The sequence below is a fragment of the Carcharodon carcharias genome, chromosome 19 (genome assembly GCF_017639515.1).
Source record: "Carcharodon carcharias isolate sCarCar2 chromosome 19, sCarCar2.pri, whole genome shotgun sequence".
Taxonomy (NCBI): domain Eukaryota; kingdom Metazoa; phylum Chordata; class Chondrichthyes; order Lamniformes; family Lamnidae; genus Carcharodon; species Carcharodon carcharias.
In genome coordinates, this window is record NC_054485.1 from 89,191,683 (window position 1) to 89,317,609 (window position 125,927).

At 44.9% G+C, this 125,927-nt stretch overlaps 2 protein-coding genes and 1 pseudogene across 3 annotated transcripts; 1 reads left to right on the forward strand and 2 right to left on the reverse strand.

Annotated features, from left to right (window-relative positions):
- Positions 1-19,435: 19,435 nt before the first annotated feature.
- Positions 19,436-88,453, forward strand: LOC121291949 (zinc-binding protein A33-like). Of its 2 annotated transcripts, none has more exons than XM_041213633.1 (7): positions 19,436-19,649; positions 74,886-75,363; positions 77,658-77,753; positions 77,847-78,080; positions 80,044-80,066; positions 80,178-80,296; positions 86,033-88,453. In XM_041213633.1, the coding sequence occupies exons 1-7, from the start codon at positions 19,456-19,458 to the stop codon at positions 86,587-86,589; spliced, it is 1,701 nt and encodes a 566-aa protein (XP_041069567.1). In that variant the 5' UTR covers positions 19,436-19,455; the 3' UTR covers positions 86,590-88,453. The 2 variants fall into 2 exon arrangements, with proteins under 2 accessions (XP_041069567.1, XP_041069568.1); XM_041213634.1 differs by lacking the exon at positions 19,436-19,649 and adding an exon at positions 67,368-67,501.
- Positions 35,836-74,654, reverse strand: LOC121291951 (butyrophilin subfamily 1 member A1-like). Its single transcript, XM_041213635.1, has 14 exons — positions 73,814-74,654; positions 67,970-68,190; positions 63,625-63,742; positions 62,132-62,479; positions 55,695-55,976; positions 53,735-53,863; positions 50,083-50,109; positions 49,819-49,845; positions 44,801-44,827; positions 44,640-44,666; positions 43,578-43,604; positions 42,389-42,415; positions 39,950-39,976; positions 35,836-36,870 (listed from the first exon to the last, which is right to left on the reverse strand). The coding sequence occupies exons 3-14, from the start codon at positions 63,677-63,679 to the stop codon at positions 36,344-36,346; spliced, it is 1,530 nt and encodes a 509-aa protein (XP_041069569.1). The 5' UTR covers positions 63,680-63,742; positions 67,970-68,190; positions 73,814-74,654; the 3' UTR covers positions 35,836-36,343.
- A 5,962-nt stretch (positions 88,454-94,415) lies between the features above and the next one.
- Positions 94,416-121,008, reverse strand: LOC121291274 (annotated as a pseudogene).
- Between the last annotated feature and the right edge of the window lie 4,919 nt (positions 121,009-125,927).

The window sequence follows — 125,927 nt, forward strand, 5'->3', positions numbered from 1 at the left end:
CACTTCACAGGAGCTATTATCAGTCAAATATGATGCAAGCCAGGTAAGGACATATTACACAACACGTGATTGAAAGCTTAGTGAAAGAAGTAGGTTTGAAGGAGATTAGGATCGAGGCATGGCCTCCAATGGTGGGGCAATGGAAATCAGAGAAGCACAAGAGGCCAGGATTAGAGGAGCTGAGAGAGTTGTAGGGCTGAAGCAGGTTACAGAGCTTGGGAAGTGGGGGAGGCGATGAAGGGATTTAAAGATAACATGAGCATGTTAAAACTGAAGCATTGCCTGACAGACAGCCACATACGTCAGTGAATACAGGAGGTGATGGGTGAATGGAACTTGCTGGTACAAGGTTAACCAAGAGAGCATTGGAATAGTCAAGTCTGGAGGTAATAAAGGTGTGGATCAAAGTTTCAGTAACAGGTGTGCTGAGGGATGGGCCAGAGCGGGCGGCCTAACATTCTATTAGCTCTGCTGACTTTTGCTCTGCATTATTTGCAGACAGAATCACACAGTGCAGAAGAAGCCCTTCAGCCCATCGAGTCTGCACCAACATGTGACAAACAGCTGACCTACCTACCTAATCCCATTTACCAGCACTTGGCCCATACATTGAATGTTATGACGTGCCAAGTGCTCATGCAGGTACTTTTTAAGAGGATGTGAGGCAACCCGCCTCCATCACCCTCCCAGGCAGCGCTTTCAAGCAGGGCCTGTCTCTGATCAACTTTCTTTCGGACTGAGTTCCAAAGTGCTGACGAAGCACCATGACATGTTTGCAAGAGCAGTTACATCACGGTGGCTGGGTGTCTTCCGATTTTTGTTGCATGTGGAGCTTGAGGAAAAAGCTCCGGAGGACCTCAAGGGGTGTGTTTTCCTCGCTCAGACATGTTTTGTTTCAACTCCTTGCAGCTGGAACTTGATACAGTCTCGCAGAATTGGAACAGATTTCCAGGAGCTTTGAGAACAGAGAATGGAAAGGGAAATCTATCATGAATCGGGTGACCAAACTTGCAGCATTGAGGCACTGTTGTGCTTTTCGCAGTGCTCACCTGTCAATTATTCCTTGAAATAGGGACATAGGATCCGGAATAGACCAATCAGCCCTTCAAACTGTCTCATCTTTCAAATCGGATTGGGGCTGATTTGTGCCTCAACTGCTCGCACTCCCAGTCCTGCCCACTGCAGAGACTAGAGAGCAGCCGGCCAATCGGATTGACCGGCAGCTCTCTGAGACGGGACTTCCTCCCGGTTGAGGGGCGGAAGTCCCGCCTCCATCCAATTAATGCTAATTGGAGCGTGAAATGGCTGCGGGCAAGGTGGGGAAGTGGTCTTGGTAGGTTCTTCGGATGGCAGGAAGGGAAACCCGGCCATTCGAAAAACCCTGGCCATTGTTGCCTATCCTTTCGGTCAGCTCTGTATCCCTTTTCTCGAGACCTACACAGCTTAGAGCTTAGTCTCTAACCTTTCATGCAGAAATTTGCCCAGAAGAAAATTTCTGAAGGTGAGATGCACCAGGTCATAGTCCACCCGAGTTCCTGATCTTCCAATAACTTCAGGAAGTTATCTCTGGCAGGATCTTCTCCTTACGGGTTCGCACTGACTGCTGTTAACTTTGTATTTCAGATCATTCTCAAGCTTGCACACATTCCCTTGACTATAGAAGATTGAGACGTGATCTGATCGAGGTGTTTTGTGCTGTCTGACTTCTTCCCCTTGTTTGTTGGAACATCCCAAGAAAAGGGAGTACATTCAAGTTTATGATATCAAACCCAACTTGCATTTCCAAATTGGCCCCATTTGGAGCACTGCACTCAGCTGTGGCGGCTGTGCAACAGGAAGCATATATTGGCCTTTACAGAAGTGCAGCTTAGATTCAGCAGAAACATTCTGAGGTTTAAAGGCTTAAATTATGAGGACAGTTTACATAGAGTAGGCTTGTATTCCCTTAAATGGAAAAGATTAAGGGATAATCTGACTGGGGTGTTTAAAACGCAAAGTAGGATTCGATAGAGTAGAGACAGATAATGTATTTCCTCTGATTGGGGGAATTCAAGATCGAATAAACGGTGATATTCTTAAAATTAGAGCTTGCCACTGCATTTAGGAGGGAAATCAGGTGGCAGTGTTTCACACAAAGGGTGAAAGTAGAACTCTGGAATCTTCTTCCCCCAAAGGCTGTACCTTCTGAGGGAACAGTGAAGCTTTTAAAGCAGAGATAGGGAAAAAAGCAAAAAGTGTGAGAAAAACTCAGCCAGTCTGGCAGCATCTGTGGAGAGAGAAAAAGAGCCCAATATGACTTTGGAGAAGTCTGAAAAGTCTTTCTCCAGCACTTCCGTTTTCATTTCAGATCACCGGCATTCATAGTGTTTTACTTTTAACAGAGACTGATTTTTGTTGGGTCATGGTGTCATGGGATATGGTGGAAAGGCAGGTATATAAATTTAAGGTGCATATCAGCCATGATCTAATTCCGTGACAAAGCAGGCCCAAGGGGTTGAATGGCCCCCTCCTGTCCCTATCCTTATGTCATGTTACACAATATTTACACCAGAGAAACAGACCATTTAGCCTAAAAGGAAAGGTTTATGCTGGTGCTCATGCTCCGTGTGAGTATCCTCCCACCTTAACTCATCTCACTGCATTAGCCTATCTTTTCTATAGACCATGAGACGTAGGAGCAGAAGTAGGTCATTTGGCCCATCGAGCCTGTTCTGTCATTCAATGAGCTCATGGCTGATCTGATAATCCTCATGTTTCACCCATGTTATCTAGATTTTCTTTAAATGTATCTATGCTATTCACTTCAACTGCCAGATGTGGTAGGGTATTCCACATTCTAACCACTTTTCAAATAAGAAGTTTCTCCTGAATTTCTCTTTGGATTTATTAATGACTATCTTATATTTATGGTGCTCGGTTTTGGACTCCCTTGTAAGTGAAAACCTCTCCTCTACATCTACCCTATCGAACAGTTCACAATTTTAAGGTCCTCTATCAGGTCAACCTTCACCTTTCTAGAGGAAAGGGCCCCCCTCCCCCAGCCTGTTCAGCCTTTCCTGTTTGGTGTAACCTCTCAGTTCTGGCATTATCCTTGTCGAACTTTTATTTTGCACCTTCTCCAGTGCCTCTACAGCCTTCTTATAACATGGAGGCCCAAATTGAGCAAATCATTCAGAAGTGCAGTCTAGCCAAGATTCTAGATATAGGAATTCTGCTCAACAAATGAACCTGAGTGCTTTGTTTGGATTCATTTGCCCTTTTTAACTTGTGTCACTAATATTCATGGGTTGTGTGTCTGTCTCCTAAATCTCTTTGCTCCTCTACCCCATTTAGATTCTTATTTTCACGCTACCAAAATGTACCACCTGCAAGTGGGAAGTGGTGTTCCACAGGGAAATGGGCTGGAGCCACTCTTCAGCATTTAGAGAAATGATTTGGGCTTGGGAATCGGAATCACGTTATCAACATTTGCGGGCGATGCCAAATTGTTTGTGTGTGTGTGTGTGTTTGTTGTGGGCACGGGGAGAGGTGGGCTGGGATGGGGAGTATTGTGGCTTACATACCAATCTGCAAGTTTGTTAACAACTTATTGTGTTCAATCAGTGTCTTGCTTAAGTATTAACTATACACTTCCCACCCACCACACTAGCCCACCTCTCCCCACGCCCTGACACACACACACACAATTTGGCATCACTGCAAATGTTGATAACGTACTTCCGATTCCCAAGCCCAAATCATGTCTTTAAATGCTGAACAGTGGCTCCAGCCCATTTCCCTGTGGAACACCACTTCCCACTTGCTTTTAACCCCTACTCTGCTTTCCATTTAGGAGCCAGTTTAAGATTCATTCTGAGTCTAACTCTGACCTGAGGCATGAATCTTGTAGAGTCTTAGGGTTATACAGCACAGAAACAGGCCCTTCAGCCCATCTGTCCATGCTGGCCATCAAGCACCTTTCTATTCTAATCCTATTTTCCGGCACTTGGCCTGTAGCCCTGTATGCAATGGTGTTTCAAGTGCTTAACAAAATACTTCTTAAATGTTGTGAGGGTCCCTACCTCTACTGCCCCCCACCACCCCACACCCCCACCCCCCCCCACCCCACCCCAGGCAGTATGTTCTAGATCCCAACCACCCCCGGGTGAAAAAACTTTTCCTCAAATCCCCTGTAAACCTCCTGCCCCTTACCTTAAATCTATGACCCCTGGTTATTGACACCTCCACTAAGGGGAAAAGTTCCTTCCTATCTACCCTATCTATGCCCCTCATAATTTTGTATACCCCCTCAGCTTTCTCTGCTCTAAGGAAAACAACCCCAGCCTTTGCAGTCTCTCTTCATAGCTGAAACGCTCCAGCCCAGGCAACATACTGATAAAACTCCTCTGCACCCTCTCCAGCGCAATCACGTCCTTCCTACAGCGTGGCGACCAGAAATCTACTACGCACGACCTTATTAAAAATCCAAGTATATTTCTGCATTACCCTATCTACCCTTATTCTTATCTATTCTTCCTGTTACTTCCTTAAAAAATTCCATAAGCTTGATCAAGCATGACTTTACCACTTGGAGTCCATGCGAACGACTGCTAGTTATAATTTCAGCCTCTAATTTGTTTTCTGTCACATCTTTGAGTATCCTTACATCCAGCTAACTGGGCTATAGCTCCCTATTTAGTTCTATCTCCCTTTTTAAATATATCGATAACAATAGCTGCCCACCCACCCTCTGACAGTATTCCCTTTATGCATTTTTAATATAAACATTTAGTAGTGCCTCTGCTATCTCTTCCCTAGTTTATTTTAAGATGCAATCTGCCCGGACCACCCAGAGTTTGGCTCATTTATAAATTATCTCCCAATTCCACCTTATCCGTTTCAGATTTCCTGCGGTTTTTTTCCAACTTTTATTTCTCTGCATTCCACATGGAATGTTTCATTTTCATGTTCTGCTGAAGGTTCTTCGCGATTTGAGATGTTAACTCCGATGCTGTCTGACCCGCTGAGTATTTCAAGCACTTTTTTTTGTTACAGATTTTCAGCGTTTGCAGTATTTAGCTTGCGCTTCATTCGCACAGTTGTTTTATTTTGACACTTGCCCCAAGTATAGAAGAGTTGATAGTTTTCCTCTCCCTCCCACGCATTGCTATTTTAAAATAAAAGCACAATCTGGGGATTTTCCTGCCATGTCGCCTTGCTGCCCTTTTCATTCATGAAAAAAAAATGGCAGCGCAGCAGCTCCTTCCTGACCAATCGCAAGCAGAGGGATGGAAGGTGGCATCGTGACTCATCAGAGGTATCCAATCGGAACAGGGGGGCGGGGCCGGAGCGAGGCAATAAAAAGGTAGGTTAGAGGGTCCCCAGCGTTCATTCGCAAATTGAGTAAACTATGGAGATTATTTACACTACAAGGGCAATGCATTTCAGCAGCGGTTACGAACTGAGTCAGCGGGCGAGCTCAGAACAGCAGACCATGGGATTCGCAGGCCGCAAGTCTAAAATGCCCCAGATCTTCACTTTCGAGCCCTTCCGGGAAAGTGAGAAACCCAAAAGGCGCAAAAGACGGACTCTGAAAATCCTCTATCCACCTCGCCAGGTAAACCAATCTACTCAAAAGTTGTTGCGAGAAAAAAAAAATGCCTTGTTCACTTTCTATCTTAAAGTTCAGTCGTATAACGCATTTGGATCTTTCATTTAACAGGCTCTTTTTTTTACCCCCCTCCTCCTCTCTCTCTCTCTAGGTTAGAAGGTCCCTTCCTACTGAGAAGGACGTGACCAAGAGGCTGCTCCTGTTTTTCCTTTCCATCGTCCTCTTCCAGGTGTACACCGCGAATGAAGAGGAGCTGAGCCTCCCCATTCTGGATCTGAGCCCTGCAGAGCTAGTCTCAACTTCCACCCTGTCCCCGTCCTCCCCTCCGGGCTCTGCCGCCCTCTCTGTCGTCTTCCTCCCCGCATCCCCGGGTGCTGAGAACAACTGCAGCCAGCAGCAACCTGCAGGAGGACACTTGCTCCAGACCGCAAGGCTCGTCCGATCCTGCAAGATGTGAAGTGTGAAATGGTTCGCTTTTGCATGAGAAGGATTAGAATTCTCTCCGGCGTGAACTGACCATGAACTCGAGGCGGAGTTAACTGCAAATGCTAAGGGACCCGTTTCCCACATGCAGAGACTTGAGAGCTTTGAGTCGACGTTCCCATCTTCATGGAAAGACCTGACTCAAGTTCTAGACTGTAATAATATTTAAAAGACCAATAATTTATTTTGTACTGGTTACCTCGATACGAATTATCTTCAATTCAATTTTGCCGTTTGGCTTAAGAGGAGTTTGAAAGCTTGTGTAATTTATCATATTTATGAGTTATTTATAAAATGTTGAGCTAATATTTAAAATGTTAAGATAATAATATTTAATAAGTAGAAAACTTGATTTATAGTAAAAGCGAAATACTGCAGATGCTGGAAATCTTGAAATCAACAAATTGCTGGAAAGACTCAGCAGGTCTGACAGCATCTGTGGAGAGAAAGACCGAGTTAACGTTTCGAGTCCCTATGACTCTTCTTCAGAAGAGTCTTGTTTTATGTGTCTCTTACTGAATCAGTTTGTGTTGAACATCTCACCTAGCAGTGGGACTAGAAAACTCACTTTTTATAAATAAGTGGGGTTGTTGATGGATCAGACAATTTGTGTATCCAATATGTCTCCCATTTTGAAGCCAGTATGTTCTGTGAACAATTATTTGTAATAAAACGTTTTTTAAAAAAAACTACTAGTTCCTTGTTATAAATGCCTCCACAATCAAATTATTTGTGTTTCTTCTAGATGAGATTTGCTTTTTTTAAAAACAAAACAGATTTGCTTTACTTTCCTGCTCAAATAATATAAAGACAATGAGGTGAATTGGTCTCTGGATACCTGCTTTGCCTAATAGAATATGATACAGTACAGAAAGAGACCATTTAGCCTATTGAGTCCATGCTGATTCTTTGAAAGAGTGGCCAAATTATTCCTATTGCTCTGCTCAAGATCTATCATATCTGCTCTAATGACAACCAGTCTGGGGTCTCTGTGTAACTGAAGTCATTCTGGTAAATCTCTGCAAGGCCTTGACATCCTTCCTAAAGTGCGGTTGATCATAAGATCTGAACTGAGGCCTAACCAAAGTTTTACAAAGGTTTAGTCAAAGGAAATGCACATGGGCCCCAACAATAAAGCAGGGGACTGACATAATGCTGCTCATCTTACAGCCATGTCCAGTCTCACCTCTATCAAGCATATTTTCAGCTTCCTGTCTAGACCTCAGATCAATGTTGCAGATTGACTATCTTTGTAATTCTTTCATGGGATGCATGGCAAGGGCAGCATTTGTTGCCCATCCCTAATCGTCCTTGAGCTGAGTAGCTTGCTAGGCCACGTCTGAGGGCATCTAAGAGTCAACCGCATTGCTGTGGGTCTGGAGTGATTCCCTTCGCTAAAGGACATTAGTGAACCAGATGGGTTTTCACGATAAATTGATGATAGTTTCACGGTCACCATTAGTTTCCAACTTCAGGTGTTTGTTGTGTTATGAACTGAATTTAATTTCCACCAGCTGCTGCAGTGGGATTTGAACCCATTTCCCGAGAGCATTAGCTTGAGCCTCTGAATTACTAGTCCAGTGGCATGATTGCTACGGCACCATCTTCCCATGTTACCGTCCGTGAAAGTTTAGAATGGGCTGCCAATCAGTTTTACATCAGGTCTGGAATCTGAAAAAACCTCTTGTATCGTCATGTCAAAAGTGGAGCTAATTGTTCCCAAATTGACTGAAAATATTGAGTAAAACCCTAGAGCCTCTAGGGTGATAGGTTATGCTAACACTATCAATATTCGGCCTAATATAGTTTAAAAATATTATTGTTGGAAGCACTTCCCATCAATTTTATTCATAATAAATCCTTCAGTCTATATTTATAATGGAAACTAATGTGCAAATGCACACCCCACTTCAGTAAAGCTGCATCACCACCACGTGGAGGAGGATAGAATTTCAATTTAAATGGGCAGCTCAGGTTGAAGAGTCATATTGGACTGGAAACATTAACCATATTTCTCCCTCCACAGATGCTACCAGTGTAACTGAGGTTTTCTGGCTCTTTCTGTTTTTACTTCTCATTAGCAATGTAGACATGGAAATTTAGATTCATTGTCGGAATAATTGCCTTGTCTTCATCATTCAGCCATTCACTAATCAGGCAGAGTCAATCGCCTGCCCAGCTTTTGTGTTGTTTCAATAACCCTCTGCCTCAAATCCTGATTCATCTTTACATTGAATTAAACAGAAATTACAACACAGAAACAGGTCATTTGACCCAATTGGTGCCAATTGTTTATGGTTTACACAAGCCTCCTCTGGTTACCGACCACTCCATGACTGAAAATGGTTTCTCCATCATTATTCTTTTGAAACATTCAGTCATTTATCTCAATACTGTCCAGCCTACTTTGTGGAAATTTGCTGTCTGCATAAATTGCTGCCATATTTCCCATATTACAATCATGCCTACATTTCAAATTGCTTCATTGCCTGTAAGGCGTTTTGGAATGTCCTTAGATCATGAAAGACGCAACAGGTCCGATGCCCAAAATTTGGTACCTTTGGGTCCGAATTTCAGATTTTGCTGGATTACCCGCCGGTAGAGCAGTCAGCTTGGTATCCCAAGAAAAGGGAGGTCTGGGAGGAGACAGAGTTTGAAGCACTGCAATGGATTCAGGTCTTGTGTGTGCACAACTCTCACTGATTCATCCTTTGAGTTCGGCCCGAGAATGGCCACTGCATTCCCATGCTTAGGGAAAAATGTCTGGTTTTTGGACAATTCCCGTGTTTGGATTGCTGGATTTTGGTCAATGTACCTGTTTATAAGGTTATTCCTTCATTCATTCCTTAATTTTTCCTGTCACTTGGAACTACTTCCAGCAATTTAGAAATGAACAGAACATTTCAATCCTAAATATCCACACATCTGCCAGAATGGAACTCAACAAGCCTCTGTTGTTCCTAATAACCTGGATCATGTAGTTTTAACACAAATCCTTCTATCTTATTTTAGTCTGCCATGAAGAGATTTCAATCCCACGTGTGCCAAAATTAATAGCAATATATTAATTGGAATTATGCGTTGTTGCAAAATAGTCATGAATTCCTGAAACATGAGAAAGTGTAAGATAATCACTGAGGTTATTGGGTGTGACCTCACCTGTGGGAACCAAAGTTTTGGAGTGGGCACTGGAATAGTAGCTACAGTGAGCTGAAAGAATGGATGGGCACATCTTCCTATGCCAAAGGCAGTGTATCATTGCCAACTAATGCCATGGAACTTTTAACAGCCGCCCACGGAAACACAGAATGCTCACAGCACAGTAGGAGGCCCACTGCGTCTGTGCTGGCACTCCAAAGGAACAATTCACCTAACGGTTCAAGAAGGCGGCTCACTGCCACCTTATCAAGGGCAATTCAGGATGGGCAGCAATTGCTGGTCTTGCCAATGAGGACCACATCTCATGAAAATTTTTTTAAAATGACTTCGGGCCACAAGATTTAAGGACCTTTGACCAAAAGTTTGGTCGAAAGAGCAGGTTTAAAGAGATCTCTTAAAAGGCGCAAACCCTTCACTTTGTTCTGATCAGTGCAGCTACATTGTTCAGGATATCCAAATCGATGGGGTCGAACGCTCCAGGCACAGTGAACCAGCGGTTCATACCAATTAAGACTGAGCATAATCTGCACACTTCACGTGCGGAACTGGCTGATGCACCTGTATGCTATTTGAAATATTTCAATAAGTTTTTTTTAAGAAATGAATACCATTGGACTCACATTCTGGACTTAAGGTGTGTAGCAATGCACCTGCATGAGTTGTGCAACACCGCGGTGTAAAAGAGATAAAAAATGTCTGTGGGAGGGACAGGTGAGTCACCGAAATAGAGTGCATAGTCTGAGCATGTTCAAAATCAGTCTCCCACATCAAGTACAATAATGGAAAAAATCAAGGTCACTATATAACTTTAATCAATGATGCGGGACTATGATAAGATAAATATATTTTAACATGTAAGGTAGTCTAGAATTACCAGCTCTGCATAAAAATAATCTGCTCTGAGGGTAAAAAGAGGATTCTATTTTTATGTGGCACCTTATCGTGTTTCTTAAAGGAACATGGGAACAGCCCACTCAACTACTCCAGTCTGTCCTGCCATTCAGTCGTGCCTGATCTGTATTGTAACACCTCTACCTGCCTTGATTCCCCAACCCTTAATACCCTTGCCTAACGAAGATCTATCAATCTCACTTTTAAAATTTTCAATTGATCCCCAGTATCAACAGATTTTTGAGGAATCCTCATTCCCATTGCACTTTGCGTGAAGATATCTCCCCTGAACAGCCTAGCTCTAATGTTAAGCTCTGTTCTTCCCGGGGCTCTCAGGTGGAGGAAACAATTTCTCTCTCTCTATCCTATAAAATCATTTAATCATCTTAAACCCCTTAGTTAGATCTACCCTTATTCATGTATTTTCTCAATCTCAAAGCACTTCACATCAAAAATTTACTTTGACGAGGGGTGACTATTTTTACATGACTGAAGGTGGCAGCCATATTACAGACAGGAAGGCTCCACTAAAATGATAAGTACTAGTTATTTTAATTTTTGGTATTTAGGATCATAATAATACAGCAGAAAAGGAGGCCATTCAGCCCATTGCTCTCTCTCCCCACAGCGCTGCAAATCTTTCCCCTTCAAGTATTTAGCCAATTTCTTGTTTGAAAGTAAGCATTGTACCTGCTTCCACCTTCCTGTCAGGTAGTGCATTCCAGATTGAGCGGAGGGCATTGGTCAGGGCAATTGGAAGAATTCTCTGCTCTTCCTGAGCTAATGCCATGGAACCTATAACAGCCACCCACGGAATCACAGAATGGTCACAGCACAGAAGGAGGCTCAATGTGTCTGTGCTGGTTCTCCACAGGAGCAGTTCACTTAACGGTTCAAGAAGGCGCCTCACCACCACATTCTCAAGGGCAATTCAGGATGGGCAGCAAATGCTGGTCTTGCCAATTATGCCCACATCACATGAATGATTGAAAAAGAAGACATAGAGCCACAAGATCTTTGACCAAAATCTTGGTCAAAAAGGTAGGTTTAAAGGAGTCCCTTAAAGGTGTAAAATGTGGTAGAGCAGTGGAGAGGTGTAGGGAGGATACTGTAGAGCTTAGAGCATAGGCAGCTGAAGGCATGGTCTGCAATGGTGCATTGATTAAAATCAGGGATGCTCAAGTTCCAGTGAGCAGCCAGGGACGAAAGTGACACTAAGCTTTTGTCAATCAGTGACTCGGGGCTGAAAGATGAAACACTGGAAACAGGGATCATCGTAAACTTATTTCAAATTATCTGTGTGGTGGGGACGGCGAGCGACTGTCGGACCCTTTCAATTCTCCGCATGAACCCCTAGGAATTAAGGACACAGCTATTACATAATACACTTGGCTAAGAGTTACTGTAGGCATTATTAGTGGGCAAATGCTCAATATATTCTAATTACATTCATCCTCAACTAGTTTAAAAAAGACAGTGAAATATTTTAAGGTTGTAGCAATTAATATTAAATGGATTCTGTTCTTAATATTAATCTGACAGCTCTCTTTGCCTGGGTCATTGGTTCTTTGTAATTTGTGGTATCAGTAGGTTCAAGATAAATTGCTGTTGTTTCAAATGTAAGTAGCCTTTGTAATTGATTATCAGTGTTTCTCCTCTGCCAAGCTCTCCGCTCCCCATTTATATTTCCACTTGGTGCAATTGTCCAATACTTGCAGCTGGCCAATCCAGTTTACCAAGATCCTTGTGTCTTTACTGCCATTGGGAGTTCCCACAAATCTATATGTTCCAAGTACCTGTGGAACTGAGTTCACGACCTTGGGACACAGGGGGGACAGTTACAACATAACCACGTGACATATTCATACTCATCCCTCTGTTTGCTATTCTAAGCAGCTAATGTGCAAAAGGACAGGAAATGACCAACTTAGTCCAGCCAATTGGTCATGCTTAACCCATGTTTTCCCAATTATGAATCTTCCTCCCAACAGAGGGCAGGGAGGGAGGTGGGAGGAAGGGGGAGAAAAAGAACCTTTAGACTAATTGAGGAATAAAACGCAGGGGAAATGGGCAGACAAGTGGTAGATGAATTTCAACACAGAAAGATGTGCTATGGTACATTTTGGTAGGAGGAATGAAAAGAGATGCTAAATGCTACAATTTTATAGACAGTCCAATAAAAGAAAAACCTGGCAGTGTGTGGATGTGAACCTTTGAAGGTGGCAGGACAAATTGAGAAGGCTGTTTTAAAGCCTTTCCTTGGCTTTATCTTTAGGTGGGTACACTACAAAAACCAGGAAGGTATGTTAAACCTATAATAAACACTAGTTCCACCCCAGCTTGAGTATTGTTCAATTGTGAGCACCACACTTTAAGAAGGGTGTGAAAGCTTTGGAGACAATACATAGATTGACTAGAATGGTTCCAGTTTTGAGGAATTGCAATTATGCTGGAGAAACTGGGGGTGCATTAGTTTTCACATGTATGCTGATGACACCCAGCTTTACCTCACCACCAGCTCTCTCGACTCCACTACGGTTGCTAAATTATTAGACTTCTTATCCAACAACATTTTTGGCATGAGCAGAAATTTTCTCCAATTAAATATTGGGAAGACTGAAATCATTGTTTTCAGTCCTGGCTCCAAATTGCATTCCCAAAGTATCGTTTCCAACCCCCTCCTGTCAACATTTGAGAGTCAGCCAGTCTGTTTGCATCCTTGGTGTCACATTTGTCCCTGAGATAAGCTTGTGACCTCATATTCATGCCATCTCTAACACAACCTATTTTCACCTCCCCAGCATCACCCAACTTTGCCCATATTTTCAACTTACCTGCTGCTAAGACTCTCAATTGTGCCTTTGGTACCTCTAGACTCAACTGTTCCAATGCACTCCTAGCTGGTCTCCCACATTCTACTCTCTTTAAACTTGAGGTCAATTCTGCTACTTGTGTCTTAACTCACCACAATTCCAGTTCTCCTGTCACCCCTGTGCTCGCTCTCCTACCTTGGCTCCCGGTCAAGTAACGCCTTGATTTCAAAATTCTGATCCTTGTTTTTGAATCACTCCATGGCCTTTCCCCCTCTCTGTCTCTGTAATCTGCTCCAGCTCCACAGCCCTCCACAATATCGGCGCTCATCTAGTTCCGGCCTCTTGAGCAACCCCGATGATAACCGCAGCAACTTTGGTGGCAACATCTTCAGCTGGCATAGGCCCTAAGCCCTGGGATTCCCTCCGTACATTGTCCCCCTCTCAACCTTGCTTTCCTCCTTTAACAACAGCCCTTCAAACCTGACCCTTGTTCTGCGATTAACACACTCTGCTATCTTACCTTTATGTCACTATTAGCACCTTCTTTAGTTTTTAACACTCCCTTTGTCTTGTACCCATGACATCTTTGTCAATCTTGTCTGAGCTCCCACCTATCTGTGACCTTCTATTTTGCTCCACCTGCTCCAGCCCCTCTTAATCAGCATAAAATCCATCACATTTCTACTTCACTTTAGCCTTAAAGAAGAGTCATACAGACTCCAGATGATAACTCTGTTTCTCTCTCCATAGATCCCGCCAGACCTGCTGCGTTTTTCCAGCATTTTCTGTTTTTATTCCAGATTTGCAGCATCCGCAGTATTTTGCTTTTACTATTTCAAATCTATCTCTTTGACCAAGCTTTTGGACATCTGTCCTAATATTTCCTTATGTGGTTCAGTGTCATATTTTGTTTTATAATGCTCCTGTGAAGCACTTTGGGAAGTTTAATTATTACATTAAAGGTGTCATTGAAATATAGGTTATTGTTAGAACAGAGGAGCCTAAAAGGAGAATTGAAAAAGGGGTTTAAAAATGAAAGGTTTAGGTAAATTTAAAAATGAGAAACTGTTTCCAATAGCTGAAGGGTCAATAACCAAACGGCACAGATTTAAGTTGATTGACAAAGGGGCTAGAGATGACATGAGGAGCAACTTTTTTAGGCAAAGAGTATTTCATATCTGGAGTGTGCTATCTGATGGAGTAATGGAAACAGATTCAATAATAGTATTATTGTCATTTGAACCTGTACTAGTCTGGTCATGCATGCGGTATTTCCTCTTTCCAATAGGTGTGTTGGGAATCCCTGGTAAGGCATAGGCTGAGTTCAGTTGTTAACCCTCTCACCTCTGAGTTAGAACATTACGGGTCTAATCCCCGCTCCCAGATATAATCCACGGTGAGACATCAATGCAGTACTTTGTCAGCCTACACGATGTGCTCAGGCCTTGGAGCAGTGTTCAAACCCACATCCTTCTGACTCAAGGGTATGATCTCTGAGGAATGCATAGAATGTAAAGTGCAGAAACAGACCATTTTGCCCAAACTGCTCCATGCTCCACAGAAGTTTCCTACCAATGCCGTTACCAAAAGGGTGTGGATGCCGGGTCAATTTGAGGCCATTGTGCTTTTCTCAGGTAAGGGATCAGAGGATATGGAACAAAGGTGAGTAAATGGAGACGAGGTACAGACCAGCTGTAATCAAGTTGAATGGCAGAGCAGTCTTGGAGGTCTAATGGCCTATTGTTGCTATTAACAGTAGTTAATTGTTACTTTACCTGAAGAGCATATTAAGAGTGGTTTAATTGTACAGCCTCATGAGGTAGCACGTACACCAGAAAGTATATATACATATAAACAGTAACAGATGTTGCTTAATGCCCCTATGTACTGCTAGACAGATATTCATTATATCCAACTGTAACATTTTAACTACTGCTGCTGCTTATAGCTCCTCCTACCAGGAGACCCACTGTCATGGTACGTCACACTCACCTGTCATGCCCCTTCCTCACACATCCACTGTAGTTCATCTGCAACCGCTCTGTGATGTCCGTCATCCAACTACACTTAGTCAACTGCTCTTTCTGTTGCCCTCCACTTTGCCCTCTAGAAGAGATCTCTGTAACATTTCAGCTCTGATCAAATGGCCAAAATACGGACATTTTCATTTCTGGGTGTTACCTTTCAGATTTCTTTTAGTTCTTGCAATTTCAGTCACCTCTTCATTTCTCATATGGTCTGTATAAGGAATTGTAAGCCTACGTCTTAAGCATTCACATTACAAAGGCCTCCATTTTCTTCCCCAGACCTTTACTTATTGTCCAGATTTCTGAGGCCTACAGGGCAGTGGATAGAATGTAACATCTTATAAGTTTTTTTCCTTGGTACAAACTTGAGTGCTCTTGTTGTTAACACCACCTTCACCTTCACAAAGTTATCTTTGGCTCACACTATCCTTCTTCTAGCTTCAGGATCATATCTACCGTCAAAATTTTAACTACACAACTGACATAGAGGTGATAGCTGTGCTGCGGTGGATAGCACGTTTAGGCCAATTCACACAATACCTTACTTCCCTCTTCTGCACATTGTGGAGTCCGTCCAAAGTATGTTTCAAAAGAAATTTCAGCACTACAACAATTTGTGCTTAGATAGCGCCTCGAATACTGCAAAGACATTCCAAAGGGCATCGCGGGAGCATAATCCAGCATGATTTGACACTAAGCCACATCAGCAGATATCAAAACAAATAAGCTTGATCAAAGAGTTGATCCTTTTTTTCATTCATTCATGGGGTGTGGTCTTCGGTGGCTGGGCCAGCATTTATTGCCCACCTCTAGTTGCCCTTGAAAGATGGTGGTGAGCCGCCTTCTTGAACTGCTGCCGTCCTAAAGGGCAACATAAAGGAGGGGAGAGAGGCGGAGAAGTGGAGAGGTTTAGGGAGGGAATTCCAGAGTTTAGGGCTCGGGCAGCTGAAGGCGAGGCCACTCAAGGGTGGAGTGATAAAAATGAGGAAATCTGTAAGACCTGGAGCAGTCCAGAGATCTTGGAAAGGGGTGCAAAGTCGCAGGCAGAGGCCAAGATAAAACGGGGTGAGGCTGTGAAGAAATCTAAAAATAAGGGGTGGGAATTTTAAAATCTAAGTGGTGCCAGACCAGGAGCCATATTGGTGGGTGGTGGGTGAATGGGATGGTTTGAGTTAGAATACAGGTGGCAGAGTCTCAGATGAGTTGACATTATCAGTAATCAGAAGGTGATGTTATGCCAGGAAACTGGAACAGATAAAATTACAAGTTTCACTCACTGGTTGTAGGTGATGTGATCAATCTACAAACAAACTGCTTGCTCATCCCCTATCTTCAATAGACCAGTGGGAGTGAGTCAGTTTATATAGCATGCCACTGATCAACTGCCAAATATTCTCCTTTCCAGAGAATGCCGCCAATAACTTCCAATTGGCCTGCCCAAACTAAACCACATAAAACTCCTTGCATTCCAGGAATTTTCTTACAGTACACTTGGGGCACTGAGTATAGTTTTGGTCTCCAGATTATTAAAAGGATATAGAACCACAGGGGAAAATGTGTCAAAAATTGAGAGCTCATAGCTGTCAGGAAAGATTGAACAGTTTGGGGCTCTTTTCTCTCAAAAAGAGGGTGACCTGACTGAAGTTTTTAAAATTAGGAAAGGGTTTGAAAGGGTGGATGTGAAGAAGATATTTTCACTTGCAGGTGAGATCATAAACATAAGATAGTCACAAATAAATCCGCTGGGGTATTCAGGAGAAACGTCTTTACCGAGAATGTGGAAATTGTTACCACAAGGTGTAATTGAGGTGATTAGCCTAGGCCAGTGGTATTCGCTAGAAAACAGTGAGGGCCAATTGGGATGCTGGAAAATTTTAATCGGGCCACAAGTAGAGTTTAAAACATACTTATAGATTCATTGAGATTTATTTTCACAAAAGGTATCTTAGTGTGTAAAACATTAAAAAATGAGATAAAAGGTAAACTCAGCACTTTTTAAAATTCATTCATGGGATATTAGGCATCTCGGGCTAGGCCAGCATTTATTGCCCATCCCTAATTTCCCTTGAGAAGATGGTGGTGAGTGGCCTTCTTGAACCGCTGAAGTCCATGTGGTGTAGGTACACCCACAGTGCTGTTAGGGAGGGAGTTCCAGGATTTTGACCCAGCAACAGTGAAGGAACAGCAATAAAAAACCAAACCAAGTCAGGATGGTGAGTGGTTTGGAGGAGAACTTCCAGGTGGTGGTGTTCCCATGTATCTGCTGCCCTTGTTCTTCTAGGTGGTGGTGTTTGGAATGTACTGTCTAAGGAGCCTTGATGAGTTCCTGCAGTGCATCTTGTAGATGGTATACACTGCTGCTACTGTGCATTGGTGGTGGAGGGAGTGAATATTTGTGGACGGGGTGCCAATCAAGTGGGCTGCTTTATCCTGGAGGGTTCTTGAGTGCTGTTGGAGCTGCCCTCACCCAGGCAAGTGGAGAGTATTACATCACACTCCTGACCTGTGCCTTGTAGATGGTGGACAGGCTTTGGAAGTCAGGAGGTGAGTTACTCGCAGCAGGATTCCTAGCCTCTGACCTCTTCTTGTAGCCCCAGTGATTACATGGCTAGTCCAGTTCAGTTTATGGTCAATGGTAATCCCTGGGATGTCGATAGTGGGGGATTCAGAGTAACTGTACACAGTGTGTCAAGTGTGATCTAACCATGGTTCAATATGCATTGAGCATAGCATCTCTGCTTTTCGTTATACACTGTAGCCTTATCTTCTGATGATGCTGGTTTTGACAGTTCATTTTTTAACTTTAGGGAACGAATGGTAATCTTCATGTTAATTAATTACATTCTCTCTCTTATTTAATTAATTGTTTTATATCTATCTCTCACTTAGCACTTCTAATGGGTTCCTAAAAAATGGCATTCTAAACAAAAACTTGCTAAATGAATATCACTCACTGTAATGAGGGTGGGTTTCAACCCCGACCTGTAATTTTTACATTAAAAACCTATTGGCATCTTAAACCTAACCTAAAAATCTTCTTATTAATTTTTATAACTTAATATCTTACCAACTTACTTACTCTTAATAACTAACCAACTCTTAATAACTTACTATCTCTTTCTACTTATCTCACGCTCATTTACCCTCCTGCTCACCGGCTCCTTCCCGCTCACCTACCCACCACCCCACCCCACCCCTGCTTGACGCTCCCCACTGCACCCCACGCCCCCCCCCCCCGAACCTTCTGTTCGCTGACCCTTCCGCTTGCCAACCCTCCCTCTCACTCATAGCTCACAGCGAGGGACGGAGTGAGGGAGGTCGCAAATGAGGGAGCGAGAGGGGCTGTGCTTGAGAGGGTGAGGGAGGGAAGCAGCAAACAGGAAAGATGGTGGGCAGGAGGACCGGGGCGCATTTTACGCCAGCAAAATTTTACGGTCCTGCCGAAGTCAATGGCATTGCCCCCGCCACTGCAATGGGGCCATAAAATTCTGCCCAAGTGTGGTGGAGTGCAAGCGACCAAGGACCACTTACTGCTGGCCTAGATCAAGTTATGGGGCAACTAAATGAACATGTGAGGGGAGAATGGATTAGAAGGGCATGTTGATCGGATGAGATGAGGCGGGCTCAGCTTGTATGAAGGACAAACACTAGCAGGGGCCAGTTGGGCCAAATAGCCTATTTCTGTGCTCTAAAATACTATGTAAGTATAAAACTGTAAAACCCTGCATCAGAACACAAACTTACTTATTCCACAAATAAAAACTTCAGTGAAGAAAGAAATAGCAAGTTGTAGGGCACATTGCTCAGAGCCTTCTGATCTGCAGGTGGCGCCTGGAGCTGCTGAGTGTTTCTAGCAATAAAATCTTACAGCCCCATAGGAGGCCATTCAGCCCATCATGCCTATGCTGGTTGTGAAGGAGCTATTCCATTAATTCCACTCCCCTGCTCTTTCCCCGTGGCCTTTGCATGGTACTTCAACAACAGCGAGCATTTATATAGCACCTTCAATGTAGAGAAAACACCTCGCAAGGGCATTACGAATCAATATTTGACACGGAGGAAACAAGGGGATATTAGGATAGGTGAAAGGATGTAGGTTTTAAGGAACGTAAAGGGCGGAAAGAGAGGTGAAGAGGTTTAGGAAGGGAATTCCAGAGCTTAGGGTCCAGGCAGCAGAAGACAGTCGCCAATGGTGGAGTGACCAAAATCAGGGAGGTGCAAGAAGGCTGAATTTCAGATTCCCAGCCACTTTGCCTTTCGGTTTCAGACTCCTCCCCAAAACTCACCTTCCCCAAGTTTAGTCAATGAATGCACATGGAGGCGGGGCTTGGTGTTACCTGCCCATTATTGGTGGGGAGATTTGGGGAGATTACGTTTCCACTAACCAATCAGTAACTCTTTGGCAGGTGTTTATGGTGTTTATCAAGGGTTTGCTTCCAGCGGTTATGTCCGCACAGCCTTTAACAGTGATTCCAGAGGTGATTCCTGTTGAATGGGCAGTGAGCGATGCATTCTTCAGGCGTTCCAATCAGCCTGCCGCTTCCCCACTCTGCAGGGAAACTTGGCAGCTTCAGTACCTGGAGAAACACCAAACCCGAGATCTTTACCTTCGATCCGATCCCAAAGTCCAAGCCCAGCGCCAAACCCAAGAGGCGGTCAGTTAAAGTGCTTTATCCGATTTACCGGGTAAGAATCTTACTACTTTACTACAGAGGCTGGAGATATAAAGTTTTTGTTTGATCCTGAAGAAAAGTGGCTTAGACTGCTGGCTCATTCAAGTGGAAGATGGTTTTAGATTGCTTATTGCCACAACTTGCATTTATATAGCGCCTTTAAAGAAAAAGGTGCTTTACAGACGCACCGCAAAACAACATTTGACACTGAGTCGCATAAGGTGACCTTGAGTCAGACGGCCAAAAGCTTTAAGGAATGTCAGGAAGGATAGAGTCAGGAATGTTTAGCATGGGAATTCCAGAGTCTAAGGCCCAGCCAATAGTGGAACAATTAAAATCAGGGATGCTCAAGAGGCCAGAATTAGAGGAGCACAGATACCTCAGGGGGGTTTGGAGCTGGATGAGATTACAGAGATGTGGAACGGTGAGGCCATGGAATGTTTTGAAAACCAGGAAGAGAATTTTAAAATTAAGGTGTTGCTTAACTAGGATCTAATGTATAAGCAAGTACAGGGGTGATGGGTGAATGGACTTGATGCGTTAAGTCACCAGGCAGCAGAGTTTTGGGTGACCTCAAGATTACAATGTGGAAGACCAACCAGGAGAGCAGTAAAATAGTCAGGTCTAGAGGTAACAAAGGGATGAATGAGGGTTTCAGCAGCAGGAGCTGAGGCAGGGGTGGACTCGGACAATGTTTATGGAGGTGGGCAGAAGCTCATATCGGGGTCAAATATGACAGCAGGAACGCCAAGCAGACTGGGTCAGTTTCGGACAATTGCCGGGGAGAGGGATGGAATCAGAAGCATGGGAATGAAGTTTGCGATGGGGTCTGAAGACAATGGCTTCAGCCTTTCCAATTGGTTTCATTGGACAAAGCCTCTGCTTATCCAGCACTGGGTGTCAGTCAAACAGTCTCAATCATTTTGAGCTAGTGGAGGGGTTGAGAGAGGTGGTGGTGAGGTGGAGCTGGCTGTCACCACAATGTAGATGTGGAAACTGATGTTGATGTTGATATGGAGAGTGAAAATGGATGGGTGTAAAACAACAATTAACAAGCTGTCACCTTGTTTGGCTTCACAGCCTCCGAGATGCCCCCCTGCTGAGAAGGACATGGCCAAGAGGCTCTTTGTGCTCCTGCTCTCCATTGTTATCTTCCAGGTGTACAGCGCTGTGGAGCTACAGGAAGGTGAGCCGGCTCTGGTCTCTGAGGGACTGGAGCTGGAAGTGAGGATTGATCCCACCCTCCCTCTCTCGCTGCTTTTGAAGTCGAATTCTGCCGCCCTCTCCTCGATTACCTCCCCACGAGGAGTTGGAGCCAATACCACGATTCATTCTATTTGACATCTACTGCAGACAGACATTTGAGGGGCAGGTTCATAGCTGAACGAATGTCAGTAGGAAACTGCAAATGGGTAACCGTCTGTGTTACCTCCTATCACCGGGTCAATAACCTGCCTGGCTCCCCTCCACCTGTAGCAGAATTCCAGCTAGGCCAGAGACTCGACCACTTTGCAAAATGGAGCAGCGATTGTCTGCTGGGGCTGGGTTGAGAGATCAATTCTATTGACCAGGTCATCACCAAGATTCAACGGGCACACTTCACCGGTTTGCAACCCACAGTGGCACCTCACTGGGTGAGTGGGTTCATTCACCCCCTGGAGCAAAGAGGACAGGCTGGCATCCATTGGTCTCAAGGCATTAGGGGACCTGAGTTTTATTTTTAAAGCTGTAATCAAGAAAGGTGCTCCAGAATAGAGGTTCTCAAAGTGGGATCTGTGATTTCCCCTGGGGGTCTGTCAAGATTTTCCAGGGGATCTGAAATGTAATGTGAATGGGACCCGTTAACTGTGATGGCATGGGTTGGGCATATGCTGTTAGTTGTTGCAGTTATAGGTGGAGTTCCAGTAGCAGAGATGCTGCACCTCAAACAGTGTATCAGTAATATTCCAGTGCAGACAGGCTGGTAAACAGTAGAGGGGAGAAAATACCTCTCAAACTCACTAAGTAGGCGAGCAGTGGAGGTTTACACCTGAAAAGGTGGCAGTGATTTGAACAGGAGCCATTGAGCCTAATCCCACTCCAGGAACATCTGGGAGATGTCAAGCACAGAAATACTCAACAAGCTTGTTAGTGATCTTGTCACGCTATCTTACAGTTGGAGTGAAAACCTTTATCTTCCCCTCACCAGTCACATCAATGTTCACTCTATCACAACAGTCCCGGCCAAATTTTATGCACGATACTTAAACAGAACACTCGTGAACTTTATACATTTTCATCTCTGAATGTAAAGAGTTTGTTTTCTTATAATTTAGATGAAGGTCCATGATTACCAATCCATTTGAAAAGGGGCCTTTCAACCAAAAAGGTTTGAGAACCGCTGCCGTAGAGCTGATTGTCAGGATCGTAAATGGTATAGAAAATGATGGAAGTACTGTTTTTAATTACCAACAAATGCACATGACAATGAAGAATGTTATTGAATGGTAATTGAAATGACACAAGTATGTAGGCAATTTAATTATACTAGGAATATCTTTGACACAATTGTTTATTCTTGCAGCACACGCAATATTTTATTCTTGAGAAGAGGGCATTTTTCAAGAATTTTGATCTTATGGGATGAGATCAACTCTGGAAAAAACCCATCCTGTTTAAGGTTGCATAATGCTGTACTGGGAATTGAGAAACTTCAGTTTGTATTAGTACATTGCTTAAGAAAGAACAAAATGTATTCTCGCTACCTGAGTGATAATCTAGGAAGGAAACAATGGAAAGGGACAAAGAGTTCTGTACAAGGTGGGAACTCCCTACCTGCTACCAAATTATTGTCCACACGATGCGCATGACCATCTATTCCAGCAGTTAAGCCAATGTCTTCACATCTGACTTCAAAGTATTCATGGTGAGATGGGTTGATGATTAACTGAAACCTCAGGCAACGGAACTAGGTGAAGATGCATTCTCTCTCGATGATATCTGTCCTCAGACACTGGGTGTTCCTGGTATCAGTAGTGACTGTGCTTCCCACAGCACTGAAGTATGCTGACACTGAGGCTACTGGGTTTTAATGGAGCTAATCCTAAATTGCATTTCAGGACTGTGGTAGGGAAACAAAATGATGGAATTTTCATAATCTGGAAGATTTTGTTTGTTCATCAAAGTAACTTAATCAGCTGCATTGTCATATTTAACTTTATTTATTCCTGGATGGCCTATTTATTGTATTTAAACTTGTTTGTATTTAACTTTGGCAGTTAGTGTGCCAGATTGTACTATTAAAATAAATAAATCATTGAGGCAAATGATACTCATTGTTATTTAGGTACAAACTGAACAAACTCTGAGTGGAAATGCGGAAGTCTGGAAGTTGGGTGTCCAAGAAGCACTGCTTCTCTGTAAATTACTCAGAAATGGCCTCTTGCCCTCTGACTCACACTGTTCAATGCATTTGAACCTTAACATTCCTGTATTTGAGCAGTAGCTACAGACTAACTTAGTCACAGATACTTGGGGCTTTTCCACTTCAGTCTAAGTATGCTTTCTGTACAGCATGAGTCTTAATTACTGCCAAACAACTCCTTTGGAACTGAAAATTGTCCTTTCTACTATTAAGAGTTGAATGAATAAAATTTGAATATTTAAATAAAAATATAACATTTTACTTTTTCTCTTTCTGTCTCGCACTTTCAATCCAATCTTTCTTTCCTTCTCTTTCAAACCTATGCTTCCTGGTTTATACTCTGCACTGCTTATAAGCTTCTTTAAGTTGATTGGTTAAAGGTGACACACTTGCTGAGTCCCAGATGCTCTGTAGAGGGCACCACACCATGCCTTGTTGATGTCCCACTTCCCATCCAGAAGTTTGTGGTAATGGGCAAATTTGTTATTCATTTGCCAGTTACAGTAAATTCTGACCCATTAGGTGTTTGACAAGAAGAGATTGATGTGGTTAGAAATTCACAATGGAATAGTTCATCCCCAAGTACTTATACAACATAATGGTGCACCACAGTTGCCTGACTTTAATGTGCCTATTTAAGAATCCCTTAAATGTTGTTTCCCACCTTACAGCAGTGAGTCTACTTCACTGGCTGGGAAGCGTTTTGGGACATCCTGAGGTGGCAAAAGGTGTGGCATAAATAATTAAATTAAAAACAGAAAATGTTGGAAATGCTCAGTTGGTCTGGCAGTGTCTGTGGGTAAATGAGCAGAGTTAATGTTTCTGGTAGATGTCCTTTCATCAGGACTGCATGCTTTCTTTCACCTGCAGGGGTGGAGTACATACGAATTAGGAGCAGAATAGGCCCCTTGAGCATACTCTGCTATTCAATAAGATCATGGCTGACTGTTTGCAACCTCAATTCCACATTCCAGCCTACCCCTGATAACCTTTCACCCCTTCCTTATCAAGAATCTATCTACCTCTGCTTTAAATACTCCACTTCCACTGCCTTTTGAGGAATAGAATTCAAGACTCACGATCTTCAAAGAAAAAAATTCTCCTCATCTCTGTCTTAAATGGGCGACCACTTATTTTTAGACTGTGACACTGGTTCTAGATTCTCCTGCAAGAGGAAACATCCTCTCCATATCCACTCCGTCAAGACTCCTCAGGATCTTATCTGTTTCAAACAAGTTGCCTCTTACACTTCTAAACTCCAGCATATACAAGCCCAGCCTGTCCAATTATTTCTCATAAGACAACCTGTCCATTCTTGGTATTAGTCTAATAAACCTTCTCTGAACTGCTTCTAACATCAACCTTCCTCAAATAAGGAGACCAGTACTGTACACAGTATCACAATATCTTTACAGTGCCGAAGGAGGCCAATTGGCCCATCGAGTATGCACTGGCTCTCTGAAAGGGCATTCTACCTAATCCCACTCCCCTGCCTTATCTCCGTAACCTTGCACATTCTCTCTTTTCAGGTAGCAATCCAATTCCCTTTGAACACCTCAATCAAACCTGCCTCCTCCCTCTTTCAGGAAGTTTGTTCCAGACACCAACCACCCTGTGGGTGAAAAAAAATTTCTTCACATCACATTTACTCCTTTTGCCAATTATTTTGAATCTGTGCCCTCTAGTTCTTGATGTTCTCTTGAGTGGGAACAGTTTCTCATTATTTACCGTGTCCATACCCCTCAGGATCTTGAATACCTCCATCAAGTCTCCTCTCAGCCTTCTTTTCTCCAAGGTAAACAGTCCCAACCTCTCCAATCTATCTTTATAGTTACAGTTCTCATCTCAGGAATCATTCTTGGGAATCTTCTCTGTAATCTCTCCAATGCCTTCACAACTTTCCTCAAGTATGGTGCCCAGAACTGGATACAGATGTGGTTCTCATCAGTGCCTTGTACAACTGAAGCATAACTCCTATTTTTGAATTCAATTTCCCTTGCAATAAACAATAACATTCTATTAGCTTTCCTAATGACTTGCAGTACCTGCATATGAGGCTTTTGCAATTTATGCACTTGGACACCCAGATCCCGCCACAACTCAGAACTCTGCAATCTCTCGCCAACTAGATAATATGCTTCTTTTTTATTCTTCCTGCCAAAATGGACAATTTCACATTTTGGCACATCATTCTCCATTTTCCAGGTCTTTGCCCACTCACTTAGTCTATCTATATCCCTTTGTCCTCTTCACAACTTACTTTCCTACCTATCTTTGTGTCATCGGTAAATTTAGCAGCCATACCTTCAGCGCCTTCATCCAAGTCATTATATAGATTGTAAAAAGTTGAGGCTCCCACACTGATCCCTGTGGCACACCACTCATTACATCTTGCCAGCCAGAAACGATCCATTTATGCCTACTCTGTTCCCTGTTAGCTAGCCAATCTTCTATCCATGCCAATATGTTACCCCCTATACCATAATCTTTTATTTTCTGCAATAACCTTTGATGTGGCACCTTATCAAATACCTTCTGGAAATCTAAGTACAAAATATCCTCAGGTTCCCCTTTATCCACAGCGCATGTTACTTCTTCAAAGATCTCCAATAAATTGGTTAAACATGGTTTCCCTTTCACAAAACCATGTTGACTCTGCCTGATTACCATGAATTTTTCTTGAGTGCCCTGCTAAAACATCTTTAATAATAGCTTCTAGCATTTTCCCTATGACAGATATTAAGCTAACTGGCCTGTAGTTTCCTGCTTTCTGTCTCCCTCCCTTCTTGAATGAAAGAGTTACATTCACTATTTCCCAATCTAATGGAACCTTCCCTGCACCTAGTGAATTTTGGAAAATTAAAACCAAATGAGCACATGTAGCGTTCCTGTATGAATTTTACCAACTTGAGTGTCTCTCCAGTTTGACATTGGTGTTAATGCAGCTTGTGTATGGGATGTACAGGGCTGGGGGAAGGGAAAATGCTGATGATTGAATTTGGGCCATTTTGCATGGTTATCTTTGTGTCCTTGTGGGAAAGAAATCTGCCTTCCTTACTTGGTCTGGCTTACATGTGACCCCAGACCCACAGCAACGTGGTTGACTCTTAACTACCCGCTGAAATGGCCCAAAAAAGCCACTCAATTCAAGGGCAATTAAGGATGGGCAACAAATGCTCGCCTTGCCAGTGACATGAACATCCATGAAATAATTCTTAAAATGTGGTTTCAGACAAGTGAAGTGCCAGGACTCCAAGAAAGAACGTTGATGCAATAATTTTCATTAAACGATTTATGAAACCCCTGTGAGCTGTGAAAATGTTAGTCAAAACAGTGTAGTGTGACAGCCTCTAGAAGACATTTATGCATAGACCAAACAACTTATAAAATTGAAGTCTGTGGGGATCGGGGAAAACTCGCCACTGACTGGAGTCATGCAGAGCACAAAGCAAGATATTTGTGGTTGTTAGAGGCCAATCACCTCAGTCTCAGGGCATCACTGCAGGAGTTCCTCAGGGTAGTGTCCTAGGCCCAGCACTGCTTCATTAATGACCTCCCACCATCAGAAGGTCAGAAGTGAGGATGTTCGCCGATGATTTCACAATGTTCAGCACCATTCATGACTCCTCAGACACTGATGCAGATTTGAACATTCAGATTTGGGCTCATGTAAGCGTCAAGTAACGTTTGTGCTACACAAGTACCAGGCAATGGCCATCTCCAACAAGATAGTGACTACCCTGCAGCCTCTTGATCTTCAATGGTATTACTATCACCAAAACAGTGTATTGACGATCTGAGGGGGAATACCTTGTCTCTGTCACTCAGCTTCTCTTACCCCACCCCCCCCTCTCTATTTCTAGTGGTTTCTTTCTATACTTCATCTTTTAATACATTTCAAAAAACACCAATGTGATTTTGTGTGGGGAGATTGGGGGGGGGAAGGAGTGGGTATCATTTCCCACTGGATCCTTTCAGCCCTGCTTATGAGGTTTGGTGTGAGCTGTAGATGGAGGGGATTGTTCTGTTCTTCTGATGCCTGTTGCCTCTGAGGTTTAGTGCAGGGTTTATGTGTGGGATCAGCACCAACTAATGTTCCTCTCTTTCTGATATCCTGGGCCAATATTTATCCCTCAGGCAACATCACCAAAACAAACTGATCTGAATAATATCACGTATCTACTTGTGGGATCTTGCTGTGTACAAATGGCCTGCAAGCATTTCCTACATTACACCAAGGGCTTATATATGTCCCCTTTTTCTAAAGCACAGCTTGCCAAAATTTGAGTCGGGGTCCCAGAAACAAGGTTTTCGGGTCGCTTGGACTGAATGCTAACAGTTGTGAGGCCCCTTTAAATCCTTGCCTTTTTTTCCCTTATTCATGGGTATGGTCTAGCATAAAGATCCTTGAAGACTGATCGCTGCTGCAAAATAAAAGCCTGTGAAAAGGTTGATGTGTTTCTTTTTTTAAAAAAAACCCTTCAGTTGAAACAATTCCCACTATGCTGAACTTTTCCACCCCTCCCCCAGCTCAGGAGCTAAACCAACCCCTGGCCCAGCTCTGAAGCTTACAGCACCCCATCCTGGGGCCACATGAAGTCTGAGGCATTAAAAACAATGTTGTTTGTACAGGTGCATCCCCGCTGCTAGCCACAGGGTGGCGGTGGATTGGAGTCCCTGGCGAAGTATGTGTCGCCGCCATTTTCATATGGGGCTGTGTGCAGCAGAAGGCATGTGTGGCTGCCATCTTTATGAGGGGCAATATGCAGCATAAAGTGTGTGGTCCATCAAGGCCCAGGAGACTGGCTGAGTGGGCTTTATCACTGAATCTTCAGTCACTGGGTGGGGTGTATGGAGGGCTTGACTGAAATCAACATAATTATATGAAATAAGTTTTACCTGTTGCTTTAAGCCATAAATTTCACATTTTGATATGTATCATATGGCCTTAGTTCAACCTAGCCAGCCAAAATTGGGAGTGGGGGAGGGGGACAGAAAGTGAGAAAGGCAGGAGGAGGGAGGGAAAGAAAGCAGAGGAAAAGAGAGACGGAGAGAAACAGAGACAAATTCAGAGAGATAGGGAAAACCTGAGAGAAAGAAAAAGTCAGAGAGACAGAAGAGTGAGAGACAGAGTATGAGATAGAGAAATAGAGTGAGACAGAGACAAAGTCAGATAGATAGACTGAGAGAGCGAGAGACAGAGTGAGAGAAAGCCAGAAAGAGAAATGCAGAGAAAGAGAGCACAAGATAAAGACAAAAAGAAAGAGAGACAGGAGGAACGAAAGAGAGACAGAAAGAGACAAAGTGAAAGAAAGAGAGATTAAGAGAGAGCAGGGCGACCAACCATCCCAGTTTTGCGGGATTGTCCAGTATTTGAGGTGGTTAACCCATGTCTCGATTGTTTTCTGCAAAGATTTTAGATCTCTGATTTTCGTAGATGTGCAGCATGCACCTGTGGAGCTGCTCCTGGTGGCCTGATCCCACTGCTCCGCCAGCACCCCCAATGCCCACCACCCCCCAACTCCCCCATCACTCTCCCAATGGGGACTGCACATCCCCAGCACCCATAGGATAGCACAACCAACCATTCCTTTCCCTCTGCTCCTGCAGTTCCCCATGCCAAATTGTCCCTTATTTCTTTCTCCCCCCCTCCCCCCACCAACCCCCCCCCCCCCCCCCCCCCCCACCACACACACACACACACACACACACACACACACACACACACACACACCAAGAGTCGGTTGTTCTGAAACAGAGAAAGACAGAAAGAGGGAGGAGAATTAGACAGAGAGTGTCAGAGAAAGACAGGGAGGCAGAGTGGACGGAACAGCCTCCTCCTTTGCTATAACCAACCCTGACTGAATACAGAAAACAAACCCCCAAATCCCCTAGTAAAATAAAAATATGATGACCAAATCCTAGTTGCACTCTCAAAACTTGGTGTGTACTGAGCGGAGACATTGGCTGAGTTTTCCTGACTCTGTGAGAGCAGAGGTGGATGTGTGGTTGGCAGGGGCAACAAAATAGGGGTGAGCTGCGTCAGGACAGCTCCTGGACACATTCCAATCGCTGAGGAAGTTCCCCATGGAAGGATGGGGAAGCTGCCCATACCACTGAGGCTGGCAGCCCAGTTAAGCTCATTACGGAGCCAATTATATCAGGCTTTGAGGGCACACCAGCATTGCCACCTGTGGATTGGCACACACCCTACCCCTCCATAGGTCTCCATAGGGGAAAATTCCCTGCTGCTGTCTGGATGGGGGGCAGGGTGGGCTGGGGTGGGGGGATACGCATCAGAGTTGGATACGGGTTCCCCAAAGTGCCACATTTATGATCCAAACGATTCACCCCTAGGGGTTTCCCCACTCCTTTGAGGAGCCAGGTGGCTTTCACCCCTGATCATTTTAATACACGGCTTTGAGGGTGCCTTCATGTTGAGTTGCCCTCGTGGTCCCCCACCTCCCTCAGCTGTTGTCCCCGGTGGGGCTGCCAATTCTTCAGGGCTGCCAGCTTAATGCCACCATCCCAAGTTTGATTCACCAACCCCCTGAAAAAAAATTAGCTTATAACTACCATTTGTGTGTCTCTCTGTCTCTGAAAAACCAACTGAAATAATCATCAGTGCCCCATGAAGCAGCAATCCCAAATACCCCAACATGCCCTCTTACCAGTGTGCCTGCATGAGTCTCCCTTTCTGTCCCCTCACTCCAACTTCTACTGCCTTCTTAGACCTTAGCAGATCGATAATTATCATCATTTCTCGTATAACCCTTCAGAATGTCCACTCACAAGACACTGTCACCCCAACCAAACAACTGCATTCATATCTTGACTGATGGGAACACCACCAGCTGGATGTTCCCCTTCAAGTAACTCGCTCTCCTGACTTGGAAATACATTGCCGTTCCTTCACTGTCAAAATCCTGGAACTCCCTCCCTAACAGCACTGTGGGTGTACCATCAGCACATGGAATGCTGCGGCTTGAGAAGGCATCTCACCACTACCTTCTCAAGAGCAATTAGGGATGGGCAATAAATGCTGGCCTAGCCAGCGATGCCCACATCCCATGAATGAACTTTTTAACAAGTGGCTGATATGTCAGCACTCTTATCACTGTGTCACACTTTTGACTCTCCCCTACTCCTTTGGTACCTTATGCATCTTGGAGCACCTCATCTTGTTCCATTCCTTTCCCAAACCTTTTAAGTCATCACTATCCAACTGGTGCTGGCAATCAATCCACTGGTGGGAGAGGCTAGAGCCAGGAGACAGAATTTAAGAATATGAGATCTTGCATTTAAGACTGAGATGAGGAGAATTTTTTTCTCTCAGAAGGTCGCTAGTCTGTGGAATTCTCTTCCCCAGAGAGCAGTAGAGGCTGGGTCATTCAATTTATTCAAGGCTGAGTTATCGACAGATTTTTGATAGACAAGGGAGTCAAGGATTGCCGGGGCCGGGGTGGGTGGGGAACAGATGACAAAGTGGAGTGGATACCATGACCAGATCAGCCATGATCTCATCAAAAGGCAGCGCAGGCTTGAAGGGCTGAATGGCCTACTCCTGCCAAGTCTTGTATTCCTAAGCCCATTGCCAATTAGCTCTGACGTCAATGGAAAAACCCAGGCCCCTCAACAAAGGTGAGAATTAAAGTTTGCTCAGACTTTTTTGGTGGGGGGGGTGTTGGGGGCAGGGTAAGGGGTTGGGAATAATGCCACTACTGTTCTACAGACAATGGATCATTTCCATGTGCTGCAATGAGCTCCGGGCAAAAACTTCTCACCTCCACCGGCTTCCTGATCTTCAGAAGGTATTGGCCAGGAATTTGCTCTGCACATGTCACATTATTCTGGGTGTGGCACTTCAACCATCAAATTTAAATAAACAGATAAGTGGAACTGGACAACCTCAATGACATGCCACATCTGAAACTCAATAAGAGTGACTTCTAACTTCAAATACTTACAATAGGATTCTCCTGAACTCCAATGATGAAGGTAGGGCTGACAAAGTGGTTTGAGTGAGAGTGCAGCTGGCTATTGATCTAATTTTGTGGTTGTGAATAAACACTTGTGGAAACAAATGTATTTTTAATATTTTCCAATAGAGGGAACGTAACCTAATATATATACCCTTTGAAAATCTATAGTGGCTATATTTTTATTTCCTCCCTGCCAATATCCAGCCCCCATTATTTTCTGCCCTGTAATCATCACCGGGCAATTATTCCTTCGCTGCATAATCATCCTCCTGCCACTTGTTTGTGGCCGGCAAATTGCATGTGTCACTTTTAACTCCGAATTTGCCCACTCAAATATTCTCTCTCAGACCCCCATATAATACCCAACCCACCATGAAAATAACCCCGCACTCCTTCCAGCACCACCCTCCACCTCCCACCCCACCCTGTACCTGTTGGGACTTCTGTATAAATCCAAACTCATATCATCAGTCAGCTATAACTCATTTGCGTTCAGCATTTAAAACATGTAGCAGTGACCCCTCAGTATTTGAAACACGTACAAGCACCCTGCCCCCATGCTCATTCTAATTACCCCCCTCTGAAACAAACAGCAGCCTCCCACCCCCTCTGTATAATCTCCCCCTTGATCAGCCCCCTTTGCGATTCCTACCTTCTGAAACTCCTGCCCCTTCTCCCGATGTGTAAAGTCTTTCCCTGCCCCTTGTGCAACCCACATTCCGCTGGTGTGGGTCTATCTCATGAACAGTCTTTCAATTCACTTGTGATTATTTCTTGAAGACTCTGTGGGACTGGATGAGCCCAGACCTGCTAGAAGTGTACGAGAGTATGCTCCTGGCCGGCAGCATGTCACAATCCATGAGGAAAGGCATTATCACCCTCATCTACAAGCACAAGGGGGAAAGGAAGGAAATTAGAAATTGGCGACCCATTTCACTGTTGAATGTGGCCTTTAAGATTCTGTCCAAGGTCATCGCCAATCGGGTCAAGTCCGCTCTGGAATTGGTGATCCACCCTGACCAGACCTGAACTGTGCCGGGCAGGAAGATCTCTGACAGCCTAGCGCTGCTCAGCGATACGATTGCCTATGTACAGGACAGGGGTGTGGATACCTGCCTCATCAGCTTGGATCAGGAGAAGGCCTTTGACAGAATATCGCACACCTACATGGTGGATGTGCTCTCCAAAATGGGGTTTGTGGAGGAAATCTACAATGGGATCCAACTGCTCTACACTAACATCAGTAGCATAGTCTCAATCAATGGGTGGGAATCAGAAAGCTTTCCAATTAAATCTGGAGTCAGGCAGGGCTGCCCTCTCTCCCCTGTCCTGTTTGTGTGTTGCATAGAACCCTTTGCTGCGTCCATCAGGAAGGATCCGGGCATAAGAGGAGTGACAATCCCAGGCAGTGGAGGCGCTTAGGTCAAAGCCTCCCTGTACATGGACAATGTTGCCATCTTCTGCTCGGATCCGCTGTCAGCGCGCAGACTGATCCACATCTGCGACCAGTTCAAACTGGCCTCGGGAGCCAAGGTAAATCGTGGGAAGAGCGAGGCCATGTTCTTCGGGAACTGGGCTGACCAATCCTTTGTCCCCTTCACTGTCAGGGCTGAAGGTGCTGGATATATGGTTCGGAGTGACCAGGGCATGTGTTAGAAACTGGAGAGAGTGAGTGGCTATGGTGGAAAGAAAACTGGGCATGTGGGAGCGATGCTCCCTCTCCATTGCAGGTAAGAACGTGGTCATCAGGTGTGAGGCACTCTCGCTGTTGCTGTACGTGGCGCAGGTCTGGCCCATTCCAGACTCCTGCGTGATGGCGATCACCCGAGCCAACTTCCACTATATCTGGAGGTCGAAAATGGATCGTGTCCGCAGGGACGCGATGTACAAGCCTCTAGATAAAGGGGGGAAAAACGTGCCTAACATCGCCCTCATCCTGATGGCCACCTTTGTGTGCGGCTGCATCAAGCGATGCGTAGACCCTCGGTACGCAAACACCAAGTGTCACTACATGCTGAGGTTCTACCTGTCCTCGGTGTTGCAAAGGATGGGTCTGGCCACGCTGCCGTGGAACGCTCCAAGTAGTTGGACCGTGCCATACCACCTGTCCCTCGTGGAAAAATTTATGCAGAGAAACACCTTTGACCACAAGTCCATCAGGCAGTGGTCAGCACATAATGTCTTAGAGGCCCTGCGGGAAAAGGAGAGGGTGGATCCTGTGGGATGGTTCCCCGAGCAGACTGTCAAAGTCATTTGGCAGAATGCCTCATTGCCAGAGCTTTCCAACAAGCACCAAGATGTAGCTTGGCTGGTGGTGAGAAAGGCCCTCCCCGTCAGATCCTTCCAACACGCCAGGAGTCTCACCCCCTCTGCACATTGCCCTCGAGGTGGCTGTGGTGGGGACGAGACCATTGTTAACCTCTTTGTGGATTGTGCCTTCGCAAAGAAGGCCTGGGGAGAGATGCAGTGGTTTGTCGAGGTTCATCCCGAGCAGTTCTGTGACACAGGACTCTGTGCTCTACGGGCTGTTCCCAGGGACACACACTGAGACAAACATCCACTGCAGCTGGAGGATCATCAACCCCGTGAAAGGCACTCTTTGGTCTGCCCAAAATTTGTTGATCTTCCAGCGCAAAGAGCTGTCCCCGACCAAGTGTTGCAGACTGGCACATTCCAAGGTCCAGGACTACGTGCTGAGGGACGCACTAAAGCTTGGGGCAGCTGCTGCAAAGGCCCAACGGGGAATGGCCGCTGTCTAAGACTTTTCTGCCATAGTGCACTGAGGGGCTGGGATTTGTATAGACCCCTCAGACTCTACGACTCACAAAGATTGCATGTAGCAAACACTAAATGTGTCATAATTGTATTGAAGCACCTCAAAGTGCAACAAGATGTATGCTGATGACTCCAATCCCATTGCACTGATTGTAATGACCATATTGAAATGACTGTAATAGTCATTGATTGTATTGAAGCACCTCGCGATCTATGCATAAATTTTGAATATGATTGCACTTTTTGTGAAGGCCATTTAGAAATGTTTTGTAATGTTCTTACAGGTATTTAATGAATAAAGTGTATTTTTCCAAAAAAAGTCTTTAAAATATTAATTTTTTTATTTCCATTGAGCAAGTTCTTTATACATCTTAAAAATCTCAAATGCGTGTCACATTTCACACATGGAAAGTACAAATTCAAATTCAGCAGTGGCTCTCCTACAGCAGTGTCTTAAAAAGTCTAAAAATACCTTGCTTGTAACCCTTTAAGAGGCTGCTCCTTACTTTGTCACTTGTTTGCTTTAATTTAGTTTATTTGGTTGCTGAAAAAAGTAAAAAAAAACATTGCTGGTTGAAAGCTAATTCCCGAATGATTATGAGCATTATGACGATTGGACTCCACCTGATCAGCTCAAAGATCACTCAAAACTTGAGAAGGCACAAGGATACAATCAATATTTGCACATAAAATTGACATTCTTGAAGACCATATCTAAGTGCATTTTCCAATGAACAGATCGCAGCAAGGATAGATGAAATAACAAACAGGTTTTCTCAATTATTTGGCAAATAAGTAAACAATGAAAACATAGACACAACATAAAAGTGTTTTTTTGATTTTAAAGTTGTGTCTTCGGAGGAGTTTAAGAGTTTGGAGTCTGTAGAAGGTGAATTCCAAAATATGAGTTTACTTGATCAAATCCAGAGCATCAACATTGAAAATTGCAGTTCTGCTTGGACCCTGGCAGCCACTTTCCATTTAGTACAAGGAACATCTTCCTTTTTGATAGGCAGCATTGGCATAACATTAGTCACCTGGGCAACCTCCAGACAGAGAGATTCCATGAGGTGGAGCAGGGGCGGTGGAAGAGCTAAGCACCCAAGCTGCTGATACACAACCACTTACTCAGAAGTAATTTTTTTTTTTCTAAATTTGGCAGCAAGAATTCCTTTTAACAGCACCGAACAAACTCGCAATCTCTACTGCCTAGAAGGACCAGAGCAGCATTTGTTGCATATCTCTAACTACCCTTGAGCCTCCTTCTTGAGTTGCCCCAGTCCACCTGCTATTCCTGTTCAAATCACTACAGAAAAGTTGGTCAACTGAACGGCTTGCTCGGCCATTTCAGTGGACTGTGTCTCCTGCCAAAATGGCTGCCGATGCAGCAAGCCAATGATGTAATTTGCAGGAGTCACAAGGCCAGTTGGATCTTAATCTCACCCTATTTGAGTCCCTTGGCGGTGGGCATCAGGGCATGGCTTCCCCACAGCTTCTGGAGAGTAGGAGGGACAGGCCCAAGTCCAGAACACGAACTTCATTTTAAAACCCGGGTTAAGAGGCTCCAGAGCGGGAGATTCAGAAACTGCGGGGATGCCACGGCTGCACAGCGCCCCCACCCCCGCTGCCAATCACGCGGGCTGCTTTGTCCTGGACGCTGTCAAGCTTCTTGAGTGTTGTGGGAGCTGCACTCATCTAAGCAAGTGGGGAGTATTCCATCACACTCCTGACTTGTGTCTTGTAGATGGTAGACAGGCATTGGGGAGTCAGGAAGCGAGTTACACATCACATGATTCCTAGCCTCTGACCTGCTCTTGTAGCCTCAGTATTTATATAGCTAGTCTAGTTCAGTTTCTGGTCAATGGTAACCCCCAGGATGTTGATAGTGGGGGGATTCAGTGATGGTAATGCCATTGAACATCCAGGGGCGATGGTTGGATTCTCTCTTATTGGAGATGGTCATTGCCTGGCACTTGTGTGGTGCAAATGTTACTTGCCACTTGTCAGCCCAAGCCTGGATATTGTCCAGCTCTTGCTGTATTGGGACATGGACTGCTTCAGTATCTGAGTTGTCGCAAATGGTGAACATTGCTCGTTGATGATTGCACAATCACATGGAGTGAATCAAATTGGCTGAAGGCTGGCATGTGTGATGCTGGGGACCTACGATGGAGGCTGACATGGATCGTCCACTCAGCACTTCTGACTGAAGATTGTTGCAAATGCTTCAGCCTCATCGTTTGCATTGATGTGCTGGGCTCCTCCAACATTGAGGATATAGCGACACTTGGAGCCGTTGTCCAGTTAGCTCAGATGGTAGAGCATGCTTCTAATAATGCCAAGGTCACAGGCTCAACCCTTACCCTGGCCAGCATGCCTGTTCTGATAGAAATCATATAAAGAGATACTTAAGTGACACTGTGGTATGCTGGAAACTTAGGAACTGCATATTTGTAATGTTTCACTGTGTGAATCAATCAAAAAATGGAGTAAAGGTTGACTTCTGCTCTTCTCCATCACCAACAGTCTCCAAGACGTTTTTAACAGTCAATTCTCCAATGTAACAGGGGTTATTTTCAGTGGTTCCTGAGACCGCCATGGACAGAAGAACGGGTAAACTTTCTCTGTAAATTTAGTGTGAAACGTATAGAGGTGCTCTTTCGTATCTGCATCGTGAAACGAAACAATCCCTTCATCATAGTTGAGAAAAATTCCGATCTTCCTGGGTTTCTCACTGAGGGTTAGCAACACCTTTTTCACAGTTTTCACCTCATACTTATTCCAGTAACATCCAACGGCCCAGTATCCATACTCGTCATTGAGGGTGATCCGTCCCTTCCGTTCCACTGACTCCTTGGCCACACCCAGGTCCCAGTTACTGCTCTCTCCCACCTCCACTTCCCAGTAATGTTTCCCTGCAAGGAAGCCTTCGTTGGCAAAGACAAACGGATAGCGTTCAAACCGGTTTGGGTTTTCAGTGACTTCCTGCCACTCTCCGCCATCCTTCACCATCGTCCGATCCTGCGATACATTGAGGTTTCCATTTGCTGTGTCGGGGTCCAGACTAACTGAAACTGCAACAAGAGCGCTATTAGGATCTTTATCGATTGAATGCTTCATTCCTACACAAAGCAACAACATTGTAAAACATGCCCATTCCAAAGGAGCCCAAGCCCATGGCAAGGGAATTCTCATCTCTGACCAGTGACACAAGAGCCAGGAGTAGGAGTAGGCTATATGGCCCCTCGAGCCTGCTCCGCCATTTGATACCATCAGGGCTGTTCTTGGGCTTCAACTCCACCTCCCCCCGCCCCACCCCCATAACCCTTAATTCCCCAAGACACCAAAAATCCACCTCGCCCAGTCTTAAACTTAGTCAACGATGGAGCACCCTACAACTCTCTGGGGTAGAGAATTCTAAAGATTCATAAACCCTTTTTGAGTGAAGAAATTTCTCCTCAGCTCAGTCCAAAATGATCGGCCCCTTGTCCAGAGATGGTGACCCGTGTTCTAGATTCCCCAGCCAATGTCTAACCTTCAGTGTCTTGTATGTTTCAATGAGATCACCTCCCAATCTTAAGCACCATAGAATACAGGCCCAATTTACTCAACCTATCTTCAAAGGACAAGCCTCTCTGGTCAAATAGCGCACCAATATTCAACCTAGCCCCCACTCTCCAAGCCCTCGGGCCTATTTATGAACAATTCAACAGAACTTTACAAGAGAACAACTGAAGGAATACAAAACGTACTTTGTTACATCACAGCCCAGCAGCGCACCTCACAATTGCTAGCTAGTGTCAGTGCACTAGGAAACTGGATGGGTCAGAGTGAATGCACTTTGAATCTATGTCCAGTAATTCCAGGCAATTTTTGGGTAAATGGTGAGACAGTGGACATCTTGCCAAATTTACAGATGTGATTTCAACAACAACAACTTGTACTTATTTCGAGCCTTTGAAGTAATAAAACGTTCAGAGGAGTATTATGAAACGGAATTAGACAAGGAAGCACATAAGGAGATATCAGGACAGATGGCCAAAAGCTTAGTCAAAGGAGATAAGAGGTTTTAAGGAGTGTCTTAAAGTTAAAAAAAAAGAGGTAGAAGGTTTTAGGGAGGGAATTCCAGAGCTTCAGGCCCAGGCAGCTAAAAGCACAGCCGCCAATGGTAGAGCAATTAAAACCAGGGATACAAAGGAGGCCAGAATTAGAGGAGTGCAGAGATATCGGACGGTTGTGGGGCTGGAGGATATTATGGAAATATGGAGGAGCTTGAAAACAAGGGCAAGGATTGTTGCTTGACCAAGAGCTAGTGTAGATCAGCGAGTGCATGGGGTGAGGGGTGAACATGACTTGGTGTAAGGAAGGACACGAACAGCACTTTTGGAGGACCTCAAGTTTACAGAGGTGAGAAAATAGGAGGCCAACCAGGAATGTATCAGGATAGTCAAGTCTGAAGGTATTAAAAGGTATGGATGGAGGCTTTCAGCAACAGATGAGCTGAGTCAAGAGAGGAATCAGGTGACGTTATAGGGATGGAAATAGGTGGTCTTAGTGAGGGCATAAATATGCGGCCGGAAGCTTATGCTCAGGGTCCAATATAACATCAAGGTTGGGATCAATCAGGTTTAGCCTCGGACAGCTGCCAGGGAGAGGGAAAGAGTTGATAGCTAAGAAAGAGAATATGAAGCAGGGACTGAAGAAAATGATTTCAACCTTCCCGATATTTAATTGGGGTAGATTTGTGCCAGTCAAGCAGTCTAGTAATTGGAAGTCTATGGGGGAGTTTAGAGAGGTGGTGGTGAGGTAGAGCTGGGTGTTGTTAGCATACTCATGAAAACTAATGCTTAGTTTTCAGATAATGTCACTGAGGGGCAGTATGTAGATGAGGAATAGGAAGGGGCCAAGGACACTCTCGAGGGACACAAGAGTACTGGTGCAGAAGCAGGAAGAGAAGCCATTGCAAGTGATTCCTGGGCCACAATTAGATAGACAAGAGTGGAACCAAGTGAGAGCAGCCCCACCCAGCTGGGCGACAGTGGAGAGGCTTTGGGGGAGGATGGTGTGGTCAACCGTGTCAGAGGCTGCAATCAGGTAAAGGAGGACGAGATGGATAATTTACCTTTTGTCACAGTCATGTAGGATATCACTTGTGACTTAACCAAGAGCTGGTACTGTGACAGGGGCAGAAACCCGATTGGAGAGATTCAAACATGGAGTTCTGGAAAAGATGGGCATGGATTTTGGAGACGACAACATGTTCATGGAGTTTGGAGAGAAAAGGAAGGTTGGAGATTGGATGGTAGTTTCCAAGGTCAATGGGTCAAAGATTTTTTTTTGAGGAGAGTGGTGACAATGGCAGATGTAAAGAAGAGAGGGACATCACCTGAAGAGAGAGAATCATTCACAATATTGGCTAACACGGAGAGCAGGAGGGGAATTTGGGTGCTCAGAGCAGTTTAGTGGGAATAGGACTGGAGGGAACAGGTAGTTGATCTCATGGACAAGAGGAGCTTGGAGTGTACAGGAGGGGGAGATGGGAGAGTCCATCTCTACACACAATTCTTGTGCTGAAAGATTAATTTCCTGTTGCTACTCAGCACCAGTTCTATTAACTGAGTCACTTCCTTTCCTTCCCATTCTGCAGTCTTGGTTTAATCAAGGTTTCTGACCCAGCTAAAATGCGCAAGGGCTTTGGCTTTTGCGGCATTTGCAAATGAAGGCAAGGGCTGGCTCGATAAACTGCTGCAATGAAAGGCAGTTTTCAGAGCTAATAAGACCCGATCCCTGGTGCCCCAGTCACCAGCTCAAAATCCTGCACAAGGACCTTGTACAGTTCACACCTTGCCTGCTGAAACAGTGCCCGGCTGAAAGAAACAGAAGTTAAAAGGAATGGAAGTGCAAGTGGGCGCAAGGCTTATCCCGAGATCGCAACTTTGAATCTTTCATATTCACCAAGCCGTCTCAGCCCATTATTCAAGGGTCACTTTGTCACGTTATCTGCTCCAAGTATTTCAATGTGTTTCTAGAGGCTGGCAGCCAAAACAGAAGCAGATTCACTTTCGCGATGTCCAATTGTTCTGCAGGAGGAGTTTTAAACCAATGCTCCTGATGCCTATTTTGCATTAACAATTTGGCGATCATTTCTCTTACCTGCGCATCTAAGCATCTTGCCCCACTCTGAAAAGAAGATGATCACGTGTCATTAATGATAACCAGTGCATTTCATAGGTCACTTTGTCAACAAGATGGGACTAGTGAAAGGACACCAGAAGCCAAGCATGAGCATTTCACTGGGAATATGGGCATAAATTCCTAAGCATATTTGAAGGAGAAGGGAATCACTGGATTACGGTGATACATTTAGATGAGGAAAAGATGGAAGGAGACTTGAGGGGTGGCATAAACACAGGTAAGGACTGGCTGGGCAGAATGGCCTGTTTCTAAGTATACTCTAAGTGAACCTCACATTCGAAAGTTCAAGATGTGTAAAAGTGCAGCGGGCTCAGCAAACCACTCAACAACTGAACTTTCCAGCAAAGTTAACAATACTCTTGAGCTTCCTCTGACGGGTTAAGCTCATTCCCCTTCTGGTATTGAGTCAAAGGGATTCAATAGTCCTGCCTTTAATCTCTGTTCCGCACCATTTATGTTGACTTCAATGAGGGTGCTTCGTTTCAGCTAAATGTTCCTAACTTAACGAGGGGAGAGGAAATCAAAACCAACCCCTTTCCTGATGACTATCCAGTAGCTCCTTATTAGAAGTGCTTGTGGCAACTTTGGATATTCTGCAGCCAGGCTGACAGCTAACAAGTGGGTAGAGATACTAAACGTTGGCAACCCTCACTAAACTGTGTCTGTCAGGAACATAAAAAACACTTTCCAATTCTATTTTCTTGCTTTCATGATGCCTTGTCAGTTGTTGCACAACTGCTCTGGAAATGGATTAGTGCAGCCTTTCGGCACAGTTACAGAGCAACAGACAGATACAGTGTCCTATAGGGATCAATTCTGTTCTACAATGAATCAAAATCACAAACCAAAGCAAATCTATAGATACTTAGGGCTGGATTTTATGCTCTCCCGCGGGTGGGTGTGAAAGCGGGGTGGGGAAGCCTGTAAAATCCAGCATGCCCGCTGCCTACCCACCCACCCACACCCCAACCTGTCTCAAATTTTACAGGAGGCCTGCCCGCCCTTGGGACGACCGAGTAGCCTATGGAAAACAACTGATTTGTAAGTGCTTGAAAATGGCAAGAGCACATTAATTAATGCGTAGTCTTCGGGCAGAACGGGATTAGAGAGAAGTTGAAGGTTGGATTGGAACACACAAACATATTTAAGTCTCTATTTTAAAGTCATATGTGTGTCTTTATTATTCTGTCATAGTTTCATTTGATATTACTTGTAGTAGAATAGCAATACAACGCTGTTAGCTCTGGAATCATTGTAAGGAGTCAGGCAGGAGGTTTGGAAAGAGGAGCTTATAATGGATAAATAGCCTTTACCTGCTCTGTGCTGTGTTATTATGTGTTACAAATGTTCTGGCTAAATGGGATACTCAGTTGAAAGCTGTAAGGGCTGGGTTTTACAGGGTGCCGTAGTGTATGACCCCCCTGGCTAAAAATTAATGGCCACTTAAGTACTTCACCCTGCCCCCACCATTATTTTACCCATAGCAGGGGGAGGCCCACACCATGTCGGAAGCTGGCAGCTTTAGCTATGCAGACAAGGCACGGGGAGCTCCTTTGCAGGTTCCCTGGGCCATGGGTGCCCACCCCCCCACAAAACAAGGTCATCCTTCACCCTTAACCCTCTTGTCCTTCTGGCCACTCGAAGCCAGCCCCTTCCACACCCCCAACCCCTTTTACTAGGATCTGGGCTTACCTTAAACCGGATTGCTCTTGGTCAGGACTCACTGTAATCCCAGCGGTGGCCGCCACTCCTGCCTGGCTCTGCCAGGACTCTAGATCCCAGGCCATCTGATTAGCCGGCAGCTCGCTTAAGGCGGAACCTGCTCCCAAACTAGAGGCAAAAGTCTCACCTTAAAGCAATTGACACTGCTCCCAGCATTAAATTGCTGAGGGACATCTGTTACTATGGTGGGTGGGCACCCTGTAAAACCCAGCTCTTAGTGCTTTCGGCAGACAGCATTTGATTGGCAGAACCTGGATACAATCCAATTTAGCTAGAAGGTTTCTAACACATGATAACCTTTACCTACCCTGTGCTGTATTAGTTATCCATTATAACTTCCCCTTTCCAAACCTTCTGACTGAATCAAGAGCTAACTGCATTGTGTTGCTATTCAACAAATAATATCAAACATTATGACAGAATAATGAAGGCAAAAAATATGACTTTAAAATAGAGATTTAAATAGGTCTGCGTTTTCTTACCGTTTTTAATATCTACAAATCAATTGTTTTTCATAGCCAGCTGATTAACAGCTACTAGTAACATTTAAATTTCTAACTTCAGTCCCACATTACACGCTTAAAAAGCACTAGAATCTTACAATGCTAAAATAAAAACTGGCTTTAGCGAAACAAAAAACATTAAGATGCAAGTGCTTCTGACAGAGCATCTTACCTATAAGCTGGATAAGCTTCTTACACTCTGCAAGAGAATACGTTTGAGATATAATTTCATGTTTTAAAATTACAAATTAGAAATTACATTTATCTAGCATCTTTCACAACCTCAAAGTGCTTTACAGCCAGTGAAGTACTTCTAAAGGGCAGGACAGGATATTACAGTCGAGGCCAAATGGGGGTCCTTGAGCCCCTACTTGCTGGGAGCTGAACTGGCATAGAGATATTGCTAGAAGCTGCTTCTTAATTGGCTGTCTTCGAGCTCACCATCTTTAACAGATGTCAATGCTGACATCCCAGAGAAGCCTTGGCAACCCCACCAGAAGCTGCTCAGAGTGCATGAGGGAGCCTCAAAATGGAGACGCCCTTCACGTAATTTTAAAATATTGGATGGCTCGGGGTTGAGCAGTCCACTGAATGGAGAGAAGTAAACCCTCCAGTGGGGAATGCTTGGGCCAGGGCGCCACCCGCTCCACTACCCCTGCCCCCACCCCTTTCCCTCACAGGCCTCAGCAGTGAAGCATTGAGGTAGACCACTCCCACCTCTGTCAAAATGCCAATGGGTCCTCTGAATTTTCCCCAGAGAGGGGTCTTAATAATTTAAACTGGCTGCGCCCCTCTCTTCAGTGGTCCACTGATCAGCATCTGGTCCCACCCTTGTAAAGTTTTCCTAAAGTCAGGAATGCATAGGGAAGCCATCCTGACACGCTCCCCACTATTTTCACAGCAACGTGCCACCCCCACCCCCATCATAGGCTGCCGCCCCAGCACCAGGAAAGCCTTATCTATAATCACTGTTTGCAACCAACATTGCGCACAGCCTACAACAATGAGATAAATAAGTAGATAATCTATTTTCTGGTGCCATTTGATGAGGCAGATAAGTTGACCAGGACACCAGGAGAATGCCCCTGCACCTTATTGTTGTGGAATCTTTTTACCCAACAGCAGGAATAGGGGCCCTTCAGTTTAATGTCTTATCTGAAAGATGGCACCTCTGACAATGCAGCACTCCCCTCAGTACTGCACTGGGAGTATCGGCCTAGGTTATTTTTCTGGAGTAGGGGACTGAGCCCATGAACTTCTGGCTCAGGAGGAGTGTGTTGAGTTGCTACGAAGCTATGCTGACATCCGGAAGTCTGGGAAACTCTCAAACAATACTGATTCTTATTATAATGTTTTCATACCCAATTCAGCAGCGAGTTTTTCATTTTCTGAAAGAAAACAAATACAAATTAATGATATTCCATCCCAAGCCAGATGGTGAAGCATGAAACTAGACACTTAATACTTTTCTCAATTATGGGTTTATTCACAGATTGCAGCATTACATATCTGCTTCCTACCTACCAACCCAGTGTCCCAGCAGTCTCTCTTTGCAAGTGCTCCAAGTACTTAATTAAACAATGCCCTTCACCTGTGTATCTTAACAATATAATTAATGCACCATTAACAAGTAACACCAAGGTGCTCAGTTTCGGAGGTCGGATACTTTCACCAAGTCCAGGTGGGGCTATATTCTCTGCCCATCACTCAGTATTTAGGCCTTGGAAGAAGCACAGCCCAGGAGATGTTTTTCCCTACAATTTTTCTATTCAAACAGGCTTGCTTCATCTGTCTGTCAACAGGGTGTATGCCTGCGTGCTGCATTAAAAGTGAGTCTAACCCTGAGCACCCACGCACTTCCATGAGGAGCAGGATACCACCCAGTTGATATCTTCTCAGAAGCCAAAGGCATTAAAATAAGAAGTTACAGACTCTTCTGCTGTCTTGTTACAACTGGCAAGATCAGCGACTGAATCATCAGATTTAGCTAATGCTCCGCACAAAGACCAATGATACAAAGAAATTGAAGTGCTTTTGGCAGGTCCATATGCCTGGAGTGGACAATATAGGGGAGAAGAGGAACAGGTGACAGAGAATGGAGAAGGAGAGAGAATGAGGGTAGAAAATGAATTGATTAAGATTATGGCATGGAGGTGCAATTTTAACTTAGCCTGCCCATCAAAGTTAGGTGCAAAGCTGAATGTACATCCTGCACATGTTTAATTCTCGAAGTCAATGGAAAATGATTTGGGCAGGTTGTAAAAACAGTGTCTGCCCCTCCCCTCCACCAGCCCTGACCTTGGGGGATTCCTGGTAAGTAAGTTAAAATAGTTAGCCCCATGAAGCGACACAATTTCTATTTACCTTCACCTGCAGCTCCTATCATAAGAATAACAACACTGTGGTGTGATGCAGCACCTTACCTATTGCTTTTAACAGCTTCTCCTCTTCTGTAAGGAAAGAGATGACGACGATGATTAGGCAGCTCATTTGCAAACTTAAAAATTATACTGTGCATGTCTAAACATTCTTTCAGGCAAAATTAAGTTAACATTCATGAAATAACATATTCAGCATGACTCACTTTGTGTTGCTCGTACTTGCTCCTTATCTGTGTGAGGGAGAAAACACAAATGTTAACAACACTGTTAGTGTCAAAAACCTTAGGAACTTGCTCAGCCTGACAAAAATACAACTATTGGAAATCTATATATTTTTTTTTAAATTATAAACGTTTTGCTGAACAGCCAAATTGAGATATGGAAACACTTGTTGATAAGAGTTAGCACCAAGAGTTTACACACCCAATATTAAAGAATCATTGAATGATACAGATGGAGGCCATTGCTGGCTTTTGGTAGAGTTATCCCAATTAGTCCCAATCCCTGGTCTTTTTACACTGTCCTGTAAATTTTGTTCCCCTTCACATAGTTATCAAATTATCTCTTGGATGTTACCAATGAATCTGCTTCCACCACCCTTTCAGGAGGCGCATTACAGATCACAACAGCAATTGCTTCCTCATGTCGTCTCTGGGTTTATAAACAAGAGAGAAGAGGCAGAAGAATATAGCTTGCACCATACTGCACTCAAATTCTCTCAGGTAAAGTACAGGATAATAACAACGTATCGGAACTCCAATCTCATCCTGCGTCAAGGCTGAAGCACTTCCACAGTTAACACGAGTCAATCCCATTGTCCAGCTTGAATAACCCAAGTTGAGTTCCAATAAATGTCACATATTTTCATTTTATTTATTCTTTCATGGAATGTGGGCATCACAAGCAAGGCCAGCATTGGTTGTCCATCCCCATCTACCCTTGAGAAGGTGATGGTGAGCCACTACAGTCCATCCGCTTTGACTTTTCTGCAAGCAGTTTGGTACAACTGAGCTTGCGAGGTCATTGCACAGGGAGTTAAGAATCAACCACAATGCTGTGGGTCTGGAGTCACATGTAGGCAAAACTAGGTAAGGGTGGCAGATTTCCTTCCCTAAAGGGAAGGATGGGTTTTATGACAATCAATGATAGTTTCATGGCCCAGCATTACTGAGACTACTTTTCACTGCCAGGTTTATTGATTAACTGAGTTTATTAATTAATTGAGTTTAAATTCCACTTGCTGCCATGGTGGGATTTGAACTGGTGTCCGCAGAGCATTAGCCCAGGCCTCTGGATTACTAAGGTGAAAGCAATAAACTGCAGATGCTGGAAATCCGCAACAAAAACACCTGGAAAAACTCAACAGGTCTGACAGTATCTGCAGAGAGGGGTACAGTTAACGTTTTGAGTCTGTATGACTCTTCACCAGAACTGACCAGGACTCAAAAAACGTTAACTGTGTTCCTCTCCGCAGATGCTGTCAGACCTGCTGAGTTTTTCTAGATATTTTTGTTTTTGCTCTGGATTACTAGCCCAGTGACAATACCACTATGCCATATTGTGAGGTGTCCAAGAGGGGGCAGGTTCCAAGGTGATACTTGCATGCAAACCCCTTTGTTCTTCACTCGAAAAAAAAATCAGGGAGCTCTGGAAAGCTCTTCAAAGTTTCCAGGGCAAGAGGAATACACACCCAATTTGTCACAACCCACCAATTAACAAGCTGCATTTTGCAGTTCTCCAGGCCAGCATCTGCAAAGGGCCAATGTTTCCAAGGTGGCAGACTTTGGAAGAGGAAAGAATGAGGGGTAGAATGGAGTGGGGAGGGGTGTAGCTCTGGCTTTTACTTTTATGTGGAGGGTCTCATGTTATATCTGTGGGTTCTCGTTCTTTGTGCAATTTTTAGGTCCTTTGCAGTATGACAGTAATAAGTGATTACATTTGAAATATAGTTTTACTGCGCCTTGATGGTGCAGCCAATTTTGCACATGTTACATTCACTCATTAAACCCCATCAAAAAATCATTCTACATTCACAAATTGGAGACAGGATTGTGAAGTAGGAAAATGGATTTGGAGCCCTTCAGTGTTTATACCAAATGGTGTGTCAGTGAATAAAGGATGATGTGGTACTAAACCATTCCAGTTAGAAAAGTCCAGGAGTTAATTCCTGGCCTGTACTTAGTATGTTGTATTGAAAATATATTTCCTATAGACAAGATTATGTGCTTCAAGGTGTTTACTTCACTATTCAGTGAAGAAATAAGTTAGTTCAAACCTTATGCAAGAGTCTAACATATGGTTCACAAATGTCCTTTAGGGAAGGAAATCTGGCCCACATGTGACTTCAGACCCACAGCAATGTGGTTGACTCTTAATAGGGATGGGCAATAAATGCTGGCCTAGCCAGCATCACCCAATCCCATGAAAAATTTTTTTAAAAATCTACCGTCAAATTCAGCTCTTTCTTACTGCTGCACTAAATGCTTTATTAAACGAATTTTTCATCTCTTTTGCATAAAGTGTTAATTGATGACAGACTTAAAATGGAACATCAAAACTCATTTATTTTGAATGAGTGTGAACTCTTAATCCCAGTCATTTTTTAAAATGATGGGATGTGGGTGTCGCTGGCAAGGCTAAACAAGTTGCAAAAGATGCTTTGGATTGGGAGAACGTGGATTTTAGTAAAATAAGGCAGGATCTGGCCAAGTTAGACTGGGAACAGCTACTTGTGGCGAAATCTACAAAGGAGCAGTGGGGGCGTTCAAAAAGGAAATGGGGAGGGTACAGGCTCAACATCTTCCCTCTAGGGTGATAGGAAGGAGTAACAAGCCCAGAGAACCATGGATGACCAGAGATATTCAGGTTACGATGAGAAGGAAAAGAGAGGCTTTTAGCAGGTACAAGGGAAGCAAATCAGCGGAGGCATCAGTGGAGTACAGAAAGTTCAGGGTGGAGCTTAAGAAAGCAATTAGGAGAGCAAAGAGGGGATATGAGAAAGCTCTGGCTGGTAAAATCCCAAGATATTCTCTAAGTATATCAATGGGAAGAGGATAACCAGGGGCCCATTAGGGACTAAGGGGGCAATCGACGGGTGGAGCCAGAGGACATCACTACAGTGTTGAATGAATACTTCACATCCGTCTTCACCCAAGAGAATGAGGATGAAGGTATTGAACTTGGGGAGAGAGACTGCGAGGTTCTTGAGCAATTTGATATAGGGAGTGACAAGGTATAGGTGTGTCAGCAGGCTTAAAAGTGGGCAAATCTCTAGGTCTGGATGATTTTTGTCCCAGACTGATGAGGGTGGCAAGGGAGGAGATCGCAGGGGCTCTGACCCAAATTTTTAATTCCTCTCTGGCCAAGGGGGAGGTGCCAGAGGACTGGAGAACAGCTAATGTGGTTCCGCTATTTAAGAAGGGTTGTAGAGATAAGCCAGGGAACTACAGGCCAGTGAGTCTCACGTCAGTGGTAGGGAAACTATTGGAGAAAGTTCTGAATGAGAGAATCTACCTCCACTTGGAGAGGCAAGTTTTGATCAGGGATAGTCAGCATGGTTTTGTCAGAGGGAGGTCATGCCTAACAAATTTGATTGAATTTTTTGAAGAGGTGACCAGGTGTGTAGATGAGGGTAGTGCAGTTGATGTAGTTTATATGGATTTCAGCAAAGCCTTTGACAAGGTCCCACATGGGAGATTTATAAACAAGACAAACGGAATACAGGGTAATTTGATTAGGTGGATTCAAAATTGGCTTAGTTGTGGGAGACAGAGGGTGATGACAGAAGGATGCTTTAGTGACTGGAAGCCAGTGTCCAATGGCGTACCACAGGGATCTGTGCAGGGTCCCCTATTATTCGTCATTAATATAAACGACATAGATGACTATGTGGGGAGTAGGATTAGTAAGTTTGCAGATGATACAAAGACTGGCCGGGTGGTTAACAGCGAGATTGACTGTCTTGGGCTACAGGAAGATATGGACAGGATAGTCAAGTGGGCAGATAAGTGGCAGATGGAATTTAAACCTGAAAAGTGTGAGGTGATACACTTTGGAAGGAGTAATTTGACAAGGAAGTATTCAATGAATGGCATGATACTAGGAAGCTCTGAGGAACAAAGGGACCTTGGAGTGTGTGTCCATAGATCTCTGAAGGCGGAGGAGCATGTTAGTGGAGTGGTGAAAAAGGCATATGGGACACTTGCCTTTATCAATCGAGGCATAGATTACAAAAGTAGGGAGGTCATTCGGGGTTATATAGAATTGGGGTTGTGAGGCCACAACTGGAGTACTGTGTGCAGTTCTGGTTGCCACATTATAGGAAGGATGTGATTGCACTGGAGGGGATACAGAGGAGATTCACCAGGATGTTGCCTGGGATGAAACATTTAAGTTATGAAGAGAGGTTGGATAGACTTGGGTTGTTTTTGTTGGAGCAGAGAAGACTGAGGGGCGACCTGATCGAGGTGTAGAAGATTATGAGGGGCACAGACAGGATGGATAGGGAGCAGCTGTTCCCCTTAGATGAAGGGTCAGTCACGAGGGGACATAAGTTCAAGGTGAGGGGCAGGAGGTTTAAGGGGGATGTGAGGAAAAACATTTTCACCCAGAGGGTGGTGACGGTCTGGAATGCGCTGCCTGGGAGGGTGGTGGAGGCGGGTTGCCTCACATCCCTTAAAAAGTACCTGGATGAGCACTTGGAACATCATAAAATTCAAGGCTATGGGCCAAGTGCTGGTAAATGGGATTAGGTAGGTAGGTCAGGTGTTTCTCACGTGTCGGTGCAGACTCGATGGGCCGAAGGGCCTCTTCTGCACTGAGAGATTCTGTGATTTGCTGCCCACCCCTAATTGCCCTTGAGGAGGTGGTGGTGAGCCGCCTCCTTCGGCCACTGCAGTCCATCTGGTTCCCCAAATCTGTGGACAGGGATTGCAAGAATTCTGACTTACAGTTCAAGTTTCAATTAGGGAAAAATAACTCGTCGCATTGATGCTGCTTTCATTTATTTTATGTGAAACAACAAATTTGACAAATGGGCTAAGAATGTGCTTGTCTTCTGTTTAAATGCTCAGCAATATCAATCTGTGCCCACAACTGCGCATTTATGTAAGCAGCATTGCAAGAGACCCCCATAAGAATTACCCCCATTCTTTAAGATTTTGACTGGAAAACAACGTCAAGATAGGTTTTGCTTTGTATGCTTTGATGTGGAGTCACTTACGGAGCTTTGCTGCCAATGCTTCATACTCTGAAATAAAAGAACATAGAAGATTTATTTCAGCAATATCCATGTTCAGTAAAACCACCTGAAAGCTTGAAGCGAGCTTTAAATTTTATAAAACACTGAGCAATTGTTGCTGTATTTAAAAGGACACGTTTTAAAGATTGGGTTTCACTATTGACTGTCTATGAGAAATGCTGTTCAAGTTCCCGCACGCCATCATTTTAAGTATGGAATATTTCAATTGCTAAATATGAGACTTACCACTGATTGTAGGTCGCATATTCAATTCTAAAAAATAAAACACATATAGTTAGTTAGGCCCCAATAGAACCATAGAAAAGTTACGGCACAGAAAGAGGCCATTCAACCTATCATGTCTGTGCCGGCCAAAAAAAGTTGAAAAAGAAATTAGCCACTCATTTTAATCCCACTTTCCAGCACCTGGTCTGTAGCCTTGCAGGTTAGAGTGTTTCAGGTGCAGATTCAAGTACCTTTAGATGAGTTGAGCATTTCAGCCTCAACCACTGATTTAGGCAGTAAATTCCAGACGCCTAACTCTCTTTGGCTATAAAATTTTTTCCTTGTGTCTCCTCTAATCCTTTTACCAGTCACATTAAGTACATGCCCCTGGTAATGGACCCCTCAGCTTAGGGAACAGGTCTTTCCTGTCTACGCTGTCTAGGGCCCCTCATAATTTTGAACACCTCAGTTAGGTCACCACTCAGCCTCCCTGTTCTAAGGAAAACAACCATCGCCTATCCAATCTTTCCTCATAGCTGCTATTTTCAAGCCCTGACAACATTCTTGTAAGTCTTCTCTGTACTCCCTCTAGAGCAATTATGTCCCTCCTATAATGTGGTGACCAGAACTGTACTCAAAATTCCACCTGTGGCCCAACCAGTGTTTTATACAGTTTCATCATTACGTTTTTTGTACTCAAAAACTTGTCCAATAAAGGAAAGCATTCCATATGCTTTCTTTACTACCTTACCCCACCTGTCCTGCCATCTTCAGGGACCTGTGGACATGCACTGAAATTTCTATCACTTCCTCAATCCCTCTCAATATCCTCCCGTTTACTGAGTATTCTCTTATTTTGTTGCCCCCCGGAAATCATTACCTCACACTTTTCCGGATTGAATTCCATTACCCAATCATGCCTCCCACATTTAAGTCTAAATCATTAATATATACAAGGGCCCTAAAGCTGAGCCCCGTGGAATGTCACTGGAAACTGTTTTCCATTCACAAAAAATCTGTTGACCATTACCCTTTTGCTTCCTGTTGCTGAGCCAATTTTGGGTCCAACCTGCCACCTTCCCCTGTATCCCATGGGATCTCACTTTTCTGACTAGTCTGCCATGTGGGACCTTGTCAAACGCCTTACCAAAATCCATGTAGACAACATCCACTGCATTACCCTTATCAATCCTCCTTGATTCTTCCTCAAAATATTCAATTAAGTTATTAAGACACGATCTTCCCCTAACAAAACCATGCTGACTATCCCTGATCAATCCATGCCTTTCCAACTGACAGTTTATCCTGTCTCTCAGAATTGATATCAATAATTTGCCCGCCACTGAAGTCAGATTAACCGGTCTATAATTTTCTGATCTAGCCCTTGCACTTTTTTTAAATAATGGTACAACATTTGCAGACCTCCAGTTCTCTGGTACCTCACCTGTATCTAGTGAGGATTGGAAAATGATCCTCAGGGCATCCAGTATTTCTTCCCTGGCTTCCTTCAACACCCTGAGATGCAACCCATCCAGCCTTAGTGACTTATCCACCTTCAAGGATGTCAGTCGCTCTAGTACTTCCTCTCTCAATATGCTTATCGTATCTAATGTTTCACACTCCTCCTCATTAACTAGAATGTCTGCATCATCCCTCTCCTTAGTGAATATGGAAGCAAAGTACATTCATTGTGAACCCTGCCCACATCTTCAGCATCAATGCAAAAGTTACCATGTACCTCTTTGATAGGCCCTGCCCTTTCCTTAGTTATTCTCTTGCTCTTAATGTACTGATAAAACATCTTTGGGTTTTCATTGATTTTACCTGCCAATATTTTTTCAAATCCTCTCTTGGCTTTCCTAACTTACATTTTTACTTCACCCCTGTACTTTCTATACTCCTCTAGGCTTTCTGTAATAATAAATCTTTTGTGGCTGTCATAAGCTTTCTTTTTCTGCTTTATCTTGGACTGTATGCTTCTGGATAACCAGGAGGCTCTAGGTTTGGCAGTACTACTTTTTTAGTGGGAACATGTCTACACTGTGCTGTAGAATCTTGCTTTTGAATGCCTCCCACTATTTTTGACACCTTTTACCCTTCTAATAGCTGTAATAGGAGTGAAAGTTCTATCTTTGCCCTTTTCCATAGTGATGCTAAATCTAACTGTATTATGGTCACTATCTCCAAAATGGTCTCCCACTGCCACTTCATCCCCAGCTTCATTTCCTGAGACTAAATCTAGAATTGCACGTTGGGCTCGTTACGTGCTGGCTAAAAAAGTTCTCTTGAATTCAGTTCGAGAATTTTGCACCCACTGTGTCCTTCACACTGTTTGTATCCCAATTGATCTTCAGGTAGTCCCCCCAACTATTACTGCTCTATTGTTTTTGCACTCAGAAATCTGTCTACATGTTTGCTCTCCTAACTCTCTTCCACTACTTGGGGGTCTACAGTACACTTCTAGCAGTGTGGCTGCCCCTTTTTTATTTCTAAGCTCAACCTATATGGCCTCATTTGATGCCTCATTTAGTAAATCATCTTCCACACAGCTGTAATTGATTCTTTAACTAATAGTGCTACACCCCCACCCTATCCTGTCTGAAAACTCTATACCCAGGGATGTTGAGCTGCCATTTTTTTCCCTCCTTTTGCCAAGTTTCCGTCATAGCAACAATATCATGTGTCTATGTGTGCCCTGAGCTCATCCACTTTATTTGCTATACCCCTTGCATTTACATATATACCTTTCAACACTGCCAAATTCCTGTGCTGGACACTTTTTAACCTGTGCTTCTTCTGACTTGCAGAGTCACTGACTAATTCTCTGCCTCCCGTTCCCTGCTGACTTTGTCCTCAGGTTCCCATGCCACCTTCCCCAGAACCAGTCCCAATGCCCCAGAAATCTGATGTCCTCCCTCCTACATCAGCTTTCCAGCCACGTGTTTAATCACTCAATTCTCCTATTTCTATTCTCACTTGCACGTGGGACTGGGAGTAATCCTGTGGTTACTGCTTTAGAGGTCCTGCTTTTCAATCTCCTTCCTAGCTCCCTAAAATCTGCTTTCAGGACCTCATCCCTTTTCCTACCTAAGTCATTGGTACCAACGTGGACCATGACCTCTGGCTGATCACCCTCCCCCATCACATAAGCTATAATACATAAGATATGAAACCACTGCTGGGTATGTGCCCGTACTTTATTGATACTGAGGCACTAATTATGGCAGAGACAAGGACAAATCAATTCTAATTTCACCCACAATGTGAAAAATTTAAGAATATCTATTAGTACAGTGGGGAGTTACCTGCTGTTGGACGGTGCGATACAAGCGGATTTGTTGCTTTTTGATAGGGAAGTTGGAGGTGGAATGGTGGGGACGGGGGTAGGATGGGAGGGGGGGAGGAGTCCAACCCGTGAAGGCTCTTGTTGCCAGTCGCTATTACCCCTGACTCCTGCTGGAAACTTGTGGAGTACAGGCGTCATGGGTGAGAATAGGGTTGCATTTTGCTGAGCCGGCTATTTAAAGTATGTAACGCCAGAACAAAGGGAGGGTTCCCACTCGCCTCCATCCATTCCTACCTTTTCACAGTACCTAGCTTACGAAAACAAAAAAAAAATAACGGTGCATTTGAATTCCATGCTTTGCCCAACGAAAGAATAACTGCTCCTTACTGCTTAGTTCACGGTCTTGCAGGCGCTGCTTCCTATAGAAGTATAAAACGACGCCAATTCCTGCCAGGAGAGCACAGAGCATAATCCAGAAAGCCACAGTCCAGCCAGAGACATGAGGGAAGAATTCACCTGTAAGGCAGATTTCAGAGGTACAACCGCATTAATAAGGTGCTGGCAACTGATTTTCAGAAAGTGCACAATGTGAAACAATCAGGCAGTACTTCTTCCAATAAAGGTACCAGTAAAAGAAGCCTCAACAATAGCTCTTGCAACCCCAAGAGTAACGAGAACTGAAACATGTTGTGCAGCTGCTTTAGAACAAGTGGCTTTGTAATGTAAATGTGGAACAAGAGCATCATTGACAAAAACATATTAAAATAAGTACAATTCCTATGAACCAAATCGATACCACCATGTTGTTTATTAGGTTCAAGAGGGCATTGTTGCTACTTAAATAATCATCCAACGTGCAGGGTCACGGGGAAAAGGCAGGAGATTGGCACTAAGTTAAAATGCCCAGAGAGCCGGTACAGACACGATGGGCTGAATAATCTCCTCCTACACCGTATCAATTTGATTTTTATTCTGCGATTCTGGTTTAGAGACAATTGTGATGACACATAGAATTTTAGCTTCAAGCCAAATCAGTTACAAGTCTTGTTTATTCTACATCAGAACGAATGTCTTTCACACTGCAAAATAAATTCTATACTTACATATCAAACTACTGAACAAACAGAATGAGCACCTCCATAATTCCACTATTAAAAATCTCTTGTGGTAACCTCATGAGTTGCGAGGAAGGAACATGCCAGAAAGAGAGACAAAGAGCTGGTTTTTGTTACAGAATCTGATAGCTCAAGTCAGGAAATCTCCCAATTCACTGGACACATCTTGGTAAAAAGTTATCAATGGAACACAAATTTTCTCTTGGATGCCGTGGGGAGGTTGGAAGGGTTAGGGGGTGTTGGGAGCGGTGGGGGGGCAGAGGCAGAATTGAGTCAAGCCCACCAACCCCAGAAGCAGATCCTAGGTAGCCATGGGAGTGGGTGGATGCTGAGATGGCCTGGTTAGAAGGACCATCTTGGTTCTCTGAGTCTGCATCCCAATTGTTTTACAAGCTATTAGGCCCTCACCACCACCACCCTGCACCCCCGTCCACCCACCTTGGCCCCATAGTACCTCCATAGCCGCTCACCCAGTGTCCACCATAGGCAGATCTCAGGAACCATGTGGAGATGAAAAAAACGCTTCTAATAATCTTATACAGCACTCACTTATACACACTTGAGAATGAAAAAGCTCCCATTCATGAAATCCATTCAAAGCTTTTAAATCTTTAAGTGGTTAATCTCTGAAAAACAACATACACACTTCTATTCAGGCCTCACATCAAAGATCCTTTCGTGGTCTTTTTAAACTATCAAAATGTGAACTCAGAACACCCTGCTGAGATAATTGTAGCTTTTGAAACTCAGCCAATAATAGCCCTTGGGGAAATGTCAGCAAAGGCCTCTACTGAAAATTCATGAACAGACGTCAGTCCACCAAAGGATGTTTTTTTTTAATCCCCTGAAATTTGCAGGTTATTTTCTGTCAAAAGAGCAGGGTATTTAAAAAAAATTCAGATCATGATAATTAAACAACCCTTATCTGCCCTTCAAGAGTGCTTATTCTACTCCATCAATTTGTAATTCTCACAACTGTAGGTTAAGGCCCATGGAGCAGCCAAAATGGGGTGTGTTTGAACACAGCACTAAGTTCAAATGGCCCTGCAGAGTTCGGGTTTCCCATCTGTGTGAATCACACCCTGCCCTCTTCCCCCTGAAGGCAAAAACTGGATCTGTCAGAAATGGGAGTGGGACTTCCTCATCTGGGTCCCGCCTGCCATTTTCAAAGGTCCAGCCCAAAGCGCACAATGCAATTGTCTCCGCACATTCCAAAAATGAGATTTACAGACCTGATATTTGTATATTGCTTTCTTCTTGTTTGCTCAATAGCCTGTTAATGATGGTACACGTATATCTGTTGTTGGAATCCTCTGTAACATCAAGACTGCTCTCCACTTTAAAGAGTCCTCTGGAGTCCCCTTTTGGTTTCTCAAGTACTCCAGCCAACTCCTCTCCATTTCCGTTCTGCCATTTTATGCTCGGTTCTGGATACCAGTCATTGGACACACACGACAGCTTTATCCCGTTGCCTTGGTAGCCAGCCATCTTCACCACAGGTTCAAGGCCCACCTCTAATTTTTAAAATAGATTTTGTTCTCTTAAAAAAGGGTTCTGTGAACAATTAAAATCTTATTCCTCTCAAACCTCTTCCGACCATTCAGTCAGAACACAGTCAACCTGCACCTCAACTCCTGCCATATCTCGAACTGAGCAACTTTCAACCAAAACAATAAAAGCAAAATACTGCGGATAATGGAAATCTGAAATAAAAACAGAAGGTTCTGGAAAAATTCAGCAGACCTGGCAGCATCTGTGGAGAGAGAAACAGAGTTAACATCTCAAGTCCAATATGACTTCTCTTCACCAGTGCTATTGGGGAGGATCTAAACTAAATTGACAGAGATGTGGGAGCCAGAAGGAAACACAAAAGGTGCACATAATACTGGAACAGGCAGCACTAGAGTAGGAAATAGTAAGTTATTACTCGAGGTCAGGGTAAGGGAGAAAGTAATAAAGTCTAAATCAAGGTTACAGTGCATGTATGTGAATGCACAGAGTGCGGTAAATAAAAATGGTGAGTTACAGGTGCAGATTGCACGTGGAAATATGATGTCATGATTATAACAGAGACTTGACTCAAAGAAGGCTAGGACTGGGTGTTAAATAGTCCTGGAAAAAAACTATTCAGGGGAAATAGGAAAGGAAAAAGGGGGAGGGGAGTGGCAGTATTGATTAAGGAGAATATTGTACGGCTGGAGAGCGAGAGAGAATATCCCAGAAGGAACAAGGACAGAATCTATTTGGCTAGAGCCAAGGAGCAAAAAAAAGGTGCAATTACATTGTTCCAGTCCTACTCCAGCCCCCTTCCACAACTCTTTCTCCGATACATCGATGATTACTATGGTGCTGCTTCATGTTCTCGTCGGGACCTGGAAAAATTTATTAATTTTGCTTCCAATCTCCACCCCTCCATCATTTTCACATGGTCCATCTCTGACACTTCCCTTCCCTTCCTTGACCTCACTGTCTCAATCTCTGGTGATAGACTGTCCACCAATATCCATTACAAGGCTACCGACTCCCACAGCTACCTCGACTACAGCTCCTCGCACCCCGCTTCCTGTAAGGACTCCATCCCATTCTGTCAGTTCCTTCACCTCCGTCACATCTGTTCTGACGATGCTACCTTCAAAAACAGTTCCTCTGACATGTCCTCCTTCTTCCTTAACTGAGGTTTTCCACCCATGGTCATTGACAGGGCCCTCAACCATGTCCGGCCCATCTCCCACCCTCATGCCTTCTCCTCCCTCCCAGAAACATGATAGGGTCCCCCTTGTCCTCACTTATTACCCGACCAAACTCTGCATTCAAAGGATCATCCTCCGCCATTTCCGCCAACTGCAGCATGATGCCACCACTAAACACGTCTTCCCTTCACCCCCCCGGCGGCATTCTATAGGGATCGTTCCCTTCGGGACACCCTGGTCCACTCCTCCATCACCCCCTACTCCTCAACCCCCTCCTATGGCACCTCCCCATGCCCTCGCAAAAGATGCAACACCTGCCCCTTCACTTCCTCTCTCCTCACCATCCAAGGGCCCAAACACTCTTTTCAAGTGAAGCAGCATTTCACTTGCATTTCCCCCAATTTAGTCTACTGCATTCGTTGCTCCCAATGCGGTCTCCTCTACATTGGAGAGACCAAACGTAAACTGGGCGACCGCTTTGCAGAACACCTGCGGTCTGTCCGCAAGAATGACCCAAATCTCCCTGTCACTTGCCATTTTAACACTCCACCTTGATCTCTTGCTCACATGTTTGTCCTTGGCTTGCTGCATTGTTCCAGTGAAGCCCAGCGCAAACTGGAGGAACAGCACCTCATCTTCCAACTAGGCACCTTACAGCCTTCCAGACTGAATATTGAATTCAACAACTTTAGATCTTGAACTCCTTCCTCCATCCCCACCCCCTTTCTGTTTCTTCCCCCTTCCTTTTGTTTTTTCCAATAATTTATATAGATTTTTCTTTTCCCACCTATTTCCATTATTTTTAAATCTTTTATGCCCCGCTAGTCTTTCCACCCCACTCCCACTAGAGCTGTACCTTGAGTGCCCTGCCATCCATTCTTAATTAGCACATTCATTTAGATAATATCACCAAATTCAACACCTCTGTGTTCTTTTGTCTGTGACATCTTTTGATTATCTGCTCCTATCACTGCTTGCTTGTCCCTACAACCACACCACCACCACCCCCACCACCTAAAACCCGCTTATACTTCACCCCTCTCCTTATATTCGCTCAGTTCTGTTGAAGGGTCATGAGGACTCGAAACGTCAACTCTTTTCTTCTCCACCGATGCTGCCAGACCTGCTGAGTTTTTCCAGGTAATTCTGTTTTTGTTCTGCAATTACATTGCTTGGTATAGCCTATAGGTCATCAGCCAGTGGAAAGGATGTAAACAAACAAATTTGCAAGGAATTTATAAAGAGGCGCAAGACTTATGGAATAGTTGTAATGGGGGACTTTATCTAAATATACACTGAGATAGTAGTACTTTAAAGGACAGAGAGGGGCAAGAGTTCCTACAGTGCGTTTAGGAACTTGTCCACAGCAGCATGTTTCCTGTCAAATGAGAAACGAGGCACTGCTGGACCTGGTTCTTGAGAATGAAGTGGGGCAAGTGGATCAAGTGCCAGCAGGAGACATTTAGGGATCAGTGATCATTGTATCATAAGGTTTAGGCTGGCTATAGGAAAGGAGAAATAACAATCCCAAGTAAGGATAATAAAGAATAAGAGAACTAACTGAGGAAATGTCATCTTCAATGAGGTAGGAACATATCTGGGCAGAAGAAATTGGAGTCAAAGGCTGGCAGGAAAAACAATGGCTGAACAATTCAAAGAAGAGATAGCTCGGGCACAGTCAAAGTATATTCCCTCAAAAGGGGAAGGTGGGGCAAACAAATCCTGAGCGCCCTGGATGACAAAAGAGACAGAAATTAAGATAAAGAAGAAAAAGTGCAATTATGAGGATGTCAGGTTGAACACACAATTGAAAACCTGGCTGAATATAGAAGGTTCAGAGGGGAAGTGAAAAAGCAAATATGAGAAGCAAAGAGAGTATGAAAAGATATTGGCAGTTAACAACAAAAGAAATCCAAGAGTCTTCTATAGGCATATAAATAGTAAAAAGGTGGTAGAAGGAGAAGGGCTGATTAGGGATGAAAAGGGGGATTTACGCATAGAGGCAGAGGACATCGTTGAGGCATTAAATTAATATTTTTGCATTTATCTTTACTAAGGAAAAAGATGCCAAGATGCTATCCAGGCAATGGTGAAACAGAAGGTAATCCAGATGCTAGAAGAGTTTAAAATTGATCACAAGGAGATACTTGATAGGCTGTCTGTACTTAAAAGTTGATAAGACACCAGGACCACATGAGATACATCCAAGGACACTGAGGGAAGTGACAGTCGAAATGGTGAAGGCACTGGTGATAATTTTCCAAACTTCCTGAGTCTCAGGGGTAGCACCAGAGGGCTGGCTGCAAACACGTTCAAAAAAAAGGTGTAAAAATAAGCCCAGCAACTACAGGCCAGTCAATTTAAGTTTGGTGGTGGGGAAACTTCTAGAAACAATAATTCGGGACGAAATGAATAGTCACATTGTCAAATGCAGGTTAATTAAGAAATCTGTGCTGGCTTTTCCGAAGGTAAAATCTGGTAAACTAACTTGCTGGAATCTTTTGAAGAGGTAACAGAGTGGGTTGATGAGGGCAATGCAGTTGATGTGGTGTACATGGACTTCCAAAAGGCATTTGATACATTGCCGCACAACAGGCTTGTGAGCAAAGTCATAGTTCATGGAGTACAAGGGACAATAGCAACATGGATTTGAAACTGGCTGAGTGACAGGGAAGAGAAAGTAGTGGGTAATGGATGTTTTTTGGGTTGGAGGAAGATTCATAGCAGAATGCTCAGGGGTCAGTGTTGTTTTTCCTGATACATGTTAAAAACCTAGACCTTGGTGCACAGGGCACAATTTCAACCTTTGCGGATGAAAACCTGGGTGAGGGGGATGCTGCAGAACTTCAAAAGGACATAGACGAGTTGGTGGAATGGGTGGAAAGGTGGCAGATAGAGTTCAATATGGAGTGATTCATTTTGATAGGAAGAAAATGGAGAAACAGTGTAAAATAGAGAGTACAACTCTAAAAAGGGTGCAGAGGGACATGGGTGTATACATGCATGTCACTGAATGACAGGAAAGGTTGAGAGAGTATTCAACAACAAAGTATACAGTAACCTAGGCTTTATTAATAGAGTACAAGAGCAAGAAGGTCATGTTGAACATGTTTAAGACACTAGTTTGGCCTCGGCTGGAATATTGCATCCAGTTTTGACGCTGCACTTTAGGAAGGATGTGAAGGCATTGGAGAGAGAGGGCAGAAAAGATTCACGAGAATGGTTCCAGGGAACCATTCAGAACCACCCATCTTCAGTTACGAAGAAAGATTGTAAAGTTTTTTTTTATTCATTCATGGAATGTGGGGGTCGCTGGTTAGGCCAGCGTTTATTGCTCATCCCCAATTGCCCATGAGAAGATGATGGTGAGCCACCTTCCTGAACCACTGCAGTCCACAATGCTGTTAGGGATTTGAGTTCCAGGGTTTTGACCCAGTGGCAGTGAACAAACTGCAATATATTTCCAAGTCAGGATGGTGTGTGCCTTGGAGGGGAACTTCTAGGTAGCGGTGTTCCCATGCATCTGCTGTCTTTGTCCTTCTAGATGGTTGTAGGTTTGGAAGGTGCTGTCTAAGGAGCCTTGGTGAGTTCCTGCAGCACATCTTGTAGATGGTACATAATGCTGCTACTGTGCGTTGGTGGTAAAGGGAGTGTATGTTTGCGGATAGGGGGGGGCCAATCAAGTGGACAGCTTTGTCCTGGATGGTGTTGAGTTTCTTGAGTGTTGTTGGAGCTGCAATCACGCAGGCGAGTGGGGAGTATTCCATTACACTCCTGACTTGTGCCTTGTGGACAGTGAACAGGCTTTGGCAGTCAGGTGGTGAGTTACTCGCCACAGGATTCCTAGCCTCTGACCTGCACTTATAGCCACAGTATTTATATGGCTGGTCCAGTTCCGTTTCTGGTTAATGGTAAACCCCAGGATGTTGATAGTGGCAAATTCAGCGATGGTCATTTCTTTTTTATTCATTCATGGGATGTGGACATCACTGGCTAGGCCAGCATTTATTGCCCATCCTTAATTGCCCTTGTTCAGAGGGCATTGTTAGGAGTCGACCAAATTGCTGTGGGTCTGGAGTCACATGTAGGCCAGACTAGGTAAGGATGGTAGATATCGTCCTCTAAAGGACATTAGTGAACCAGATGGTTTTTTATGACAATCGACAGTGGTTTCAATGTCATCATTAGACTTTGAATTCCAGATTGCCATTGAATGTCAAGGGGTGATGGTTAGATTCTCTTTTGTTGGAGGTGGTCATTGCCTGGCACTTGTGCAACGCTAATCTTATTTGCCACTTGTCAGCCCAAGCCTGGATATTGTCCAGGTCTTGCTGCATTTGGACATAGACTGCTTCAATCCTTGAGGAGTCGCAAATGGTGCAATCTTCAGCAAACATCTCCACTTCTGACCTTATAATGGAAGGAAGGTCATTGATAAAACAGCTGGATATGGTTGGGCCTAGTTAGGACTGTTTTCCTTGGTGAAGAGAGGTCCAAGAGGTATTCAAAATCATGAGGGGTCTGGACAGAGTAGAAAGGGAGAAACTGTTCCCAGTCATGAAAGGATCGAGAACAAGAAGGCACAGATTTAAAATGATTGGTAAAAGAAGGAATGTAATATGAGAAAAAAATTTTACAAGCAGCGAGTGGTTAAGGTCTAGAATGCACTGCTTTAGAATGGGGTGGACAAATTCAATCGAGGCATTCAAGGTGGAATTAGGCTATTATCTGAAGAGGAAGAACTTGCAGCTTACAGGGAGAAGGTGGGAGAATGGAACTAAGTGAGGAGGGAAGGGTGACCATTATCCCTGGTCATAAAAAACTCACAATGGGAATGGGTGCAGGAATCCCGGAATTGGGTTCCCACTATAATTTTTAAATTCTGCCCCACCCTCCACCACCAGCCTCTGTTCTGACACAGACAGAGGCATGAAAATCCAGGCCTGAGTATCTGACCATCGAATAGAAACTTTACTCACGTCCAACTTTCAGACTAACTGTTCCCTCTGCATCCAGAGCTTTGGAGACGACAAAACATGTGTACAATCCGTCATCTTTCACAGTGACTTTCTTCAACAGGAGGGAGACATTCCCATTGCCAAAGAGTCCGTGAAACAGTTCTGTTCTACCAGAATAATACTTATTTTGCGACTCAGGTTGATCTGCTCCTTGTCTGTATAAATGAACCACATTGGCCCAATCTTTTCGAAACCATCTCACTTCCATCTCTTCAGGAGCCTCTGCTGGTATCAACTGACAATCCAGAACAGTGTCCTCACCAACTACGGCAACTACTGGTTCTCTTGCAGTGGTAATGATAAACTTTCCTAGAAATGATCAAGGACAAAAAAAAGATCAAAACAAATCAACATGTACTTCTACAACTCTCCCGTCACAAAGGCAGGCCAGTGACAGCCAAAGCTCAGTTGGCAACGCTTTTGCCTCGGAGTCAGAAGGTTACGGAGTCGAGTCAAAAATCCAGATCAACTCTCCGTGCAGAGCTGAGGGAGTGCCGTACTGTTGACGGTGCTGCCTTTTCCATCAAGTATTAAACCAAGACCCCGTCTGCTCTCTCAGGTAGATGTAAAAGATCCCAAGGCATTGGGTGGAATCTGGTGCCCTCTCAAGTGGCTTGTTTTGGCAATTAATGCCAACTTAAGAGCCTCATACTGCTGTGGCTGGCATTCACCCAGCAGCAGGCGGGGCACTCGCAATGTGGGGAGCATGACAAGAAAACCCTAGTGTGTTTGCTTGCAAGCTTCCTCTATTTTGGAGTGGGGGTTCCTTGTTCAAAGGCACTCAGTGCCTGATCAAGGGACCCAGCATCGAGAAGTGGGGAGTGGGGTTGGGGGAGCGCTGAAATCCATCCCCCTGCCCTTGCTGCCGACCCCACTCTGCCCCTACAATAGCCCTTCTGCCATCACTCACCCATGCCTGTGCCCCTCCTCGATCTGAGGCCTTGGGTTGGTGTTGTACCAAATTAGCCACTGCCTCCCCGGTGACACTGCTGAGTACAAAAGAACTGCCGGCCTCTGATTGGCTGGGAGTTCTCAGTGGGCAGGACTTCTGTCCCCAGAGTCCTTGATGCCGGCTGGGCCAGGGAGGAGACCTGCCAAATGCCTGGGTGGCACAAGATGCAGCGGAAAAGAGGCAATATCAGGGTCTCATGTTGCCTCCATTGACTGGGAAAGAACCAGAGGTGGCATGAGGAAAAAGAAATGAGCAGTGAGTTGTTGTGATCTGGAATACGCTGCCTGAAAGGTCAGTGGAAGCAGATTCAATTATAACTTAGAAAAAGGCAATTAAATAAATTCCTGGAAATGAAAACTTTTCAGGGCTCCAAAAAAAAAGGGCAGTGGGATTAATTGAATAATTCTCTCGAAGAGCCTGCACAGGCAAAACGATCAAATGGGCTCTTTCTACGAAGCATCAATCCATGATTCTATAGATATAGAAATATGTTGCTTCTTACCAAGAGTTGAAGGTACTAGCAGCAGAAGAATAGGAATAAAATATTTCCACTTCATCTTTCACAGGATCAGCAAAGCTAGTCATCAAAACCACTAGCGTACTGGCATTTTTATTAGAATCTGCAAGAAATATTTCAGACTTGAGTTGTACCGTTGTTAAACACATATTAATTCAAAACACTGCACTGATTTTACATAAATCTACCAAGGACCAAATGAAAAGGTTACAATTTCGGTGTGACATTTTGCAGAAACAAATTCCACTCAAATTGTAGCAAAATAACTTCCCAGCAATAACGTTGCAATATCTTTGGATGAAGTGATACAGTTCCTCTGTCTGGGAACTGGGAACAATGGGTCAGTTCAATGGGGAGCAACCATGCCTCTGCGTCATAAGATTCGCTCAAGTCTCATTCCAGGACCGGAGCACAAAATTCCAGGCTGATGCTCCAGTACAGTGTTGAGGGAGTGCCGAACTGTCTAAGAGTCAGTACTGAGGGGAGGGAGTGCCGAACTGTCTAAGAGTCAGTACTGAGGGGAGGGAGTGCTGAGCTGTCGGAGGGCCAGCGCTGAGGGAGTGCTGAGCTGTCGGAGGGCCAGCGCTGAGGGAGTGCTGAGCTGTCGGAGGGCCAGCGCTGAGGGAGTGCTGAGCTGTCGGAGGGCCAGCGCTGAGGGAGTGCTGAGCTGTCGGAGGGCCAGCGCTGAGGGAGTGCTGAGCTGTCGGAGGGCCAGCGCTGAGGGAGTGCTGAGCTGTCGGAGGGCCAGCGCTGAGGGAGTGCTGAGCTGTCGGAGGGCCAGCGCTGAGGGAGTGCTGAGCTGTCGGAGGGCCAGCGCTGAGGGAGTGCTGAGCTGTCGGAGGGCCAGCGCTGAGGGAGTGCTGAGCTGTCGGAGGGCCAGCGCTGAGGGAGTGCTGAGCTGTCGGAGGGCCAGCGCTGAGGGAGTGCTGAGCTGTCGGAGGGCCAGCGCTGAGGGAGTGCTGAGCTGTCGGAGGGCCAGCGCTGAGGGAGTGCTGAGCTGTCGGAGGGCCAGCGCTGAGGGAGTGCTGAGCTGTCGGAGGGCCAGCGCTGAGGGAGTGCTGAGCTGTCGGAGGGCCAGCGCTGAGGGAGTGCTGAGCTGTCGGAGGGCCAGCGCTGAGGGAGTGCTGAGCTGTCGGAGGGCCAGCGCTGAGGGAGTGCTGAGCTGTCGGAGGGCCAGCGCTGAGGGAGTGCTGAGCTGTCGGAGGGCCAGCGCTGAGGGAGTGCTGAGCTGTCGGAGGGCCAGCGCTGAGGGAGTGCTGAGCTGTCGGAGGGCCAGCACTGAGGGAGTGCTGAGCTGTCGGAGGGCCAGCGCTGAGGGAGTGCTGAGCTGTCGGAGGGCCAGCGCTGAGGGAGTGCTGAGCTGTCGGAGGGCCAGCGCTGAGGGAGTGCTGAGCTGTCGGAGGGCCAGCGCTGAGGGAGTGCTGAGCTGTCGGAGGGCCAGCGCTGAGGGAGTGCTGAGCTGTCGGAGGGCCAGCGCTGAGGGAGTGCTGAGCTGTCGGAGGGCCAGCGCTGAGGGAGTGCTGAGCTGTCGGAGGGCCAGCGCTGAGGGAGTGCTGAGCTGTCGGAGGGCCAGCGCTGAGGGAGTGCTGAGCTGTCGGAGGGCCAGCGCTGAGGGAGTGCTGAGCTGTCGGAGGGCCAGTGCTGAGGGAGTGCCATGCTCTCAGAGAGTCAATACTGAGGGAGAGCTGTGCTATTGGAGGGTCAGCACTTAAGGAGGGTCATGGTGTGGGGGTAAGTCTTTCTTTATTTTGATCACCAGTTGATACAGCCCCACCATCACGGGGTGCTGGGGGAGGGGGTGTTGTTAGTGTGGGGTGGGACTGCTGGTCTGACACCGAAGCAGAGGGTGGGCTGCAGATTAAAAAGAAATGGATTTTTGCAGAGGAAGAATCTTTTCCCTTCCCTCCCTCGGCATCTGGTCAACATGCCCGCTCCTCATCCTCCTCCTTCCTCAGGGGCCACAATTGAGAACATTTTTAAAAAAGTAATTTTTAACAAATTAATCGTGTACGTGTTGCCTCATTTGTGCTCCTGCCAACCTTCGATAGTAACTTTCAAAATCAAACTGTTAATATACTGTACTTAAAGGAAAAAATGGCAGGACAGTGGTGAAAGAGCAAGGGAGAGGACTAATTAGAATCTTCTTTCAAGGAGGCAGCACAGGCACAATGGATTGAATGGCCACCTTCGTGCAGAATCTTTGCGTTTTGAATGCAGAAGTCATGGGTCCAATGCTCGGAGATAAACTTCAAGAGAATGGCAACGGGCCTTGGAAAAGACAATTGGCTGATGAATACCCTTCCAGGAATAGAACCTGCCGCTGAAGCCAGGCCTGGTCTCCAATACTTTCAGTGACCCAAAGTCGGTGCCTGCTGCAGACTCTGATCTGCGTAAAAACATTTGTGATGAACTGTCCAAGGCGAGTAGCATGGAAGCAGTTTATGGGAAGCTGGATAAGTACATTATGGGGAAAGGTATTGAAGGATATGGTGATAGGGTGAGATGAAGAGGAGATGCGAGGAGGCTTGCGTGCAGAGGGGTGGGTAGAACATGGATCTGATGCCTGGAAGTAAGCCTTTCCTGCACATCCTGCCAAATTAACGGCAGGATAACTTTTACATCTTTTCAATAAATTTCCTGCCTGGCAGTCAACTAAATTGACAGGCTGACTGCCCAATGTGTGGAAAAGTAGTTCAGGATTGAACTGGGAGTGAGTGTTATACCACACTGGAGCGCTGGAATACTGGTTGGACATTGGAAAGGGAATCTGGACATCACAGTGGTATTGCCATGTGGAGGATCCCACCCAGAAGTCAGATTCAGCTTCCAGTTGGGCAGGGATTAACCTGAAGCAGGTTGCAGCTGTCAGCAGTGGAAGTGGGGTGGGTTCAACTGTTAACCTGCCTTCCCCCCAACAACTTCCATTAAACTGTTTTCTTCGCACATGAAATAAACATATTTGACAATTAAGAAAAAAACAAACACCAGCATGTACCAGTTGGGCAGAATTGCCTGAATTGCCTGTTACTCTGCTGTACATTCCATATAACAACAACTTGCATTTATAAAGGATCTTTAAAATGGTAAAACATTTAAGGCACTTCACAGGTGCATCATTAAACAAAATTTGACACCAAGCCACATCAAGTTGTGAGGTCAGGTAACCAAAATTCTGGACAAAATAGAAGGTCCAAAAAGGCATCTTTAAAGAGAGAGGGGCAGAGAACTTAGGGTGCAGGCATAAGAACTAAGGAACATATGAAATAGGAGGAGTAGGTCATTCAGCCCTTCAAACCCGTTCCATCATTCAATGAGATCATGGCCAATCTTCTGCTTCAGCATTTTCCTGCACTATCCCCACATCCCTTGATGTTTTTAATATGTAGAAATCTATTGATCTCAGTTTCAAATATACCCAACGACTGAGCCTCCACAGTCCTCTGGGACAGAGAATTCCAAAGGTTCGCCATCCTCTAAGAAATTCCTCCTCATCCCAGTCTTAAATGGCCTGCCTTTTACTCGGGGAGACTGTCCCCTGGTTCCAGACTTATGGCACGGCCGCCAATGGTAGAGCAAAGGGGTGTTCAAGAAGCCAGATTGGAGGAACACATATATCTCAGAGGGTCCTGGGGTTGGAGGAGGTCACAGAGATAGGGAAGGGTATGAACACAAAAGATGAGAATTTTTACAATGGAGGCGTTGCTCAATCCGATTCCAGTGCAGGTCAGCCAGCACGGAGGTGATGGGCAGACTGGACCTTGTGGCGAGTTAAAGACATGGGCAGCAGAGTTTTGGACGAGCTCAAGTGGGAGGGTAGAATATGGGAGACCAGCCGGGAGTGTTTTAAAGTCGAATCTAGGAGGTAAGGAAGGCAAAAATGGTGGTTTCCACAGCGGATCGGCTGAAAGCGAAAGTAGATTTGAAACAAAAACTCTCAGGGCGGGGTTCAAATTCCACAGATGAGATACAATATCAAATTCGTTCTGAAATATTAACTTAAAAACGTGTCTAGAATTATGATATCAAATACTTCAACACAAAATAGTATATTAAAGAGTAAGGCTGAGTCGCTCAAACCGGAAGAGTGCCAAACGCTTCCCTGTCCAGATATACTTTATAACTTTGACTTTTTCACTGTAACATTCAATCTTTCACCCTCTCCTGTTATTAAGTAGCGCTCGGGGACTCTGTGGAGTGTGGGGCTGAGGTTACGAGCATGTTCCTCTAGTTCACGCCGTGACCGTCAGATCCTGAAAACACCATCAGAAAGCGATCCTCAACAGCCACGCTTCACTTTTAATAAAGCAAACCGACTAAATGTGAAACCCACCTTTCACATCTGATATTCCTCAGGCCGCCTCATCTCGAAAACTGTTGGAAAACCTTTTCTTATCAGTTTCCAAGGTGAAGATGGTGCTAGGCCCTTGTGAAATCGACAAAAAAAAAATTCACTTCATGATAACTTCACATGGTCGAGAGGGGAAGCCCAAATAGGCTGCTCATTCAGTAACTTCCTGAAGCCGAGGCCTTTGAAACAGGGCGTTTCCGTTCCTGTAAAATTTATATTTTACTGGTTTAGTCATTCCGGAGAATTGTAAAAATAATCCAGTGAAAGTATGTTAAAATTCCAACAGGGCAGTTTGACAATTACAATTCAGTTAAAATATTTAGTGCAAAGCTGCAATCGGGATTGAAGTAGAGTTGTGGCTAGATAGCGGGTCAGTGGGATTCGTTTGGAGATTGATAAAGGGCTAGGGAGAGGGAGAAGCAATGGGATTAATTTGAGATTGATACAGAGCTATGGGGAGAGGGAAGCAGTGGGATTAATTTGAGATTGATACAGGGCATTGGGATTAGTTTGGAGATTGAAATAGGGCTTTGGGATGACAGCGGGACAATGGGATTAGTTTAGGATTGATGACTATAGAGTTGGACAGTGGGATTAGATTGGAATTGCTAGAGTCTCTGGGGAGAATGTGGGTAGTGGGATTAGTTTGGGATTGATAGGGGACTATGAAGACAGTGGAGAGGTGGGATTAGATTGGAATTGATACATGGCTTTGGGGAGAGAGCAGGGCAGTGGGATTAGTTGGGGATTGATACAGAGCTATGGAAAGTGAGTGGAGCAGTGGGATTAGTTTGGGATTGATACAGGGCATTTGGGAAGAGAGTGGGGCAATGGAATTAGTTTGCAATTCATACAGGGCTATGGGCAGAGAGAGTGGCTGTGGGATTTGTTTGGGATTGATACATGCCTGTGGGGAGAGAGCAGGGCAGTGCGATTAGTTTGGAATTGACACATGCCTATGGGGGGTGAGAAGGGAAGTGAGACTAGTTTGGGATTGATATAGTTATGGGGAGAGAGGGAATAGTGGGACTAGTTTGGAATTGACAGCAGCTATGGGGAGAGAGTGGGGAAGTGGGATTAGTTGGGATTGATACAGGGCTATGGGGAAAGAGAGGTAGTGGGATTAGTTGGGATTGATAGAGGGCCATGGGGAGAGCAAGGGACAATGGCATTAGTTTGGGATTTATACAGGGCTATGGGAAGAGAGTGGGGCAGTGAGATTAGTTTGGGATTTATACAGGGCTATGGGAAGAGAGTGAGGCAGTGGGATTAGTTTGGGATTTATACAGGGCTATGGGAAGAGAGTGGGGCAGTGGGATTAGTTTGGGATTTATACAGGGCTATGGGAAGAGAGTGGGGCAGTGGGATTAGTTTGGGTTTGATACAGGGCCATGGGGAGAGCAAGGGACAATGGCATTAGTTTGGGATTTATACAGGGCTATGGGAAGAGAGTGGGGCAGTGGGATTAGTTGGGATTTATACAGGGCCATAGGGAGAGCAAGGGACAATGGCATTAGTTTGGGATTTATACAGGGCTATGGGAAGAGAGTGGGGCAGTGGGATTAGTTTGGGATTTATACAGGGCAATGGGAAGAGAGTGGGGCAGTGGGATTAGTTTGGGATTTATACAGGGCTATGGGAAGAGAGTGGGGCAGTGGGATTAGTTTGGGATTTATACAGGGCTATGGGAAGAGAGTGGGGCAGTGGGATTAGTTGGGGACTGATACAGGGCTATGGGGAGAGAGCAGGGCAGTGGGATTAGTTGGGGATTGATACAGGGCTATGGGGAGAGCGGGGCAGCGGGATTAGTTTGGGTTTGATACAGGGCTATGGGGAGAGAGTGGGGTAGTAGGATTAGTTTGGGATTTATACAGGGCTATGGGAAGAGAGTGGGGCAGTGGGATTAGTTTGGGATTTTTCTGAAGTGGCAGGTGATGTGTGCCAGGCAGACCAAATCCACAAGGGAAACTTGGAAACTATCACAATGGTTTTGCAATTTATACGTATTATGAGAAGATTTGTGCACTGAATTCGGAAGTGCTGTTGGTGGGGTTTAAATTAATTTGGCAGGGGGATGGGATACCAAGTGGAGGTATAGTAGGGGGTGATGTACAGACAAGTACAGAAGAAAAAACAAGTAAGTCTGGAAGGCAGAGCGTATATAGTCAAGTTAAGGCACATGGGAGCATAGCAAGGCTGGATGGCATTTATTTTAATGCAAGGAGTCTTGCGAATAAGGCAGCTGAGTTGAGGGCATTGATTAACACATGGGGATATGATATCATTGCTATCACATGGTTCAGGGAGGGGCAGGACTGCAGCTCAATATTCTGGGGTATAGAATCTTCAGGCGAAATGGGGGGGGTGGTGGAATTCAAAAGAGGAGGGTGCGTCGCAGTATTGATCAAGGAGTCAATTACTGCAAAAAGGAGGGACGATATCTTAGAAGATTCGTCAAATGAGGCCAAATGGGTAGAACTTAAAATCAAAAGGGGGGCAATCACATTGCTGGGAGTGAACTATAAACCCCCAAACAGTCAAGGAGAGATAGAAGGGCAGATATGTGGCCAAATCTCAGAAGTGTAAAAATATTAGGGTAACAATAGTAGGGGATTTCAACTTCCCCAATATTAACTGGAATAGACAAAGTGTGAAAGGCTTAGAGGGGCAGAATTCTTAAAATGTATCTAAGAGAGCTTTTTGAGCCAGCACATAGAAAGTCCAACAAAACAGGGGGCGGTGCTGGACCTAATTTTGGGGAACGAAGCTGGGCAAGTGGTAAGAGTGTCAGTGGGGGAGCATTTCGGTGATATTGACCATTACTCAGTAAGATTAGTAAGGTAGTTATGGAAAATAACAATGATGGACTGGAAATAAGGGTTCTGAACTGGGGGAAGGCCAATTTTAATATGATAAGACAGGATCTGGCCAAAGTGGACTGGGAACAGCTATTTGTAGGAAAATCTACATCAGAGCAGTGGGAATCATTCAAAAAGGAAATAGAGTACAGGGCCAGTATGTTCCCATAAAGGTGAAGGGTAGGACCAACGAGTCCAGAGAACCCTGGATGTCAAGGAATGTACAGGATTGGATAAGGAAAGAAAGGGAAGCTTATGGTAGATACCGAGTGCTCAGCAGAAGCCTTAGATGAGTATAGAAAGCGCAGGGGGTTACTTAAAACATTTCTTTTTAAGGCATGTGAAGACGGGGTATGAAAAATCAGTAGTGGGTAAATTAAAGGAAAACCCAAAGGCATTTTATAAGTATGTTGGGGGCAAAAGGATAACCAAGGAAAGAGAAGGGCCCATTAGGGGTCAAAGTGGCAATCTGTTTGAGGAGCCGGAAGACGTAGGTTAGGTTTTAAATGAGTACTTTGCATCTGTAATCACTATAGAGAAGGACGATATAGTTATAGAAATCAGTGAGGGGTACTGTGATATACTTGGACAAATTAGCATTGAGAGGGAAGAGGTATTAACAGTTTTAGGAGGCTTAAAAGTGGATAAATCCCCAGGCCCAGATGAGGTGTATCCCAGGCTGATGTGGGAGGCAAGAGAGGAGATTGCAGGGGCCGTGACATTAATTTTTAAATCCTTTCTGGCCACGGGAGACATGCCTGAGGACTGGAGAACAGCGAATGTGGTACCATTATTCAAGAAGGGTGGTAGGGATAAACGGGAACTATAGGCCAGTGAGCCTGACATCAATGGTAGGGAGACTTTTGGAAAAGATCCTGAGGGACAGAATTAATCTCCATTTGGAGAGGCAAGGATTAATCAAGGATAGTCAGCATAGCTTTGTCAGGCAGAGAACATTTCTAACAAATTTGATTGAATTTTTCGAGGGGGTGACTAGGTGTGTAGATGAGGGAAGTGCAGTTGATGTAGTCTACATCGACTTCAGTAAGGATTTTGACAAGGTCTCGCATGGGAGACTGGTCAAGAATGTAAAAGCCCATGGGATCCAGGGCAATTTGGCAAACTGGATCCAAAATTGGCTGAGTGGCAGGAGGCAGAGGGTGATGGTCGAAGGTTGTTTTTGTGACTGGAAGCCTGTGTCCAGTGGTGTACTGCAGAGTTCGGTGCTGGGTCCCTTTGTAGTGTACATTAACGTCTAGTCATGAATGTAAGAGGTATGATCAGTAGGTTCGCAGATGACACGAAAATTGGTGGTATGGTAAATTGTGAGGAGGAAAGCTTTAGACTACAGGATGATATAAATGGGCTGGTCAGATGGGCAGAATAGTGGCAAACAGAATTTAATCCTGAAAAGTATGAGGTGATGCTTTTTGGGAAAACTAACAAGGCAAGGGAGTACACAATGAATGGTAGGATCCTTGGAAGTACAGAGGATCGAGGGACCTTGGTGTGCATGTCTATTGATCCTTGAAGGCAGCAGGACAGATAGATAAAGTGGTTAAGAAGGCAAATGGGATACTTGCCTTCATTAATCGAGGCATTGAATACAAGAGCAAGGAGGTTATGATGGAGCTGTTTAAAACGTTAGTTAGACCACATCTGCAGTACTGTGTGCAGTTCCGGTCGCCACACTACAGGAAGGCTGTGATTGCACTGTAGAGGGTTCAGAGGAGATTCACCAGGATATTGCCTGAGCTGGAGCATTTCAGCTATGAAGAGAGACTTGATAGGCAGGGGTCGTTTTCCTTAGAGCAAAGAAGGCTGAGGAGGGACCTGATTGAGATGTACAAAATTATGAGGGGCATAGATAGGGTAGATAGGAAGAAACTTTTCCCTTTAGTGGAGGTTTCAATAACCAGGGGGCATAGATTTAAGGTAAGGGGCAGGAGTTTTAGAGAGGATTTGATGAAAAATTGTTTCACCCAGCGTGGGGAACTCATTGCCTTAAAGGATGGTAGAGTTGGGAACCCTCACAACATTTAGGAAGTATTTAGATGAACACTTGAAATGCCATAGCATACAAGGCTACGGGCCAAGTACTGGAAAATAGGATTAGAGTAGACAGAAGCTTGATGACCGGCGTGGACACAATGGGCCTCTTTCCGTGTTGTAAAACTCTATGACTCTTAGTAGTGAGTCCATTAACACCTTTAGAGACTTGAAGAATTAAATTAAAACAATTAACAAAAAAAATTCAAACACACAAAGAAGATTGCAGTTACTGGATATTACAACAAATCTGAAAGATCCCAATTAACCTGTCTCCCAACCACATACCCACTTTAAGATAATAATCCAAATTAGATTTTAAATTTAAAGAAGAAATCCAGCAAGGTTACTGCAGCACCCATTCGACAGTGGAATTCTAAATGTTTCTTAACACAACTTTAGTTACTGGACACAGCAGACTTCTGAAAAAGTGGCTACAGGCTTTTCCCCAAGGCTGCTTTACATGATGTACTTTCTATAAAATGTTACACGGCCACACATCACATAGCCTTCCATCCTTCTTTACATATGTTTCTATTTCCACAATGTGTAAAATCCCATTGTTCTACATGTCTTTGAAAATTTACTTTTCCCATAATATAAAAAATTTTCACATTGTCAATATCATCCCTTCCCTTTTGGGAAAAATACACATAATAACCTTGTCCTATTTATCTTGTTAATTATAAATATCCTATCTTCCCTTTGAAAATCAAACAACCCCTTCACTTATCTAAAAATGCAAATTTAATTCACAATTTATTTGTGGAACTCTCATCCTTGCTTGTCCATCTCCATTTCAAAAGCCTGCTTTACACCTAACTCTTTTGATAATTTCAACCTTGCAGTCTATCTGATTTTAATTCAATTAAATCAGTCACACAGACAGAACCAACCACTCTCACAACTTTAAACCTACCTTACAACATCCCACAGTACTATTACGAAAAATATGATAGTTTCTTAACAGTATTGATATGGAGCTCTGGCAAAAGAGTGGGGCAGGATTGATACAGGGCTATAGGAAGAGAAATGAGCAGTGGGATTAATTTGGAATTGCTGAAGGCTATGGAAAGAGTGGGGCAATGGGATTAATTTGAAACTGATAGGGGATTATAGGGAGAGTGTGAGCAATGGAGTTAGTTTGGGATTGTGCAGGGCTATGGGGAGAGCACAGGGCAGTGGGACTGGATTGGAATTGTTAGGGGCTATGAGGAGAGAGTAGGGCCGTGAGATTAGCTTGTGATTGACATCGAGTTATGGGGGGGGGAGGGGTCAATAGGATTAGATTAGGATTGATACAGGGCTATGGAGAGAGGGGCAGTTGGATCAGTTTGGGAGTGATACAGAGTTATGGGGAGAGAGTGGGCAGTGGGTTAGGTTTGGGATTTTTACAGGGTTATGGAGAGAGAGGGCTGTGGGATCAGTTAGGAATTGATGCTTGCCTACGGGGCGAACGCAGTGAACTGAGATTACTTTAGGATTGATACAGAGTTATGGAGAGAGAGGGGCAGTGGGATTAATTTGGGATTGACACAGGGCTATGGGGAGAGAGAAGGGGCTGTGGGATTGACACCGGGTTAAGGGGAGAGAGAAGGGGCTGTGGGATTGACACCGGCTTAAGGGAAGAGAGAAGGGGCTGTGGGATTGACACCGGGTTAAGGGAAGAGAGAAGGGGCTGTGGGATTGACACCGGGTTAAGGGAAGAGAGAAGGGGCTGTGGGATTGACACCGGGTTAAGGGGAGAGAGAAGGGGCTGTGGGATTGACACCGGGTTAAGGGAAGAGAGAGAAGGGGCTGTGGGATTGACACAGGGCTATGGGGAGAGAGACGGGGCTGTGGGGCTAGTTTGGGATTGATACAGGGCTAAGGAGAGAGAGAGTGTGCGCGGAAATGTAACGTGCGCCTTTAACTCCTGCGCAATCGCAGTGACAGATCAGGAAGTTCGAATTGGGTATTTTTTTGACTGTGTTGTGTTTGTTATTTTACAGAGAAACGCCGCACTGGGCTCGACATTCGAAGCGCAAGCACTTTTCAAGCAGCCCCGCAGCCTGCATGGCGACCAGGCGCCAGCTGGAGTGTTTGACAGAGGAGTTAAAATGCTCCATTTGCCTGGAATTGCTTAGCGACCCGGTGGTGCTAGACTGCGGCCACGATTTCTGCCGCCCCTGCATCACCCGGAGCTGGGCAAAGCAGGAGACCCACTGCTGCCCGCAGTGTCGAGCCGTCTCCCCGCAGAGGACCCTCCGGGCCAGTCGGTCACTGGCCAGTTTGGCTGAGAAGGTGCGGGAGCTGAGCCTGAGCCCGGACTGGAAAGAAGGCAGAGCTCACTGTGAGGAACACGGGGGCGAGGAGCTGAAACTGCTGTGTGAAACTGACGGCAAACTCAGCTGCCTGCTCTGCAGAGACTCGGAGAGTCACAGATACCACCGCTTCCTGGTGTTGGACGAAGCCGTTGAGACGTATAAGGTAAAAAAAAAGAAAGAAGGCTTCAATCAGAAAAGCAAAACAAACAAAAGAAAAAACACCGCGGATGCTGGAAACCTGCAATAAAAACACCAAGTGCTGGAAACACTCAGCAGGTCCGCCAGTTTCCTAGGAGGGAAAACCCGAGTTAAAGTTTCAGTTCTCAATGCAAACTCGAGGGACAGCATTTTATCTTTCCGGCTGTGGACGCTGGAGTCAACATCGAGTTCATCAAGTTTAAATCATGACCCCTATTGTCCTATTTGGTTTTTTAAAAACATTTATTTTATTTGTTTTACTGGGTTAATGGTCTTTCTTTGTCCCTTCAAGTTGCATTCAGGTGGTTGCTGGGTTGTCATTCACGCCTCATTTGGAAAGGACCTTTGTTTCTGTACTATTCCCACTAAACACTCACTCTCTACGGATGTTCCATGTTGAAATCTTTTGTTGGTTAATCTCCCCTGCCCTATCACAGACTTTCTTCTTTGTCCCTCCCCGTCTCCCCTCCTGACCTGTTGCGTATATTTCCAATTTTTAAAAAAAAATTTAGATTTCCAACAGTTTCAGTACTTTGCTTTTGTAAAGTTTCGGGTCTGTGGTGACCTTTCATCAGAACTGAGGATAGTTAATGTTGTACATAAGATAGAAAGTGCTTGGAAAAACTCAGCTGATCTGGCAGTATCTGTGGAGAGAGAAACAAGAGTTAAGGCTTGGAGTCCAAGATGTCTCCTCTTCAGAACTGAGTTCCCAGACTCAAAACATTGACTCCGTTTCTCTCTCCACAGATGCTGCCAGATCTGCTGAGTTTTTCCAGCACTCTTTTCTTATTTCAGATCTCCGGGATACGCAGTATTTTGTTTTTAGTTGGAAATATCATTGATTTGAGCAAGTGAAAGGGGCAAGGGGGGTGGGTGGAGAGAATCACAAAAGGGATAGGGTGGAGGGCAGGAGAGATTAAATGATAAAAGGTTTCATGGTTGAAAAGCCAAAAGGACTGTCATAGAGGTCTACAGCACAGAAAAAGGCCCTTTGGCCCATCGAGTCTATGCCAGTCAAACAAGTACCCAACTGGTATGGATAAAATAAAGAAACAAAAGATATGCCTAGATGAGGTGTGAGTGGCAGGATAGAAGCCGTCCAAATGCAAAGTAAAGGAAATAAGGAATAAACATTGGGAAACCAAACTGGAAAGAAGGGAATAAAGAAACATTGGAAAAACCAAACTGGCAAAAACGGGGGGAAAAACACATGCGCGTGCACACACAAGATTCTTCTCTAAAATTGTTGAACTCAGATGTCGAGTCCAGAAGGCTGTAGAGTGCCCAATTGTAAATTGCTGCATGACAATCTTTATCACCTTGTCTGTTTGTCACATTCCTAGATGTCTGCTTTGGCTCAGTTGGTATATCTCGTCTGTAAGTCATGAGGTCCTGGATTCAAGTGTCACTCCAGAGAGCTGAACACAAAGTTCCAAACTGATGCTTTAGTGCCGGCACTGGGGAGTGCCGAATTGTCAGAGATGCTGTGTATAGGATGAGATGTTAAATCAAGGCCCCATTTTCCAGCTTAAGTGGATGTAAAAGATTCCATGGCATCATTTTGTAAATGAGTGGGGGAGGTATTCCTGGTGTCCTGGACAATATTTATCCCCTCGAGCAACATGACCAAAAAAACCAGACCATCTAGTCATTAAATTATTCTTTTGTGGGATGTGGGCATCACTGGCAAGGCCAGAATTTGCTGACTATTCATAATTGCTCTGTTAGGCTATTTCAGAGGCAAGTTAAGAGTCAACCACATTGCTGTGGATCTGGAGTCACATGTAGGCCGAGCTGGGTAAGGACAGCATATTTCCTTCCCTAAAGGGCATTAGTGAACCAGATGGGGTTTTTAATGACAATCCATGATAGTTTTGTGGTCACCATTATTGAGGCTCGCTTTATACTCTAGATTTATTTGTTGGATTTAAATTCCACCAGCTGCTGTGATGGGATATCAACCCATGTTCCCCAGGGTATAAGCCTGGGGAAATTAGTAATCTAGTGACATTAGCATAATGCCACATTCTTCCCCCTAAACATATTGCTGTCTGTGAGAGTTTGCTGTGTGTAAATTGGCTGCTGTCTTTCCTACATTAAAACAGTGACTACACTTCAAAAAAAATATTCTGTTGGCTGTAAAATGCTTTGAGATAGCCCAAGATCATGAAAGGTGCCTATATAAATGCAAGTCTTTTTTTTCCCCTCAGTGTTCCATTTAAATATGTTTTCGGTACTGAATTGATTCTCTCTTTCCAGGAGAAATTGAAATTATCGTTTAATTCGGCTACCAGAAGGAAGATGCGAGTGCTAAAGGCTAAGCTGAAGCAAAAGCAACAGATTTCCAAAGTTAGGGTAAGTCTCCCCGTGCTGATTTTCTGGGACCTTGGTAGGTTTTGTTCCCTTTCACCACGGTGCATTAATTATGTTTCACATTTCACTTGGTAGGAACAGTCAAGCAATCTGAAAACCCACATCACATCCGAGTTCTCTAAAATGCACCAGATTCTCACTGAGAAAGAGCAGCGTTTACTCGCAAATCTCGGGGAAGAAGAGGAGAGGATTCTAGACACAATGGCGAAAAACCTCTGTGTCATCCAGCAGGCATTAGACTGTGTTGAGCGAGACATATCAGACTTACAAGGACGAATGAACCAAGAAGACACGGTTTCTTTTCTGAAGGCAAGAGGTTGTTTAATTGGACTGAATTGCACAGGCAGTTGGGGGAAAAGTAATTTTACTGTAAAATAGAAAAGTCTGCTCAAAATTAAAACACAGAAGAAGCTCAAAATGCTCTGCAGGTCAGACAGCATTTGTGGAGAGAGAGAGAAAAGAAAACAGAGGTAGCATTTCAGGCCTTATTTTTCTCAGTCTCCACCCATTTCACATTTTGTGAGGGAATTTTCTTTTGTCTCTGATAGTTCAGGGTAGTCTGAATCAGAAGGATGTGGGTTCATGTCCCACTGCAGGATCTGAGCAGAAAGATCCAGGCTGACACTCCCAGTGCAGTACTGAGGGAGTGCTGCAATGTTGGAGGTGCCACCTCTTGGATGAGACATTAAACCGAGGCTCCATCCACCCTCAGGTGGGCATAAAAGATTCCAAGGCACTATTTCAAAGAAGAGGGGGGGGAGTTAATTATCTTTGGTGTCCTGGCCAATTTATATCTCTCAAATCATCATCACAAAAAATTATAGCAAAATACTGCGGCTGCTGGAGATCTGAAATAAAATCAGAAAGTGCTGGAGAAACTCAGCAGGACTGGCAGCATCTGTGGAGAGAGAAGCAGAGTTAACGTTTCCAGTCCAATATGACTCTGCTTCGGAGCGTCATCTCAAAAGCACAAATTATCCAGTCATTATCACATTGCTGTTTGTGGGAGCTTGATGTACACACACTGGCTACCGTCTTTCCTACAATGGAACAGCGACTATGCTTCAAAAAGTATTTAATTGGCTGGAAAGTACAATGGGATATCCTGAGGTTGTGAAAGGTGCAAGTTCCCCTCCAAGCCACACAACACCCCGACTTGGAGCTACATAGCTGTTCCTTCACTCTCACTAGGTCAAAATCTGGAGCTCCCTCTGAAACAGCACTGTGGGTGTACCTCCACGTGGCCTGCACCTTCTCAAGGGCCATTAGGGATGGGCAATAAAAAATGCTGCCCTAGCCAGCAATGCCCATGTCCCGTAAAATAATTTTTAAAGAGTGCAAACCTTTCTTTTTACTTTCATAGGGTAGAAGGCAGGAGGGATTAAATGACAAAAGGGATGATAGTGCAAGGCCAAGAGATAAGTGAAGAAACAAAAGATGGGTCTGGGGGAGTTGGTTCATCATCAACAGTATCTAAGAGTGTGATTATTCCAGAACTTTGAAACCACATTAGGTGGTGTTCTGGTGCACAGTACTGTCACAACTGATTTAAGAATGGCGAGGGACGATGTGGGTCACTTACCTGGACTGGGTTTCCAGACACCAGATGTACCCAACCAAGCTCTGACAGCTGAGATGTATAGTGGATTTGCACAGGGCCAACACTGAGTTCTCTGAGCTGCCTTCTTGAAGCGCTGAATCCAACTTGGATTGGAGGCAGTTAAGAGAAGGCTCACTAGGCTGAATCCTGTGATGAAGGGGTTTGTCTTGTGAGGAAAAGTTAAGCAGGTTGGGCCTGCACTCATTGGAGTTTAGAAGAATGAGGGGTGATCTTAATGAAACATATAAAATTCTGAGGGAGCTCAACAGGGTAGATTCTGAGAGGATGTTTCCTCTCATGTGGGATTCTAGAACTAGGGGGCACAGTTTAAGAATAAGGGGTTTTTCACTTCAGGTCGTCAATATTTGGAGCTCTCTTCCCCAGAGAGCAGTGGAGGCTGGATCATTGAATATATTCAAGGCCGTTTTAGACAGATTTTTGATTTAAAGGGTTATTAGGGAGGTTGGTTGGGGGGGGGGGGGGGGCATGCAGGAAAGTGGAATTAGATCAGCCATGATCTTATTGAATGGCTCAGGGGGTCAAATGGGCTATTCCTGTTCCTGTTTCTTGTGTTCATATCTCATTTTCATCATGCAGTAGGCTTTTTAAAGGAGTGAATTGTGGAATTTCTCTGCCACTCAGCCTGAGCTTATTGCTTTTGTTATTATTTAGGTGGAAGTGTCTCACAAGAATGGGTAAGACCTGCTCTAATCTCTTTTTAATGACGAAGATTGCATTAGACATTTTTACTTAATTAACTTGTGCTACAAGAACTTAGCCCTAATATTAAAAAATTCACTTTCCAGCGTTACATACAAGAAGCACTCTACTTTGCCACCTATAGATGAAGGTCTAACACTCGGTATGTTCAAAGGTCCTTTACAGTACATAACTTGGAGAGAGATGATAGACAGCATCAATCCAGGTAAATCTATTGTATAATTCTGGTGAAAAACTTATCATGTTTGACTTGTAGAATAAAACATTAAACAAGGTGGTCAAGATACTTGTTTTAAAAACTGTTCTATTAAAGCTATTAAATGCGGCAGCTTTAGTTGCATATTGATGGGGAAAATCCCTCTGGATCCTGTCTTGGTTCAGGAACTCACAGAAAGTAAAATGACATGGATAGTGTTAATCACTCAGTTTATGTCACGTAATTTGGGATTGATATTACCTGGAGCATAATATCAAGCTATGAAATAGTTGTCAAGACTTCCGTGGAGGTGAGTGGGGAGGGATTGGGAGCTTTTCACATCTGTTGAGGATTTTAATGAGCTAGATTTATCAGAATGGTTCCGGGGATGCTGAGCTTCATTTAGGTGGATAGATTGGAGAAGCTGAGGCTATTCTCCTTGGAGAAGAGAAGGTTGAGCGGAGATCTGATAGAGGTGTTCAAAATCATGAGGGGTAAGGACAGAGTAGATGAGGAGAAATTGTCCCCACTGGCAGAAGGATCAAGAACCAGAAAGCACAGACTTAAGGTGGTTGGCAAAAGAAGCAATGGCAACATGACTTTTTCACACAGTTAGAATCTGGAGTCCACTGTCTGAGGTGGAAGCAGGTTCAATCAAGGCTTTCAAAAAAGGGAGTTAGATAAGGAGCTGGAGAGAGAGAAATTTCAGAGCTGCTGGAAAAGGCGGGGGAGTGGGATGAGGTGAGTTGCTCTTGCAGAGAGCCAGCACAGACACAATGGGCTGAATGGCTTCCTCCTGTGCTGTAATTTGTCTAAAAAGTAAACATTTCTGTTTCCTGCTCTGTTGAAATGGTGTGTCTCTCTGTTCAGCCACTTGGTGGTGCTGGCATCCTCTTCCTAACTGGAGCTGTTCCCATGATACAAGTTACATTGGTTTTGTTATGTTGCACGCAGCAGTAATTCTGTGTAGAACTTGTGGATACACAGGACTGTAATGTGTGTTGCCCTGTGCGTGAAGTTAAATAATATTACTTTGTTGAATTTCCAATGTATTTATAATCCTTAAATTCTCTTTGTATCGTATGCAACAGTAAATGCTCAAGCGGCAGAATGACCTGCTCCTGCCCCTTTTAATCCTTGGTCCCTGCTGAATTATATTGAGCCCCAGTCTGAATGTTGAATATTTAAAATTCTTCTTTTTGCCTTTAAATCCCTCCATAGCCTTGCGTCTCCCTATGAAGGTAATCGTTCTCACAGTAAAAATATGCCAATTGTTATGGGAATTTTTTTTAAAATGTATTCGTTCATGGGATGTGGGCGTCACTGCCTAACTGCCCATCCCTAACTGCCCCTGTTCAGAGGGCATTTAAGAGTCAACCACATTGCTGAGTCACATGTAGGCTTGACTAGGTGAGGACGGCAAATTTCCTTCCCTAAAGGATGTTAGTGAACCAGATGGGTCATCAGACTTTTAATTCCAATTTTTTTTTAATTGATTTCAAATTTCACCCTCTGGCATGGTGGGATTCAAACCTTGGTCCCCCAGAGCATTACCCTGGGCCTCTGGAGTACCAGTACAGTGACAAGAGCACTGCCTCTGCAGGCCTCCCTCCATGTAAAATTTATGTAAAATTAAATGTAATACATCTAAAGTATTTTCCATCCACCGAGAGCACCATTTTTAGTAGAAGTATTTGGTATCTAAAGGGTTAACATGGGACTGAGCACAATACTGCCTTATGGTGAAGTAAAAAGGCACATGACTTAGACGTAAGGTCAGTCTAGAGGTAGGTAGCAACACATAAGGACCTGGTATGGCAACCTCTCCATATCTGTACCCTCCAGTCTAAATATGGACATAGTTCAGTATTGTTTATGAAGACTTCTTTGTAACTTCAACAAGACTGCTTCATGGTGTCCAAGTAGTACACATCACAGGTAGCAACAACAGAACAGATCACCTTCAATTCACTTGTCTCTGAGGAATGATGTTACATTTTAGAGAGGCAATATAAAATAAAAAGTACAATTCCAAATGGGGTGCAGGAGCAGAGGGACCTGGGGTAGATGTGCACAAATCGTTGGTGGCAGGGTGGGTTGAGAAAGTGGCTAATGAGGCTTACGGGACCTGGGCTTTATAAATAGGGTATGAAAGCAAGGAAGTTATAATGAAACTTTATAAAGCACTGTTTTGGCCTCAACTGGAGTATTGTATCCAGTTCTGGGAACCACGCTTTAGGAAGGATGTGAAGGTATTAGAGAGAGTGCAGAAAAGATGCTTGAGAATGATTCCAGGCTTAAGGAACTTCAGTTAAATAGATATATTGGAGAAGCAGGGACTGTTTTCCCTGGAGTAAGATGGTTAAGAGGAGATTTGACAGAAGTGTTCAAAATCATGAGCAGCATGGAAGTAGATAGGGAGGAACTGTTCCCATTGGCAGAAGGATTAAGAACCAGAGGACACTAATTAGAGATGACTGGCTAAAGAGCTAAAGGCGACATGAGAAACTTTTTAATGCAGCAAATAGCTATGATCAGGAAAGCACTGCCTTAGAGTGTAATAGAAGCGAATTAAATCATGGCTTTCAAAAGAGAATTGGATAAGGACCTGTAGAGAGAAAATATGCAGGGCTACAGAGAAAAGGCACAGAAATGGGACTAGACGAGTTACTCTTGCAGAGAGCTGGTGTAGATAATAGGCCAAATGGCTGCAGTACTGATGGAGGCCATTTTATGATTCTATTCTATGATTTCGAGAAATGTTTTATCCAGAAGGCTGTTAGCACTGAGCTGAGAGGGCGCTAACACAGAAACTGCAGTTATAGTGTGGTACCACTGTGAGTGAGGTCAGTAACTGTTCGGTGCCAGTGAGAGCTGTTTTATACTGCGGATAATGACTCCACTCCTTGCTTGTATACCATTATTATATATTTGTTCATGGGATCTGGGTGTTGCTGGCTAGGCCAGCATTTATTTCCCATCACTAATTGTCCTCGAAGTTGCTGATGCGCTGCTGCCTTAAACCTCTACAGCCATGTGGTGTAGGTGCACCCACGGTGCTGTTAGGGAGGGACTTCCAGGATTTTGACCCAGTGACAGTGAAGGAATGGCGATATAGTTCCAAGTCAGGATGGTGTGTGTCTTGGAGGGGAACTTGCAGGTGGTGGTGTTCCCATGCATGTGCTGCCCTTGGCCTTCTAGGTGGTAGACATCATGGATTTGGAAGAGATCCATTCCATTAAGTATATTTGGAATATTCTGAAAATATTTCTAAACATTATTTTTTAAATGCTCTCCTTGAGCTTATCAATTTCACAAGTGGAGTCCACAATTTAAACTTGACCTGCCCTGACAAGGTCTGGGAGTAGTGGCCAGCCTAAGTCCCACAAGATCCCCTTCCTGAAGGGGCCATCTCTGATTTCTTGGATCATACAAGGGCCTGATTTCAGAATTATAAACTCGCGTCCACAGTCATATTAGCAATGCAGAATAAATTCAACTGAACTTACATCCGAAGAATCAGTTAGTTCAGTTGACTAGACGGCTGGAGTGTGATGCAGAATAATGGCAACAGCATGGGATTAATCCACATCCTGGCTGAGGTATCTCTTGGGGACTGCCTTCTTGCCTTTCCCCTTGGCAATTCATGGCATAATCCATGATAGAACAACCGTCGGGTAAAGGGGACTCTACATAAAGAGAGGAGAGAGAGAGAGAGAATCTACATCCAGCCACATGCATGTCAACACATCTCAATCACACGATTCCAAAGACTCAGATTTTATGTAAGGGTAGAGACTATACTTTTTATCAACAGAAGCTATACCTTTAATTGTATTTTATAAGATTTGATGTGATTTGTCTCATTCCATGAAGTGGTAGACGGTGGTGTAACAGTATTGTCACTGGACTGATAATTCCGAGGCCTGGGTTAATTCCCTGGGGACATGATTCAATCTCACCAAGGTAGCTGGTGGAATTTAAACTCAATTAATTAAATTGAAAACTAGTCATCTTTTCCATGAAACAATTGTTGTAAAAACCCATCTGATTCACTTAAGGAAGGAAATCTGGCCTACATGTGACTCCACACCCACAATAATGTGGTTGACTCTTAACTGCCCTCTTTACTTGGAATTTGTCTGGGCCCCAGGACAAATTTGTCTTTGGACCCTGAGCAAGCTGAGAGATGCTCTGGGAATGATAACTTTATTTAAAGTGCAACAGAGAATCATAAGTTGCTTAGGTAAATCAACACACCTTTATAAAGAGAACTTGTGTTTGACCAATTTATTATAGAGTCTTTTGAAGTTCTGAAGAAGCAGGCTGGATAAGGTGTAGCATATTTGGATTTTCAAAAAGATTTTGATAAGGTGTCATGTGAGAGGTTATTAATGTGCACAGAATTAAGTTTCATGGGTTTGGGTAATATATTAGCGAGGATTGAGGATTGGTTAATGAGCAGAAAGCGGGAATAAAAAGGTTATTTTCAGGTTGGCTGGGTGTAATTATTGAGGTACCACAAGGATCAGTGTTTGGATCTGAACCATTTACAATCTATATCAGAGACTTAGATAGGGGAGTGGCCAAGTTTGTTGACTATACAAAGTTAGGCGGGAACAAAAGCTGTGAGTAGGCTGCAAGAACTATAGGCAGATAAAGTGAGTGGGCAGGAGCATGGCAGGTGGGATGAAATGTGGGAAAATGCAAAGTTATCCACTATGGAAGTAAAATTGGAAAACAGAGTAATTTTTAAATGACAGCAGACTGGGAAATGTTGTGCACAGAGGGACCTGTGTGTCTGAGTACACAAATCACAGAAAGTTAACATGCAGGTACAGCAAACTATTAGGAAAGCAAGTTGTATATTAATCTTAATTACGAAGGGATTTGAGTATGAGAGCAAAGAAGTTGTGTTGCAATTGTATAGGATCTTGGTGAGATGACCCCGGAGTACTGTGTCCAATTTTGGTCCCCTTACCGAAGGAAGGATGTACATGCCTTGGAGGGAATGCATTGAAAGTTCACTTAACTGAATCCTGGGGTGAGGAAAGATGGGTAGACTAGGCTTATATGTCCAAGAATTTCGAAGAATGAGAGGTGATCTCACTGAAACGTTCTTAAGGGGCTTGACAGGGATGATGCTGGGAGGATGTTTCTCCTGACTGGGGAATCTAGAACATGGGGTCACAGTTCCAGAATCAGGGAATGGCCACTTAGGATTGAGATGAGGAGAAATTTCTTCACTCAGAGGGTTTTGGATTTTCAGAATTCTCTATCCCAGAGAGCTCTGGTTGCTCAATCATTGAGTATATTCAAGACAGAGGTTGATAGATTTTTTAGCTACTATGGGAATAGAAGGGTATGGAGATAGTAAGCGAGGGTGGAATTGAAGCAGATCAGTCATGGTTTTATTGAATGACAGAACAAGCTCAAGGGGCTGAGTGGCATCCTCCTGCTCCTATTTATTATGCTCTTATGTAAAGAATTGCTGAATCTCCTTGAAATCGAGCTTTTAGTCTCCAGTACTCCAAGCTGTAGTACTACTTACAGCTCATGGACTCCAGTGATTGGAGTCCATTGGTGGCTGGTTGCCACCTTCTTGAGGCAATTAGGGATGGGCAACAAATGTTGACCTAGCCAGCAATGCCCACATCCTGTAAAAGGGAAAAAACGCTATTATGTATGTAGGGATTATTCATTGAATCAAATCACTATTTTTATTTTTGTTTCCTTTATCCCTAGCTCCAGCCTCTCTGACTCTGGATCCTAACACAGCGAATCCCTGGCTCATCCTGTCTGAGGACCGGACCAGTGTGAAACAGGGAGATGAATGGCAGGATCTCTCTGACAGCCCTGAGAGATTTGATCAATGCGTCAGCATCCTGGGATCAGAGGGATTCACATCAGGGAGACATTACTGGGAGGTGGAGGTGGGGGAGAAGTCTGAGTGGGATGTGGGAGTGGTCACAGAGTCTGCCAACAGGAAGGGTGACATCACTGCAGCACCCGAAGATGGATATTGGATTATGTGGCTGACAAACCAGACGGATTATCTGGCTTGTACATCATCTCCGACCCGTCTGACTGTACCTACCAAACCCCAGAAACTTGGGGTGTACCTAGACTATGAGGGTGGACAAGTTTCATTTTACAATGCGGACAACATGTCCCATCTCCACACTTTCACCCACACTTTCACTGAGAAACTCTTCCCTTATTTCAGCCCAGGGCTGATCGATGGAGGAAAAAACTCTGAAGCACTGAGAATCTGCCCAGTTAACGGTCACTGTTCAGAGTAAATCCATGCGATAAATCACATTTCCATTAACCTTGAACTGTATTCCCTGTCCAGAAATTTTATTTTGTGTGACATAAAGGAATAATCTCACAGGAATTGAAAATGATCATAGGTCAGTGTTGTAAAGGGAGATTATTTTATTGGGATTTAATACAATCTCCATTTAAAGCAGCAATGCCAATAGATGCTGAATTATAAATGTAATGTAAGGATTACTCAAATAGGGGCAAACTCTCATATTACAGCAAACATTAATAAAAATCAGATGCTACCTGGGTTAAAGAAATGTCATTTTAAGCATGAATATGTAAATTGTCTGAATGAATGAAAACTGAATCTTTGTCAGTATAATTCATGTCCACGTCAGACATCTCAGCAGGAGGCTGTTAAGATTGCCCCTCACTCCTATCTGAATCATACAACCTTAATACACATAGATTTATAAGGATACTTCTAGTCAGGGGAAGCCTCAACCCTTGGATTAAAAAGACTGTTGCAGGATATGCTCCCTCCTGCCCAATTTCCACAAGGTGAGAAAATGTCATCCTGCCTGTTTTGTGTCCTCAGTCAAGTCCATTTTCACCCTCACATCATGTACTGGGCACAACACAAAGAAAGAGAATAATTTACCATTTACATCACCACTGAAGCTTAGCTCAAATAAGCAGTAGTGGGAGGAGAGGGGAGAATTTCATAGAAAGACACTCAAAAAGAGACCAGTTTCTTCATCCCCATCAAGAGATGGGGTTGTTATTGAAGGAAAAGTGCATGGCAAAGGTTCTGGAATAGACTCTGAGGGGAGAAGGTGGTGGATGCAATGGTAGCATTTAATTCAGGCCAGTGGTCATGGAATAAAAAAGAACAGTAACAAGACCAGTGACCAAGGAAACATACAGGCTGATCAGGGATAGTTGAAGGTGACCAAAGTTCAGGTTTGTGATATTTGTTGAAGGAGCTGTTCAAGGTGGGCAGAGAATAAGCAAGGTAGAAGAGCTTATCCATGAAGTTTCATACTGCAGAGCAAAACCCCACAAGTTAATGTAGAACCCAGCGACACTACAAAGTAGTAACATTCACGCCACATAGGTGCCAGGCAATGACCACCTCTAACAAGAGAGAATTCAACCATCTTCCCTTGACATTCAACAAGCATTACCATCGCTTGAATACAGCCACCATCAACAATCTGGGGTCACCATTGACCAGAAGCTTAACTGGACCAGCCATATGAATACTGTGACTACAAGAGCAGGTCAGAAGCTGGGTCTTCTGCGGTGAGTAACTCATTTCCTTCTTAAGGATCTGACCTAGTCTATAAAAGGGTTAATAATTTAACAAATAAAATACAGTTTAAAAAATCCTTTGTGAAATTCATACACATTAATTTCTCTCTCACATATACAGATTCAAAGGTCTTGAGAACAGACTTCTGTAGACAGGGAGCCATGTTTAAGTTCATAACATTGCAACTGTTTTTTTTGATTTTCAAGATTTCTCACTCCAAGTGGTCTAACAGTAAAACAAACAAAATTCATGTTATTCAAACACAACAGATTTTGTTTATATTACAAACTTAGGTAAACAAGTGAATCAGATTTCATGGGTACAGCATTGAGTCGAGACATTAGACAGGTTTCCTCATAATTTCTGCTGTCTTTGTCTCTACGCATTATACTTTTTATTGCGAGTGCAATAGTTATTGTTTGTTTGAATATCCTACTCTTATTCTCTAAGTGGAATTGAAGCATGCATTTACTATATTTGGATGAATTAGTTTATCTTGCATTTGTACTCTGTAACATTCAAAACATTACCATAATGTAAACTAAGATTTAAGCTTACAATAAAGTATAAAGTAACCATTATAAAAGGTTGTAGTCTCACTCTGTAAACCTCATGGACCCGAACTCTTCTATAATTCTTCACTATAAGATTCTTAGTTCTCAGAGAGGTTATCTTTAAGAGAGATAATTCTGCTATACTATGTACTGTGCATGCTTATTCTGGGATATCTTTGTTTAGTCGAGATACTCCAGTTAGAGAGAGCATTTTATCTTAAGACCACATCAAATGCTAGCATAGCTGATTTAAGTTTCTATGATGATAAAATTTCTTTCAGTTGAGTATTTAAGCTAACAAGTTTGACTGAATGAATGTATCTTCCTGGAGGGTAAAGGTAACAGAACCCTAACATCCTAACTCCCAAAGCCTGTCCACCATCTATAAGGTACAAGTCAGGAGTGTGATGGAATACTCTCCACTTGTCTGGATGAGTGCGGCACTAACAACACTCAAGAAGCTTGACACCATCTAGGACAAAGCAGCTCACTTGATAGGCAATCCATCCAACACCTTCAACATTCACTCTGTCCAACACTGGTGCACAGCATCAGCAATGTGTACCATCTACAAGATGCACTGCAGCAACTCACCAACAATCTTTCAACAACTGTCTCCAAGCCTGTGATCTCTACCACCTAGAAGGACAATAAGGCATGGGAGCACTACCAACTGCAAGTTCCCTTCCAAACCACACACCACCCTGACATGGAACTATATCTCAATTCCTTCACTGTCACTGGGGCTCCCTAACAGCACTGTGGGTGTACCTACACCACATGGACTGGAGCGGTTCAAGAATGCAGCCCACCACCACCTTCTCAAATTAGGAATAGGAAATAAGTGATGGCCTTGCCAATGATGCTCACATCCCAGGAACGAATGGAAAAAGAGACAAGAGTTAAAAGAGTGGTGTGCAAAAGTGCTGCCTATAGAACTGAATGAGTAAGCAGATAAGTGGCAGATGAAGTTCAATGCGGAGAAGTATGAGATGATGCATTTTGGTAGGAAGAACATGGACAGACAATTTCAAATAAGGGGTGAAATTTTGAAGGGGGTGCAGGAGCAGAAAAACTCGGCTGTTAAAGTGCATAGATCATTGAAGGTGGCAGGATGTGGAGGGAGCAGTTAATAAAGCATATAGTATCCTGGGTTTTATTAATAGGGGCATAGAGTACAAGAGCATGGAGGTTATGCTGAATTTATATAAGAGACAAGTCAGGCCTCAGCTGGAATATTGTATACAGTTCTGGGTGCCATATTATGGGAAGGATATGAACACATTGGAGAGAGTGCAGAAGAGGTTTACAAGAATGTTTCCAGGGATGAGAAACTTCAGCTATGAGGATGGATCGGAAATGTTGGTACTGTTCTCCTTGGAGAGAAGAAGACTGAGAGAAGATTTGATGGAGACGTTCAAAATCATGAGGGGGCCGAACGGAGTAGATAGGGAGAAGTTGTTCCCACTCGTACAAGGATAAAGAACGAGAGGGCACAGATTTAAAGTGATTTGCAAAAGAAGCAAGTGTGACATGAGAAAAAACTTTTTCATACAACGAGTGGTTCGGATCTGAAATGCACTGCCTGGATGCGTGATGGAGGCAGGCTCAATTGAGGTATTCAAAAGGGCATTAGATGATTATTTGAATAGAAACAATGTGCAAGGGTATGGGGGAAAAGCAGGGCAATGGCACTAGGTCATAATGCTCACTTGGAGAGCCAGTGCAGACATGATAAGCTAAATGGCCTCCTTCCTGTCATTATGATTCTGTAAAAATAGAACAAAGTTAAGCCATTGAGTAATTCCCAAGAAAAATGAAGTTATATTTGAAGCCATGTTCCAAAGTCTTCCTCATAGTGAATCCCTAATTGAGCATTATTGGAGTGGAAACACATCGGGGTGCCAACCTGATGTCCTTTATCTGCGATCTTGCTCCTAGTCATGTTTTCAAATGTGCGTCTGAGGGACCGGGAAGATTCCGTCCGGTGGATCAATTAAAATTGATGATGGAGAAGAGGCCAGAATTAGAACAATGCAGATATCTCGTGGGTTCTGGTTCTGGAGGAGATTAGAGAGTTAGGGAGAAGGGACATTAAGGCTATGGAGGGATTTGAAAACAAGGATGGGCATTTTAAAATCAAGACTCTGTTTAACTGGGAGCCAATGTCAGTCAGCGAAACCGGGGTGATGGGTGAATGGGATTTTGCAGCAGCAGCGTTTCGGATGATCTCAAGTTGCGGAAGTTTATCTAACCCATAATGCCAAATGGAAATCAACTGTTAGCAATAACATAGTCACCAGTGGCATCAAGTTCACTTGGGAAAGAGAACTCCAGTCTGCATAATACACATATACAGTTCAGTAAGAAAACCTCATCACAAAATGAATCTCCAGTGGAGGAACGACAAGTAGTTCAACCATTTTAGCATCAGAGAGATCTCTTGCATTGTAGCGGCTCACTTTGACTACTGCATCAGTACCCTGCACTCCAAAAGCTTCTGAGACTTGGACAAGCTACAGCAGATACCTCAAAATGTTGGAGAAGTAACACCAGCAGTACCTTCACAGGATCCTTAAAATCAAGTGGTAAGAGAGGTGGTCTAACAGCAGTGCCCTGTCCTAAGCCAACATGCCCAGCATCGAGGCAGTAATGCTGACACCAGATTTGAAGCAACTGCTCTACTTGGAACTCTGTTGTGGCAGGAAATTCCCAAGAGGACATCAGAAATGCTTTCAGGAAGTCCTCAAAACAACCCTGAAGAGGTCAAACATCCTGACCAACTCACGGGAGTCCCTGGCTTGTGATTGGCCAAAATGGAGAAGGCTCATTCAGGAAGAACTGAACACATTGAGAGACTTCATCAAAAACAGAGATGAAGTTGAGGCTTCGGAGTGAGCACAGAATACTCCAAACAGCTCATCTGCCTGACCCTTCAAGTATAACTTGCTCCACATATGGCACAGTCTGCAGATTGCACATTGGTTCTGATATGGCTGATAAGTCCAACCAAACTGGAGTGGAAGCGAGTCATCCTTTTAAGGAAGGATGTAAATGTATTGGAGGTGGTTCAGAGGAGGTTTACTGAATTGATACCTGGAATGAGTGGGTTGTCTTGTGAGGTAAGGTTGGACGGACTTGGACTGTTTCCACTGGAGTTTAGAAGAGTGAGGGGCGATTTGATTGAAGTATACAAGATCTTGAATGGTCTTGAGAAAGTGGAAATGGAAAGAATGTTTCCTTTTGTGGGTGAGTCCAGAACTAGGGGGCACTGTTTTAAAATTAAGCATTGCCCTTTTAGGACAGAGATGAGGAGAAATCTTTTCACTCAGAGGGTTATGCGACTTTGGATCTCTCTGCCTCTGAAGGCGGTGGAGGTGGAGTCATAGGATATTTTTAAGGCAGAGGTAGATAGATTCCCGTTAGGCAGGGAATCAAAGGCTATCGGGGGTAGATGAGAACGTGGAATTCGAAACACAAGCAGATCAGCCATGATCTTGAATAGCGGAGCAGGCTTGAGGTGCCAAATGGTCTACTCCTGTTCCTATTTCTTGTGTTTCTTATGCATTCCTTGCCTAAGGGACTGCCTAAGAGAGAGAATCGCTTTCTCTCAGACTCTCCCTCAGCTTAGGATTCTGGACTACATGGGCTTAGTCTCTCAGCGCGTGGAATTTATCAAGTTGGATTAGGAAGTTGACAATAATGAATTTCCCGCCAGTTATACCAGCCTCCAAAAAGGAAAAGGGGCAAGAATTGGATCCCCTGTCACCCATCTATTGTGTGCTAGTGCAATGCTGATGTCTTAGATAAATTTCACGCACTGGAGGGAAGCTTTCAAACCGGGAGAGCAAAATGGGCTCTAGCGGATTGGCTGCCAGTTACACGTCACACCTATTCCACATCCAGCACCCATTCTGTGCCCTGTTGAAGTGGAACTTCCTTCCTTTCATTCCTTATGTTTAAAGGCGGCAAGCATGAAAATAAGTGATCCCAGCTTTCACCAATATTCTGTGATAAAGCTGTTCATATCGCTGAACTTTGATCTCTGCAAACCACATTATGGATGCAGTAATCAATCAGCAATGAGGCGACACTAAGAACATAAGAACTAGGAGCAGGAGTAGGCGATTCAGCCCCTCGAGCCTGCCCCACCATTCAATACGATCATGGCTGATCTCATTTCAGCCTCAACTTCAATTTCCCACCCTCTCCCCATAACCTTTCAACCTGTTACTAATTAAAAATATGTCTATCTCCTCCTCAAATATTTTCAGTGTCCCAGCATCCACTGCACTCTGAGGTAGTGAATTCCACAGATTCATGACCCTTTGCGAAAAGTAATTCCTCCTCATCTCTGATTTAAATCTACCACCCCTTAGCCTAAAACTATGGTCTCTCATTCTAGAATGTCCCACAAGAGGAAACATCCACTCCACGTCTACTTCGTCTATCCCCTTTAGCATCTTATATACCTCAATTAGATCTCCTCTCATCCTTCTAAACTCTAACGAGTATAGACCTAAACTGCTCAATCTCTCCTCCTAAGACAAGCCCTGTATTTCTGGAATCAATCTAGTGAACCTCCTCTGAACTGCCTCCAATGCAACTACATCCTTCCTCAAGTAAGGGTACCAAAACTGTGCACAGTACTCCAGGTGCGGTCTCACCAATGCCTTGTACAGTTGCAACAACACTTCCCTATTTTTATACTCTATTCCTTGAGCAATAAATGCCAAAATTCCATTTGCCTTCCTTATTACCTGCAGCACCTGCATACTAACTTTCAGAGATTCATGCACAAGGACACCCAGATCCCTCTGCACTGAAGCATTCTGAAGTTTCTATCCGTTCAAATAATAAGTCACCTTTTTATTCTTCCGACCAAAATGGATAACCTCACCCTTGTCCACATTAAACTCCATCTGCCAAATTTGGCCCATTCACCAAACCTGTTCATATCCATTTGTAAAGTTCTTATTTCTTCATTGCAACTTACTTTCCCACCTATTTTGGTGTCATCTGCAAATTTAGTTATAGTACCTTCTATCCCTGAATCCAAGTCATTAATATAGATTGTAGATAGTTGGGGCCCAAGGACCGAGCCCTGTGGCACCCCACTAATTACAGCTTGCCATCCAGAAAAAGACCCATTTATCCCGACTCTCTGCTTTCTGTTTGTTAGCCAATCCTCTATCCAGCTAATATATTAGTCCTAACTTCGTGTAATCTTATCTTGCGTATTAATCTTTTGTCCGACACCTTATTTAAAGCCTTCTGGAAATCCAGATATACTACATCTACAGGATCCCCATTATCCATTTTGCTTGTCACATCTTTAAAGAACTAGAGCATGAAAAATAACTGAGACAACCATTAGCTGCTCGATCATACTGAACTCACCATGTCACCCACTTTTGCATTTTGAGTAACATTTTCCAATAACAACCAACATTTCACACGCTTTGAGTGAGAGCAAATTTTGTAGATATTTATTCAACATGTCAATATTAATCTGACAAACAATATGTTTTCTGGTACCCAAGGATTCTCTGTGGTTAGATTTTGTCTAACATAAGCTGTGGGTCACCTCCTTGAACAAAGAACCAGAGATAAATGCTAGTTATTGTACAATTAGTTAATAAGGCTTTACCCTTCAGTCATTGTCATCCATCAGTTCGAAAGCATTTTCAATGACTCAATTAATGTCATGCTCCATCTAAAGGCAAGGTTTTTCTAAAAATTAATAAGTTGGACAGGTTGAATTATTCGTATAAGAAAATTCTTAATTCATTCCTTGGAAATGTTATCATTTGTTGGGAGATGAGATGATGAAGTAAAGTTTTGCGCAAGCTGCAAACAATTGTGTAGCCGATAGGCTAGAGCTAGGGTAACCCGGTTGTGACGCTTCCAAGTTGCTGCTGTATGTTTTGGTGCGGGCGCGTATTTATAAATTCAGCAGTGAAATATCTGGAGGGACCAGCTCTGGCCATCAGCAAGGCACAACGCAAACTCTGTGAGGTTTTGGGGCCAGTATTAATCCTATTCGAGGATTGAGGTCCAGGCTAGCGACTCCAGGTTGGAAGTGAAAGTTCTGCAGCAGAGTTGTGAAGAACAGGAAAACTCGACCTTAGCTAGTACCTCACCAGCACACAGCCTCCGACCCGGAAAAGAACAGGGGATGGTCAGTCATACACAATCGCACACAGGCCAATCATAGACCACAAACTTCAAAACTCCTATTTCTTAAACGGGCGCTACCATTAACAATGTTAGGCAATTTAATTTGCAGTAGTATGTCTATTGTTCCATATATGAACATAACAGGAGCAGTTGGAGACCATTCGGCCCCTTGAGCCTGCTCTGCCATTCATGGCCAATGTTCAATCTCAACTTCACCTTCCCGCATTAACCCCATATCCATTGATTTCATTAGTACCCAAAAATCTATTAATCCCTGCCTTGAATACACTCAATGACTGAGCATCCACAGCTCTCCAGGGTTGAGAATTCCAAAGATATGCAACACTTTGAGTGAAAAAAGTCAGCCCTCATCTCAGCCTTAAATGGCTGATCCCTTATTCTGAGACTAGTTCTAGAATATCCAGCCAGTGGAAACATTCTACCAGCATTTACCCTGTCAAGCTTCTTAAGAATTTTATATGTTTCAATGGGAACATCTCTCATTCTTCCTAATATTAGGGAATGTAACCCCTAATCTACTCATTCAAGGAATCAGTCTAGTGATTCTTTCTCTAAGACAAGTACATCCTTCCTTAGGTAATTGGAGCAATTGTGGTATGGTGGTAATGTTACTGGTATAGTAATACAGAGACCTGGTTAATGTTCTGGTGACATGGGTTCAAATTACCTCCACGACAGCTGGTGGAATTTAAGTTTGATCAATAAATCTGGAATATAAACTAGTTTCAGTGACGGTGACCATGACAATGATCATCAGTTGTTGGTTTTTTTTTTGCTTATTGTATGAAGAAAGGTTGAACAGGTTGGGCTTTAGAAGAATGACAGGTGACCTTGTTTGAAGCATTCAAGATTATAAGGGAACTTGATGGGATGGATACCCAGAGGATGTTTCCTCTTATGGGGGAGACTAAAACTAGGGGACACATTTTAAGAATAAGAGGTCTACCTTTTAAGGCAGAGATGAGAATTTTTTCTCTCAGGGGCTCGTTAGTCTGCAGAATTATTTTCCCCAGAGAGCAGTGGAGGCTGGATCTTTAAATTTATTCATGGATGAGTTAGATAGATTTTTGATAGATAAGGATTATGGGGGTGGTTGTGGGGGGGTGGTTGGGGGGGTTGAGGGGGTGTTGGGGGTGTGGTGGGGTTGGGGGTGTTGTGGGGGTGGGGGGTGGGGAGGTTAGCGGCAGACAGGAAAGTGGAGTTAAGGCCAAAATCAGATCAGGCATGATCATATTGAATGGCGGAGCAGGCTCGAAGGCCAAATGGCCTCTTCCTGTTCCTCAGTCCCAAGTAAGGAAACCAAAACTATACACTACTCCAGATGTGGTCTCACTAAATGCTGACATAATAGCAATATCTTGGCACTTGTTACTATTTAATACTATTCGTTGACATATATGTTATAGCCTTTTTATTCTGATTTCTGGGCTGCTGTAAACACAAAGGCCATCCAGCAGCAACTATTTCCTCTGAACTACAATGTGAAGCAATTTAAATAATGAATGAATACGACAGCTTAGTGTTACCAGTGTTACTGTCATGAACTGATGACAGCTTGAATGCTGTAGATTTAGAGACATAAAATTGTCTCAAATATGACTATTCCTATTTGGTTTTAATAACTGTTTGTATCCTCGTGTGTTGTATCTTGGTGTTGTTTTGAAACATAACATTAGTTGTGATTGACTGTCCCAACAGATGCTGTGTGCGATGCTGAGCTTATGATGTTATGTTCAATGCTTGAGCTACCCTAAGTACAGATGAACATATGAGTTAGGATCAGGAGTAGGCCATTTGCCCCTCAAGCCTGCTCTGCCATTCAACAAGATCATTGCTGATCTGATTGCCTCTACTCCACTTTCCTTCCTATCCCCGATAACCTTTGACTCCCTTGTTAGTCAAGAATCTGTCTAATTCGGCCTTCAAATTCACTGCTCTCTGGGGAGGAGAGTTCCACAGACTCATGACCTTCTGAGAGAAAAATATTCTCATCTACGTCTTAAATGGGAGACCCCTTATTTTTAAACTGAACTTGTTCTGGTCGCTCCCACAAGATGGGACGTCCTTTTAGCATGCATCCCCTCAACCTCCTTTAGGGTCTTATATGTTTCAGTAACATCACCTCTCATTCTTCTGAACTCCAGTGCACACAGGGTTAAACTTGCCCTTGTTTTATGAACAGTAAGGGTTCATCTGGGCTTTGAACCCAGGACCTCTTGCATAGTCATTCACAGAATTCCCTAAGCAAGAACCATATCCCTATACCAATGAGCCACTGAGCATTGTTAGTATTAGTTCCTAATACTTGTTCCTTGCCTAGGTCACTATCCTGTGAATTCTGTTGAGAGGTCTGTACGCATAAAGGTTGGACCAGGGAGTCATCAGACTTGGCCCTCCTTAAACACAGCCAACTGAAACTGAGGGCTGAACCTTTGTTCCAGGGTCAGGACTCTGACGTCGGGACCATTTGCATGTCCTGACTGCATTCCGCCTCTCTGTCGGATGTCCGATGCTATTTTGAATGAGGTGGGCAATTAGCCTCCCTGCTGGCACTTCACCACCCATTACAAGAGTCACCCAAGTGAACCACAAAGTGAAACGACCAACGCAGCGTCGTCCGCACACAGCCCCTCCTCAAGGGTGCTCCCCCCTCGCTATGGCTGAGGGGGAAGTGGAGACAGGCTGCTTGCTTGTGTCTGCATGCGGCTGCAATGCCCATGGTTCCCGTTCTCGACTGCATCGATATGATCTCGATAGTCGCAGCACTCCACCAGCATGCGAGAAACTCTTGAGGGGGTGTACTGGAGTATGCCCCTTCTGAAGAGTCAAGAAACTGGAACTGCATCTTCAGGAGCCTGATGGTCTGCACAGTGGTGGCCCTTGTGCTGAGAAAAAAGCAGTTGTAGCATCTCCTGTACCTCCAGGGTTGTGTACAGGTGCCAATAGCAACTTCTTCAGCGGATTGCCCTTGGTCAGATGGTCAGCCATACAGACAGCTTCTCAAGTGGCATTAATTCATACTGATAAATGCCCTTGGCTGCTCCACCAGGGCCTCGATGGCCACACGGAGGCAGTCAACAACCCCCTTTCCCTTGGGGGATTCCTGCCTTGGAGGTAAAGCTCACGGCCCTCTGGGCATGAGTGGCCCCATCTATCTGGAATTCAGTGTACTACAATGCCCTCTGTTACAGGGGATCCATTACTTGCCTCGTGCCATCTGCAATGGCCACCTGCAATATGCCACACAGGCCCGCTGTCGCCCCTATAAACAACCCAGAGACAAAGAAGTTCAATGCCAATGTCACTCTCATGGCTATTGGCAAGGCGTGCCCACATGACTGTCGAGGTCTGAAGTCCTCCTTGCGAGGGCACACAAATCATAAACCATTTGACTCGATTGTCACAGCCTCCGATGACAGTACTGTTCCTACAAACACAGGAAGCTTTGGCGGTGGACCCTATGGTGAATGGAGCGCCACAGGGCCTTCTCTGCTCTTTGGGCATCACCTCTGCATCCCTCTGTACTGAGGGGCTGCGTTTGCTGTCATTGCACCTCATCACCCTATCCATCCACCCATAATTAGCAATAGGTAATGAGGTGCTGTAGGCATCACGCTCTCTCTTTTCACTGCAATTCTGTGTGCTGTTAGGGGGAAATAAAGGAATACAGTAATGGTCAAGGGACTTGACTTAAAATATCCCAGCATGCAAAATCACAATTGCTAAGTAGTTAACAATTAAAGTTCAGGCTGGAACAGAGTGCTGAACCTTGCACCTTCTCAGGGCTTGAGAGCATCAGCAAGGCCATATTAGACGGAGAAGAATGTAAATATGATAGATTGGGAGTTTTGGGAGTTAGACTGGAGTCAGAGGATGGCAATAACATAGATTAAGTGTGCTCTTCAACTGATAGGGGAAGGTCAGATGGTCCCAGCTTAGATAGGAAAGCAGGTCTCTGCCTGGGTGAAGGTGGGCTCAGATGATGCATGTACCTTTGTATCAGAGACTTGTCTGTTTAATGTAAACCTATATGTTGATGAGATTGAAATCTGGAAACTGTTCTTGTACTTGACCAATAATGTATAAATGTGATGAACACTTGTGGTTTAGCAGAGTACTGTCTCAAGCTGCATTGAGATGGTGCCCTCCTTGCAATTGCTCGAATAAACAATCGTAACATGTACCTGAATCTCCTGTGGTCCGTTCATCAGAGACAGCACAACAGTGCCACTATCATTCTTCCCTCTGTCCTGTTTCTGATGTTGTCTACCGATCCAATCTTTCTCCCTGGCACCACTTATCATCAACTCAAGAGTAGCTGAGTCCCATGCCCATGGGTGGCCTCACTTGCCACCAGCTGTATGGGAATGGCTGCTCAAACCATTGCACCCACCCCCTCTTGCCCCTCCACCCTGACTCCTGTAGCTGCACTCTACCACAATTGCCCCAGTGCCTCCACATCTGAAACACTGCATGAGTTCTGGCCACACACTGAGCACTGTATGCCAAAGCAAGAACACCTCTCTGTTCGCTCAACCATTTATGGAGCACACCACCATCATCTCAAAGGCAATTAGGGATGGGTGACACATGCTGGCCTAGCCATCGACACTCCTATCACATGAACAAATATATATATATATATTCCTCCAGTTGCCATACTAGGATTTGAATTCATATCCCTGGATCATTAGTCCAGGCCTCTTGATTACTCCTCGTCCTGCAATATTACCATAATGCTACCATCGCCCCTCTTTGGACACTCTGCTGATGCAGTGTGTTTCCCATGCATCTCCTTGAAAATCTCGTAAAACCCCATCAGAAGCTCTCTTGGTAACCGCCACAATTGTTTACCCGCCACTTTCGGGTACCCTTCCACAACCTCAATAAGACATCACCACCAAAACCGCTGGGAAGAGGAATGTGTTGCGAAACTGGCAGGCTCCTCAGTGATGCAAAATTGGTGGTATATCACCCTCCGTAATCCCTTCCTCCACGGGAATAAAATCCAGCCCTGAGTGTACATACGGAAAATGTGAACTATTCTAAGCAAAAGTATCAAGAGCACTGATGGAGCTGCACCCAACCAGTCAGGAGAAGTGTTCAGAAACGAAAAGGGAATTCCTCCATCTATGTGGTAGTGACAGAGAAAGGCTTCAAAATTAATTAACTCAAAAAGGCATTCGAAAAGATCATGACCTGGAGCTGAAAAGGTTTCACTAGTGTTCAAGGTGGAGGAAGCTCACCTACAGAGGTGCTCAATTAGAATTCTTATAACCTAGGCCAAATGATATCTGATTATGGAATTTTTGAGGTTGCTGCTAAATAAAAATTGTTCTCGACGGTGTCCAATTGTACCACCTTGAGAAGTGAAAATATTTTACCAAGGAATCCATGATCCTCTCATCCATTGCCTGCAGAGAAAGGCATGAAGGCGTCTCTTTTCACAAACTTCGTTTCAGCATCCAGGAAGTGAACCGGGTTAAACTCATTAGGTTTTTTCCATTGAGTTTTATCGTACAACACCAAGGTCAGTACAGTAATCAGATAAGGTCCCTGAAAATAAGCAAAACAATTCTGACTTTGTGCCTGACTTCGATGGAGAGGGAAATCAGGTGAGCTGTAAAACCAGTGTTGTACGTGATCCTAAGGTAAAAGCAAAGTACTGTGGATGCTGGAAACCTGAAACAAAAACAGGAAAACAGAGCTCTGAAGAAGGGTCACACGGACTCGAAACATTAACTTTGTTTTTCTCTCTCCACAGATGCTGTCAGACCTGCTGAGTTTTCCAGCATTTTCTGGATTTGTACCTGACCCCGTTCGTTTCTAGTGGACAAGTTAGTTTATAATTGTCTCCACAATGTTGTTAAATGTAATGGGTCATCCCCTACCATTAAAAATACAATTCCTGACTTAATAATATCCACATTGCTCCTTTTATCAATTAGTTTCTCTTCTAATTCTGTCCCTGCTTTTATTTAGAAAGTACTTTCTCATTACAATATTCCACAAATTGTGAAATTTGCACAGCATTTGTCTAGTTAAAATCTATCTTTGGAATGAAATATCCTCCAACGTGCATGCCCATGGTTGTTGAATGAGGAAGGTTCAAGGGGAGAATGTTGGCAAACCCCTGGATTTCATGTATCACCGCGTCAGTGTAGGGCATGAGTTTCCTGTCTTCTATTCTAGGGAATCTTCCATCTCCTATCACTTGATCAATTTCTTCCTGAACTTTCTCTGAAATAGAAAAGCCTGGAATGGAGCAAGTGTCGGGAAGGTATGGGCTGGAAAAATTTGCCTTGGTCAGTAACACAAAATGAGCGCTATCGAAGCAAGTGCCTGTTATGTTACCCACTCAAAATTCAGCTTCCACCAACTTCAAAAGACCCAAAAATCAAGCGGCCATAACCAGCGGCTGATGTGATACTGCCCATTGAGTGCTGCACTACAAGATAAATTTTATGATTTGCTCGTGAAGATAATTAGGGGACACCTCGAAAATAATTCAATGCCACCATAACTATTATTATTTATTAAGGCTCAGAAGACTGATTGAAAATTCATATTTGGCTAATCTAAATCAGAGAATTTCTGTATTCCAGTATTCCAATACAGTCAATACTATGGGAAATGTTCTGTTTGATTTTGAGTCTATGCGATATCATTGTGACCTTGATTGTTTTCGGTCCTTAAACCATTTTTAAAAATCCAATTAGACACTGACCTTACATGGAATAGGAGGGTCAGCATCCAATGGATAAAAAACATTGGCTCATTGATAGAAAACAACGAGTTGTGATAGATGATTGTTTTTCAGACTGGAGGAAGGTAGACAGCAGTGTTCTCCAAGGGTCAGTGCCACGAACACTGCTTTTTTTGCTATATGTAAATGACTTGGATCACGGAATGCAGAGTAGAATTTCAAAATTTGCTGATGACACCAAACCTCAAGGAGTGGCAAACATGACATACAGAATGGACAGACAAGCGGCAGATGGAATTTAATATAGCATAGAGAATTGTGAGGGGATGCATTTTGACTAAAGGTTAGGGAGAAGCAATATAGGCTTAATTTTCTTTCTTTCATGGGGCATGGACTTCGCTGGCTAGGCCAGCATTTTTATTGCCCATCACTAATTGCCCTTGAGAAGGTGGTGGTGAACTGCCTTCTTGAACCACTGCAGTCCATGTGGTGTAGGTGCACAGTGTTGTTTCTGGCACAGTTTTAAAAGGTGTGCAGGAAAAAAGGAACCTGGGGGTTGGATGTATGTGCATCAATTTTTGAAGGTAGTAGGACATATTGAGAGAATGGTTAGAAAATCACATGGGATCTGGGGCTTCATAAATAGAAGCATTGAGCACAAAAGCAGAGAAGTTATGTTGAATCTTTATAAAGCTCCGGTTAGGCCCAAACTAGAATACTGCATCCAGTTTTCGTCGCCATGCTTTAGGAAAGATGTGTTGCGAGGAAGAGATATATCAGAATGTTTCCAGGGATAAGGGATTTCAGTTACAAGGCTAGGAAGTGTACAACAGATGGAGAAATTTTTTCTCTCAGAGGGTAGAGTTTGGAACTCCTTCCTCAAAAGGCGGTGGAAGCAGAGTTTTTGAATGTTTTTAGGCTTAAGAGATCAACAAGAGGGTGAAAGAATTATCAGGAGTAGGCGGGAGGTTACAATCAGATCAGCCATGATCTTATTGATAGGCAGAGCAGGCTCAAGGGGCCGAGTGGCCCACTCCTGCTCCTAATTCGTATGACAGGTATCACGAAAGTACACTGATTCTCATAATATTATCGTGATCTAGTGTAAAAGTAGGTTGATACCTACTTTGGATAGTTTCCGTGCCTGTGTGTGTGTGGAATTTAATTGAATTGGGGAAAGCTGGCCTGGAGGTTTTGACTCTTCAAAAGAAGCTAGGTTTGAAATGCTAAATACATAAACATGGCTGAAGCCGTAGAGTGTGAGATGAGGAGAATTTGCATTTTTAGATAAATTAGGGTAGTTTGAATCTCAAAGGATGTTACACCTAACCAGAGAAGCAAGGCCAAGCAGTGTGTTTATTTTTCCCAAAGGTTACTGATAATACTAGCATCATGAAATGATTTATATTATGAGAAAGATAAAGTTCCAAAGACATATGGGAACAATGGGATTTACTTTAAAAGGGAGAAACATGTATAAATGAGATTGAAGCTATGTGTCAGGGAAGGCATTGTAAGATTTACCAGAAGTGCGAAAAGCCTCCAGTATTTGTGCATCAAGCCTGCTGTCTACAGAAACTGAAGCTGGGAAAAGCCACTTTGAACTCTACTGCCCAGAGTATTGTGTTGACTTGCTTGGATCTGTTTAATTCTATTTATTTTTACCTTTGCCTTAATGGGGATGTAACTAGAAGCCAGGTTAATTAGGGGTTTTAGGAATTATTATAGTAGTAACCTGTAGACCTAAATATGTGCTTGAAATCTTTCCTTTTGTGAATGAAGGTTTAATTTAGTTTTCTAAAAAATCTCTAAAGACTTGGTGGACTTATTACTTCTGAATTCAGGGCATGGATCTCGAAATAAAGTACAAATTGAAAAACATTGCGACCGTGAGATCAAGTTTCCCTCATGGATTTGATCCACCTGCCGCGTCATAACACAGGTTTGGATAATGTATCTAGCAGATACAATTGAAGGTTTTGTGCAAGGGATGCAGTGGGAATGTGAGGAGGAACTCAGCGAGTGGTATTGACCTTGAACTTGCTGCCCGCAAGGGTGGTGGAAGTGAAAACAAGAAATGATTTCAAAAGGGAATTGGATAGGCCCTTGAAGGAAATAAGCTGGCAGGGCTTCAGGGAATGAGTTGCGGAGTAGAATTGACTGGATTTCTCTGTGGGAGGCTGGCATGGATTCAATGAGCCGAATGGAATCTTTCCATGCTGTAAATGACTCAATGGCCCAGATTATTAGTTTGGCAAGGTTTCCCATCCCACCATTCAAAGAGTTGGTGGTGAATACATACCTGCCTAGAATGGCTGCCTTCAGCCATTTAACGCTCAAAGGAGTGTTAATTGACTGGAGATGGGACTTCTGCTTGGTTGGAAGTCCCACCTCAGAGAGCAGTCGGTCAATTGATTGGCCCACTTGGGAGGAAGGCCCTTCTTAGAGAGCTGCTGGGCAATTGCTCGGCCTGGCAGCACCAAAAGCTGAAGTGGACAAGACTTGGATTACAAGCAGTCCCCCAAATCTAAGTCCCAGGGTCTACAATCAGGTGAATGTGTGTATCTCAGGGTGAGGAAGGAGGGAGGTGTTTGGGTGGGGCTGGGGGTTGGTGGTGGGTGTGTTAGTGGAAAAGCCAGAAGTGGGAGTGAGCGCATGCAGAGGCCAGATCTTGTGGGAGATGTTGAAAGGATGCTGTTGATGGAGGCATCCACTGCCACTGCCCCACCCCACTTACAGAACCAGGTCACTTTCTGGGCTTCTGAACTTCCCTGAGCTACTTCTATCAGCCTGAAAATTGAGGCTGGGTGGGAAACGGGCATTAAGTGGTCATTAATTGACCACTCAAGGGCCTCAATCTGGTCAAGGGTGGGACTAGGCCTAACCCATCCCACTGTAAAATTGTGGAGATGCCAGAGCAGGCGGAAGTCCAGAGAGAAGGCTATCTGAGGAATTAAACGCATTCCCAGCCCTCACAAACCACATTGCTAAAGCTTGGGGCAGCCGCTGCAAAGGCGCAATGGGGAAGGGTCACTGTCTAAGACCTTTCTGCCACAGTGCACTGAGGGGCTGGGAACTGTTGAGAGCTCCTTGGGCTGTACAGCTCGGAATGAATGTATGCAGTGAATACTAATTGTATTATAAATGTATTGAAGCACCTCAGAGTGCAACATGATGTATGTTGATAACTCCAATCCCATTGTCTGATTGTCTGTAATGACCAGATTGAAATGACTGTAATATTCACTGATTGTATTGATGCACCTTGTGATCCATGTGTAAAAGTTGAATCTGACTGTACTTTTGTGATCGTGATTTTGAAATTGTTTGGAATGTTCTTCCAAATATTTTATGAATAAAGTATATTTTTCAAAAAAGAAAACAAAAAACTGTGCAGTCTCAATCAATGGGTGGGAATCAGATAGCTTTCCTATTAAATCTGGAGTCAGGCAGGGCTGCCCTCTCTCCCCTGTCCTGTTTGTGTGTTGCATAGAACCCTTTGCTGAGTCCATCAGGAAGGATCCAGGCATAAGAGCAATGACAAGTGCAGGCAGTGGAGGCACTCAGGTCAAAGCCTCCCTGATGTTGCCGTCTTCTGCTTGGATTCGCTGTCGGCGTGCAGACTGATCCACATCTGCGACCACTTTCAGCCAAGGTAAGTCGTGGGAAGAGCAAGGCCATGTTCTTTGTGAACTGGGCTGACCGATCCTTTGTCCCCTTCACTGTCAGGGCTGACGGCCTGAAGGTGCTGGGGATATGGTTCAGAGGCTGCAAAGGCACAATGGGGAAAGGTCGCTATCTAAGACCTTTCTGCCACAGTGCACCGAGGGACTGGGAACTGTTGAGAGCCCCTCAGGCTTTACAGTTTAAAATGAATGTATGCAGTGAATACTAATTGTATTATAATTGTATTGAAGCACCTCAGAGTGCAACATGATGTACGTTGATAACTCCAATCCCGTTGTCTGTTTGTCTGCATTGAACATATTGAAATGACTGTAATATTCACTGATTGTATTGATGCACCTTGTGATCCATGTGTAAAAGTTGAATCTGATTGTACTTTTGTGATGGTGATTTTGAAATGTTTTGTAATGTTCTTCCAGATATTTTATGACTAAAGTATATTTTTCAAAAAAAAATCATGTCTGGAATGTCAGTGCAGTTCAAAATATCAAACACTAAACCCCCAATACAGTACTGTGCAAAGCATGTGGATTGTTACTGAGATTCTGTCTGTGATTTTTAGTGATGCCAGTATGGATTGTATAATCTGTGCGTGTGTGTGTGTGTTTGTGTGCGTGTGTCTGTGTGTGTGTGTGTGTGTGTGTGTGTCTGAGTGTTGCTGGTCCCATAATGTAACGCAAATGTCTCCTCGCAGCCTCTCAGCACATCACTGCCCCCTTTCTAAAGCATCTCATGGCCTCCTGGCGCTTTCTGGATTGTCTCGATAAGACATTGAAAGAGTTAGAGTTAAACACAATCTCATTTCCTCCTCCATTTTAAACATGCTGGTCATTTCACTGATGTCCATGTGGAATGTCACTAATGTTGTGGCCATGTATACCCTGATTGTACAGAAGTGTGTGTCAGTAGGTGGAGGTGTGTCTGTGTCTCTTTCAATTTCTGCTCCTGTAAATTAAGTGATTTGAGACGTTTCTTCTTTTTTCAGAAAAATATACTTTATTCATAAACTATCTGGAAGAACATTGCAAAACATTTCTAAATGGCCATCACAAAAAGTACAATCATTTTCAACTTTTACACATGGATCATGAGGTGTTTCCATACAATCAATGAATATTACAGTCATTTCAATATGGTCATTACAGTCAGACAGTGCAATGGTATTGGAGTCATCAGCATACATCATGTTGCACTCTGAGGTGCTTCAATACAATTATAATACAATTAATATTCAATGCAAACATTTATTGTTGGCTGTACAGCCCGAGGGGTCTATACTCTTCCCAGCCCCTCGGTGCACTGTGTCAGAAAGGTCTTAGACAGCGACCTTTCCCCACTGCGCCTTTGTGGCGGCTGCCCCAAGCTTTAGTGCGTCCCTCAGCACATAGTCCTGGTCTTCGGAATGTGCCAGTCTGCAACAGTCGGTCGGGGACAACTCTTTGCGCTGGAAAACCAACAAGTTTTAGGCAGACCAAAGAGTGTCTTTCACTGAGTTGATGATCCTCCAGCTGTAGTTGATGTTTGTCTCGGTGTGTGTCCCTGGGAACAGCCCGTAGAGCAGAGTCCTGTGTCACAGAACTGCTCGGGATGACCCTCGACAGAAACCACTGCATCTCTCTCCAGACCTTCTTTGCAAAGGCACAATCCACAAGGAGGTGAACAACGGTCTCATCCCCTCCACAGCCACCTCAAGGACAATGTGCAGAGGGGGTGAGACTCCTGGCGTGTAGGAAGGATCTGACGGGGAGGGCCTTTCTCACCACCAGCCAAGCTACGTCTTGGTGCTTGTTGGAAAGTTCTGGCAATGAGGCATTCTGCCAAATGACTTTGACAGTCTGCTCGGGGAACCATCCCACAGGATCTCCCTCTCCTTTTCTCGCAGGGCCTCTAAGACGTTACGTGCCGACCACTGCCTGACGGACTTGTGGTCAAAGATGTTTCTCTGCATAAATTTTCCCACGAGAGACAGGTGGTACAGCACGGTCCAACTACTTGGAGCGTTCCGCGGCAGCATGGCCAGACTCATCCTTCACAACACCGGGGACAGGTAGAACCTTAGCACGTAGTGACACTTTCATTATGTTAAAGGTGCAATATGGATAAAAGTTGTTGCTACATGTGTGCCTTGTGTTTTTCTGTGCTGTGTGTCAATCCCTATTTATGTGTGTGCCTGTGTGCTGTGTGACTATCTCTGTTTGTGTGTGTCTGTGTGTGTGCTGTGTGTCTCTCTCTATTAATGTGTGTGTGTCTGTGTGCTGTGTGTCTCTCTCTATTTATGTGTGTGTCTGTGTGCTGTGTGTCTCTCTCTATTAATGTGTGTGTATCTGTGTGCTGTGTGTCTCCCTCTATTGTGTGTGTGTCTGTGTGCTGTGTGTCTCTCTCTATTAATGTGTGTGTATCTGTGTGCTGTGTACCTCCCTCTACTGTGTGTGTGTCTGTGTGCTGTGTGTCTCTATTAATGTGGGTGTGTCTGCGTGCTGTTTATCTCTGTTTATTTGTGTGCCTGTGTGCTGCATGTCTATCTGTTTACGTGTCTCTGTGCTGTCTCTATCTCTGTCTATGGGTGTGTGCTGTGTCTGTGTGTGTGTGTGTGTGTGTGCGTTTGTGTCTATGTTTGTTTATGTGTGTATATGTGTCTGTGTGCTTTATGTCTATCTGTGTGAGTGTGTGTGTCAGTGTGTGTGTGTATCTATCTTTATTTATGTGTGTGTGTATGTGCCTGTGTCTATCTCTGTTTATTTGTGTGTCTGTGTGCTGTGTGTCTAACTGTTTATGTGTCTGTGTGCTGTATGTATCTCTGCTTATGTGTGTTTGTTATGTCTATCTGTGTTTGTGTGTGTGTGTGCGTCTATCTTTGTTTATGTATGTGTGTATGTGTCTGTGTGCTGTCTATTTATTTGTGTGTCTGTATGCTGTGTGTCAATCCTGTATAATTGTGTTTCTGTGTCTAATTGTGTGTCTGTGTGTGTGTGCCTATCTCTGTTTATTTGTGTGTGTCTGTGAGCTGTTTATCCCTGTTTATGTGTCTGGGCGCAGTGTGTCTACCCCTCAGACACACTGCTGAGTCTGTGTGCTGAGTGACTATCTTTATTATGTGTGTCTGTGCCTGTGTGTGTGTTTGTGTGTCTCTGTCTGTCTGTCTGTCTCTGTCTGCCTAGGCTCTTTGCTTTTCAGTACTGGCCCCATAATGTATCCAGGGTCTGCTCACAGGTCTTCTCCCCCCTCCCAATAGGGAGTAAGATGGAATGATGCTGCTTTAAGATTCCTATAACCATATTACAGCTCATTTAAGACTGGATCTCAGATGAGGAGCCTGGCAATACAGAGGAGGTGGAGTGAAGTGAGATTTGGTAGAGAAGAATAAAGCTGGGTGATCTCAATCAATCCATATACATGTGGAAGTTACATGTACAGGAAATGAGAAGAGAAACCGCATGTACTTGGGGGGGGAAGAGAAACCACATGTACAGGGGGGAAGAGAAACTGCATGTACAGGGGGGAAGAGAAATCGCATGTACAGGGGAGAAAAGAAACTGCATGTACAGGGGAGAAGAGAAACCGCATATACAGGGGGGAAGAGAAACTGCATATACATGGGTGAAGAGAAACCGCATGTACAGGGGAGAAGAGAAACTGCATATACAGGGGGCAAGAGAAACCGCATGTACAGGGGAGAAGAGAAACCGCATGTACAGGGGAGAAGAGAAACCGCATATACAGGGGGGAAGAGAAAGCGCATGTACGGGGGGAAGAGAAACCGCATGTACAGGGGAGAAGAGAAACCGCATGTACAGGGAGGAAGAGAAACCGCATGGACAGGGGGGAAGAGAAACCGCATGTACAGGGGGGAAGAGAACCCGCATGTACAGGGGAGAAGAGAAACTGCATGTACAGGGGAGAAGAGAAACCGCATGTACAGGGAGGAAGAGAAACCGCATGGACAGGGGGGGAAGAGAAACTGCATGTACAGGGGGGAAGAGAACCCGCATGTACAGGGGGGAAGAGAACCCGCATGTACAGGGAGGAAGAGAAACCGCATGGACAGGGGGGAAGAGAAACCGCATGTACAGGGAGGAAGAGAAACCGCATGGACAGGGGGGGAAGAGAAACTGCATGTACAGGGGGGAAGAGAACCCGCATGTACAGGGGGGAAGAGAACCCGCATGTACAGGGGAGAAGAGAAACTGCATGTACAGGGGTGGGAAGGGAAATTATTGTTGGAGAGGTTCTGGCTCCGGTCAAATAGGTAAAACTTGGACCAAGTGGGGGAAATCTCACTGAGCTGGATGGCAGTGAAAGTGAATTAGAGAAAGGATGTTTCGCTGGGGCCACGTCAAAAGCTGCAGGAAGATGAAGGTCAGATATGCACCTTGACAGTCACAGAGGATGTCATTGCAACTTGGCTAGAAGCTGTTTCAGTGCTGGGGCAGAGTCGGAATCCTGATTGGACAGGTTCAAAAATGGACTTGCAGGAAGGATGCAGGAAGGATAGCAATGAAGCTGTGTTGTATTGGGTGTCAGGAAAATCACCTTCACATATTCAAATAATCCATCAAGACTGTCAGGATGACCTGGGCAATTATCCAAGAGGAGCAATGTCTTTAAGGTGAGATTTTCTCTGGTGCAATATGCCCTCCAGACAGGGATGGCTTATGGAGAGAACCACTCTTGACAAATTCCACCCCCCCCGCCCCCGTCATCCAGGCTTTCTTATTTAAATGCCAGGTAATGTGCTGATGTTCCTTGGAATAGCCCCTTAGTGCCCGTGCTGTCTCAGACTGATACATCACTAAGGGCTTAAACTTAAAATCTCCTGCAGCTTTTCCACCAACCAGAACCATCTGATGATCTTTGGCAGCTTTAAATTTTGGCGCCATCTTCTTCTCTTTGAAAAGGTACATTTCCTGTAGCACACGCTTCCCAATAAACCCCTGTCTCATCAACATTAAAAACTTCTTCTGGTGAGTAGCCTTCTTCAATGTCTGCCTTCAAACAGGCAGGTTGTTTATCAGAAGCTTCTCTATCATCACTAGTTGTTTCGCAGACATTTTAATGTCGTACAGATAGGAACGCCTCATGAAACACTGGACCATCCACGACTAGCATTGAAACTTTCTGACTGAGAACTCTCACCCTGCTCATTCTGTAAATCTTCATACAAGCTTTTGGCTATTGCTGGGACAACCATCAAACTAAGAGGCGCCTGGGTTGCTTTTGGACTTTGATTCAGACTGCCAATAGCTTTTCCATGTTCTCCATTATGCTGCTTCTAGTCTGACTCACCCTGCCAGCACTTTAAGGTGTGACACTTTCACTGCCAGGCTGATACTTTTACTTGCTTCCTTTGCAACAGCAGATTCCAGTTGTTGGTCATTCCTGACTCAGGTTTACGAGTGATTCCGAGTGATCACAGCACTAAATCACAAGCCCGACCCAAGGGGCTTTAAAATGGCTCCCCTGCCTAGCCTGTCGCAAATGGCTCTCACTGATTTTAAAATGGCTCTTGCCTCTCACAGCCTTGAACAAGGGCCAGGCTTGGGAGTCTCCAAAATTACTCAGACGATTGCAGAGTTAGCCTCCTGAAGGGCAAGTACTGCAACCTGTATTTATCACCAAAACAAGCCCTGAGACAAGGGAAGCAATTTTGCCTGTGTACAATGGCAAACATCTCTCTCTCTCTCTCTCTCTCTTTCCCTCCCTCCCTCTCTCCCTCCCTCTCTCTCTCACAGACTTCAAGGTGGTTTCTGTGCCTCAGGCAATCCTGAGGCTCCAAAATTGAAATTAGCTTGCAGAAGTCACAAAATGGGCCATTTTTCACATGAATGAGCTGCCCAGGGCTCAACACTTTTCTTGCAAAATAAAGAAACCTCTTAGTCTGGACATTCTTTCTTCAGGACATTGCAACAAAGTATTTTTTTAAATAGCCGAATTTCCCTCGATTGCAGGCAAGCACCTCACTTTCTTCACTATGTCGCCGATCGGGCCATGGGACCCGACATGAGACATCAGACCAACTTTAAACGACGAGCTGGTGCACAAAGTGACAATGGAAAAACAGAAATTTGGAGGTTAATTGAAGAAACAGGCCCCTAAAGAATAAACCACTTTAAAACAACACAACGTTAAGCGGGGTGGCTTAAAGCATCTGAGATGCTGAACTTTTTTGTTAATAAAGGAATAGTTCAAAAACAAGGCGATTATGCTAAAGGTTCACTGGTTAGATCCCACCTGGAGGGTTATGTTCAATTATGGGCACCACACTTCAGAAAGGACATACAGATACCCATCTAGATCTGCTCGAATAATGTATAAAAGACAAAGACTTTTTAAATAGCAATGCTCAAAAGGCCAGAACTGCAGGATCACTGTAACCTCGGTGGGGAGTGAGATGACGGTGGTTACAGAGGTAGAGAGGAGTGACACCTTGGAGGAATTCAAACACAAGGATGGGCATGTTAAAATCATGGTGCTGTCCAAGCCGGGAACCAAGCAGGTCAGTGAGCGCAGGGGCGATGGGTGAACATGGGCACCTGAGGTTCGGAGCAGTAGCCCCCCCTCTCTTACTTCTATATTTATTGGAGACCAAGCTGTTGTTCACAAAGGTAAATGCCACGGTTCCTAGGAGACCTTTCCTGTCACAAGAGACATAATTTTGATTTAAGACGTGACTCAAACACAACATGAGAAATCCTCATTGGAAGCATCATCCATGATGGAAGACGTGTTGGACTAAAATGCCTTCGTCTGAGGCAAACTCTCCAGGTTTCTTTAACGTTATAGAGTCACTTCCATTATTCTCAGTTAGCCTTTTTCCAGTGAGTCCATTGACGAGCCCAGTTTCTGGTTTCTTACTTGGCTGGATAATTATTCTGTCGAAGGGTCATGAGGACTCGAAACGTCAACTCTTTTCTTCTCCGCCGATGCTGCCAGACCTGCTGAGTTTTTCCAGGTAATTCTGTTTTTGTTTTGGATAATTATTAACTTCCTCACTGCACCCCTGGCCCTGTGTCCAGGTTTGCCTAACCCCATTAGAAAAGAATGATTAGCATTTCTCTAAAGGACTGTCACAGGACCACAGGACATCCTCAATACATGCAAAATAATTTTGAAGGTATCCGCCGTCAATGTGTATTTAAGGTCACGCTCAAGGCTGATGGTAAGGGAGCCAGCTTCCACCCTCCTTCCAGCTTCGCTAGCGGGGGAAGCCGTGGCTACCTTGTCTTCGTTGGGCAGCCCAAACTTTGTTGCTCATGCGGCAAATCTGGTCATGTGGCGATCAACTGCAGTGCCGTCCTCTGCAAGAACTGCAAATAGGAAGGGCACCAGACAAAGGACTGCAAACAGACCAAGTGCTGCAACCTGTGTGGCGAGGCAGGTCACCTCTACAGGAACTGCCCCAGACGCTGCCTCACTTATGCACAGGCAGCCAAAGCCAACGAGGGGAAAGCAGATGAAATGCTTTGTATCACTACTACCAAGGACACTTGCAACCCTCCAACCACCAAGGCCCCCAGTGAGAACAACGGGACAAAGGAGGACAGGGAGAGAGACAAGGTGGAAGAAAAGATTGAGGCAGCAGACAGCCAATCAACAGCACTGCTCCCTGAACCTCCCACTCCTCAGGAGAGCGAATCAATTGAGGAGGAGGAAGCAGCGGAAAATCAGCAAGGGGAGTGGCAGCTGGTGAAGAGAGCCAAAAGGAAGAAGGGGCTAAGAAGGGACCAAGCCACTTCCCAGACAAGTTGCAAGAGGCGTCTCCCATCCAACACGGATGACAAGGGCAGCTGCTCTTCGGACGGTGACTTCAACTGCATCATCGATGTGGCTGGACAATCTGGCAGGACCGACAGCAGATTGGACGCTACGTCCAGATCCCTGATGGAAACAGTTAAGGATGCCAAGCTGCACTACGTCTTCAGCAACCCTGCAGACGGAGCGCAGTGTAGACACACCTGGTCACGGCCAGACGGGTTCATCCGTTCCAGGATAGACTTCCTGTTTGTGTCCCATGCGATCGCAGTCAGATCCACCGACGTCAAGCCGGTGTTTTTCTCTGACCACTGCCTCCTACTGGTTGACTGTCACTTAGAGGAAGACAGAGGGGGGCATGGACGCTAAACATGCAACTACTGACCCCAGAGAACATTGAGGAGCTCAAGAGGTTGGAGAACCGTGAAACCTCACTTTGAGTCCCTGACACACTGGTGGGAAGCGATCAAGGGATTTTCATCCTCAAAGGTGTCCAGAAAGCTAGAAAGAAACAGAGGGAAATGTCCCGACTCCAGAAAAACATGCAGAACCTGCTCCGGCTGCAGTCGATGGGGCTCGATGTCAAGGAGGAACTCCAAGAGGTGAAGAGCCAGCAAGCCTCATTCTTTGCCTCAGAGGCCTCCAAGATCATCTTCCGTTCCAGAGTCCGCTCCGTGGAGCAGGATGAGACGTGCTCATGTTTCTTCTACCAAAAGGTACACACAGAGAGCTCTGTGATCAGCAGCTTGAAGGAAGAAGAAGGGCTCAGTAAAGTCATCACAGTCTGACATTTTGAGGATCAGCAATTCCTCTTATGCCGGATTGTATGACGTGAAGCCCACAGACAGCACGGCCTCCCTGTCCTTCCTGTCCTCTATCACGGAGGTCTTAGACGCGAGTACACAGGAAAGCCTGGACAAACCACTAACTCCTGACGAACTGACTAAGGCCCTTGGGTCCTTCGAGAAGAGTAAAACTCCCAGAAGCGACGGCTTGCCGGTGGAGTTGTATTCGGCTCTGTGGGACTGGATGGGCCCAGACCTGCTAGAAGTGTACGAGAGTATGCTTCTGGCCAGCAGCATGTCAGAATCCATGAGGAAAGACATCATCACCCTCATCTACAAGAACAAGGGGGAAAGGGAGGAAATTAGAAATTGGCGACCCATTTCACTGTTGAATGTGGCCTATAAGATTCTGTCCAAGGTCATCGCTAATCAGGTCAAGTCCGCTCTGGAATTGGTGATCCACCCTGACCAGACCTGCACTGTGCCGGGCAGGAAGATCTCTGACAGCCTCACGCTGCTCAGCGATACGATTGCCTATGTACAGGATAGGGGTGTGGATACCTGCCTCATCAGCCTGGATCAGGAGAAGGTCTTTGACAGAATATCGCACACCTACATGGTGGATGTGCTCTCCAAAATGGGGTTTGGGAAGGGAATTCGCAATTGGATCCAACTGCTCTACACTAATATCAGTAGCATTGTCTCAATCAATGGGTGGGAATCAGACAGCTTTCCGATTAAATCTGGAGTCAGGCAGGGTTGCCCTCTCTCCCCTATCCTGTTTGTTTGTTGCATAGAACCCTTTGCTGAGTCCATCAGGAAGGATCCGGGCATAAGAGGAGTGACGATCCCAGGCAGTGGAGGCACTCAGGTCAAAGTCTCCCTGTACATGGACGATGTCGCCGTCTTCTGCTCGGATCCGCTGTCGGTGCGCAGACTGATCCACATCTGCGACCAGTTCGAACTGGCCTCGGGAGCCAAGGTAAATCGTGGGAAGAGCAAGGCCATGTTCTTCGGGAACTGGGCTGACCGATTCTTTGTCCCCTTCACTGTCAGGGCTGACGGCCAGAAGGTGCTGGGGATATGGTTCAGAGGGACCAGGGCATGTGTTAGAAACTGGAAGGAGCGAGTGTCTATGGTGCAAAGAAAACTAGGCATGTGAGAGTGATGCTCCCTCTCCATTGTGGGTAGGTACCTGGTCATCAGGTGTGAGGCAGTCTCGCTGTTGCTGTACGTGGCGCAGATCTGGCCCATTCCACACTCCTGCGCAATGGCGATCAACCGAGCCATCTTTCACTTTATCTGGAGCTCGAAAATGGATCGTGTCTGCAGGGACGCGATGTACAAACCTCTAGATAAAGGGGGGAAAAATGTACCCAACATCACCCTTATCCTGATGGCCACCTTTGTGTGCAGCTGCATCAAGCTGTGTGTGGAACCTCGGTACGCAAACACCAAGTGTCACTACGTGCTGAGGTTCTACCTGTTACCTGAGACATGTAAACAGATAGACATGCAGCACACAGGCACACAAATGAACAGAGATAGACAGCACGCAGACACACACACAATAGAGAGAGACACACAGCACACAGATAGACACACACAGACAAACAGAGATAGTCACATAGCACACAGGCACACACATAAATAGGGATTGACACACAGCACAGAAACATACAAGGCACACACGTAGCAACAACTTTTATTCATATAGCACCTTTAACATAATGAAAGTGTCACTACGTGCCGTGGTTCTACCTGTCCCCAGTGTTGCGAAGGATGGGTCTGGCCACGCTGCCGCGGAACGCTCCAGGTAGTTGGACCGTGCTGTACCACCTGTCCCTCATGGAAAAATTTATGCAGAGAAACATCTTTGACCACAAGTCCATCAGGCAGTGGTCGGCACGTGACGTCTTAGAGGCCCTGCGGGAAAAGGAGAGGGTGGATCCTGTGGGATGGTTCCCCGAGCAGACTGTCAAAGTCATTTGGCAGAATGCCTCATCGCCAGAACTTTCCAACAAGCACCAAGATGTAGCTTGGCTGGTGATGAGAAAGGCCCTCCCCGTCAGAACCTTCCAACATGCCAGGAGTCTCACCCTCTCTGCACGTTGCCCTTGAGGTGGCTGTGGTGGGGACGAGACCGTTGTTCACCTTCTTGTGGATTGTGCCTTTGCAAAGAAGGTCTGGAGAGAGATGCAGTGGTTTCTGTCGAGGTTCATCCCGAGCAGTTCTGTGACACAGGACTCTGTGCTCTACGGGCTGTTCCCAGGGACACACACCGAGACAAACATCAACTGCAGCTGGAGGATCATCAACTCGGTGAAAGACGCTCTTTGGTCTGCCCAAAACTTGTCGGTATTCCAGCTCAAAGAGTTGTCCCCGACCGAGTGTTGCAGACTGGCACATTCCAAGGTCCAGGACCACGTGCTGAGGGACACACTAAAGCTTGGGGCAGCCACCGCAAAGGTGCAATGGGGAAAGGTCACTGTCTAAGACCTTTCTGCCACAGTGCACCGAGAGGCTGGGAAAGTTATGGACCCCTCAGGTTGTATGGCTCACATTAAATGTATGCAGTGAATACTAATTGTATTATAATTGTATTGAAGCATTTCAGAGTGCAACAGGATTCATTTTGAGCTGTACAGCTGGAGGGGCTCTCACAGTGTCCACACCCCTGTCCTGCATATAGGCAATCGTATCCCTGAGCAGCGCGAGGCTGTGAGAGATCTTCCTGCCCGGCACAGTGCAGGTCTGGTCAGGGTGGATCAAACAATGAAACTCCTGGCGTGTTGGAAGGATCTGACGGGGAGGGCCTTTCTCACCACCAGCCAAGCTACATCTTGGTGCTTGTTGGAAAGTTCTGGCGATGAGGCATTCTGCCAGATGACTTTGACAGTCTGCTCGGGGAACCATCCCACAGGATCCACCCTCTCCTTTTCCCTCAGGGCCTCTAAGACGTTACGTGCTGACCACTGCCTGATGGACTTGTGGTCAAAGCTGTTTCTCGGCATAAATTTTTCCACGAGGGACAGGTGGTATGGCACGGTCCAACTACTTGGAGCGTTCCGCGGCAGCGTGGCCAGACCCATCCTTTGCAACACTGGGGACAGGTAGAACCTCAGCACGTAGTGACACTTGGTGTTTGTATACCGAGGGTCTACACGCAGCTTGATGCAGCCACACACAAAGGTGGCCATCAGTATGAGGGCAATGTTGGGCACATTTTTCCCCCCTTTATCTAGAGGTTTGTACATCGCGTCCCTGCGGACACTATCCATTTTCACCTCCAGATAAAGCGAAATATGGCTCGGGTGATCGCCATCGCGCAGGAGTGTGGAATGGGCCAGACCTGCGCCACATACAGCAACAGCGAGACTGCCTCACACCTGATGACCAGGATCTTACCCACAATGGAGAGGGAGCATCGCTCCCACATGCCCAGTTTTCTTTGCAACATAGACACTCGCTCCTTCCCGTTTCTAACACATGCCCCGCTCCCTCCGAACCAGATCCCCAGCACCTTCAAGCCGTCAGCCCTGACAGTGAAAGGGACAAAGGATCGGTCAGCCCAGTTCTCAAAGAATATGGGCTCACTCTTCCCACGATTTACCTTGGCTCCCGAGGCCAGTTTGAAATGGTCACAGATGTGGATCAGTCTGTGCACCGACAGCGGATCCGAGCAGTAGACAGCGACATCGTCCATGTACAGGGAGACTTTGACCTGAGTGCCTCCACAGCCTGGGATCGTCACTCCTCTTATGCCCGGATCCTTCCTGATGGACTCAGCGAAGGGTGCTATGCAACACACAAACAGGATAGGTGAGAGAGGGCAGCCCTGCCTGACTCCAGATTTAATAGGAAAGCTATCTGATTCCCAACAATTGATTGAGACTGCACTACTGATGTTAGTGTAGAGCAGCTGGATCCAATTGCGAATGAGATAGACACAGCACACAGAAACATGTAAACAGATAGACATGCAGCACACAGGCACACAAATGAACAGAGATAGACAGCACGCAGACACACACACAATAGAGAGAGAGACAAACAGCACACAGATAGACACACACAGACAAACAGAGATAGTCACACAGCACACAGGCACACACATAAATAGGGATTGACACACAGCACAGAAACATACAAGGCACACACGTAGCAACAACTTTTATTCATATAGCACCTTTAACATAATGAAAGTGTCACTACATGCCGTGGTTCTACCTGTCCCCAGTGTTGCGAAGGATGGGTCTGGCCACGCTGCCGCGGAACGCTCCATGTAGTTGGACCATGCCATACCACCTGTCCCTCATGGAAAAATTTATGCAGAGAAACAGCTTTGACCACAAGTCCATCAGGCAGTGGTCGGCATGTAACGTCTTAGAGGCCCTGAGAGAAAAGGAGAGGGTAGATCCTGTGGGATGGTTCCCCGAGCAGACTGTCAAAGTCATTTGGCAGAATGCCTCATCGCCAGAACTTTCCAACAAGCACCAAGATGTAGCTTGGCTGGTGGTGAGAAAGGCCCTTCCCATCAGATCCTTCCAACACGCCAGGAGTCTCACCCCCTCTGCACGTTGCCCTTGAGGTGGCTGTGGTGGGGACAAGATCGTCGTTCACCTCCTTGTGGATTGTGCCTTTGCAAAGAAGGTCTGGAGAGAGATGCAGTAGTTTCTGTCGAGGTTCATCCCGAGCAGTTCTGTGACACAAGACTCTGTGCTCTACGGGCTGTTCCCAGGGACACACACCGAGACAAACATCAACTGCAGCTGGAGGATCATCAACTCAGTGAAAGACGCTCTTTGGTCTGCCCGAAACTTGTTGGTCTTCCAGCGCAAAGAGTTGTCCCCGACCGAGTGTTGCAGACTGGCACATTCCAAGGTCCAGGACAACGTGCTGAGGGATGCACTAAAGTTTGGGGCAGCCGCCGCAAAGGCACAATGGGGAAGGGTCGCTGTCTAAGACCTTTCTGACACAGTGCACCGAGGGACTGGGAACTGTTGAGAGCTCCTTGGGCTGTACAGCTCAAAATGAATGTCTGCATTGAATACTAATTGTATTATAATTGTATTGAAGCACCTCAGAGTGCAACATGATGTATGTTGATAACTCCAATCCCATTGTCTGATTGTCTATAATGACCATATTGAAATGGTTGTAATATTCATTGATTGTATTGAAGCACCTTGTGATAAATGTGTAAAAGTTGAATCTGACTGTACTTCTGTGATTGTGATTTTGAAATGTTTTGGAATGTTCTTCCAGATATTTTATGAAAAAAGTATATTTTTCAAAAAAAAGCAACATATTAATGAGCAAACAAGCAGCAAAACATTGCTTGAAACAAACCGTAAAGCATATATCCAGAAACAAACTAACAATTTATAAAATGGCCCCTGTTTCATTATAATGACATAAGGCACAGGATAATCATTTAAATGAAAGTAGAGCATATGCTTAAATTATCCACACGTATGTATTATAGTGGTATGGATACCCAAAGGGGAAAAAGACTTAAAAGGCTTTTTATTACACAACCTGATATTTGGTGCACAGGCTTGGGTGATCCAAGAGAAATTTTTGAATCCTGTAAACTTTTATAGGTAAAAAAACACTGAAGGACAGAGCCCATCAGAGGATACATTCATAGTGTGCAGCTGTCCTGTCAGCACAGTGAAAGACTGCTTCATTCTCTCTGAGGGGGAGTAAAACACGATAAGAGAGAAAGCAAGAATTTATACAGTGCCTTTCACAACCTCAGAATGCCCCGAAGTGCTGTACCCCAACCCCCAGCATGTTCCCTTACACTCATAGCAGGACTGCTCACCTCCAGGAGCACCTTCCAAACCCACGACTGCTACTATCTAGATGGATAAGGGCAGCAGACACATGGGAACACCACCACCTGGAAGTTCCCCTCCAAGCCACTCACCATCCTGACTTGGGAATATATCGCCGTTCCTTCATTGTCATTGGGTCAAAATCCTGGAACTCCGTCCCTAACAGCACTGTGGGTGTACCTACAGCACATGGACTGCAGCGGCTCAAGAAGGCAGTTCACCACCACCTTCTCAAGGGCAATTAGGGATGGGCAGCAAGTGCTGGCCTAGCCAGCGAAGTCCACATCCCGCGAATGACTAAGAGAAAACGCCCGATTAAGTAGTTTTAAAGAATCTGGCCGATCCCACTCCCCTGCTCGATCTCCTGTGAACCTCATGATAAGATCAGCCATCGCACATGTCTCCAAGCTACCAACTTTCAGAGTGAAAATTAGGTGAGAGTCAGGCTCAGCTACTGATTCATTTATCCTGAGTGCAAGGGCCAATTTCACTGCCCCCCACCCCCCACCCGCACCTCCCTCCACCCTCTGCCTCCATAGCCCTTCAATATCCGAAATAAAAACGGAAAATGCTGGAAAAACTCAGCAGGCCTGGCATCATCTGTGGAGAGAGAAACAGGAGTAGTGTTTCGAGTCCAACACGACTCTCCTTCAGAGTTGAGTTCGCAGACTTGAAACGTTAACTCTGTTTTTCTCTCTCCAATAGACACTGCCAGACCCGCTTTTTCCCCGCAGTTTCTGTCTTTATCTCAGGTTTCCAGCGTCGGCAGGATTTTGCTTTCATTTTATCCCCTCGACACCCATCGTTTCGCATTTATTCTCCCCCCCGCCCCACTCCAAAACATCGACTCGCAGCAGCTGGTTCTGGTAGGGAGAATATATAATACGTTAGGAAAATAGTGGGCCAAAGGAAAGGAAAGAATGCAACTGTTTTCGCACAGAGTTACTTTTATTCGCAAATACCCGTTGTATCTACAGCGTCACCTGCACATTTGAATCTCGAAACACGGTTCGAAGGGAACTTCACATGAACGAGTTAAAGCAGAGCAGTGCCGTCAGTGATGTTTTGAAACAAAAATAGAGAATAGAGCAGGTCAGGTAAAATGGGATAAAAACAAAAAAACTGCGGATGCTGGAAATCCAAAACAAAAACAGAATTACCTGGAAAAAGGGTCATGAGGACTCGAAACGTCAACTCTTTTCTTCTCCGCCGATGCTGCCAGACCTGCTGAGTTTTTCCAGGTAATTCTGTTTTTGTTTCAGGTAAAATGGGAGGTGGTCAGTGGTATTAATACAGCCAGGAAAGTGGAAAGGGGAGCCTGGTTTCTGCAGCTCTAACACCAAAGCTGCCCTGGAGAGTGGGTGAAACCCTGGCGGTGATTCACCATCCAACTCGCACACACGCGGGAGCTTTCCTGGTTCCGCAGCTTCTTCCACAGACTTTTGGTCGGGTCTTCCAAACTTAAACAACAGCTCCCTCTCCTGCCATCAAGAACACAAGAGAGGATTTTTTTTTTTATCTTTATTCTTACATGGATGTGTGTTTCACTGGCAAGCCCGGCATTGGTTGCCCATCTCCAATTGCACTTGAACTGTCTGGTTTGGTGGCCATTTTAGAGGTCAGTTTTAAGAGTTAAGAGAGAGAGAGAGAGAGTGTGCGTTGCAAAGAGTGTGTTACTGAGTGTGTGTTGCAGAGAGAGTGTCTAACAGAGAATGTGTGTTAGAGAGCATGTGTTGCAGAGAGAGTGTGTGTTACAGAGAATATATGTTACAGAGAGTGTGTTACAAAGAGTGTGTTTCAGAGAGCGTGTTTTAGAGTGTGTATTACAGAGTGTGTATTGCAGAGTGTCTAACAGAGAGTGTGTGTTGCAGTGTGTTACAAAGGGAGAGAGTGTGTTGCAGAGAGTGTTACAGAGAGTGTGTGTTGCAGTGTTAACAGAGAGAGAGTGTGTTACAGAGAGATTGTGTGTTGCAGAGGGAGTATTATAAAGAGAGAGTGTGTTGCAAAGAGTGTAACAGAGAGAGTGTGTGTTACAGGGTCAGTGTGTTACAGAGTGTGTATTACAGCAAGTGTGCACTACAGAGATAGCATGTGCCACAGAGAGAGCGTGTGCTACAGAGAAAGCGTGTGCTACAGAGAGAGTGTGTGCTACAGAGTGTATTACAGAGACAGTGTGTTACGGAGAGTTTGCGCTACAGAGAGTGCGTGTTGCAGAGACAGTGGGTGGAATTGTCCCAGATTTGCACTAAGTGTGGTAGCTACAATGGCAGCTCTTCACGTTGCATGATTCCAAACCCACCCCATTAATTATGCATTCCCGGGAAACACGCTGTCTCCATGGTGGACGAGCTCTCATTCGCCCGCCATGCCATCACCTCACCGATTCATCACGCTGGGGGCCATATTTGAAGTCCAGCCGCACGCACACCTCTCAGAGCTTCCAGCCCACGACTACTGCAAAGAGGACATGGCCCTAAAAGGCAAAAAGACTGCAGCCCTCAGGTTCAATGACACATCCCTTGAGAACCTTTTGGACGCAATGGAGGCTCACCGTGATGTCCTCTATCCCTGCTCTGGCTGCAGGATGGGCAGTAATGTGACCAACCGGGCTTGGGTGGCGGTGGCAGTGGTGGGCAGTGCCAACACCCTGCAAAAGAGGACAGCCACCCAGTGCCACAAGAGGATGAATGATCCCCTCCGTTCTGCCAGGGTAAGTCACTCTTCTCATCACTCTCACCTCATACACTCACAAATCCATCACACATCCACAGGGCCCTCACACACTGCCGGTTCGAGGGACATCACCATTCACTGTCTCACACACACCGTCATTGTCCTCATCCCATCCATAGGACCACTCGCCACCCATAAAGGCCAGGCATACTTATCATCTGGCCTGGCAGGCATCCTGCTTACACTCTCTCCATCCCTAACCATGCAGGACAAGCTGGCACACAAGAGGGAGAGGTCACAGACTGGTGGGGGAAATGCCTGAAATCAAGGTCCGCACAATTTTGAAAACAGAGTCATCCAGCTGGCCGGTGACACTCTGGAACGTTCCTGTGCTGATGATGAGGTTGGCGGTGCCCCACCAACTGAGGGTCCAGCAGTGCAACATCCATCAGACAACCATGCTGTGAGTGATGTGTCCTCTTTCACAGGCCACTGCCATGCGCTAGTTATCTCCCCTTGCTTTCACAGGCACATCTGGGAAACAGAGTCCACGACCCAGGGCCCCGAAGAAACCTCTGAAGAGGAACCTGAAGGCACCTTCCCTGAAGTCCCGTCACAGCGCTCACCCACACCCTCCACCACCACACTCACCTCGGTGGGACCCAGCTTTAATGTAGCCTCAGGATCACAATCTGGTGAGCACATCACACTGTCTGATCCACAACAAGTGGAGCCAGGGGTTTCCCAGGACTCTGGCACTTGGAGGACTGCTGGAGGCCAGAAATTTGCTGAGATCGAGCCAGATGAGGAGCCCCTGGACTCGGTCATGACACAGTTGCTGGAGCTGCAAATTCAAGCTCGGGGACATCAGGAAGGGATGTCCTCTGCACTCCTCAGATTGCAAGGCAGTATGGGGGATACCATCCTCCTTCAGTCTGAGGTGATTGTGCCCGCCATGCCAACGCACTGAGGTCAACACTGGCAGGATGGCAGCCGCCATAGAAACCTTGGTCCAGGACGTCGCTCCCGCACTGCTGTGCGGTCCTCTTCCTCCTGCAGTCCACCTAAACGCTCATGACTTTGCAGGCTGTGCGGAAGGGGGCGGGTGAAAAGTTCTGGAGCACTTTGATGCCTCTGCATTGCTTGAGTGGGTAGATAAGCTAGAGGACCGACTCCAATCACATCAATGTGGCTGCACCTGAACTGTCTCAGCAGCAGAGGAAATGTCACTTTAAACAGGTTTCCCGAATGCACGGCCTCTTCCCTTGCCCACCCTAGCCCCCCGCCCCAAATGCTTGTGCGCTATATTCAATGGCAGGGCTGCCCTTGAACCCCCTCCACAAGTCACCTCAATGGCGGGGCTGCCCTTGGCCACTCCCCCAACACCCCTCAAGCTTGAAGTCCAAAAGGCAAACCAGCGAGCGCTGCACAACATTACTGTGTACTCACCTCCGAGTCCCCCTCAAAGTGCAGGCCGCCAAGGGCACATCGCTAATGTGCTGTTGTAAAACACGTCGGTGTATTTTCCTGCTGACATGGACAGATGATTCAGTGGGGGGAGTGGGGGTGATGATTCTGGCGGGCTGGCCTAATAATGATATGCTGATGTTTTACAATGAGGTTCCCGATGTCCAATGGCAGGAAATGCGGCCCTCCATCGTGAAACTGATCACGCCATATTGTCCAGTCATACCCGATTCCGGCAGGCACGGAAAATCCCGTCCACTGTGTGTAACAGAGAGAGAGAGTGTGTATTACAGAGTGTGTGTGTGTTAGAGAGAGAGTGCATGCGTTACAGAGAGTGCGTGTGTTAGAGAGAGTGCATGTGTTACAGAGAGAGAGTGTGTGTGTGTTAGAGAGTGTGTATTACAGAGAGAGTGTGTGTATTACAGAGAGTGCGTGTGTTACAGAGAGAGTTTGTGTAAGAGTGTGTTACAGAATGTGTGTGTAACAGAGAGAGTGTGTGTGTGTGTTACAGAGTGTGTTAGAGAGTGTGTGTTACAGAGTGTGTGTGTTACAGAGAGGGAGTGCGTGTGTTACAGAGTGTGTGTGTAACAGAGAGTGCTTGTGTTACAGAGAGTGTGTTACAGAGAGAGAGTGTGTTACAGAGAGAGTGTGTGTTACAGAGAGTGCATGTTACAGAGAGTGCATGTTTCAGAGAGTATGTGTGTTACAGAGAGTGTGTGTGTAAGTTACAGTGTGTGTGTTACAGAGAGTATGTGTGTATGTTACAAAGAGTTTGTGTGTGTTACAGAGGGCATGTGATTGTTACAGAGTGTGTGTGTGTTACAAAGAGTGCGTGTTACAGAGAGTGCATGTTACAGAGAGAGAGTGTGTGTGTTGCAGAGAGTGTGCATGTTACAGAGAGAGAGTGTGTGTGTTAGAGAGAGAGTGAGTGCTTCAGAGAGTGTGTTTCAGAAACAGTGGCCAGAATTTTGTGACCCCATTGCAGAGGGGACAAGGCCGTAAAATGCAGCGCGCCATTCTAAACTCCAGTCACTTCAGCGGGACCCTAAAATTCCACCCAGGGAGTGTGTGTTATAGAGTGTGTGTATTGTTGCAGAGAGAATGTGAGTGTTAGACAGTGTTGCAGCAAGTGTGTTACAGAGCGTGTGTGAGTGTTACAGAGCACATGTTTGTTACAGAGCGTGTGTATGTTACAGAGTGCGTGTGTGTGTTACAGAGCATGTGTGTGTTACAGAGCGCGTGTGTTACAGAGCGCGTGTGTTACAGAGCACGTGTGTTACAGAGCACGTGTGTGTTAGAGATTGTGTGTGTGTTACAGAGATTGTGTGTGTTACAGAGTGTTGCAAGTATGTGTTACAGAGTACGTGTGTGTGTTAGAGCGCGTGTGTGTTACAGAGATTGTATGTGTTACAGAGAGTGTTGCAGCATGTGTTACAGAGCGTGTGTGTGTTACAAAGCGCGTGCGTGTGTAACAGAGATTGTGTGTGTTACAGAGAGTGTTGCAGCAAGTGTGTGTTACAGAGTGTGTGTGTTAGAGAGAGTATGTGTTACAGAGCGTGTGTGTTACAGAGTGTATGTGTTACAGAGAGAGTGTGTGTATGTGTGTGTGTTACAGAGTGGGTGTGTTATGGAGCGTGTTGTAGAGTGTTACAGAGAGCGCATGTGTGTTACAGGGAGTGTGTCTTACAGAAATTGTGTTACAGAGAGAAGGTGTCTTAGAGAGAGTGTGTTGCGGAGAAAGTGTGTGTTGCGGAGAGAGTGTGTACTGCAGAGAGAGTGTGTGTTGCGGAGAGTGTGTGTGTTGCAGAGGGAGTGTGTGTTGCGGAGGGAGTGTGTGTTGCGGAGAGAGTGTGTGTTGTGGAGAGAGAGTTTGTGTGTTGCGGAGAGGGAATGTGTGTTCACGAGTGAAAGCTACTGGGCCTGTTGGGTAATACTCTCTCAGCAGCAGTGTATTGCACTAAAGGTGTAGTCCAGATAAGGATGGCAGGTTTCCTTCCCCAAAAGGTCAGTAATGTATCAGATAGGTTTTTACAACAATCAGTGATACTGAGAATAGCTTTACACTTCAGATTTTATTAACAAAATTTAAATTCCACCAGCTGCTGTGGTGGGTTTTGAATCCATGCCTCAAGTTGATTGGCCTGGACCTTCTGGTCTAGTGACATTACCACTGCACCACCTGCAACACCAAAACCTCCAAGATTGTTTTATCATCACACTTGCATATGGGCCACTATTCCTCCACTGTCATTGGACCAATACCCTAGAGTTCCCTCATCTAACCTCATTGTGAGAGTCCCATCACCATACATCCATCAGCTGATAAAGGAGAAAGCCAACCACCATCTTCTCAGTGGTTGCAATGAATAGGGCCTTGCCAGCAAAAGCCA

Bases quoted from the DNA above. Each gene is read 5' to 3' on its own strand.
- LOC121291949 (XM_041213633.1), top strand. From the start codon at position 19,456: ATGGGCAGTGAGCGATGCATTCTTCAGGCGTTCCAATCAGCCTGCCGC. The intron at 77,754-77,846 runs GTAAGTCTCCCC...TTCACTTGGTAG, and splicing joins AACAGATTTCCAAAGTTAGG to GAACAGTCAAGCAATCTGAA. The intron at 78,081-80,043 runs GCAAGAGGTTGT...GTTATTATTTAG, and splicing joins ACACGGTTTCTTTTCTGAAG to GTGGAAGTGTCTCACAAGAA.
- LOC121291951 (XM_041213635.1), bottom strand. From the start codon at position 63,679: ATGAAGTGGAAATATTTTATTCCTATTCTTCTGCTGCTAGTACCTTCA. The intron at 50,110-53,734 runs GTAAGGAGCAGT...TTTATTTTTTAG, and splicing joins GCAAGACCGTGAACTAAGCA to AATTGAATATGCGACCTACA. The intron at 43,605-44,639 runs GTAAGGTGCTGC...GTTTTCTTTCAG, and splicing joins GAAGCTGTTAAAAGCAATAG to AAAATGAAAAACTCGCTGCT.